Genomic DNA, 142386 nt, shown 5'->3' on the forward strand with positions numbered 1-142386 from the left:
GCTCCTTCTCTATAACATGCTGCCTTCAGATAGAACACTATGTACAATCTGCCCAGCTCCTCCCCCTCTATAGCATGCTGCCTGCAGATAGGACACTATGTACAATCTGCATCAGCTCCTCCTGATCTATAACATGCTGCCTGCAGATTGGACACTATGTACAATTTGATTGGCTACTCCTGATCTAATACATGCTGCTTGCAGATCAACCTGTGTGCTCTACATGATAGGTTCTCTTTTTAAAACGCAAAACTGCTTTGAATAGAACCATATCCAACTTGCTGTAATTCCAGTATCAATTCCTCCAAACTTTCAATAAAATTTTGTCTTTCATTCAATACGGTTCTTTTTATACATACGTAACAATAAATGTGTTTTTATGTTTGCACAATGGTGTGGCGATTCTGTTTGTCAATACATACCATTTTCACAACTGTTTTTGTGCAGTGTCTTTTCATTTGTTGTCTTGCTTTATATGTTACCAACAGCTTTCATTACTGTATCTATAAATATCAACATGGTCTAACTACTGCATTCTATGATTTGGCAATGAGATGATTTATGGTGATAAAATAAGTGATAATTATCAGGAAGTGAACCTTTATACAACTTACATCACTGTTACATTATGGGTAAAGTAGTTAACAGGTTTACAAAGTAAGCTTTTCCCAAAACAACCAGTAAATTAGTTATACCTAGTTTTTAAAAACATTTTAAGAACGTGTCACATCTTCACCTGTTTTTAAACTGATTGTAAACTGTACCTTATGGACAATCCCAAAATTGTGCCAGCCTGATAGATATCGATTAAGCAAAATGTCAGTGTCTAGCCAAAGGGAAATAAATTTTAACTTGTTAACAGTCTGTGTATACAGAGCCAATATTCAGTGACTAAAATGCAAAGCTTTTAATGAGAAATAAAAAACTTTATGCATATATCAATGAACCGCTCTACTTGGCTTTGTATATACAGTATATACAGTATAGACTGTCTATAATAGATATTGGGGCATATTTATCAAGCTGTCTGAAAGTCAGAATATTTCTAGTTGCCCATGGCAACCAATGACAGCATCCCTTTAAAATATTCATGAGCACTAATGAAATGAAAGCTGAGCTGTGATTGGTTGCCATGGGCAACTAGAAAATTCTGACTTTCAGACAGCTTGATAAATCTGCCCCATTATGTTATATAAAGCAGTCAATCTTCAGGGTGAGTCAAAAGTCCCAGAAATGAACAGAGTCAGGGAGTAAGAGTTCTCCTTACGTAGACTTTGCCAATTACGGCCGCCTTGCAGGCGTGTGGAGACTTATAGCCATTGATGCTCAACTAGGTGTTTCTGGTAAATATGCTAATACGTTTTCTTAGATGGGCCAATAAAAACCTCGCTTCCTTTTGCTACATTGTAAGGCAGCCCCCTTACCATCAAGCATGACTTTCAGGAAGTCTAATAACATCATGTGGGATTAACTGGTTTGGCTTTAATCCCACATCATGTCATTAGGCTTTCTGAAAGTCATGCTTGATGGTAAGGGAGCTGTCTCACGTGGTAGCAAAAGAGGCGTGGTTGTTCTTTTCCCATCTAGGAAAACGTATTTGAAAATTTAGCAGAAACGAATGGGTACATTTTATATCTGAATACTCAATCAAGTAATAGGTGAGGGGGCAATCTTGGCTACCATCTTGACTACTGCCATATTGTGGCAAGTTTTGCAATGGGAAGGCAGTCATGTAGCATATCAAAGAAGAACAGATTTGTCTCCCGAAATTGGTTGCCACAATCAGATTTGCAATAACTCTTATAGTACAACAGATGTCCAAACAGAACATTCCCTGTGATGTAAAGCTATTTGATGAGTTGTCCGTGGTGCTGAAAACTGAACATTATGAATTTGCATGAAGAAGCTCTGGGTTGGTATCTTTTGATCCATAAGGGATAAGGCAAATCTGATTGCAGCAATCGATTTCTGGTCTTCTTCGATATGGTACATGGCAGCGCTGGCTGAAAAGATCTCTCACCCATAGCTTCCGGGGGTATTCTTATATGTCATTTCCCCCTTTGTGTCTGAAATAAAACTGTGCCTTGAGACTTCTGAATCACCCTGTACATCTATCTAGCCATTATTCTTCATTTTTAGGTTACCAAATCAGCCACTAATATATGTCAGCCATGTAGTATATACATTATGACTACATACAGCTCACAAGAAAAGTGAGTTGATACATAAGTGTATGACAAAAGCACTTTTTGGTACAGGCTGCATGCATAGTAACATAAATGGATATATCAGATTTATACCCTGCATTTGTTCACAAAACACAGTTATACCTGTCTTAGAATAAGTGCGGTAATAATTTTTGTATTGTTTATTTTGCAAAATCGATTGATTCATTTTCACAGCAGATCTGTTCCACTCAAGCAGATATTCTGATTTCCAATGTACCCATATGAAGATGGTCGGATCGAGGTTGAGTGTCCCTTTAAACAGCAGAGGCAGAAGAATGTCCTTGCAGCAGCTTACTGGAATACATTGTAGCACTTGAAATGTAATTTGCACATTGAAATTAAAAGTGGTTCATTGTCTTGATGGGTAAACTTTTTACAAAGCACTCATTACAACAGCAATAGCTTCCGACAATAAAGTGTGACATTTCATGTAGTCATTAGAGTAGTATTATAGAGAGAGAACAAGGACAATTGTCCCTGGAGCTACACACCTACTGAAACACTACCAGCAGCAAGACATAGGAGATTGAACATATTTAAAGTGTATCTCCAACAATATAAAAACTGCCATATGTGACTTAAGAACCTATAATCTAATTTATAGTTTGCTATTTGACTAATTAGCTTGGGAACTACAATGTCTTATCTTAAATAAAAAAAATCCAGAAGTGAAGCCTTAAAGTGGAACAAAAATTTTGAGGGAATTGTTTTTTTTATAAATCTACAATAGTAAACGTTGTATTATATTTCATTAAGTAAATCAGCTTCTCTGTGCCTGCTTCTCTGTGCAGTGGATCTAAAAGCTTTCTGAAGTCCTTCCTCTTCAGACAGATAAGGAGGCTAATGATGAACTATTTCCATATCAGGAGCCTATTCCCATTGATCATTCATCCCCCTGAGGAGATTAGATTAGCCAGGGACTGTCTGTAAAGAGTAAAGTCATTAGACACTAATGTGTCAGGTAATGTGAAATAAAGTTTTATAAAGTAATGGCAGCAGCATAAGCTATTGGGACCTGTCACCAGCTAAAAATGACATTCCTAGGGACAGGTTTGCTTTAACCCCTACTGATTACTTCAAGAAAATACAGATCTACATCAGAAAGCAAGAGACAGAGTTACTTGCCTGGACTTCTCCAACCCATGAGCCCAATAGCTGCAGCTTGCTCTAACCCAGTGATGGTGAAGCCGAGTGCCCAAACTGCAACCCAAAACCCCCCTTATTTATCGCGAGGTGCAAGCGAAATATTAAAGCAGTAACTTATTGCTCCATGTTCTTTGACAACTTTCGATCATATTGGCCTCCTGAGGATAAGGTGGAAAATTTGCATCACGTTAGGTTCTTTCCAGTGTCCCTCTGTACACAGAGAATCGTGGGGCCAGCAGAAGGTCCTTCAGAGATAATTCAGCCCTGTCTACTCCTTCTCTCTCTTCCTACAGTCCCAAGCAGTAAAGTAATAACTTTAATATATGACCGAAAGCAGTATCTTTGAAGTTGCTTCGAACTGCAGAAAGATTCTTTGAATCCTTTCTGGTGCGCTGGGCCGATGGCCCGGGTGCCCACAGAAAGGGCTCTGAGCGCCACCTCTGGCACTTGTGCCATAGGTTCGCCACCACTGCTCTAACCTCTTAGTAAGTCAGAGAGGACCTCCTCTAACTGATTCCTCTAGGGCAGTGGTGGCGAACCTATGGCACAGGTGCCAGAGGTGGCACTCAGAGCCCTCTCTATGGGCACCTACGCCATCACCCCAGCGCAGAGTTCGCCAGACGGGACTCAAGGCCTCCTGCAGTCCAAAGCATCCCAGAACCCTAGAAGGAAGCTACCATGATAATCCAAACTTCTCCTTATTTCTACTTTATTGGTGTCCTCAGGTGCCTATGCAATTTAAACACGTAACAGGGTAGGAAGTAATCGGTTACTGCTTAAATTGTCGAATCGGCACTTTTCGAAAAATATGCGAGGTTTGGTTGTAGTTTGGGTACTCAGCGTCTAAAAGGTTTTCCATCACTGCTCTAGGGGCACTAGCAGACTTTGACCTATGTCCAAGTATTATGGGTTTCCTATAATCAAACGATAATCCCAACTGTAGCCTGACTTAAAGTATGTACTTCTCTCAAAGCAAGACATAATTTATACATATTCCCCATGTATAAATTGTATTATTTGAAAAATCTTAAAACATTTCAAGTCAAATTACCTTTTAATATTTAAATTGCTCTCTTACTTTTATGCTATCCTCCTCTGGGTTCTCCGAAGTCTCCTGCTGCAACTTTATATAATTGTTACGCTCCACGATTCAGACAGACAATCTTATGCAGCAAGGAGAAGCATTAACATCATTTCAAAATAATAAGTTAGAAGAAGAACATCATCAAAATGATGAGTGGCCTAGGGAAATGGACAAACTATATCAGAGGTAAGTGGGAATCTTGACTTACTGTTAAAAGAGATTTCAATCTTAACAAAGTTGCATGGCTGGGTTGAAAAAGGTTAAAAAATTACACATCTATTAGTTAATATAGAGAATCAGATAAATTTAAATTTAAAAGTAATTTTTTATGGGAGAAAATTCTTAGCACACTTCAATTCTTGTCACACTTCAATTATGGCAATCAAAATGAATCTTTACAGAGGTTTCCCATGAAAATGGAAAAAAGCCCCCAGGTGGTTCCCCACAGGAAGTGATGTCCCCTGGAAAATGGAAGTAACATCCCATCGTCTGAGGAGACTGTTCATTAGATAAAGTTTTTTTGGATATATTAGGACATTTCTAAAAATTTAAGGGTACCCTGTCACCACCTTTTTCAGAAAAACAGGTATTGACAGGTTCCCATAGACCCTAATAGCACAAGGGCATCCTTCTTCTGATCTCCCTGATCCACGTCATCTGGCCAAATTGATATATCTGCCCACTCCTCTTCTCAGGCTTGTCATGCTCAGTGAGTGTCCGAAATGGGTTTGAAACCTCTGCCCGCTTATGTAAACTTTAATTAACCCCTTCACACTCCGCACCGTATGTGTACGGCGCAGATGTTTGAGGGTGTATGAAGAGGGCTCACGGGCTGAGCCTTCTTCATACACAGGTGGGGTTTGTTGCATATTGCAGCAAACCCCCACCGCTAATAACCGCGGTCCGTCATCGGGGGGCGGCGATCAGTTGCCATGACATGGTATTTATCGGACCCGAGGCTGAATGGCTTCTGCATATTCATTATAATGAGCCAGTGGAACGCAAGGCATCATGGGAAGTAGGAGCAGCGTGCACTGGGTAAAGTTTTGGGGCAGACATAAAAAAGTAAGGGCTCAGTCCCTATTGTACTGCTGACAAGTAGCTCTACTGGAAAATATATAATTATGAGTATCACAATATAGGCATTGTTCTGTTTGTTTTGAAAGGGGATTATTACAGATATTACAGATACAGATATTATTGCAGCAAATAACTGCAGGATAATTACAGTATCATACATGGTTTGCACTAAGTGTACCATGTAGGGACCTGACCCTTAGGCTGTTTTCACAAGACCGTATGTTCGGAGGCAAGGTTGCGGGCGTACAGACGCCCCCCCCCATAGAAGGCAATGGGCGCACAGAGCGATACCGTTCTGGGGAAAAGATAGGACATGTCCTAACTTTCCTCATGTTATGGGCTGTGCGCAATGGGTCGCTATGGAGAGGGGACGGGTCACCCCTCCTCCCCATGGCGCCGGATGTATGCCATGCGGGCATACGTCAGTGTGAATCCAGCCTTACTACGGGAAACTACAGACAGCGTAGACATTAGGTAACTATAAATAAATCTAATAAACCAAGCAAATATTCCGATATGTTAATAAGGTATTGATATTTTTTATTATTAATTAATTTACTGGTAAACGGGGTTTGAAGTAATCCATGTGCTTTCCCATGTGTATAGATACCCAAAATGTAAAATCTCACCATAGAAAAAAATTTACCAATGGAAAGACATTTGTAACATTGAATTCTATAAAGAACAAGGAACGTTATGATGTATGGATTATAGTTCTGATGGATGGAGCAGTTTGTACTGCAGTTGTAATGGGCTTCTATAACCTGCCTTTATATGTGAAAATGTGGTCCCTGGTGGAGACACGTTCCCTATTGCATTTAGTGCAGGTGAGCGCTTCATGTGCATGAGCCCCTAAATTGGCTGTGAAATATGGATGTTAAAGGGGGTTTTCCCACAAAACAAGTTAGGCCCTTTCCCATAGATAGGGTCTAACTTGCTGATTGGTGGGGGTCTCAGTGATCACGAGAACGGGGGGATCCAATGTAACCCTGTCGGACCCCTTGTCGCCCCCCCGAGATGAGAACAGCGCTTGGCAATCTTCGTCAGCTCCATAGCTCAGCTCATTTAGGGGAACAACGAGGTGTCTGACCCCATCAGATCTCCCGTTCTCATGATCTGTGGGGATCTCATCACTGAGACCCCCACCAATCAGCAAGTTGGACCCTTCATGTGGTTTCCTTTTTTAACAGATCCTCTATGAGTGATCTGATTAGGACATGCACTACTTTTTATGACTTTATTTTTATAGATAAGCACAGCTTTCAAATGAATCATTGGTTGTCCATTAAAATAACCCCCATGGGCACTGATGCATTAAAAAATATTGCATTCATTGCATTCAGTTGTGTGCTTCTGTCCTAAATCTTTTGTATCACTGCTATGTCCTGAAACCACCACTTTGTCCACTAGGTGGTGCTAACAAACTGACTTGACTCTAATAGGCTTGCATTATATAAGTGAATTGATTTAAATAACTATAAATATTCATTTTTTGGGAGCAAATGCCACCTGTAACTTACAATGCGTGGAACGGGCCTTAGACATTGTCCCCTACATGATCTATATTTAATTAGGGTTGGCTGATTATGGCAGGCTGTAGTGCCATGGTAGTATTATTATGTAGGAACATTAAAAATACAGATACCACACATGTGTCTTCCGTGTGCCATCTGTATTAGCAGATTATTTAATTGCTAACACAATCATGTGATCATTCAAGAGCTTGGGACAGGTTAGTGATATTATTTGTGGATCCACAAAAACAGAATTCATACGGATGACACAAGGAACATTTTTTTTTTGTGGGAATTATGGTCTCTGTCCGGGGCAATGGATATTCTTGAACCCTTGTAAACGGACACATTCTGGGATACCAATGGTTGGGTTGGAAAGTTTGCAGACAGTCTGAGCCCGCTGCAGGGAGAATTTCTGGTGGGCTGGATATATAACGGGAAAGTGTGTATATATACAGGTACACCTGTCCAACTGCTCGTTAACACTTAATTTCTAATCAGCCAATCACATGGCGGCAACTCAGTGCATTTAGGAATGTAGACATGGTCAAAACAATCTCCTGCAGTTCAAACCGAGCATCAGTATGGGGAAGAAAGGTGATTTGAGTGCCTTTGAACGTGGCATGGTTGTTGGTGCCAGAAGGGCTGGTCTGAGTATTTCAGAAACTGCTGATCTACTGGGATTTTCACGCACAACCATCTCTAGGGTTTACAGAGAATGGTCCGAAAAAGAAAAGACATCCAGTGAGCGGCAGTTCTGTGGGCGGAAATGCCTTGTTGATGCCAGAGGTCAGAGGAGAATGGGCAGACTGGTTCGAGCTGATAGAAAGGCAACAGTGACTCAAATCGCCACCCGTTATAATAATAATAATAATAATAATTCTTTATTTATATAGCGCACACAGATTACGCAGCGCTGCACAAGCATGTCAAATTGGTCCCTGTCCCCATAGGGCTCACAATCTAAACAACCTAACAGTATGTTTTTGAAGTGTGGGAGGAAACCGGAGTACCCGGAGGAAACCCACGCAAACACGGAGAGAACATACAAACTCTTTGCAGATGTTGACCTGGGTGGGATTCGAACCCAGGACCCCAGTGCTGCAAGGCAGATGTGCTACTCACTCAGCCACCGTGCCGCCCTATACAACCAAGGTAGGCAGAAGAGCATCTCTGAATGCACAGTACGTCGAACTTTGAGGCAGATGGGCTACAGCAGCAGAAGACCACACCGGGTGCCACTCCTTTCAGCTGAGAACAGGAAACTGAGGCTACAATTTGCACAAGCTCATCGAAATTGGACAGTAGAAGATTGGAAAAATGTTGCCTGGTCTGATGAGTCTCGATTTCTGCTGCGACATTCGGATGGTAGGGTCAGAATTTGGCGTCAACAACATGAAAGCATGGATCCATCCTGCCTTGTATCAACGGTTCAGGCTGGTGGTGTCATGGTGTGGGGAATATATTCTTGGCACTCTTTGGGCCCCTTGGTACCAATTGAGCATCGTTGCAACGCCACAGCCTACCTGAGTATTGTTGCTGACCATGTCCATCCCTTTATGACCACAATGTACCCTGTAACATCTGATGGCTACTTTCAGCAGGATAATGCGCCATGTCATAAAGCTGGAATCATCTCAGACTGGTTTCTTGAACATGACAATGAGGTCACTGTACTCAAATGGCCTCCACAGTCACCAGATCTCAATCCAATAGAGCATCTTTGGGATGTGGTGGAACGGGAGATTCGCATCATGGATGTGCAGCCGACAAATCTGCGGCAACTGTGTGATGCCATCATGTCAATATGGACCAAAATCTCTGAGGAATGCTTCCAGCACATTGTTGAATCTATGCCACGAAGAATTGAGGCAGTTCTGAAGGCAAAAGGGGGTCCAACCCGTTACTAGCATGGTGTACCTAATAAAGTGGCCGGTGAGTGTATATTTGCAATCAAAAGGAAAGGAACTTGGCAGGTAAGAATGGGGTCCTGCACACAACTCAAAGAACAACAGGATCTGTGAACTCTTAGCTGAAAACATAGGCCACATAGACCACCTGCTCCCGCCTATGACGGCAGCCCTGTACCCTCCGCACATGTTGCATATATCTAGAGGCTATGGTTTCCTAATATATCCATTGGGCAACTGTGTTGATGGGCAAAAGATCCTGCCTGGCATAGCATTGTGCTATAACCTGCTCCAATTCCAGAAGCAGTGAGAGGAGGCACAGGGCAGGAGCGCCACACATTGGCCCGAACCACCGCTGGACATGCCCCCTTCATGCACATCCACATACACTTGACGTGCGCCAGGAATTGGTACTATTTCTTGGCTTGTACACCAGAAAAAACTTCCTGTGCTGTCCAGTCTATTACCAGCTTACGGCAGATGGAGGGGGCTGTGCAGTCATACATCCGCACACCCCTCCAATCATTGATTATAACGGAGGTGGCACATAGACAATAATGACTTCACTAGATGGCCCCCTACACCTGCCCGGAAGCCAGCAGGACAAAGAACATCAGAGGAAGTCCTGAGTCCTGCTGACAGCTAGTCACATGATCAGTGCCTCCTGGCAGAGAATGGGAAACGTTAGTAGGATAAGAATAATATGGGTGAGCCTATTAGCGTCTGATACCTGTTAAAGTAAGTGGCCAGCCCCTTTAACCAATAGTAATTTGCTGAAAATATCCAGGTCTATATTACATTTCCAATCCACCCCTTCCAACAATTAAGAAGGACAGGGAAGACAAATCATTCAACTGAAGTTTATTGCAACATACAGCAGACAGAGCATGGGACAACTATTCAATGTGCATATTACAATGAATGTAACCAAAGACAGTCAGGTTTATATAAATTAATAAGATAAACTATTTCTATCAATAATAGAAAAGACCTTTCCTTTACACGCATGCACTAAAAGATCAGTGTCATCATTGTCCGGATACATCCTGATACTTCATGCTCTTTCTCGGAGTGAATCACAGTGCTGATGAGCATTAGACAGTATGCAGGCACTACTACCCCCATGCTGTGTCACCTAATCTTTAGACACAGAAATTGATCAATGATCGATTGTGCCCGCACTGTTATGTTGCTTTTTATACAAAAATAAAAACCAGGAATTACAAAAGATTCTCAGCTCAACCTGTTTGTAAAAACGGACCAGCTTGGACTTTATACAGCAAGACGTCTACAATAGAAGGGTCTCATCACACTTTGTTACTATTGCTGGTGCAGAACACATGACCATAGATAAAACACATAACAAGTAAGAGCACTAAGGCATCAGCTTCAAAACTGTCCTTATCCTGCCTTAAAAGGACCTTAAAAATTGGAAAAGTTTTTCTTCTTTTTTACATTTTTTATCAAATAGAGGAAGTCCTTATATATAGACTAAAATCTCATTTATAAAGAGCAACCTTGGTGTCCATGGTTAAAGCACCACAAATGCACCAAAAAGGTAACAAAAAACTAAATATGGAACTGAATGGGGCTTTTTTTCACCAAAGTGTAACCAATTTTTTGTTTTGAGTTACCAGTAGTTTTTTTCTGATATGTTTCTATTTCCTGATTCTACAATTTTTGTTCTAATTTATTTCCATGTTTATGGGAGCCACCATCTTGCCTGAACTCTACTCTCACAGCATTTAGTAATATGCTTAACAGCAGCTTTGTGGAGGGCACTAGATTCATGAAGATCGTGCGCCACAAATCCTGAATCTGGCGCCCTCTGCACAATGCACAGCCAAACTGCACATAGTACACACTGCACTGCTCTTAGTAAATGTGCCCCATTGAGGTTTTAGTTGGATATGCTCTGTGCAGAGAGAAGGTATGAAGGAGCTGTACTGTACATAACCCGGGCACTGCTTGTGCTTTTCATATGTGAAAAGTCGCAGGCTGCGGTTTTTTCTACGCCAGGCAGAAGCCTCTTGATGTATCGGGCTGCGAATATACAGCGGCTGGGCTATCATAGGCTGGCGCACGAGCGTCAGCGTATGATAAATATGCCCCAATCCCTTTAAATAAATGAGAACTAGAGATGACAGTGACCCCTGTACGCTTATCTCATGGACCACTGCTGGGGTAGGGGAACAGTGTTAGCTTACATTTACTTATACAAACCCATACCCAGATACTACATATAACAGTATTATGGTATGAGAGCATGGCTAGTGCACAGTTGTAAAAACTATAATTTTACAAAGTTTTACATTATATTTAATGCCTGCAAGAGTTAAAAGCTGCCTGAAGATGAGGAAATTTACCAATGCAAACAATTACATTGATAATGACAGGGTAAGGCGAGCATATCCGTTATCCAAAGGCAAATTAATCTTTAAAGGGGCAGTGATGCCGTTGCTCACACATTGGGGCAAATTTACTTACCTGGTCCTGTCGCGATCCCCAATTCGGACGGTCCGCCGAGGATGAAGTCCGGTGCCATTCATGAAGATTGTGTGCCCAAATTCCTGCATCCGTCTCTTCCACGCCGAGGTCCGCGTTGTTCACCTTCTTCTTCCTGGTGCCTGGAAGTGCGTGTCTTACGACAAAATTCTAGATGTTGAATCTTGCGTGTTGTCCGAATCTGTCGTGTTTCCGACGGCCACGACCCCCGATTTCTGTTGCATGCAAGCCGGCGCCAATGCGGCAAAATCCTGGGGCAATTCAGTGCAAAACGGAAATTGTCGGGAAACCTGACGAAAATGCGCTCCGGGACCCTTAGTAAATGAGCCCTATTATGTGACCTCTGAGGTCAGTGATTGCCCCTAGCCCTCACTACCAGGACCAAAAACAGAGTAAACAGGGGCTATACCACAGAAGCAAGATGTCAGGGTAGGGTGAATATATTGGGGCTCATTTACTAAGGGTCCGAATGCCGCACTTTTTTCCCAAATATTTCCATTTTGCTGCGAATTGGCCTGGCATTTTGGCGCACGCGATTGGATTGTGGTGCATCGGCGCTGGTTTGCACGCAACAGAAATTGTGGGGTGTGGCCATCGGACAACCCGACAGATTCAGACAAACCGCAGAATTTAAAAAAGGAATTGTGTCGCAAGAACAAGCACTCACATGCACCAGGAAGAAGCAGGTGAACTCCGGCGGACCTCGGTGCAGCAGCAACACATACAGGAACTCGGGCGCACATCTTAGTGAATTGCGCCGGACCCAAATCCTCGTTGGATCGCGGGATCACGACGGGACCGGGCAAGTAAATTTGCCCCATTGTATTCTACTTAGCTTGAAAATTTTGGAATTTACTTAAACGAGTTTTCCACTTTCTGAAAATTATTGATATGGTTAAGATGGTGTAAGAAAAAGTTATATGATTTTCCAATTCTTGCTGTATCAATTACTCACAGTTTTCTAGATATTTCTGTCCTTCTATAGGAAGGTCCTATTCTTACTTCCAGGGGATAGAAATCTGTCCATGGTGATGTGATGGACAGACAGGTGCATGAGCCGCTAGTATAATGTGGCTCTGATTACTCTCTGTGATATTAAAGGATCGCGCGCCTGCATGTCCATCACAAGACCATGGACAGATTTCTATCCACTGCAACTAAACATAGACATGTCTATAGCAGGACAGCAAGCAAAGATCTAGAAAACCATGAGGAATTGATACAGAAAGTATATTGGAAAATTGTATAACTGTCAGTCTCCATGGGTAGTGGACCCACTGTACCACAGTGGACAATGACGTAGGCCGACAACTAGGAGCGTAGTCTATGTGGCACTCGGTTTTCACCAGAGCCCGCCGCAAAGAGGGTTGGACTAGCTGCGGCGGGATACCATTCAGATCGCTCCACAGGCATGACTTTGTCAGCGGTGGCAGCTAAGGCGAGGTACAGGCAGAAGGTCAGGACAAAGCAGCACAGGATCAGAGTCGGGGATGTAGCAATAGGTCAGGGCAGGCAGCAAAGGAACATAGTCAGCGACAAAACCGGGTCACAATGGGAATTCACCAAACAATCACAGAACATATGGAGAAGCTTTTCACTAAGGCAAGAGGCATGAAGATCCGGCGGGGTGTGCAGGGAGAGGCTCATTTATGAAGGATTCTGGGATCGGCCAGCACCAATCAATGGTGCGCTGGCCCTTTAAATTTTTTGAAGCACGCCCTAAGAAATGGCGTGCCCGTAACGGAACAGGAACGGAGACAGTTAAGTGATGCGGGCACAGCGCTGGAGCATGGAGAGGGGCACAGGTGAGCCCGTGACCTGAGACATGGGTCAGTAGAGCACCCGTGACAATAACCTTTCATTACACAAACAATCCTAATTATTTGCTGAAAGTGGACAACCCCTTCTGTAAAAGTAAGTTTAGGTCCCTAGATAATTCCTGCATGGCATTTTAATCATCAACTTAGTGGTTCCCGCTCTGCCACAGCTTTCAATTGTATTGGCATCTTGAGGACACTAATATCATTGAAAGAAGGAGGGGAAATTTGGATTATTATTGTTACTTCCTTCCAGGTTCCCCATGAGCAGGAAGAATGAAGGGCAGTATCTCCAATGATTTTCCAGCCCTGTCCACACCTCCTTGATCCGTCTGCTGTGCCAGGAAGCCTGGGAAGTGTGGCAGAAAAATAACGCTGAACGCAGCACATCCTGGGCAACCCAGGACTGCAGGAGGAGGCGCAGAGTCACTCAACCTGTCTGGAAAACTATGTGATGGGGTGACGGCCTGGGTGCCCACAGAGATGGCTGAGTGCTACCCATACCATAGGTGCGCCCCACTGGTCTAATTGTTATGGATAGATACTGAGTTTGTCATGTAGTGCCCCCTTATTGTAGGTCTTCCGATGAGAAACAGCGCTGAGCTTAAACTATAGAAGGAATATGACTGTAACAGTATGAAATATTTTCACAAGATACACAGATGGAACCAAGCTGAGGTTCTCCTTTCATCTGAGAGCTAATGGTGACTTTTTAATAAGTTTAGGGAAAACTTACTGCTTTCCATGAATTTCACAACTGCCATAATTGATAATCCCACACAAAAATGAAGGGACTGTTTAAGTAAATAGTTACACATTGATGGCTTATACCAATTAGAATTTGTGGTACACCACTTATACATTTCATATCAGGAATTCGGTGGAGAAGTTGTTGTGAGCTCTCTGGTCCTGAGAGCGTCTATGTTCTTGCCATGTTTCAGTGCGTTTCTTCTCACTACTCTAGATCCAACCCACGCTCCATAAACATACAGATAGATGAAATAATATACTATAAGTTTATACAATTGTGAGATTTTCCATGGTCAGTAACTGATGCAAAAATACTTAGTTCAACCCCATAAGGGAGAAGAATAACTTAAATTGTATTCATTTATCACATCTCATCTAGTTTACCCATATAGTGTTCTCTAAGGAAGAGGGAAGAGCCCCAAAATATCTGTCTAAAATAAATGGTGCACAGCCGGCCACCCGAAACATCAGGACCATGTTCATGCGTCGGCGTATGTTAAGTAACCCTATATAACTTTATCCTTTCAGTTACTACTATAGCAATGCCAAATGGATACAGTTTTGGTATACTACATTAAAAAATATATATTTCTTTTAATTTAACTCTAACAATTTTTTTTAAACATTTCTGTGTGAGGGCTTGTTTTTTGCCGGAATAGCTGTCGATTTTATTTAGAAATTTTGTAGTATCTGTAATTTTTTAGCAAATTTTTTTGTTCCTTTATTTCATGGAGTTAGGTGAGTGAGTCATTTTCTGGTGTTGTGATTACTTATTTTCATATTTTATAGGATAAATATGAAAAAGAGAATTTTCTATTTTTTTATATTTAAAAGACATCTACCACAAGGATGAAAGATTGTAAACCAAGCACACTGACATACTGGTGTGTGCCTCCTCTGGCAGGATATGCTCTTCTTTTAGCTTCTTATGCCCTGTTAGTGTTAATGAAGCCAGGAGCTCCTCAGGTACATTTGTATAATTTTTAAAGCCTTTTATTCTTTAAAAAAGTGGTGGCGAACCTATGGCATGGCTGCCAGAGGCGGCACTCAGAGCTCTTTCTGTGGGCACCCGGGACATTGCCCCAGCACACCAGACAAGACTCAAAGAATCTTCCTGAAGTTCCAAGCAAGTTAAAAGATGCTGCTTCCAGTCATATTTTTATACTTACTTGGCTACTTGGGACTGTAGGAAGAGGGAGAATGAATAGAAAGGGCCGAATTATCTTTGGAGGACCTCCTGCTGGCCCCACGATTCTCTGTGAACAGGGGGACACTGGAAAGAAGCTCAAATTATGCACATTTTCCATCTTTCTACTGTGTTGGTGTCATCAGGAGGCAAATATGATTGAAAGTTGTTGAAGAACACAGAGCAATAAGTTACTGCTTTAATTCTTGGTTGGCACCTCGCGATAAATAAGGGGGGTTTTGGGCACTCGACTGCTAAAAGGTTCGTCATCACTGCTTTAAAACATCAACATAGGAAGCTTAAAAAAGAGCGAATCCTGCCAGAGGGGGCAGACACCAATATGTCAGTGTGCTTGGTTTACAATCCTTCATCCTGGTGGTAGATGTCCTTTATTTTGTCCATTTATTAAAAAAAACGACACTGTATTAGATTCCCCCTTCTGCACACGCATCATACATGGGTCCAAGTATTGACCTACAGGGTTGCTACTTATAAGTGGCATTAGTTTTCTTCCTTCTGAAGTAGAATTAATTTGCTCACCTTTTCACATGGAGCATCGACTATAAGACAGTGTACGCCATCTGACATTTCCGCGAAGTAAACAGTACCCCCTGAGGATACCGATCTATATACTTATCTGCAGAATGTGTTGATGTATGTGTAACAGCAAAACTGAAATGGCCCTATTCCTGCGGATGTACTGAGAACTGATGGAGCTCAGCAGAGTGAAAACAATTAGAAATACTCATATGTTACTGCAAGCTACAGTCATAAGTCATAGATTCTTGTATCACATGGAAGTAACCTGAGGCTCTACTTGCGGAATAACAATTTACACATAGGGCATGTACCACTCAAGTTCTTATGTCAAGTTTTGATAAAAAGAGAGCATGAAGGATCAGTATATCTGAGACTGAGAAACCAGCACTCTCTTCCAGCACCATAGGAGTCTGAAGCAATCTTTTGTCACAGAATGTCAAAGTTGCACAGAGAGCGCACAAGAGGAAATCCACCCGTCCATCGTAATAAGGAACACTTTGATTGTGCATCTCCTTCCTGTCATGTACACTATTTGGCATATGTAACAAGACTGGAGCTCAGATCCATAGGATCTTTTTTTTGGGATTATGTAACTAGGCTGCGCTAGGAGTCCACTTTCGGAAAAATACAAACTTTATTGTTCCGGCTTATTTTGCGTTCAGCCTTACATTTAGGCTGTTTGGTCTGAATAAGCTCCTCGGGGGTATTTCCGAGAGGAGGTAAAAGACGTTTCTTGCTATTTCTTTTATCAGACAACCATTGAGGGGGCAACTCAAAGGGCCCGTATCCAAACTGCATGGAGTACTTATCATTAAGTATTTCGGCTTCACTACTCATCACGGGAGCCACTTGTGAAGATGATTCTGTGCTCTGAGGGATTAACTTTTGAACCAAAGTTTGTTCTACCTCTTGGCTGGTACTGGCCATCGTTTCCTTCAGTTTGTAGCTTCTGGAAGCCTCTGACTTCACCTCATTGTCCTCCTCATCATCAACAGATTTGAATATTTGTTGCTGTCCAATATGAAACATCTCCAGAAGTTGGCTTCCTGAGCGAACGCTTGGCTCCAAATTCACCTCTGCCACCGATCCTAGGTTGACCACATTCCTACGGCTGTACCGACGATGAAGTTGCACAACGGTACCCAACACACACTTGCGCACAGACTTGTTGACTGTCAGGAACAAGAGAGGATTGGTGACGAGTGAAACTTTAGGCAACCAAATTGCAGTAAGCATTAAAAAGTCTGAGATATGAGAAACATTGAGCACAGTGCGATAAACAACCATTGTCAAATAGGGAACACTGCAGAGGATAAATATGAGGACCATGGACAGCAGCATGGCATGCAATTCCGCCTCCTTTTGGGAAACATATGGAATAGATATGGAGTTCTGTGGGGTCCTCAAAGCTGCAATGATCACTTTCTTTTTCTGGCTTGCGCTAAGTGCTCTGCGTATGAGAAGCATAAATAGGAAAACCACAGCAACGGGTATTAAAACGGTGGTGACATTGTACACCAGTACATACACCAAGTGGCCCAGAGAGTAGCCCCAAGACTGGGAGCAGGTTGACATGGCATAGATGTCAGTCACATTAGTCACAGCAAAAACGGGGATACTGGCAACAACGGCATGAGCCCAAATATAGATTAGCAGGTCTCTAGCCTTGGAATCGGATATCTTCCTCTCAAGAGGATACAGCACGGAGTAATACCTGCAATGAGAGCAAAAGACAGGCTTTATTTAAAGTGACAGATGGTTTTGCTAAATAACTGAATAATATTGTAAAATATAGACAATTTCCTTGCGTTCCAGCAATATCTCTGTAGCATATACCTGACTTCAGAGTCCATGGAAGATATATTAGGTCCAGTTTAAAGGAAATCTTACCATCTCCTCTAGGATATATAAACGAAAAAATTGGTTTTTAGGGCTACAGAGTTTTCCAAACATATCCTTTTACTGCAACTGAATCTTCCATAGTTTTTTCTTACATATTTGCAAATTAAGGCTACATTCACACACATGTATGGGGGACGTATATACGGACGATATATGTCCCCCATACACTTCTATATGCTCACGGCCCTGTACGGGAGCGGTACGGTGCAGTACGGTGTCCTATCTTTTCCCTTGATACGGTGCCGTTCGCTGTATCTTCCTATGGAGAGGGGCGGGGGTGAGCAGCGCTCATCCCCTGCTCCTCTCCGCAGCGCCAATGTATGCCCACCGTGCTACGGTACGGCGGGCATACATCGTGTGAATGTAGCCTAAGTGTTGTGGCACCAAGTTCTGAAACTCTTTACCAATTAACGAAACTCTTTATTCCTCCTGAAGCTGACATCATCTCAGCCTCTGAAGTCTCTTTCATACACAATGCAAGGCACATGCACAGTATAGTAACTCTATTGTAACCTGCAGCAGAAGGAAAAATCAGAACCAGGCAAGAAACCTGCACTCCTTATTAGGCTCATGAAGCTCTCAGAGTGCTATACAAGCCTCTACATTCAGGAACCGAGACAATGGTATTTTTCTTATCTTTGGCCTACATGGCCCCTTTCCTTCTAAAATCTACTTTTAAAATTATGCTAATGAGTCAGATGGGCTCTGGGTGGCTTTACCATAGCCCCACCATGCTTCAGCTTCAGAGGCTGTCTCATTAGCATAATCTTAAAAGTTGATTTTAGAAAGAAGGAGGCCATGAGTAAGTGTCCCTGGTTTATTGTGAAGGATTTTTATTTCCTTTTAAAGGAAACCTACCATGAGGAATATACCATCAGTAGTACATCTGATGGTAGATTCCTCCTGCCTCTACCCTAATCTGTAATTTAATAATCCTGGAACCTAACTTGTTAAAAACTTTATTTTAGTAACATGTAAATGAATAGCAGAGGCTAATGGGGCGTGGAGTAGCCTTAGCAACCAGTGCTTGGGCAGGCTAGTACACGCCCCAGTAGCCTCTGCAGATAATTTACCATATATACTCGAGTATAAGCAGACCCGAGTATAAGCCGAGGCCCCTAATTTTACCACAAAAAACTGTGAAAACCTATTGACTTGAGTATAAGCCGAGGGTGGGAAATGCATTGGTCACAGCCTCTCCAGTATGTAGCCAGCCAGCCCCTGCCCCAGTGTATATAGCCTGCCAGCCCCTGCCCCAGTGTATATAGCCTGCCAGCCCCTGCCCCAGTGTATATAGCCTGCCAGCCCCTGCCCCAGTGTATATAGCCCCCCCTTCCCCGTTGTGCAGCACAACAATACCGGATGGATCGCACAGAAGATCTACGGGTGCCGCCAGAAAGGCGAGTTTTGATTTATTTTTATTTTTTTTACTCGAGTATAAGCCGAGTTTGGGTTTTTTCAGCACATTTTTTGAGCTGAAAAACTAGGCTTATACTCGAGTATATAATATACGAAAATAATGTTTTTAACAAGTTAGGTTCCAGGATTATTACATTACAGATTAGGAGAAGAATATACCATCACATCTACTTCTGATAATAGATTCCACACGGTAGGTTTCCTTTAGGTCTATTTTCGGTCCTTGCTTCTTTGCTTAACTAAGTTGTGAACACTGAAAAACTTTTATCAAAATACCGAAATATTCTTGAAGTTCCATGCTGTTCAGGCAGAAATATAGTTAATCAATCAATCATAAAATTTTGGCAATCGTGATTTTTCAAATAAAAACTAGAAAATATTTGGACAGCAACGTTAGAATTAGACTAGACAGTTATAGGCTGCCCCAGATTTATCAACGTGTTTGATGCTTTATAATAATTCTGGCATAGTTACAGAATGTGGAGTCATGTGCAATCTATTAGTCGGTCTACTTTATGACTGAAAACTGGAATAAAATTTTGGATGTTGAAATCCAACTTCTTAAAGGAAACCTACCACTTCTGATGGTAGGTATTAGATGTAAACACCGGGCACTAGCTCAGGGTGAGCTGGTGCCGGAGCTTACCTTAGCTAGTGTTTTAAACTGCTATATCGCGGTTTAAACACATTTTGATTTACAGCCCCGAGGTAGCTTCGGCGCTGCCGTGCGCGCGTGACGCCTCCGGCACTTCCTATCGAGGCGCGCTCGCGGACGGCCACGCTCAGCTCACCCTGAGCTGGTGCCCAGTGTTTACATCTAATACCTACCATCAGAAGTGGTAGGTTTCCTTTAATTATCTAACACCCTCATACACATGAGACAAGTCCTCCAATCAGCAGGCTTGAATGACAATTATATAATGTTTATGTCCAGCTTAAGGGGATATAGCTACTGAGAGTCTCCCGTAGTGGTATGAGCATCTCCTTTTCATATTATAATTATCCTTTTTTATTGGCTTTTCTTCCAAATGCTAAAAAAAAAGTGTATCTTTAAAAAAAATACACCAGATGGCAGTACTGAGAGTTTTCCATTGCATCTTGCTGCTATGTTTCTGCTCTATATTTACATATCTGTATATAATACGCATGAATGTATATTCACATAAATATATATGTGTGTTTATGTATGATTGTATATATGTGTGTATGTATGACTGTGTATGTAATATATATATATATATATATATATATATATATATATATATAAATATATATATATATATATATATATATATATATATATGCAACATCCCCCACCGGGGCCTAGCCTTTTCTCGGGGCCTGGAGCCAGCCGGGGCCCGCAGTACCTGAGTGGCTGGCGGTTGCGGCCTAGGCACGCTAGTGTCACGGTGCTTGGTATGGGGAACCGGAGGGCTGTCCTACAGCCTGGCAGGTCTCCAGCAGGGTGGTGTTGACAAGAAATGATGAGGGAGAGGCTGCTATAGCGGTTCTCCCTGGGGCAACCCTTTGGTGCCTAGAGTATGGGTCTCTGTGTGGTGGACAGGGTGCCCGTAATGGTGACAGCCGTAGTAGCAGGGACCAGACGGAGGCAGACGTTGAACAAAAACAACTTACAGCAACCGCAGCAACGTGCCTTAACAGGTAAATGGTAGATTGCTGAGATGTAGTTGGAAGGAGCAACAGGATGTAGAGGGCAGGCTGGGAGATAGCTGTGTCCTAGAAGGATGCTTCAGCTTGTCCTGGAGTGCTTCAGGTATCACCCTTAAAGGTAGGATGATACCCCTTTCCTCACTACTAGCTATTAGCTCCACTCTTCAGGCAGGGGCTTGGCTCTTCCTGCTCTGGTCTGGTGTGCTAGCTGCACAGACTCCTCTGAGTCTCTACTGGATTAACTCCAGTCTGCTTCTGAGCTACTGCTCAGCTAACTGCTCTCTGCCCTCTAGAACTTTCCTGTCCAGGGGTTTTTGTTACTCCCACTGGTCAGGTGGTGGCTACTCCTCCAATTACCTCTCAGCTCACAGACATTAGGATAACACATGTTATTGGATGACACATCTTACATCACATCAAAGAATTAACTCCTGCCTTACCAGGCAGGATCTACCACTGCAATACTCATCTGTGTTATCTAGTGTTATGTAGTGACATGCTGTGGGGCTGATCAGACCCTACACAGGCTGCAAGCTACATGGTGGGACGTATTCGCAAACACAGCTCTGCCTTGCATCGGCGAGGGTGTTGCATATATATATATATATATATATATATATATATATATATATATACATATATATATGTATGTATGATTGTGTATATATATATATATATATATATATATATATATATATGTGTGTGTGTGTGAATGTATGATTGTAAGCATGTATATTGTATATTATATACTGTATATGTGTGTGTATGCATTTCCAACGGCTCTGTCTTAATAGAATTCTCCTGTTAACATATCTGTTTGATCAGATTGATCTTCCTCACTATATTTGACTTTGTAGAATAATATGTTTTATTTTATTTTACTAAAGTAAAGTTCAGGTTTGAAGCCACTTGAAAAACAAACCAGAACAGAATGATGAGCAATTCCTTCTTCTAAATGTTATTATTGGTATCATGATCACATGATAAAGTGCAATTACTTTTTTTAGCACTACAAAACCAATTACAAAACCAATTAGCAGGACCTTTCAACCATCCTCTCTATACCAGCAGAGAACTCCAGAACCTCCTACAACAGGAGAAGTAATAACTTGGACATAATGAACTTCATCAACCTTGGCGCTTGTCCAATTCATACACAAAGGTCAACCATTAATATTAAGTTAAACCTAAGTTTAACCTAAACATTGTTACCTATAGTCCTCTTCACAGTGATCCTGGCTCTGGTTTTCTTTAATGTTGAAACACCAGGATCACCAGGAAAAAAAAGTCATAAAAAGCAGGCCGGAGTGCGAGTAATGCGATGTCCCCTGTTTCGGGCTGTTTATTATTCACGTCTCCTGCGTGACATCACCTTCCTCTCCAGCGTGGGAGAGGGGGGGGATTTTATTCTTTATTGCCGTATTTTCCGGACTATAAGGCGCACTTAAAAGCCTTGGATTTCCTTGGAAATCCAAAGTGCGCCTTATAGTCCGGTGCGCCCTATATGAGGGCAGCGGACCCTACTTACATAGGTCCCCGCTACCGGAGACAGCAGATCTCCAGCGGGAACTGCAGACCACGCGGCACGAACAACTTCTGCCGCGTGGTCTGCAGTTCCCGCTGGAGATCTGCTGTCTCCGGTAGCGGGGATCTATGTAAGTATTCTATTCTTCACCTCCCCCTCACCTTCCCCGCTCACCTTCCCCGCGTTCTGCGTGTCTTCTTGGCGTCGCATCCCGTCGCGTCCCGTCGGGTCTCCGCTCCGCCCCCGGAGCTCCGCCACGCCCCCGACCCTGCGCCTTATAGTCCGATGCGCCTTATATATGGAATTATTACATATATAAGGTGCATCGGACTGTTGCGCCTTATATTCCGGTGCGCCTAATGGCCCGGAAAACACAGTAAGTCTCAAATTTAAAAAAAAATCATAAAAGTCCCCTAAAAGCCACAAATATTATAATACTCCCACATATAATAAAAAAAGTAAAAATCACCACACAATCCGCACATTTCACCGCGTCTGTAACCACCCATGCAATAACATAAAATCATTACTGAACCCATATGGTGAATACCATTTAAAAAAAAAAAAATTGGCAAAAAAAAAATAGGATTTTTACCCGAAAAAGTGAGCAAAATGTTTTGCAACACAATAATTCCAATAAAATGTACAACTCATTTCATAAAAATAAGCCCTAATACAGTGTAAACAACAAAAAATCTAAATGTTACGCCACTTAGAAGATGGTGATGCAAATGCAAGTGATTTTTCTCTCCAAATCTCTAAATTATTCAAACATGAAAAAGCTATTGATATCGCTGTAATGGTACTGACCCATAGAACATACCGTATATACTCGAGTATAAGCCGACCCGAGTATAAGCCGAAACCCCTAATTTCAACACAAAAAACTGGGAAAACCTATTGACTCGAGTATAAGCCGAGGGTGGGAAATGCATTGGTTACAGCCTCCCAGTATATAGTCTGCCAGCCCCTGTAGCATACAGCCTGCCCAACCCCTATAGCAGTGATGGCGAACCTTTTAGAGACCGAGTGCCCAAACTCCAAACCAAAGTCCATGTAATCATCGCAAAGTGCCAACACGTCTATTTGGCCTAAAATCACACCATACCACTCTATAAGGGACATATAATACTGCTACATGATGACCATTACAGTACAACAAGATAAATACCACCATACTGATAATAAACAGACCACAGAAAGTCCAACATCACCAATTATATCACAAAGCAGGAGCAAATACAGCAGGGAATATTACCCCCATCCAGTGAGGAACACTACCCCCATCCAGTGAGGAACACTACCCCCATCCAGTGAGGAACACTACCCCCATCCAGTGAGAAACACTACCCACATCCACTGAGGATCACTACCCCCATCCAGTGAGGGACACTACCCCCATCCAGTGAGGATCACTACCCCCATCCACTGAGGATCACTACCCCCATCCAGTGAGGAACACTACCCCCATCCAGTGAGGAACACTACCCCCATCCAGTGAGGATCACTACCCCCATCCAGTGAGGAACACTACCCCCATCCAGTGAGGAACACTACCCCCATCCACTGAGGATCACTATCCCCATCCACTGAGGATCACTATCCCCATCCAGTGAGGATCACTACCCCCATCCAGTGAGGATCACTATCCCCATCCAGTGAGGATCACTATCCCCATCCAGTGAGGATCACTACCCCCATCCAGTGAGGAACACTACCCCCATCCAGTGAGGATCACTACCCCCATCCAGTGAGGAACACTACCCCCATCCAGTGAGGAACACTACCCCCATCCAGTGAGGAACACTACCCCCATCCAGTGAGGAACACTACCCCCATCCAGGGGCAATATGAAGGATTGTTGAATTTGGCAGGGGGTGTGTAGGGTAATGTGTATGTTGTGTGGTGGAGGGTGGGTGCACTGAACAGCAAATCTACATGGAACCAGGCAGGTGAATTTACCATCAAATCACCACATGACACATGTCTGTGGCCACACACACACACACACATATATATACTGCCCTTGGTCCTGAGCTCTGGGCACCTGTGCCATGCTGTCAGTGAGGGCAGTGTAGTGCACCCCAGGGTCACTGGCAGCATGGCACAGTGACAGGAGCACTGGACCAGGGGCAGTATACATGTGGCCACAGACATGTGTCATACAGGGCAGTTTGGGACACTAAACAATAAGCACCTACAGTTGTTCAGTGTCCCAAAGCTGCCTGCCTGCTGCCTGTGCCATATACACACAGAGCAGCTCCTGCCCTCCTGCTGTACTTCTGTACTCACTGTGCACAGGCTGCTGCGTGCTCCCGCTGTTCTCTCTCTCTCTTCATGTTCCCGGGCTGAAGGGGGAGGGGGAAGGGGTGGAGGGGCGGGCACAGACCTGCTGCTGTGTCTCTAGGCAGCATTAATGAGCACAGAGCAGGTCAGGCGCAGCCGTCAGTGAAAGAGATCAATTGGAGCTCTCGGCGATCAGCAGCTTTTCCTGCCTGCCGGGAGTCCTAATGATTAATATATAGACAGCAGGGGAGATGGCCTGCGTGCCCACAGAGAGGGCTCGGCGTGCCCTCTCTGGCACGCGTGCCATAGGTTCGCCACCCCTGCCCTATAGCATACAGCCTGCCCAGCCCCTGTAGCATACAGCCTGCCCAGCCCCTGTAGTAGGAAAAAAAATAACACTGTACTCATCTTTCTGACGTCCCCCATAGGTCCTTTTCTGTCTCAGACAGAAGAGGACCTATGATGTCAGATGTTGTAAGAAAGGTGAGTTTTGACTTTATTTTTTCAGTTGACTCAAGTATAAGCCGAGTTAGGGTTTTTGAGCACAAATTTTGTGTTGAAAAACTAGGCTTATACTTGAGTACGTTAAAGTGTTCTAAAGTTATAATCGCATATACTGACACATGGCAGATTTGGAAAATCAGGCTTGGTCCTTAAAATACATCTATAGCCAGATAACTGGTGATAGAGTGTCCTAATTAGACAGTTTAGGAGTTGGAGGGGGGACTGTTTTTAAGACGCCTTCTTGCCTCCTTATTAACAAAATATGAACTTTGTAAAAGTGCCCGGACTTTAATTTGTGCACGAACCCCCCCCTGCTGCAAGCCTTCTTCTGCTCCCGGCCAGGGAACTAGGAGAGAGCACAGCCCCGCTCTCTCCATGCCCCAGCTCTGCCGTCACCAGCCAGATCGTAATTCCCCAGCCGGGAGTGGAAGGAGGCTTGTAGCAGGGGGGGGGTCGGCTTATACTAAAGTCCGGCGAAGCTGAGAGGCACTTTTACAAAGTTCATATTTCGTTAATAAAGATGCAAGAAAAGTCTTAAAAATGTTCCCCCCATCCCCTTTACTCAACGTCAGTCTAATTAGGACACGCCGCTTCCAGTAATCTGGTGGTAGATGCCCTTTAAGGTGAAAACGAGCTGGGTCCTTAAGCGGTTAATATTAATGGTTGATTTCCTTTAAATGCCCTCTCTATTTGTGGCATCCTGGTGCCGGCTGCTGCAGCTACTATTTGGCTACTGACAGAGGACATGCCGTTTCGAGCAGGTCATTACTTCAGCCAATGTGTGGCCTCTCCACAAGCGGCAAAGATTAGGTAAATTTGTGACTTGCTGAAATACAACATGAGCGTTTTTTTTTCACATTTGGTCAACAGCAAAAGGGGTCCTGGCACCTCAACACAATGCTACATATTATTATAAGCCTATCTGCATAATTCAGGTTACTGGGCTATTGTTGCATAATTAAGAGTCATTGTCAAGTTCAATCGCTCTACTTGCTATGGGTAAAATTATGAAATCAGAAATTACCTAACATAATGCTTATTGGGAATTCTACCTAAATGTATCCAAAAGACAACTACCCCTGCATTTACAAGAAGATAACATTGTTTCAAGAACCAAAATATGTTAAAAAACCCTCAACTTTATGGGTTTAAAAATAGTTTTTAAAAACAGGGAATTAGGAGGGGAGTGTCACGACGGCTGACGCTTTTCATACAGTTCACTTTTTCTTTCTTTCCAGTGTTTTTTCTCTTTTATTATTTTATTATATACTAATCGAGCATTGTCCTTGCATTTAGACTTCTGTTCCAAGTGTAATAGGTGGGATAACCACAAATATAGCGGGTCAACCTGAGGAACCAATGATAGTGAATGCACAAGACCCATCACAATTTACTATATGAGTTTCTACAATTATTTTCTACAGTATTTTTCGGACTATGAAGCGCACCGGATTATAAGGCGCACCATCAATAAATGCCTGTTATGACGTCTAGGTTCATATATAAGGCGCACCTGATTATAAGGATGAATGACCACCAGGTGGCAGACCTGTGCACAGTTCAAGGCAACTGTTGTCTGTAAGAACAGTTCATATATAAGGCGCACTGGACGATTAGGCGCACCTTTGATTTCTGAGAAAATCTAAGGATTTTTTGTGCACCTTATAGTCCTAAAAATACGATATAAAGTCAGAAATTAGCATCATAACATTTATAATTAAAATATCAAAAAACATATTTTTGCATATTTTTTTAGATATTTAAAAAAACTGGCTTTACCTATCCAAAGCGATGGCAGCAAAGCTAAGGATGGTCACAGAGCAGAAGACTTTGTGCAAGAATTTGATGGTCTTACAGAAGAGAAGGGTATAAATCCACCAGCAACACTGTGGGCTGGCACTGAGCACAATGTCAAAAGGCACACACACCAGACTGGCACAGATACCGGAGCAAGCCAGGTTCTTCATGAAGCGATTGGTCACAGATTTCAAGACGGTTGTCCTGCAGGTTGACCAAAGAACAATGATGTTCCCTTAAAGACAAAAATAAAATGTATACCATGATTATTTTACAAAAAAAGCGTATTAACTTATTCTTTTCCTAAAAAAAAAGTTATTTAACATTTCAAGACCATGGAAAACTGTCAGCTATGACCCCATGAAATTCTTACATAGTGTATGTCTGTTTTCAGTGGAAAGTTGCTCCTATTCATAGTTTTCTGTAAAACTTATTTTATTGAACTATTCAAGCCATGCTTTCAAAATAACATTATAATGGATGTTTGCCCGGGTTCTGAGCCAAAAGGGATGTCCACATGCCCAAGGAGGCAAAAAAATGTCTCTCCATATAATGGGGCACATTTACTTACCCGGTCCATTCGCGATCCAGCGGCGGGTTCTCCGACGCAGATCCGGGTCTTCCGGGGATTCACTAAGGTAGTGCGCCCGATGTTCACCAGGTGTCGCTGCTGCACTGAAGTCCGTTGGAGTTCACTGGAGTTCACCAAGCTATCCTGGGTGCAGGTAAGTGCGTGTCAAGTGACACATTTTTTAATTAAATTCTGCTTTTTTTCCGAATCCTTAGGGTTCGGCCACGCCCCCCGATTTCCGTCGCGTGCATGCCGGCAGCGATGCGCCACAATCCGATCACGTGCGGCAAAAACCAATTCAGCACAAATCGGTTATTTTCGGGAAACCTGACGAAGAAAAGCATTTCGGGCCCTTAGTAAATGGCCCCCAATGTGTTTCACTGAAAATAAGACAGGGTCTATATTATTTTTTTCTCCAAAAAATGAGGTTAGGGATTATTTTCAGGGGTTGTTTTATGAAGAAAAGGAAACTAATTTCCAAACCATTTGAAACCCTTTTTTCTACATTTTTGCACCTGTTCTTTTAATGACCTAACTTTTTCCTTTTCCACTGCCTGGTGAGCATACTTTAAGTGTTAAAGTAACCTAAGTATGAGGGTGCCCTAACAGCTACAGACTGCAATAACTTTGAAATTTCTTTTTTGTCAATGAGAGAAGAGAAAACGATGAAATCTGTGTTGAAACTTCAAGTTTTACATCGAATTACACTTAACCTGGTATAAAAATTATTGGACTGGAATGGTGTGTGTATGGGGGCGTCTTTCCATAGTTTGCCTCAGGCAGCAGGGAGGCTTTGTTCACTCCTGCATTGAGCAAGTTCACTTTGGGTCCTTGTTGTTTTTTTAAAGGAAATCTACCATCAGAATCCATCATGATAAACAAGAGACACTTACACATAGATCCAAGCACCGTGACTGTGGTAATCTTCTTCTATTTGTTATTCATGGCCTCCATTTTTCTAAAATCAACTCTTAAAAATTATGCCAATGAGCCAGAAGGGCTCTGGGCATGTTATCGGAGCACCTCAGTGCTGCAAATTCACAAGCTGTTATACTGTCTCATCCTCCTCCGTGCTCCCTCAGCACTTTCTCTCTCCCTCTGCCTCCTGCAATCCCACCCAGTAGGAAGTGCTCCTACACAGTGTAACAGCCTGTGAAGCTACAACACAGATAGGATCTGGTAATGCTCCACCCAGGAAGGAGACCATGGATAAAAAATATAAGAAGATTACCAAAGCCACGGTGCCTGGATGTATGTGTAAGTGTCCCTGGTTTATCATCTTTGATGTTCACTGTAATTATACAAGATCCATGTTCAGCAAACTCTTAAAAAGTAAGAGCCCTTATGTAATGCAGATGAATACATTAACATCTTTGCTACATGCCATTTGTCAAAAGAGAATCTGTATTTGCTGCAAGTAAATGGAAAGGAGAAAGTACTGGAAAATAGCAGTGTGCTACAATCTAACTGTATCATGGTTGTATTATAGCCCTGTCAATGCATGGGTGTTATCATTTACCATTCACAAGTTGCATTGGTTTGAGGTGAAGGAAACATTTTTTGTACAGCAGGGCAATAATCCAACCAAAATAATCATAATTACTGGCAAATCACCAATAATTGTGATTATTTCTCCCTTTATCCCACCTTCATGCCAAGCGGTCGTGAAGGGTTGTGGCCATCACCGGAGTTGGCGCTATTACCCTAAGCCCTGGCTACAGCCTACAAACTTTTATGATTAACACCAGCAAATGATAAATGTCCCCCAATGTTTATGAAAGCTATCTTCTGCATAAGGAAGGAGCCCTAAAGTGATTGCATAGCTGTCATATGAACAGCATCTAGTCTGGGTTTATGTCAGGACCATGGACTTAGGTTCAGGAAGGGTGACTACCGGGTCACATTGGACCGTCTTCTGAGAGCTCTCCACCCTCCAAACATAGGCTATTTTAGCTGTCAACAATCGTCATACGCCCAAATACAATAACAACATCAAACAAACAGACATATACATACTATGCAAAAATAAACAGTTTGATAAAATAAAAGGGATAAAACAAGAATGTAATACATTATATGATGTTATAAGTCTTGTGCCGGGAAAGAAGAAATATGTGATCGATCTATCCACCAGGGATGCCCAAAGAATGACAACTTGCTATGGTGACACTTTCACCTAAATAAGATTCCAACATCTCCCCATAGCCCCCCTGTCTGTGATGATATGAGGAAGGCTGGGTGTATGGTAATGTACTTTTACAACCAATGTTAGGACACGTTAGTATGTTATGACACATCTTTTAATATAACATCTTTATATGATGATATCTTTTCGCGCCGGCATCCTGCAAAATTACATCTATTTTTTCCCTCATAATGTCCTGCAAACACACTTACTAAATATGATGAGAACAGTAGCAATAATTTGGGAATTACTTAATTGCTCCCTGGTGCTGGGGTGCCATTCAGTGGCCAGTGCTACTGTAACACCAGAGACCTGGATGGATTTATAAGGGAGAAACGTGTGGCTGACATACTTTATACTTTGATATGTATAGAAGGGGGTTTCAAGATCTCTTCTATACAGGACATCATCTTTGATGACCTCTGTAATGGGTGTTGAAAGAATCCCCCCACTGGATCATTAGGTTTTATAAAAGTGTCTGGTTCCATTTGATTTATTATTCTGGCGTTGTTTTTGGGAAAAGTACAGGCGGCACCCTATTTAAGAACACTCGACTTACATACGACCCCTAGTTACAAACGGACCTCTGGATGTTGGTAATTTACTGAACTTTAGCCATAGGCTACAATGATCAGCTATAACAGTTACCTAAAGTGTCTGTAATGAAGCTTTATTGTTAATCCTGGTTCTTATGACAACCCAACATTTTTAAAATCCAATTGACCAAAAAAAATTTGACTGAGGTTACAATAATAAAGTATACAATTCAACTTAGGAACAAACATACAGAACCTATCCTGTACTTAACCCGGGGACCACCAGTAATGTAATTTAATTTAATTTTGATATTTCCCAATCTTCAGAACCACAGATTACATGAAGAATGGTAGGATACTTAAATAGTAGGATTTAAGAAAGCCTTCAGCTGCTGAAGATCTGAGGTTAGTCCTTAAAGATATTTGGAACAATCTTCCAGCAAAGGATTTGCCGACATCTGCAGAAGATCTGTGGTTAGTCCTTCAAGATGTTTGGAACAAGAATCCATGCTGTTTTGAACGCAAAGGGTGGTTACACCAAATTTGGATGCGATATAGATTTATTTTTGTACATACATTTTGTTTATTGATAAAAAAAACCATTCTCTTATGGCATTTAATCAGGGGATAATTTTCTATAGCTTTTGCACAATGCTGTACCTCTTTACATTTATATCAGTGTTTTACATCCTTCTCATTCCCTTACTCCTGCACGGTCTATAAATTCTTCATGGTACGCTCTTTAAAGATGAGTCAACAGACATCTCTTCATGGTCTTAGCAAAACCTATAACTACTCCTCCTATGTGTGCCCTTTTTGTACCCTTGATTAGAAACAGCTCTTAGAGACCCCTGATTGGCAGTCTGAAGTGGTCCTTACAGAGGAAGGAAAATCACATCATTGTAACTCCCAGCCTGTACCTGAGCTTATGACTTCATTACATGATGTTCTGTTTCTGATCACAGCTGTTACTTCAATGATACTTTAACCATCAATTGCAGGAATAAATGCAGACACACAGCTGAGCTCCGGACATGTGGCATCATTCTGCCGAGTCTATTTCTCTATGTATAACCTGGATTATTTCTTTGCCTTGTCTTATACTCAAAGGCAAGGCTATTTGTATTATTAAAGGGAACCTGTCATCAGAAATTGCCTAATAAACCACTACTAGTATGTTGTCAAGCAGCTGAGCAGCTTCTAGACGATGTTTCTTTCATGGCCTTGTGTGGTGGCAGCATCCAGAAAATCTACTTTGAAGTGAGATGGGGCATCATGGAGGCTGAGTGAGTAGCACTTCTGCCTTGCAGCGCTGGGGTCCTGGGTTCGAATACCACCCAGGTCAACATCTGTAAAGAGTTTGTATGTTCTCTCTGTGTTTGTGTGGGTTTCCTCTGGGTCCCCTGTTTTCCTCCCACACTCCAAAACATACTGGTAGGTTGTTTAGCTTGTGAGCCCCACTGGGGACAGGGACAGATGGGACAAGCTTTGTGCAGTGCTGCGTAATCTGTGTTTGCTATATAAATAAAGAATTATTATTAGATGTAAATTGGTTTTTTGAAGTCTAGGAGGCGAAGTTTAACACTGAAGTCAGGCTATCCTTGCCTTAAAATGCTCTGTTAACTGTAGGTGATGGTCCTGAGCCCCAGGGACATCATTGATCAGAATTCCTGAAGCCCAGCACATGATGTTAATCACATGTAAGGATGTGTTTAGAGGAATGGAGAGTTAAACCTCAGTGATAAACTCTCCACCTCCCTCACTGTATACATCTTACTTCAAATTTGATTTTCGGGATGATGCTACCAAGGTGGGCCATGAAAAAAACATGATATAGAACCTGCTTAGCTGCTTGACAGCAAACTGGCTGTGGTTTATTTGGCTAATTTCTGATGACAGGTTCCCTTTAAGTACACATTGGGGCATATTTACTTACCCGGTCCAGTCGTGATCCAACGGCGTGTTCTCCAACGCTGATTTGGGTTCTGCCGGGATTCACTACGGTAGTGAGCCCGATGTCCACTAGGTGTTCCTGCTGCGCTGAAGTCCGCTGGAGTTCACCTGCTTTGTTCCGGTGTATGTGAGTGATATTCTTGCGACACAATTTTTTTCTAAATGCTGCGTTTTTTTCGAATCCGTCCTGTTTTTCTGACGGTCACGCCTCCCGATTTCTGTCCCGTGAAAGCCTGGCGCCGATGCGCCACAATCCGGTCGCGTGCGACAAAATCCCGGGGCAATTCAGCGCAAATCGGAAAAATTCTGGAAACCCGGCAGAGAAACCCTTAGTAAATGTGCCCCATTATATTCTATAGATCTGAAGGATTGTCTTTTAGATCTTATGTATAACCTTGAATTTGCTAACCCATAACTTAAGGGAGGCATTGTATTAGTATCCAATGATCATGATGTGAGATACTCAATATCATGGTGATTATTAACCCCTTGTGACATGCAGGATCTCAGCGTTTTGATCAAGATACCTATCAAGGTATGCTGCAAGTAATAGGAGCCATCGGACAATCCTTGGCAATGTTATTTTGATGCAAATGAACTGGCCCTGGTGCAGGAGTGTAACACATGCCATGATTCTGCTGCACGGAAACATTTATTTTTTGGTCATGTTATTTTTTTTGCTTGCAATCTTCTCATCAGCCTAAATCTCACTAACTTGTAGATGTACAGCATAGATATACCCTCATGTGGTCCTTTGGACTGGCCCACCGGAGAACCAGAGGATTCTCTGGTGGGCACCAACATTTTGCAAGACATGTGATTGCCGGGTCACTTCACTCAGAGCGCAGGCCTTAGGTCCAGTGTTAGCCTTTTCCCCTGAACAGAGATCACTTCAATGACACTAAAATGCTCTCATCATAGTACTCACATTGGGGCAAATTTACTTGCGCGATCCCCGAGGTGCGTTCCCCAGCTCCAATGCACAGCTGCGCAATTCACTATGAGCGTGTGCCCGATATCCTGCATCTGTTGCTTCCCGGATCAGGTCCGGCAGAGTTCACCTTCTTCTTCCTGGTGCATGTAAGTGCTTGATCTTGCGACACAAATTCAAAGTTAAATCCTGCAGTTTGTACGAATCAGTCGGATTGTCCGACGGCCCGCCCCCGATTTCTGTGGCATGAAAGACGGTGCCGATGCGCCAAAATCCGTTCGCGTGTGACACAATCCCGCCGCAATCCCCGAAAAGCTGGAAAACCCATCGAGAATACGGCTGTGGGACCCTTAGTAAATAAGCCCCATTGTGTACTGTCTTATATATAGACCAGTACCAAATGCAAGAAGCTTCCTTCTTGCATTCAGGTTGAACTGGTGAGGCAGCCTGGTAGGACATTACTGCTAATAGTGATCTAATGCAACTGTTTTATCACTATTAAATGTGATCTCTATACTGCTAGGAGGACACAGATCGTAAGTTGTCAGCCATAGCACAAGAAATCTGAACATACATTAATAAAACAGTAAATATAAATAGATAAAAGTCTAAAATAAATAATAAATGAAAAATGTAAATAAAGTAAACTAAATAAAAATGTATGTAAAAAAAAAATTTTTCCTTCAATCAATATCCTGGATTTACAGTATGCACTGCTAAGAGAAGATAAGGCAGTGATGGTGAACCTTTTCCTAGACCTAGTTCCCAAACAACAACCAGAACCTACTTATTTATCGCAAAGTACCAGCAGGGCAATTTGTGCTGTATAGAAATTCTCCCTCCTCTGTCAAAGCTTTCAATAGTCCTCAGTACAAAGAAGGAGAAAATTAAAGGGAACCCGTCACCACTATTTTCACAAATAGAGGTAGTGGCAGGTTCCTATAGAGCTCTAGTAACTATCTGACCCCCTGCTTTTAGCTAAAAATTGTTCCCCTCAGATCCCCATAAAATCAGAGTTATAATCTTGCCTGGTATCTATGACATATTCATGATTTCATGACATATATGCTTAGTGTACAAATCCTAATGCTACAAAAGCTATAGGACCTGCGATGATGTCACCCTGGTCACATGACATTATAGCAGCATACAGAGATAGGGATGGGGAGGAGCTGCTGTATTCAGCCTGAAAAGGCCACGCCCACCTGGACTCCATGTAGCCATGCTTAGTTACCAGATAAAACTATAAAGTTGAATATATGGGAATCTCAGGGGCATAATTTTTAGCTACAAGCAGGGTGTCAAATAGTTATTAGAGCTCTATAGGAACCTGTCACTACCTGTATTTGTGAAAATAGTGGTGACGGGTTCCCTTTAAGGTCATCATTGCAGCTTCTCTCCAGTGCTCCCTGGACATGGAGAATTTCTGGGCCTGTAGAACGAGCGCCAATGATAACCCTGCCCAGCCTGCATCTCCTCACCCCTGCTGTAGTCCCAGGTAGCCCAGGATGTATCACTTTAAAATTGCACTTGCGACACGTCCTGGGCTGCCTCGGACTGCAGGACGGGGCTTTGCGTCCTGTCTGCCAAAGTTTGTGCTAGAGTGACAGCCTAGGTGCCCCCAGAGACAGCTCTCAGAGCCACCACCGGGATTAGGCCATGGAGGATGCTGTGCCTCCACCACCTTATCTACTCAAATAGGAACGGGTTTCAAATCCTTAGTGGAATGGACAACAAACCTCACTGGGACCCATGAGTCCTGAATTTCTGTCTCAGGAACTAAACTATAAGATCCTAATTTATCGTTGTCCCCCGGGTCTACCTGGCAGTGGTTTATTCTTATTGGATATATCTTTATGATAGGGGAACTTAGCTTTATATTTGGTGGCAATTTCCCCTTAAACCCTTTTGGCAGGTGGGGGTGCAGTAACATCATCTGAAATGGCATTGCTGTCATTGTTACAGGGCCCGGCTGTGAGAACATAAAAGGGACCCCTTAGAGAAATGTAATCAAACATCACCGGAGCTCTCAGATGCCTCCATCTCCAATTACATTTGGTCAGTAAGGGTTTATATCATTAATATAGTCATATGGATTTCCGCCATTATTGTCTCCTCAATGTTGGACATCTTTGTATGTAGTAATAAGGACTAGAATAGTCCACTTAACAGCATCTAAGGAAAAAAGTCGAAAAGCGTGCCATGCAGTATTACAGCAAGGCAAAAGAGACATGGCTCAATTCACATTGTCAATCAATGGGATGTCTATGTACTACAAAGACGTGCTGTGTCCTCCAGAGAGAGAGATGCTCTTTGTAGCTGTTGACGCTCTTGCTTGATGAATAAGGATCCAGTCACCAGGAACTCGGGAATTCTTAGAATTCTGTAATAAGTCATTTGAAAGTTAAGTTTTTACACTAGACAGCCCCTTTGAGAATACAGTGGATACTACGGAAAATAATTGGATCCCTATCCGTATGAAGTCTAACCCTGCACATGTGTGCATAGCAGCCTGGATTCCCTACTATCTGGGTCCTATACATAGTAAGTGTTTTATGGGCTGTAGATCACAGGTGTAGTGAGATAAGAAAACATCAATGATGATTAATGTATTATTCTTTTTTATATATATCATGTGATACCTGATTAAATATACATCTAGGATCAGTGGCATAACAAGACTGCAGTGGGACCCATTGCAAACTTGGGATCAGGGCCCCATATACCTAAATCTTCACTGCTGTCCCCATTCCGCATATTATACTTCAGAATACACATATATGCTACACAGACATACCGTATACATTCATACACTATATTATACTCAAATATACACACATACTATATATACTCTGCACACAATTACACACACATACCATATACGTTCTACACACACACTTACACATGTATATGTATATGCTACTCAAACACACATCCAGAAGAACAGGATTCAGCAGATCTTGCCCCCCCTAATAATTAATGAAGAGTTCAATAGTCATCGGTTTCCCCTTTTTTTTGTATAATGCAGATTTCAGGAGGACACATTGTGAAACACAATAAACACTTTACTTACCTCCTACTGCTACTTCTACCTGAGCATCTTCATGCTATAAAGGACACAGGTGCCATTATAGGAGCCACCGGCATCATAGAGAGAGTGCAGGCAGAGCAGACAGATGTGTCTCTGCCTGCGCCACTCTTGTAATAAATTGTATGTCTGTCTTAAGGACACACATACAATTCATTGGGGGAAGGGCACATTGATTAAAATTTTAGCGTGCGTTTTTTGTCTGATTTTACACTGAAAAGAATCTGCAAACTGCTTGTACATGTATTTATAAAGTGTCTGCATCTGTAATGTGTTGCGGCTGTACAGTGACCGACGTGCCACAAAACTCTGCACCGAAAGGGGTGTTCCGGAGGGGAGTAGGACCATGCAACACATTCATTACTTCAACTTGACAGAATTGTGTTGCACACTCTTTTTTAACCCCTACACGCACCAGGACATACTATTATGGCACCAATCTCGGCTGTTAAAGGAAACCTACCACTTGAAGTGGCAGGTATAAGAGGGAACTACCGAGCACCAGCTCAGGGTGAGCTGGTGCCAGAGCTTATTTTTGTTAGCGTTTTAAACCGCAGTATCGCGGTTTAAAACACTTTTTAAACTTTATGGGCGAAGCTGCTTCAGCGCAGGGAGGTACGCGCTCTGCGCACCATGCGCGCGACCGTGCACGCGTCTCTCATTCACTTCCTATGTAGCCGCGTGCACGGTCGCGTGCATGGTGCGCCGAGCGCGTACCTCCCTGCGCCGAAGCAGCTTTGGCCATACAGTTTAAAAAGTGTTTTAAACCGCGATACTGCGGTTTAAAACGCTAACAAAAATAAGCTCCGGCACCAGCTCACCCTGCGCTGGTGCTTGGTAGTTCCCTCTTATACCTGCCACTTCAAGTGGTAGGTTTCCTTTAAGTGCGGCAGTTGAACCAAACCCATCATCATCAAACTGCAATACAGTACAGACCCTGTACAATCAGACCCTGTAGGGTTAATGTACCCTAGAGGGTCTGAAATAATAGTAAAAAAAAAAATATATAAAAAAAAATGTTAAAGTTTAAATAACCCCCCCCCTTTCCCTAGATCACATATAAAAATAAATAAACAGTAAAAATCATACACATGTTAGGTATCGTCACATCCCAAAGTGCCCATTCAAAATATAATAAAGACTATTCCCAGCCATGAACACCATAACGGAAAATATTGCCCGAATCAGCACTTTTTCCATACATGGATATTTGAATAAAAAAATTATCAAACAGTCATATAGGGCCAAAATTTATGTAAGTTAATGCGCCAGTTCGTACCACAAAAAAATTACAGTTTACATAGGTCGTTACACCAAAGTGTGAAAAAGTTATTGGCCTGAGAATTTGGCAAAAAGGCAAATATATTTTTTGTACAAAAGATTTTACATTTTTAAAATCTACTAAACCATATTAAAACCTATATAAATTTGGTATCCCTGTGATCGTACCGACCCAAAGAATAAATTGGAGTTGTCATTTGGAGCACAGAATGAAAGCCGTAAAAACAGAGCCCGCAAGAAAACACTGCATATGTGTTTTTATGTCAAATTTCACCACACTTGGAATTTTTCTCCAGCTTTCCAGTACATTGCATGGAATATTAAATGGGGCCACTAAAAAGTACAATTTGTCACGCAGATAAAAAGCCCTCATACATCTCTGTAAAGATAAAAATAAAAAACATATGACTTCTGGAATGAAGGGAGTAAAAACAGGTGCACACTTCCTGAGCAGCGCAGGGTGCGCCATATTAACGAAGACGCCACTTTGAATGAATCTGGTGCACTCTGCACACGGCGCAAGCAAACTAAATAAATGTGACCCCTTATCTTTCACAACCACAATCGTTACGCCCCTATCTCGTATGAAGTAAAGAGCCCTTGACAATAAAACATAGAAAATTCCTCCAAAGTCCACATTTTTGACCAGCACCAGCACCTTATCCAAACCACATTTTCCGTGACGGCTTTTTAGTTTAACATTGTATAAGGTAAACCAGCCATATTCATTGAGAAAAAGACACTTATCAATCCCAATGTTGGTGATTTGGAGCAAAAAATCTGCGACTGCAAAGTACCGTATTTTTCGGACTATAAGGAGCACTGGATGATAAGGCGCACCATCAATAAATGCCTGCTAAAATATCTAGGTTCATATATAAGGCGCACTGGATTATAAGGCGCACCTGATTATAAGGATGAATGACCAGCAGGTGGCAGACCTGTGCACAGTTCAAGACAGCTGTTGTCTGTAAGTACAGTTCATATATAAGGCGCACTGGACTATAAGGTGCACCTTTGATTTCTGAGAGGATCAAAGGATTTTTTGTAGTCCGAAAAATATGGTATATATAAAATCTGTAGCCACCGGATGAGGAGATGTGGATATAAGAAAGAAATATTATAGGGATGTGGATCAATATGGTAAATCATGATTCCACTTCCTTCCGTTGTGTGTTTCCGATAACGATGTATTAATACGGCTCTTTCTAAATATAACCTTCTGCTTTGTCTAATTACCGCGTATTCCAGCAGCTAAATATAAATCCTGTCTTGCTCGCCTTGCACTCTTCTCCCCTGAGTCTGTCGCTATCCCTGCCCCAGTTGCCATGGTAACCATGTCTTTTCACACATCCCCCCTGCTGTCGCGTATAATTTGGAAGTGTTTTTTCCTTTCGTCTATCTTGTTTACATTTACTCTACTAAACTCCCATTCAATAGCACACTCAGGCCCAAAGCTTTCACTGCTTGCACTCAGCTTCAGTGTCCTGCTGGTAGCTCCATATGAGACATGGCCTCCTATACAATGCGGCCTATACACAACGCACTGACCCTCTAGGTTTTTATACAGGAAGGGGAACTCTCATCTGTTCATAACAAAAATGGAGACACCAGGAAATTACCGATTTATTTTCACCTGTTGCATATCAGTATTTATTTTTACCGTAATTAAATGTACAATATCCTTTAATTTTCTAGCCAATGACTTCTGTAGATAACATCATTACATCACTACTGACAATAGATGATGTCACAGCTTATCTCCTCCCCATCCCTGTACAATGACCTCTATATAGATAACACTGACCCATCTTACATCACTACTGACAATAGATGATGTCACAGCTTATCTCCTCCCCTCCCTGTACAATGACCTCTATATAGATAACACTGACCCATCATTACATCACTAATGACAATAGATGATGTCACAGCTTATCTCCTCCTTCTCCCTGTACAATGACCTCTATATAGATAACACTGACCCATCATTACATCACTACTGACAATAGATGATGTCACAGCTTATCTCCTCCTCCTCCCTGTACAATGACCTCTATATAGATAACACTGACCCATCATTACATCACTACTGACAATAGACGATGTCACAGCTTATCCCCTCCCCCTCCCTGTACAATGACCTCTATATAGATAACACTGACCCATCATTACATCACTACTGACAATAGATGATGTCACAGCTTATCTCCTCCCCCTCCCTGTACAATGACCTCTATATAGATAACACTGACCCATCATTACAGCACTACTGACAATAGATGATGTCACAGCTTATCTCCTCCCCTCCCTGTACAATGACCTCTATATAGATAACATTCGCCCATCATTACATCACTACTGACAATAGATGATGTCACAGCTTATCCCTCCCCCTCCCTGTACAGTGACCTCTATATTGATAACACTGACCCATCATTACACCACTACTGACAATAGATGATGTCACAGCTTATCTCCTCCCCCTCCCTGTACAATGACCTCTATATAGATAACACTGACCCATCATTACATCACTACTGACAATAGATGATGTCACAGCTTATCTCCTCCCCCTCCCTGTACAATGACCTCTATATAGATAACACTGACCCATCATTACATCACTACTGACAATAGATGATGTCACAGCTTATCTCCTCCCCCTCCTGTTCAATGACCTCTATATAGATAACACTGACCCATCATTACATCACTACTGACAATAGACAATGCCACAGCTTATCTCCTCCCCCTCCCTGTACAATGAACTCTATATAGATAGCACTGACCCATCATTACATCACTACTGACAATAGATGATGTCACAGCTTATCTCATCCTCCTCCCTGTACAATGACCTCGATATAGATAACACTGACCCATCATTCTATCACTACTGAGAATAGATGATGTCACAGCTTATCTCCTCCCCCTCCCTGTACAATGACCTCTATATAGATAACACTGACCCATCTTACATCACTACTGACAATAGATGATGTCACAGCTTATCTCCTCCCCCTCCCTGTACAATGACATCTATTTAGATAACACTGACCCATCACTACATCACTACTGACAATAGATGATGTCACAGCTTATCTCCTCCCCCTCCCTGTATAATGACCTCTATATAGATAACACTGACCTGTCATTACATCACTACTGACAATAGATGATGTCATCTCCTCCTCTCTGCACAATGACCTCTAAATAGATAACACTAACCCATCATTACTTCACTACTGACCATAGATGATGTCACAGCTTATATCCTCCTCCCTGCACAATGACCTCTATATAGATAACACTGACCCATCATTACATCACTACTGACCATAGATGATGTCACAGCTTATATCCTCCTCCCTGCACAATGACCACCTATCATTACTACTGGCATTAGATGATGTCACAACTCCCTCTTCCTACAGAAAATTCTGCCCTTGACCTCTGTGACTCAGCTCTAGTCTATTGTCAGCCTGCTGTAAAATTATCACTAAGTGCTGTTGTTTAATCTGATGAGAAACTTGGCTGGATGGCACTTTCCCAAAACCCAAAATTTTGAAACTAAAAATAGACGTTATCTGATGCTATTAAGTGTCAATTTGCAATTTCAGTAATGCAAACTTAGACTAGAAAGTCTTAAAATAAGCCAGTGGCCTTAGACATGAAACACTAACGGACACTATGGGGCAGATTAATCAGGGCTATTATACCTGAAATCTGGAGTACAAGCCCTGAGATGGGATGGCATGGGGCAATCCTGCTCTGTTCCTGGGCAAAAGCTATAGCCTGCAACCATTCAGGCCGGACTGGACCTGGCATAGAACTGCTCACCCAACACAGAGCTCCGCCTGCCAGGATTTATAAGGAAAACCGAGCCTCCCGATAAATCCAGCAGAGCAACATCATACACTAGCACACTTAGCGCCAGCCCCTAGTGTATAGCCTACCAGCCCCCTGGAGTAAATTTTCAATAGGTATTGGTGCACATCAGGTGTATAGGGGGGTGCTTCAGGATTAGGGATCCAACTCCAAACTATGTATATACAATGTAATCCAAGCACTCCAATATGCAGAAATCGGTTTTATTAGAAATATGGCCAAAATGTTTTCATGCGTAAACGTTTTTGGCTGATACAACAGCTATATCAAACACATAGGCCAATTAAGTACAGAAGAATTGCAGAGTGGCGCCTGGGAATAGTACAACAGTACTCCTAGAGGTCTGGAGTGCTTGGATTACATTATAGCCCCCTGTAGAATATAGCCTACCAGCCCCCTGTAGAATATAGCCTACCAGCCCCCTGTAGTATATAGCCTGCCAGTCCCCTGTAGTATACAGCCTGCCAGCCCCTGTAGTATATAGTCAGTCAGCCCATGTACTATATAGCCTTCTTCCCCCTTTGTTATATAGCCTGACAGACCCTTTTAGTATATAGCAAGCCCCCTTTAGTATATAGCTTGCCAGCTCCCTGTAGTATATAGCCTGCCAGCCCCTATAGTATATAGCCAGCCCCCCTGTAGTATATAGCCTGCCAGTTCCCTTTAGTATATAGCCTGCCAGCCTCTTGAATATATAGCCAGCCCACCCTTTAGTATATATCGCCTGCCAGCCCCCTGTAGTGTAAAGCCTGTCCATAAAAAATGAACTGAGTACTCACCATTCCGACGCCCCGGGTAGCTCTTCTTCTTTCTTCTAGAGGAGGAGCTGTCCTGGGAGTTGGAACGGTGAGTACTCAGTTTATTTTTTTTATGTTCCAGAGTATAAGACGAGTGGGGAATTTTCAGCACAACTCGGCATATACTTGAGTCTATACGGTAAATGCCTCTGGCAACTTTGTCAGCATCGTTTAAAGGCAATTGTAAGCATAAATGGTGGGGATGTTAAGCCAAACTCAGACCTGCGCTTCTAAGGAAATTTGTAGTTTGGGTCCGCTTAACACTACTTCTGTTTATTTGTCATCCATTATTTTTCTTTCTTTTTCTTAACGGAGGTAAATGGATATCCTGATGCTAGTGTGCATTTAGTCTGGATTATTTTACAAAAAAATATATCTTTTATATGGTACTTATTGTATATATATTTTTATAGTTTATTTTTATTATAATAATATGGTTTTCCAGCTTCTTGTCCTGCGGCACTGCCTCTTGCCGTACTTAAGCAACTGCCAGCTATGCTAGACATGTGGACCAATGTCAGTCAGTAAATCTGCAGCAAGTTAATACAAAAATTTCATAATTGCTGATTATGTGTCTCATTCCTTCCAGAAAAATCCAATAAAAAGTCATAAAAAATTCAGATGTCACCCAATATGGTGCCAATTTAATAATAAAGCAGATAATTAAATAATGATAAACCCTCACCTCTATGGACAAAAAAAAAAGAAAAATATTGCAAAAAATATTACAAAATATTGCCTAGACTAAAAGGCTTTTATGTTATTTAATTTGCATGATAAAGGGCAGGCCAATATTGTTTATATGCTTCCAAAAAAAAAAAATGACCATAATGGAAAAAAAATCCAATGACATTTACCCCAATATGATACCACTTAAAATTTCATCCCACAAAAAACATGCCCTAATAAACCAATAGTTTTTCTCAAAAGACAAGTTATGTTGTGCTTAAGTAGTGAAACATAAGAAAAAATGTAGTTGGTGTATCTTTAATCACACTTTCCTATGTACGGCAATCATATTTTTTATACTGTACAGCAGCACAAATATGTTGTTAAAAAAGCCAATGACACGGTTAATACAGTTTGATAATCTTTAGCTATTTGGGATGTCCCCAGTAAAGTACAGTGATATCACCCAGGAGATACCCTGAACATTGGCTGTAGTCAACCACTGGACGACATATCCTTACAGTTTTTGAAGTGTATGTCTCAGACACAATGCGGCATGACAAGTTTTTGTGAATAAATACATTTGGCCTTATTTGTGCATGATGCTCTGTTAGACAAAAGATAAAGGTCACGTTTTTTGTTTTTTTTTAAATCTGGTGCATACAATTTTAAAAAGCACCTGTGAGGTCAAAATTCTTATCAATTGGTATGCCCATTGAGGGTCTCCACTGTTCTAGTCAGCCTAATGTTAATTAAATGGAACCAGTCAGTTAAACTAATCCACAATAATAAGCATATCTAAGCATCTATTAAACAACAGTACAACTACCCCTATATTGGTTCTCCCCATGCCTGTAAAGTTCTGCAGTCCGTTTGTAAAGTTGACTCTCCATGTGAACCCATATGAGTCTGATCCTCATCTTTCTGTTGAGCTGATTCTGACATTCATGTTCTGACAGCTCAGCCATGTCTCCAGCATTCTGATTCATAAGGGGCATGCTTTCTCTTTAGCCATGTCAAATCAGCTGTTACCTCATTACTCCCTCCCACATGAGAGAGATAAATGAGGGAGATGCTGGCTGTGTGTGAGTAGGTGAAGAGAACTCCTGGAGGGGTGGCGGGGAAGTTGAGAGAGAAGCTTGCTTTGTGTTACTCACTGAAGAGAATTCCTGAGGGTGGGGGGATTAAGGGAGCTGATTTCTCTTCACCATGTCACACTCAGCAAATGTCTCTCTCATTCTTGAAGAAGGGGAGGGGAGAGGTAGCCGAGTTGAGACGCCTGAAGCGAAAGCATGCCCCATGCAACATGAATATGCATATATGGGGAGTCTGCTATACAGATAGAATGTGAAACTTTACAGGCATTGGAAGGAACAATATAGGGATAGTTGTACTGCTGTATAATAGAAGTTTTCAAACATATTTCTAGTCAGTGTGGGCTAGGTAAAATGAAATGTTCTCTTTAAGTCTAAAAAAAACCTTGTTGGCCAGGATGGTAAATATGCCTGCTATACCTTTTTTCTTGAGGGACTTCTAGCATTTTAAAACCCTTAGGGACCAAGAAATCCAAAAAAATCTTCTCTTCAAAAAAACAAAATAACTCTTTTGATTCCAAGCCTCATTTACCCCTTTTGCAGTTTCTACCATGTATTTAAAAAAAAATCTAATTAGGAGAATTAGGATAAATTGCACAACAAATTGAAAAAAATTATAATTTAAGGACTTACGGTAATAAATTGAAGAAATTACATAAAAGTAATGATTATATCAGACTATAACGACCTAATAGAAAAAAAAAGTCCTGGTAAGTATAGATGAGCCGAATTACTGAAAATCAGAATTATTTGGATTTTTTTTTTTTTGCATCTTTGCATCTTTAACCCTGGGGATACTAATCCATAGTTGTAAGAAGGCCACTATCTTCTTAATTTGATAACGATGCCTTGATCTTCACAGCTTTTGCTGCTGGTTGTTGCTGTTGAAGTTTTCTTCTCATCAAACGTTTACCAGCGGTTAGTGCCAAACATATAAAAGACTCAGATGAACAAAGTTTACAGGAATCGCTGAAGTTACATGTGGAGCTGCTGATTCATCTTTGATCGAAAGTACCATGAAAGTGATAAGTGCAAATACATTACATAAGTTTTCAGAATGCTAAAGCTCAAAAATAAACCACAAGCTCCACATGGGGCTTCAATGCGCTTGTTAACATGGCGCTGAGTCATCAGTTCTTCAAGGCATATGTTCTGCCTTATATTACTTCCAAATATTTAAGTCTTAGAAACCCTCCTCTTTCATCTCAGATGCCTAGTTTTGGAGTTGTAGTGTATACATTCTTCTTTTATGTAGCCAAAACCCACACTCAACCCACACAATTTTTGTATTTCCATCTTATGTCATACAGCCACATCTAACCTTTACTGCTACAGTCAGTGGCTTGGACACAGACAAGCCTGATGTTGTAATGTCATCATATCTACCTTTCCGAGGTCCAGATAGAGGGAACTTCTGCATGGGAACGGGGCATGATGAGTTTCAGGTTTTCTCTATTTATGCGTTTAGAGGGGTGTTAGGAGGCCAAGATAATGGCATCATACTATGTGGGACCAGTAGGGGGTATTATGCCAGGGAGTCACTAAATGTAACATTATATTCTGTGGAGGAGGGTATTATTCACTGTGGAGGGCTAATTCAAGATGGTACTGATCCAAGATGGCATCAAGAAAGGCGGCTGCCTGTGTGTCCTACTCTGGCACATTCCCCCTTTTTCCCCCTTTTGAAAGCATTTTCAAGTTTCGCCTCAGGCAGCAAAAGGCTAGAATTGGCTCTGCACAGAGCCTGCACCACCAGTTTTAGAAAAGCCATAGGGAAACTACAGGCCGTGCTGAAACTCATCTGTCAGGGCGAGAGACCACACACTGCCCGGAATCTGTGGACTGGGATCCAGGGGAAGATAAATGAGTGGTTGCTGCCCAATAAGGTTGTGTGCAACAATTTCCAAAACCTTGTAGCAGTCTTGGGACTAGCCAGGTTGACCCACATGCCTTGTCTTGCGTCTGTGCTCAACTTGGTGGTGCAAAGTTTTCTGATCAATTGCACAGACATGCCCAGCTACTGCATTAAAGAGAACCTGTCACCCAAAATTTCGGCACTAGGAGCTGCTTACTAAAGGCTTACAAAACCGGCGGGGTACAGTGTAATCATCGGACCGCTCGCGAAGCTGTCGGGACGTATTCATGAGGGGGCGGGGTTGGGGCGTGGTTAGGGGTGGTCACCGCCACCCTATGGAGGGAGCGAGGCGGTCCGGGGAAGAGGCAGCGCCGATTACATCGTACCCCGTTGCAGTGTTTGATAGCGTTACCGGAGATTTCTCTAACACCGCGGCGTTTGTTCAAGCACTAGGAGCTTTAGTAAGCAGCTCCTAGTGCCGAAATTTTGGGTGACAGGTCCTCTTTAAGTGTGTGTTATGTGTGCACATTTTTGGCATTCACGCCCTGTTGCTGCTGGCCTATCTGCACTGCAGCGGGCCTTTCTATCCCCCAACTTATATATGTACCAACTCGGTGGAATCCAACTTTGCATATGTTGGAAAGGTGCGTGAGCAGCTAAGTAGTGACCAAAGTAGTGACCATCAACCATTGGACCTCCATGAGGGACTTTTGTGATATACAGCACTGATTCTAATATGTCACCAATATGGTCAATGTTGGTCAGCACTACCATCCCTATCTTGTACCTGTTTAGGCCATGACGGAGGATTTAATGGTGGCACAGGAGAAAGAATAAGGAGGAACATCTGTCGGGCCGGTCCACACACAATGGCTCACAGGGTGGGTTGCTGGACCAGTTGTCAGGTTCCAAAACCCTATGCTATACTGATTTAAAAATGTCATCATTCTGAATCATTTCAGTACTTTATAATAGTTTATTTTGCATTACCTGGTTCCCTGCCAGCAGCGTGTGGTGAGTTCCTGGGGAAGGGGCAGCTGCAGCCTTTGTCTCCTCATGCAGTCCTTCTCTTCTCAACACCTTGGGAGGGGGAAGGGAGCTGTATGATTGTGAAAAAGAGGAGACTGACACACGCACTAACATGCTGCTTGCAGGGAGCCAGGTAATGTGAACTAAACTTATATAAAACAACGTGGTTATCCCAAAAAAATCATCGACATGAATCTAGCAAAAACAGAAAGAAGGAATAGATCAGATCTCTTGTCTCCACACAGGATCTCAAAAAGGAACGATAGAATACCTTTCATTACAACTTTTAATTCCCAAAGCCAAAATATTGCTAAAATAGTACGAAAACATTGGCCCAAATTAACGGGTACCAAAGCAGAGGTCCCAGAATTTAAGAATCCACCCCTAATGTCTTATAGGAATGCTCAAAATATCAGAAATCGACTAGTAAGAGCTGACGTTGGACCATTCAGAGTCACTAGACAGACAGGAATCTTGGGGCAATTAAGGAAGGGCTGCTTTCCATGCTGTAAATGCATAAACTGTAAATATATGATCAAATGTTCCAATTTTGTGCATAATGGGAATGAATATAAAATTACGCATTACCTGACGTGTGACAGCTCATTTGTCATCTATGTTTTGAATTGTCCATGTGGTCTATTATATGTTGGTGAGACTACATTGGAGTTTAAGACTCGCTTCAACCAACATAGGTACACCATACGGAGTAATCGAAAAGACCTACCGGTTTCTAAACATTTTACAGAAGCCGGACACTTAGAAAAAGATCTTAAATTCCGGATTATAGACCATATACCTCCTTTACGCCGAGGGGGCGACAGAGAAAAAATTCTTAAAAAACGGGAACTCCAATGGATTTATACTTTGAATACCTTGAGACCGAACGGTCTAAATGTAGATTTTAAACTATGGACTTTGTAATTACATACAGCATATCCATATAGATATTGTCTTTCTTCATACCCTTACTGGTTAAGCTATGAGTAACTTCTTGTGATAATATACAAAAAAGAAAACATATCTGATTTCTTTATTATTATTTTACAGAAAGCACAAGCTTACCTCAGATGTCTCCCCGATGAAGCTCCCGATCCTTTTACGTATACATCTAATCACTTCATGGCTTTGGTCGCAGTTTACTTCCTTCAAGCATATAACTACATGTGGCAATTTACATTAGGTGGGTGTTATGTTGGGCACTCTAGCCTGAGGTTTTTTCATTTTTATGATTATATGTGGCCTTTTAGGGTGGACTCCATTGGAAAGGGTTTCCCCGTTTATTCTTAGGGGTATATCCCTTACCGATGTTGTCTCAGAGGAATGGTTTCCCTGGCAGGGGTTAACCACTCCTCATCTATCCCTGGCCACTTCACGCTGTTATTTCAGCATCTATACCTCGATTCTGGCTGAGTACCCGTGGATCCATCACATCCATCTCCCACCCCGTTGGGTGTTATATTCTGCTAAGCATCCGCGAGTGATGCGTCCTGAGAACGAGACCTGTATACAGGTTTCTATGGTTACGAAACCCGGAAGCCACAGCGCATGCGCACGAATCCGGAAGGAGCGTGCGTTCCATCTATGCGGTCCACTGAGACCGCGGCACATATGTTTATGATGCATGTTCCTGCGATTTTACACCGATCGGAAACCATGGCGGAGACGGAGAGGCATCTGAGGATCCCACATAGAGGTTGGGTTTCTGCACAAAAGCACAACAGCACTTTTTACACTGTTTATGTCCCGGAACGGAAGTGTTCCTCTATAAATACGACACTAAATGCACAAAATGTTGTTGTTATGTTTATATGTTAATATCGAGTATTGCTACACATTGTATATTTTATGAAATTGTAATTTTTATGTATTTTTATACAATTGTTATCACGAGTATGCTAATATGGTGGGCGGTTCACTATGGGTCATGTGACCGGGTCTTTATGTATATATATCCACCATTTGCACTGTTTAGGCAGCTTGAGGAAGGCTCGTTTGGGCCGAAACGTCGCTGTATGTTACTCACTATGGAATAAAAGTTTTTTCAACGTTTCACGAAATTGGAGTGCTGCACCTTTTCTTCGAAATAAACTTATATAAACTAATTAAATGATTCAGAATGCTGGCAAGAGCCTTTTTAAAATCTGCATATCACTTTTTTTTTAAAGAAAAAAGGACTGAAAAAAACCTTTGAATCCACCATTATTTTAAGAAATTCACTGTGTGGGTTAAATAACGTGATAAATGTATTCTCTTGGTCATGACGTGTGGATATGGGATGGACCCCCACTTTATTTTAAAACAGTGTATGGAACACGGTGTATGGAAAAAATACACAACACATAACGTAATGGGTGAAATGGCCACAGCTTTATTTGAATCACAGGAATAAAACAATCAGAGGAGGAGTCAGGTGACATGCTAGGGGTGGGATTCCCCAATCTAAAGTTGCCTGACATACAGCCCCCGGCCAGACATCAACAAAGGGTGGCGGCACGCTCTGGCTTGCCATTCTAGCAGAGCCAGTACACTTTAAGGGCACCAATGACCCTGGTGAAGATTATCCATTGTGTGCTTCAACACCGTGCCCGCCCCTGGCTGCTTTTACCATTACCAGAGCATTGAGGCTGGCCACTTCCAAAGCTCAGGCTGTTGACCACCATGAGCTTTTACATCCTCTATAAGTTAAATTAGTCCACCAATAACTTGCCTGCACCTTCCACCTGACTCCTCCACCGCCACAAAGAGGCCATTTGACACCTTAAATGGACTCGACCGCCACCAAACAACAAAAATCCCATCAATGGGAATGCAATGGGTTAACGAATAAAGTGTTGAGAAAATTACAAATACAATCCACATGCACAAAGTGGTAAAAACATTGCTAAACTCTAAACTTCTACAGATATACCAAACCGTGTCCAACAATATAGTGAAGCAGGATACCATACAACCATGATGTGGAATAACTGCCCTCGGAACTAAATATATTCTGAAAAGACTAAGTACTAGACACCAAAAGCGTAGATTTATCTCCCCACCGAGTGGGAATATCGCTTACTGTATCTCCAGTATCTAGAGAACCACTAGTCATACTTCAATATATGTATCATGCACCAATACTATTGACAGAACAGACATGAAGAGGATAGGTAAAGAAGAAGAACGTTTACTTCTGTGCTCAGCTAATGCATAGGTAAGGGGGGGGGGGGGGGGGCAACCCCACTATGTGTCATAGCGTATGCACTGCCACGGCATAGCCCCTGACAAAATGTTCAAAATGCTGTGCGATGTCTTCGCTTTTTTTTTTTTTTTTTTTTTTTTTATATATATATATATATATATATATAGTATTAGAATAACATAGTGAGCTGAGCCGAGATATACTCATCTCAAGCCTTATAGCAACCAATGTAAAATTTATTTTGTAGTTGGCCTAGCACCAGCTCCATCTTGCTCCAATACAGAATACAGCGCAATAGCGGGCAAGTACTTGACATCAGAACAGCAAAGGCTTGTCCATTTTGACAACTAACTTCGCCCGGTATAATACTAAATAAATGTAACTTTGCTCAAAAAAACACGCTCAGCGTGCAGAGAAACCACAACTACCATATCCACAAGCCGCAACCTCCTGGCAAGTGGCGAGAGCAGAATGTGGCCATATCAAGCCAAATCCATAAATATAATTTTTTGCTCAAAAACACGCTCAGCGTGTAGAGAAACCATAACTACCATATCCACAAGCCGCAACCTCCTGGCAAGTGGTGATATACAATGCACGCACAGCGTACAAAACCAACACTCTAGTGATCCACCAGCCGCTATCCTCTTAGCTAGTGGCGTAACTAGGTGTGGATAACCGAACCAGAACCATCTTCTCAGGGACCGCCCCTTAGAGAAGTGCATATATGTCTCCACATATAATCCACTAGCCACCAACCTCCAAGCTAGTGGTGTAACCAGGTGTGGAGAACTTGTCTCCCATAAACCATAATTACGCGCACAGCGAGCGAGAGCCACATCCCCAGCTCCACATAGCCGCCAACCTCCTAGCTAAGTGGCGAAAGAAGATGTGGCCCTAGACCAACCATTGGAGACAGTAACATCAACCACACATAAGACATTATATAAATGTACCAAAGGCCTGGATATATAGGATCCATTTATCTTACAGAATTAGGTGCAGCAGTAACACTGACCATGTGTCTGGCTAATTCTCCAGCCATTTCATGGGGCTAAATGTAATGTAACATTACAATGCTAATTCACCATTATAGTCTGAGGTGGCATGTAACCCCCTCAGTATTGTACCATGTACCACTCATGTAATCTAGAGTGTATATATATATATATATATGAGTGCACATAAGGTATACATGGACAGTCCATAATATAGAAGCCACAACTAAAGGCTAGTTATATATATATATATATGTAAGATACAGCCTGGTCCATAACTACAATAAAGCAGTGAGATGGAAGCCATGTACACTGCACCAGGCACATAAGCATCTGAATGCAACATGTGGTGACTATATAGCAATGACCTGGGATGGGCTACTATAGAATCCGTATGTATATCAGTGACATGGAGGTTTTATTCAGATAGCTAAGCTCCCCATATCCAGAAACTACAAATACTCAGGTCAATGCTGGGCCATATATACCAGGAATGTGGGGGACCTGCACCTATCATGGTCAGTAAATCACAGTAAGGTGTAGGCCACCAAGACTATAGAGAACCGAGATTATAAAAGACTAGTAATAGTGCAGCCTCTATCTTTGATCCTGTACCTGTGCTCTCTCTGGGCAGCTCCTCTCTCCCTAGTGTATAATACATGTAACCTCCCCATAACAAGCAGAGTAATGGTGGACATCTGCCCTCAGTCTCTATCCAAAAGGACTGGACTCCTGAAGAAGCTCCAGTATGGAGCTTGTGATTGCTTTGCCATATCTGTGCCACGAGGATTCGTACTAAAATAGCCATGTGTACCTGTGTCATGAAGGTATAAATGTAACCTTAAACCGTATACAAGAGGTCATTACCCTCATGTAAATTAGTGATATATGCAGTGAGTGAGGTAAGTACACACTCATCACTCAACCTCATATAAATCAGTGATATGTACAGTGTGTGAGGTAAGTACACCTTCATATAAATTAGCGATATGTACAGTGTGCGAGGTAAGTACACCCTCATATAAATCAGCGATATGTACAGTATGTGAGGTAAGTACACCCTCATATATATCAGCGATATGTACAGTATGTGAGGTAAGTACACCCTCATATATATCAGCGATATGTACAGTATGTGAGGTAAGTACACCCTCAAGTAATTCAGTGACCTCATATAAATCAGAGATAAGTACTGAGTGTGAGGTAGGTACATTCTCATATAAATCAGTGATATGTACAGTATGTGCGGTAAGTACACCCTCATATAGATCAGTGATATGTACAGTGTATGAGGTAACTACATCCTCATATACACCAGTGATATGTACAGTTTATGAGGTAACTACACCCTCATATATATCAGTGATATGTACAGTTTATGAGGTAACTATATCCTCATATATATCAGTGATATGTACAGTGTATGAGGTAACTACACCCTCATATATATCAGTGATATGTACAGTGTTTGAGGTAAGTACACCCTCATATATATCAGTGATATGTACAGTGTATGAGGTAACTACAACCTCATATATATCAGTGATATGTACAGTGTTTGAGGTAAGTACACCCTCATATATATCAGTGATATGTACAGTGTATGAGGTAAGTACACCCTCATATAAATCAGTGATATGTACAGTGTGTGAGGTACCTACCCCTCATATACATTAGGGCATTAAGCAGTATGTTAAGCAATAAGATGACATATCAGCCATGTATGTAGTATGTGAGGTGACCTGGGGCAGATACATGGTTAGTTATCTCCCCATATACAGCGCTGTATACACTGAGGTCACCTGCTCCCCTATACATAAGTGTCTGTACTCCATCACATGTGAGGAGCAGGACCATGAGGACACATGGACTCCCATTCTGCCACAGCTGCCATGTGTAAGATAGCTGGGAACAGATACATGAGGAGACCTGAACTATCATGTCCACATTACACTAGTAAATAAATAAAGCTCCCATGTAGCATAAAGCAGCCATATCTATAGTGTGAGGTATAATCTGACAGATATCGCCGCCATAGCTGCAGGGTATAAGATGGCAGGGAGCAGACTCCTGAGGAGACATGGCAGCTTCTTACATCCATGTGCACATTACATGAGGTAATGCTGCTCCCCTGTAACATTACCAGTCATATCTACAGTGTGTGAGTATAATCATACACATATCACAGACATCACTGCAGGGTATACTATAGCTAGGAGCAGACTCCAGAGGACACATGGCTGAGGAGACATGGCAGCTTCTTACTTACCTTCAGCCATGTGCACATTACATGAGGTAATGCTGCTCCCCTGTAACATTAACCAGTCATATCCCAGTGTGGGGTTATAAGCTCACATATATATCATAGCCAAAGCTGCCATGCGTGAGATAGCTGGGAGCAGGTACATGAGGAGACATGGAGACATGATCTCCTGTGGTAATGATTAATTCCTGAGGTAAAATCCTCTCATATATGATGTGTAAGCTGAGTCTACCCTGGTACATGATGTGTGAGGTGTATGTGGTGACAGCAGAGTGATATAACAGGGTAACCCCAGTGTTATACCTTCTGAGTCTGTCAGACATGTTTCTTTCTGTGCTTATAGAGAGAGAAAGAGAAAGAGAGATACAGGACAGGGAGTGACATCTCCTCCTGAGCTCCTCCCCTCTTACATCACTACACTATCCCACCCACTCTGTTCTTACATCACTACACTATCCCACCCACTCTGTTCTTACATCACTACACTATCCCACCCACTCTGTTCTTACATCACTACACTATCCCACCCACTCTGTTCTTACATCACTACACTATCCCACCCACTCTGTTCTTACATCACTACACTATCCCACCCACTCTGTTCTTACATCACTACACTATCCCACCCACTCTGTACTTTTAACAAGGACCATCATCTTACATCAATACTATCATCTAAATTCAGTCGTTATAGGTCCCCCCCTTACCACCGTCATGTTCCTGCTTCGCCTATGGCTCCGCTGTTGTCACTACTATCACACTGATATCAAGTTTGTAATTTTATATTTTTCCACAGTAAAGTATGTTTTTATGTTTTTACAGTATTTTTTTTTTACCCCCTTGACCATTCGATCCTCTGATCATTGGTACACTACAATTCTGTAGTACCATGCATTGTGTCTGCCACCAGCTTAGTACAACCTGCCTATGGACTTAATAGACTTAAATACACATCAGGCCTAGAGGTCATTATTAGGCCCGGGCAGGGCCGGTTCTAGACAAAGTGGGGCCCTGGGCAAAACTAAAAGTGGGGCCCCAAAATAAAACTATTTTATGACCAGTCACAGCCAGTAAGAGGCTCCTTTAGTATGGTAAAACAAACTGTAATATGGGAGAATTTTACAGGACATAGATAAATTATAGGGCGATTTATGAGCAGCATGGTGGCTCCGTGATTAGCACTACAGCCTTGCAGCGCTGGTCAACATCTGCAAAGATTTTGTATGTTCTCTCTGTGTCTGCGTGGGTTTCCTCCGGGTCCTCCGGTTTCCTCCCACACTCCAAAAAATTACTGGTAGGTTGATTAGACTGTGAGGCCCATTGGGGAGAGGGACCGATATTTTCTGCAAGCAGACACTTGCCCCATTTTCAAAATTGCATCAAAGATTTTATAGACATAGGCGCCTTCATGCAATTTTGATTCAAATTGAAACATTTTATTAAAAATACTTAAAATTTGACTTTGATGGCAAAAATGTTTACCTTCACAACATTCAAAATTTCCTCTAATATATGTACAAATATTTTCCAGAATACTTATATAAAGAAAATCTACTTTCCTAAAACAGTAAGATGTGAGGAGAGCATACATACCCCACACCAATATATTCACCAAAATATGCAGCAAAGGGAACTGCAGAAAATTCACACAGATGTATCATTGTCTGTTCCTTAGACAATGGTAACCCAAATAAATAACTATATATCCATAAACCTTTCTAATGAGATAATAAAAGTCACTTTTAGATGTCGCCATTGTATTAGCTGCACAATAACAGAACCCTCCGCGCTTCATAAGAATGAGAGTGAGAACGTCATAACATAGGTATAAATAATGGAGGATTGTGGGAAATAAAAACTTTATTCCAGGACATGTGAGTGTTTTTGGTGTTACATATAACTTTATGGACATGTTCTGGTCGCGGTGTAGTCACATTAGGCGAAGAGGATTGAATGTTCATCGTATCAGTCAATTTTCCCAACAAAAAATAACTATCACAAAATAAAAGGGAATAAGAGAGAAAGGGCCACATTTATCACTTTTGTGCGCCTAAGTGTAGTAGTTGCGCCTAAATTCTGGCGCACTGTTTTCCAGAATTATCACAAGCTACAACCATCTGTGATAAGTTAATTTCCTGCCTCTTATTAATCACTTTACTTTAACACAGTTTAGGCACAATTTTGGCGCAGTTTAGGCGCAATGTTAGATTCAGGCACTTACATGTGATCCTGCTACAAGCTCCTCTCTGCTTCTCCCACAGCCCAGAATGAAGATAACACTCACAGCAGCACCCAGGTGTGTGACACCCAGCACCCAGTGACCTCCTCAGCAGGGGCTTCTCCTGGAGGGGATCCCCCAGTGCTAGTCTCCTGCAGCACCCCTGTAATTCTGCACAGTATCCCCCTCAGACACACTGGTGATACTGTGCAGAATTACATGGTGGACACTTGTCAGTACTATGTGCAACATTCTGTAACGTTCTCTTCTCTCTTGCTGTGAGCTCAGGATTCTGCAGAATGTTTTGTAAATAGAAGGTGATGAACTGTAAATAGAGTCTGCAGCTCCTGTCTGCAGAGTATCTCATGTCTGTATTATATGTTCTAGTGCAGTGATGGCGAACCTTTTAGAGACCGGGTGCCCAAACTACAACAAAGACCCGCTTATTTATCGCAAAGTGCCAACACAGAAATTTAATTTGTGATTTATACTCCCTTCTCTGTCACAGTTTTTATTGATACCAGCACCTGAGGACACCAATAAAGCAGAAAATAGTCCCATGTAGAGCTGTCACTTTAAAATAGCTCTGTGCACAGCAAGTCCTGGGCTGTCTGGGACTGCAGGAAGATACCTGGAGTCATCTCTGGTGATGGCCTGGGTGCCCACAGAAAGGGCTCAGAGTGCCACCTCTGGCACCAGTGCCATAGGTTAGCCATCACTGTTCTAGTGTCTGCAGTGTCTGGATGAGCTTTGCAGAACAGCTCATTTCTAGCAGCAAAGGGGCTCAGTGCTTTCTTCTCAGATAACGCCACCTTCGGGCTGGAGTGTTTTTGCGCCCGTTTTTGCGCCTAAATGAAAAGTCGCAAGTGATGAATATCATTAGGCGCAGCAAAACATCTGGATTGCTAGGATAAATGAGGGAAAGCTGGTTATTTTTGCTGCGCAGCTAATTTGGTGTTTAGTCGCAAAAATGGCACAAAAACGGTGCCTGAATGAAAAGGCGCAAAAACAACAGAAAAAAACGATTGATACATGTGACCCAAAGTGTGTTCTTAGATAGTTCTGCATAGAGAAGGGTTAAAAACATGAATATTAGTTGATATTATATCTTCTCAAAATTTAGTAACATATAAAGGGAATATTTCCATTATCTGTGAGGTGCAGCAGCTCCTGTGTGCAGCAAATTCTCCCTGCAGCCTGATGGCTAAGAATCTGGATTGGGGGGGGGGGGGGGGGTAATTTCAGGGGGCTGTATCTCTGTGACACATAGAACCTCACTTCTTTTTTCCTATGAAAGAAGAGAGTCTCCTCTTTTTTATTAATCTAAATGTGTTTCTAAAATGTAGGAAAACGGAAATATTAACTGTTAAACTGCCGTTGGGAGTGGTTTTTAAATATAAAAATGTCACCTGATATTCTCACTTTAAACCTGAATATCTCTGGATCCATAGCACCTAGAAACAAAATTCAAGATTCATTTGAAAGAAGAGATTCTCCCCTTTCTCTCAGGGGCCCTGGGCAATTGCCACCTTTGCCTACCCATAGCGCCGGCCCTGGGCCCGGGGTTGCCATAGACACCATCAACACTGCACAACTGTGCTCCAGAGGAGCTGAGACTGCAGCAGCAATCACTTAGACACCGTAGGTGCCAATAACTGCAGCGAGAACTGCAGAATATGGTGATTCCGACAATGACAGCCTTCAAAAGCAAAATAATTCTATGACAACCAATCAGCAACCTGCCATTTAGCACTGGAGAGGTTATGAGAGTCAAAGGGAGTACCAGAAATCCCTCTAAACCAAAAACGCTATGTAAACAGTAAAATCCAATGTGTATCTGTAGCAATCATGCTCATTGAACAGATTGCACATAGGGGCACATTTACTTACCCGGTCCTGTCGCGATCCCCGATCCGGGTGGTCCGACGAAGATGAAGTCCGGAGCGATTCAACGAGATTGTGAGCCGGATATCCTGCATGTGTCGCTTCCACACTCAGGTTCGCCAGAGTTCACCATCTTCTTCCCGGTCTATGTGAGTGCATGTCTTGCAACACAATTTGAGATGTTAAATCCTGCGCGATGTCCGAATCCGTCACATCGTCTGACAGCCCGCCCCCCGATTTGTGTCGCGTGAAAGCTGGTGCAAAATCCGATCGCATGCAGCAAAAACCCCAGTTAAATGTGGTGCAAAACAGAAAAATTCGGGAAATCCGTTCAGTGGACCCTTAGTAAATGTGCCCCATAGTGTCCTATCTAAAGACAGCATGTTATAGAGCAGGAGGGGCTGAGCAGATAGTACATAGTATCCTATCTACAGGTAGTATGCTTAAGAACAGAAGGAGATGAACATTCTACATAGTGTCCTATCTGCAACCAGCATGTTATAGAGCAGGAGGTTGCTGAGCAGACTGTGCAAATTTTAGATGTTGTTCTAACTCCAGGGAGCTCATTATAGAGAAGGAGCCAATCAGATTGTACACGGTGTCCTATGTGCAGGCAGTATGTTATAGAGCAGGATGAGCTGAGCAGACTGAGCATATTTTACATTTTGCTCTAACTGCAGAGAGCACATTATAGAGCAGGTGGAGCCAAGCAGATTGTACACAGTGTCCTATTTGCAGGCAGCATGTTATAGAGCAGATGGAGCTAAGCAGATTGTACACAGTGTCCTATTTGCAGGCAGCATGTTATAGAGCAGATGGAGCTAAGCAGATTGTACACAGTGTCCTATTTGCAGGCAGCATGTTATAGAGCAGATGGAGCTAAGCAGATTGTACACAGTGTCCTATTTGCAGGCAGCATGTTATAGAGCAAGAGGAGCTAAGCAGATTGTAAAACCTGCAGGCAGCATGTTATAGAGCAGGAGGAGGAGCTTCTGTTTCTATGCCTAAAATTCCAGTGGGTGGTTCTATTTTGTGAATGACACCTATTTCTATATAAACACTCTTACAGGGAAGGCTGAGAACTGGACCCTTAAACCCAGAATATGGAACAGACAAATTCAAATATTACTGTCTAAGTCAATGGGGCCGATTTACTTACCTGGTCCATTCGCGATCCAGCGGCGCGTTCTCTGCCCTGGATTCGGGTCCGGCCGGGATTTATTAAGGCAGTTCCTCCTCCGTCCACCAGGTGGCGCTGCTGCGCTGAAGTTCCCCGGAGCGCACTGGAATACACACCGAGCCAGGATGAGTGAAGGTAAGTGCAAGCTCCGCAACACATTTTTTGTTTTAAATGCGGCGGTTTTTCCGAATCCGTCGGGTTTTCGTTTGGCCACGCCCCCTGATTTCCGTCACGTGCATGCCAGTGCCGATGCGCCACAATCTGATCGCGTGCGCCAAAATCCCGGGGCAATACAGGGAAAATCGGCGCAAATCGGAAATATTCAGGTAACACATCGGGAAAACGCGAATCGGGCCCTTAGTAAATGACCCCCAATGTGTGTGTACAGGCTTTTTATTGGATTTCAGGCCATCAAAAGGAGGAATTGAGTTACAATAAGCACAAATAAACTAATATAGATGATGAAAGTGATTATAAGTAAATAGACTAGAAGATGGGAAACCACTTCCTGTGCAGAAGACACAATCCTCTTTAATATCCTGCAAAGAACTCAGTGTACACCCAAAATAGACAAAGCTAACCCCAGCTGTTGTCTGCATGGGTAATGGTAAGAAGCCATGTGAAGCAGCACCAGTTGGGTACAGTACAGAGCTTTTAGAGCCGGTATGGCGCAGCACGGAGCATAAAATGTAGTAATGTATTGTAGAGAGATGCTGCTGAACAGGCAATTATTATCTCTACTGGTCTAAAGAGAAAGGGAATAAAAAAGTGAAATACATGCAATGACTGACAGTCTTCATGTAGATTGGAGATTACTGCCATCAGTGGCATTGTAAATAGTCTAATTTCTAGTGGATTCACACTTGATGCTCTACTTTATGTTATATCACCTGGCATCAGAGTGGGCATGTCCTGCTCAGCCGACCCCCTCCCATCTATTCCTCCACATGTCCCATGCCTCTTTTCAACATTCCTCTCTTAATGATGCTGGTGATCTCATCCTTTACCCTGTTACATTTGCAACGTCTACCCCATGTATGTATCTGATCACATGAAATCACAGCAGCCTCCATTGACTTATACCTAGGCCTGTGACCAGGACAAAGGGGGCATCCTCTATGCCTAGAGGAGAGGCGATTCTACCATCAACATAGACAAAGGTTATTTACTGTAAGAGCAGTGAGACTATAGAACTCTCTGCCGCAGGAGGTTGTTATGGCGGACTCTATGTACATGTTCAAGAGAGGCCTGGATGCCTTTCTGGAGAGAAAAAATATCACGGGTTATGGGGATAAAACATTTATTTAATTCTTAAAGTTTGGACTTGATGGACTTGCATCTTTTCCGGCCTTATATTCTATGATACTATGACTTCCACTATACTGTGATTTCATGTGATCAGATACATACATGGGGTAGATTTGGCAAATGTTAGGGTGTAAAGGACCTTAGATGACATCATGCTAGATGTTATAACAGAGCTATCTCTCAATGTTCCTGCAAGGCACTGTGTGAAACACTCGACATAGTATTTACTATAGAGCTGTATATGTCTGTAGTTAAATATAGGCAGACGGTCCCTAAATACTGAAGACCTGTCAATCAAGAGTAGGGAGGCAGGGCAGTGCAGTGAACACTGCATATGCAAGACCCCATTAATATCATTGGACTCACATCACATGAGTTACATATAAGTTTACAAACTGACTTTTTCTTTTCATTTCAGCCATGCAGCCATTGCTGCCAGGGAACCACTTGGGGATAAGGGCAATGCTTTTTAATCATGGTATTTTATTAAGTATTTATTTGAATGTTCCCTTCAAGCTATGGATACATTTCAAACGTGGTGGAGGCTCATTTTTCTATTAAGGGAACTGTGTAGGACATATGTTTATTCAGTGTGCATGGCTGGGTCATTCCTTTTACAAGGGGCATTGAACAATTTCTTATTTAAAGGCAAATATATGTGAATATTGTATTGAATTATTACATTAGGAGAAACTGCCAGATTGGGGGGGGGGGGAGGGGGTGTATAAAATATATAAATCACATAATTTTTTTATTTTCTTATAATGAGGATTTTCACTAAAACATAGAACAAAAAGGTGCAGGTAGAACCAAAGAACAATGGGTATTGCCGAAAACAACGAGTACAGAACAAGAAAACAAAGGTAAATGCAGTACAATGAAATGACGGCATATGGAAAGGGTCTTAAAAGCCCTGGTAATGCTTCATTGTACCATCAAATATGAAATAATCCTATGATACATAAAGCGAGTAAGAAAGAAGACTACTGATAGAGGGGGAGAAAAGGAAGAGAAGAGAGAAGGGTGGGAAGAGGAAAATCCTGCATGGGTGGGCCAAACAAGATGGTTGAACTACAGCGAAAGTAAAGAGGCTACACAGTGAGAAGAGTGAGCATAGCCCCACCATGGAGTCCTAGAAATTTCATATGTCATTTAGAATGGAAGTAAGGTTTTCATTAAAGGGGTATTCCCAATTCAGCAAATAAATGTTATGGTTTGTATAATGAAAAGTTATACAATTTTCCAATATATTTTCTGTATCAATTCTTCATGGTTTTCTAGATCTCTGCTTGCTGTCATTCTATAGAAATCTTCTATGCTTGCTTCCAGTGGACTGAAATATGACCATGGTCACACATTTGCACGGCTCGTTAGTATCACACGGCTCTGATTACTCTCTGGAATATAACGAGCCGTGCACCTGTGCGACCATGGTGAGATTTCTATCCACTGGAAGTAACATAGAAGCTTTCTATAGAAGAACAGCAAGCAGAGATCTAGACTGTAAGGAATCAATGCGGAAAATATATTGGAAAATTGTATAACTTTTCATTATACAAACAATAACATTTATTTGCTGAAATTGGAATATCCCCTTAACCATATACCAATTCAACCTCCCCTTGACCTAAAAGAAATCAGGGCCAGGCTTCTTCCAGGGCTTTGCTATAGTTTGCTATATAGAGTGCGAGATACATGTAATATTGTTAATTTACAGAGAAACAGTGCTGCTCAAGGGTATTTATTACAGTTGTATCATGTCACCAAATGAATGAGATTATAGACCCTAATCCATGGCTGTGTAGCCCTGGGCATGACAACCATATGAGTGACATATCACCTGCAACAGCACAGCCCCTAAAGCAGCTGGGAGAGTGCCCTATGTGATCTATCTTTTTGGGGACACAATGCAGTTATAAGTAGCCCAGGCGAGGAGAACAAGACATCTGGATGTCAAAATGTAGATAAGAAGTTGTTATAAAGGTCTGGGCCAAATGGAGAAGAAAGATAACGGAAAAACTTCACTCAGAGGAGATTTCAATGGTCGTATGGCCATTCATATGGCCTACAGTCAGCTGATATGTGGTAGCATTCACAGTTTATTTTTGTTAAAGTAGGTGTACTATATTTAATTACAGGGACTAAACTGCTTTGTCATCGATTTCTGTGCAGGGCTTGGTTCTGGTGTTGCATTTATTTACTCTGCTTAGTTTTGGTTCTGTTTTCCCTGAGATTGGTATTGGTGTGGTATTACCTTACCATATATCTTGTTTTACATTATGACAGGTGCAAAACACCAAAGGAGAATTTAACACAGGACGCTATCCAACATAAGATTGACCCTTAGTATAACGTTGGAGTGGCTCTTTGTGCTCTTGGGAGTTTTGGGCACAAAAGATTCATTTTCAACGTTGTTGTTGCTTCATGTATCTAGTTGTCAACAATTTTTGTCTTTTTGCTAAATTTGTTGTATCAAATTTTTGTGTACAGTACACAGTTCATGTGACCAGTAATGTATTATAATAAAGGAGGTTTTGTTGGTAGCCCAGGGGCAAAGTCTTCTAGGGGACCCATGGCCACCCAAACCACCCGCCAAATTTTATACCGAGAAGGACCTTCACCCATTAAATGTTCATACACCTGTCCATGTTCTCAATATACATGTACACAAGAGCCATTTCAGGACCTTTGAAGGTTCTCTAAAGGTCCTGAAAGTGCAGATTGAAAGCAGACAGAAGGGACACATCTTCCTTTCCCCAAAAAGCTGATTCTAATACCATATGAAGGAAGCAATTCCAGACTCATAGGGGCAATAATATTCACTCAGCCCAGGGCCCGGGGCGGTCTTAATTCCTATCTCAGATTTTATTCTACAAAAAGGCAAGTAATACACATAAGATAGTGGTGAGCGTTATCCTATATTTAATTCAAGAGATCAGATTGGGACCAGAAGAACTTCTACAGGTACAAAATACCTGGCAAATTGAGATCTAACAATCCCAACCATGACATTTGACAGACCCTATGTCTGAATGTTCCACCTGTTTCGGCTTGATTGACCACCAATCTGAATCATGTTGCTGGGGGAATGGAAAAGCTTTGATCACTTCTAACTCCGGGAAGAATTAATTCTGTAAACAGAAAAAGTCTTGATCCGTGTAGTAGAATTTTTCAAGTAGTTGCACAGATGGCAGAAGACAGGATCAGTCTGGGCACAAACTACTGGTGCCACAAATGATATTAGATTTATTCAGTTTGAGTCGTAAAGCATACGGTAACTTAATCCGAACATTAAGACTCTGACTTTACATCTAGTGAAGACTAAATGGAAGGAATAAAATATCCAGGTTCACTTTGTAGGACCCTGAGAAGGTTAGAAACATAAGACTGCGGCAATCCAGTATTGAAATTTTCAGTACATACAGTAAGTATGGTTGTATAATAGTTCATTAATATTTAGTGGGTCGTGTAGGCATGGAGAGTAAAGGTTGACACAGAGGTATAAAATGGAACCCCTCCCCCTTCCATCAGATGAATCATCCTATATTCATACAATATTAAATATTTGTTCGTGAACATCAGAATAAATTCTACAAGGGATTTCTTTTGCTAATTCATATCGGTAACAAGTGACCAAAAACGTAAATATAAAACACAGTTGATTCGGCCAACATGGTTTTCGCAGCCTTAATTACTAGAAATATGAAATTGTGTCAAATAGATGGAATTTATGTATCTCGAAAAAAAAAAAACTTACCCAACAGAGACCCAATGAAAATAATAACTTGGACGCTTGTGGTAAAATGTCTGTAGCTCAGCCCATCACTGTTGCTGCGGTTGCTCCACAGGACTTGTGAATGAGATACATTCCTGATTTCAAAGGCTCCAGCCTGAAAGAAGCCGATATCACTCCTATTTCTGAAGATCAGGCTGCCATTGTAACCCATGGCCATTCTTCTGTCACCTACTGCATCTGCTGCACTGACTCTCCTCTAGCTGATGGTCCAGGATTCAAGGGTCTGAAGCCCACAGCTCTGCACGCTCCCTGGCTCTGTGCGCCCATCTCAGAATAATTACCTGACATGTCCACATAGCATGCATCTTTGCTTTAGCCTGTCTGACTCTTTGCATGGCGGGGAGAACACAAGTCTCTTTCTCTGCTCTTCACCCCCAGCAAACATCTCCAATACAAGATCATGTCAGACGCCTGTGAAAAAGGAGGGAGGGATAAAGAGCTGACCCTGAATCTCATTGCTCCTCTGGTCCCTCTCCGTGAATCTCTGGCTCCGGCTTTCCACCTCTACCTTCCCTGACAGTCTGTGATAGCGATCGGAATGGAGAAGAATCAGTCTCAAAGACGGATCCTGGGAAACAAAGGCAGAGAATGCTTGATGAGATGTCTCTTCCCATCCAGACATTCAAGGCAGTGATCACATGAGCAGGAACAACACAGTATTCCACGGCATAGGGATAGCTGTTTCCATTCCAGAGTTTTGTTTTACCTTTTATGAAAATGAGACTCAATCCCCAAATTCCTTGGGAGTTACGTGAAATCCAATGTGTCCATCAGTTATCAGAAGAAAGCTGAAATCAGATCCTGATCATATATTATATAAACAAGGCTATAGCTACACTGTCACAATGCACATTTTCTGGCACTTCTTTCTTTTTGTGTCACCTACATGTTATTCCAATGGCCGACGTGTTTATGTCTGATATATTATACTGTAATATTTACCTGAATATTTGCAGAAGGTCGTGTAACCATACAGCGAGATATGAAGAGCAAAACCTATGAAAATGATAAAAATTTAAAGTGTGATGGATTTATAGTTTTCTCACTAACTCAATGGTCATTACAGATATGTATATTTAGCAAATCATCCTAATATTTATGACCATTTAATATAAAGGGAATTTATTTTTCCGCAGGATATTAAAATATTAACTACAGTATTTTTCGGACAATAAGGCACACCGGATTATAAGGTGCACCATCAATAAATGCCTGCTAAAACATCTAGGTTCATATATAAGGCGCACTGGATTATAAGGCGCACCTGATTATAAGGATGAATGACCAGCAGGTGGCAGACCTGTGCACAGTTCAAGACAGCTGTTGTCTGTAAGTACGGTTCATATATAAGGCGCACTGGACTATAAGGCGCACCTTGTGATGATGGTTACCTGTGTCATCTTCTATTATGGTCTTACTTATGGTGAGGAGATGTTGTCTGTATGAGCAATATACCACATGTTCCCCTGCAATATTGATAATGCAGTTTCCTGGGATTGTAACTTAAAAGGTGAAGGCTAGCAAATCGGGAATGTGCCACTGTGCCCCCCACAGAGTGTAATGACACATAGGGGCACATTTACTAAGGGTCCGAATCACGTTTTTCCGCGGGGTTTCCTGAATTTTTCCGATTTGCGCCAAATTGCCCCAGGATTTTGGCGCACGCGATCGGATTCAAGCGACAGAAATCAGGGGGGCATGGCCGTGGGAAAACCCGACGGATTCGGAAAAAACGCTGAATTTTTTAAAAAAGTTGTGCCGCAAAAATAGCACTTACATACACCGAGATCGAGGTGAATTCCGGCGGACTTCAGTGCAGCAGTGACACCTAGTGGATATTGGGCGCACGACCCTAGTGAATCCCGGCAGAACCCGAATCAGCTTCAGAGAACGTGTAGCTGGATCGCGACTGGACCGGGTAAGTAAATCTGTCCCATAGTTTCCCCAATATAATATAATACCCCCCTATGACCCCCACACAGTTCAATGCCCATTATGGGCTCCAAACAATAAAATGTCCCCTTTTGGTTCTCTGACAGCATAATTTCTCCACACCATATAATGCTCCTATAAATAATTTAATGGCCCCCAAACTAAAGTTGATAGATAGAATTGCCAGAAAAGTAACATCAACAGAGCCTGGTCACCATAGAGCAATTTGCAGGTCTCCTCCCTCTTACCCAGTCTCAACATTGGCTGAGTATCCCTTAGACTGTCCAACCTTCTCTACAATTGCAATGGTAACTCCCAATTGTCAATATATTCGTAAAATCCTACATGAAACTAATCCAAATGGACTTCCAAAGTGGAAATGAATGTGAATTTATTTTAACATATATAATGGGGCTTATTTACTAAGGGTCGCAGATCGCACTTCAGACGGACTGTTTGCCGTTTTCAGGGATTGCGCGGCTTTGACAGGTATTTAACAGGTGTCTGTGCTGGGATTGTATCGCACGTGATCGGATTGTGCAGCTGCGGTGGCTTCCATGCGACACAAATTGGGAGTGTGAGAGAAGGATGCAAGAGAATTTAATGGGGAATATAAGTATTTATTGTAACAAATACATAAGAACAAGCACAGAGTCCTCTTACAGTGGCCTCATATAATGGTCAATGAGACTGATGTGGTAATTTAATAGATTCTATCAATAATTGGACACATAGTCATAGGTGGTAAGTAGTGGTCTTGAATGTCAAAGAGGAGGTTTGACAGAGGAGTCCTTCTCGCTCATTAGCATAATTTTAGAAATTGATTTTAGAAGGATGGAGGCCATGGATAACACATATAAGAAGATTACCACAGTCACGGTGCCTGGATCTATGGGCAATGCTTTATTTTGATCAGTAAATAAGAATGGTAGAGATTGCTGGATGAAATGTTTGCTTTACTAGTGGCCTAAATACCATAAGTAATGTTAGACACTCCCAATAGATGACACACACATTTCTGCTCTTGTGGAGAACTGAGTCACTCGTGTTTACTGTTTTCTCCATATTGATGGAATTTCTGGGAAGCTTATAATTTATCATACACAATGCTGTTTTAACTTGAAGGCAGATTTGGAAGGCGATAAACTCTCTTTCTAGAGCAGTGTCCTGATTTTGCTAACCCAATTATGAACTTCATACTATGGATACATTTTGTGCTTATGTTACAGCTGTGTATCCCACCCTAATCATAGGTCTAAGAATCCTAGGAAATTAGGAGAAAAGGAAACTATGTAACATATATACTCGAGTATAAGCCTAGTTTTTCAGCACAAAAAATGTGCTGAAACCCCAAACTCGGCTTATACTCGAGTAAAAAAAATATATCAAAACTCACCTTTCCGGCTTCCCCAGCTGCTGGCCAATACTGGGGCAGGGGACAGGCTATATACTGGGGGCAGATGCTGGCTATATACTATGGGGCAGGGACCGGCAGGCTATATAAATGGGGAGGCTGTAACCAATGCATTTCGCACCCTCGGCTTATATTCGAGTCAATAGGTTTTCCTCGGTTTTGTGGTAAAATTAGGGGCCTCGGCTTATACTTGGGTCGGCTTATACTCGAGTATATACGGTAGTTTAACCAATTAAGAGGGAGTTTAGGAAGAGTCACTTAGTAATGTCACTTTGTCATGTTGTGCAGGAATAGTTGGCCATCAATTCTGCAAAACCCTAGCCAGCAGTCTTTTACCTAAGTCATGAGTAGAGATGAACAGACCACATGTTCATGTTCAGGTTTGGGTACAGCAGAGTGACCCGTACATATTGTCAGATCGGCGGCCGAACAGACAAATCGATGCCCCTAGCAACTAGCCATGGCTATGATTGGCCAGAATTTTGTGACAAACTGAAGTTTTTTCTTTTGCTGTATGGAGTAACAAAGTTCAACATATTTTCTGCATTTCAGTTACTGCTTTTCGTACAGTTTGTTTGTTGAATTTGGCATACAGGTGGTCCCCTACTTAAGAACACCCGACTTACGGACAACCCCCAGCTACAAACGGACCTCTGGTAATTGGTAATTTACTGCACTCTAGCCCCAGGCTACAATACTAGCTATAACAGTTATCAAAGGGGTCTGTAATTGAGATTTATTGTTAATCCTGTTTTTTATGAGAATCCAACATTTTTAACATCCAATTGTCACAGAGACCAAAAAAATTTGTCTAGAGATACAATTATAAAATATACAATTCCAATTTACATACAAATGCAACTTAAGAACAAACCTACAGAACCTCTCCTGTACGTAACTGCCTGTCTTTTCTTCATTATTGTTAACTAAAATGATTTCACATAAACAGTAAAACCACATTTATAAATATCTGGTAAAAGTGTTAATGGATTGGATAACTTAGGAATAGAGATGAGCGAGTATACTCATCCGAGCTTGATGCTTGTTCGAGTAATAGCGTACTCGAAATGGCTCGTTGCTCGGATGAGTATTTCGCCCGCTCGAGAACTGCTCGAGTCAATGCAAATTGTCTTCTGATAAGTTAGCAGATGTATGGAAACATCTGCAATGTGTTCTTCAGTGAACACAGGATCATTTAAGTGAAGAACACAGTGAAGAACACATTGCAGATGTTTCCGTACATCTGCTAACTTATCCGAAGCCACGCGTGCCGAACGGTGTTCTTCACAATAGTATGTGAAGAACAATATGTGTGAAGAACACATTGCAGATGTTTCAATACATCTACTAACTTATCAGAAGACATTATTTCTCAATAAAATGACACATTAAAAAATGCTGGAGTCTCCCATTGACTTCAATGGGGCTCATTATTCGAGACGAGCACTCGAGCATCGGCAAAAGTTTGTCTCGAATAACGAGCACTCGAGCATTTTAGTGCTCACTCATCTCTACTTAGGAAGCATCACCCCTTCCATATCTCGTTCTATTAAGAATTTTGGTGAATGTGCAGATTTGATGGGGATTTGCATTATGGACTACAGACAGTCCCGGGTTACGTACAAGATAGGTTCTGTAGATCTGTTCTTAAGTTAAATTTGTATGTAAGTCGGAACTGTATATTTTATAATTGTGACCCCAGCAAAAAAATTGGGATTTTAAAACTTTTTAAGAAGTTTTAAGTTCCAGGATTAACAATTAGCCTTAATTACAGACACCTCTGATAACTGTTACAGCTTATCATTGTAGCCTAGGGCTAAAGTGCAGTAAATTACCAACATCCAGAGGTCCGATTGTAACTAAGGGTCATCTGTAAGTCGGGTGTTCTTAAGTAGGGGACTGCCTGTACTACAGACCCCCATGAGTATTGGCCACACATTGTAGATTGGGGCAATCAGTGCTGAGTATAGTACAGTAGTGTCAATACAATGTCAGCCAGCAAGGAAAATTACTGGTAGTCAATGGAAATGTGAATACTTTTCAGCAAAAATTATGAAAAAAATTATTTTAACAACCCTTATAATAATATAATCTAATAGGTAAACAGCAAAGAGCCTTGAAATCTGTTTTTTTCCAAGGTAATCCTTTTATTTTCCTGTTTTGCTTTATATGTGGTTTTGACTTTACAGCCTTGTGAGGTTTGCTTCCTAGAATACTGAGATTTCTCTATTGTTTGTGAGAGGATTGGCGACCGTGACAGTTGTCATCCATACACGCACATTGAATGTTCTCAATGTAGTTTGTTCCAATAGAAAATATCTGAAACGTGCAATTAAGCGACATTGACATTAAGAAACCTTCCAGTCACCACAGAAAATTCCACTTTATTTGTATGTATTGTATTGTGATGTATGTTTAAAAAGGGGAATTTGTTAAAGATTAATTTGGGGGTAATAGGGTTGTTTTCTTGGTGTGAAAAGTGATTTCTACCCGTGCGGTGGACCTATAAAATTGACTATAGAATATGAAGATAACTGTGTAATGCTTAATTCTTTGTGTTGGTACCGCAAATACCTCATGTTGTTTTAATGTGTGTGTTAGTGTAGTGGGATATTAGGTAATTTAACAATATGCATCAATTAAAACATAGCTCCCAACCTTCCCTAAAAACCGGGACTGCCCCATCATCATGGATAGTTGGGAGAGTGTCCCTGCATGTCCCGTATCCCTCCCTGACACACTAGAGTGCAGAGCCGAGACCAGGAGGCGGGATCAGTGGCTGCTCCCTCCTCAAATCTCTGCTGTGCTCTACAGCAAAGCTGTGTGGAGGTAGCTCAACCCAAGGTGATAAAGTTTTCTTTTTTTGTTTAAGACCCGGGAACAGGAACAGCGGGGGGCTACAATATGAGAGGGATCATGGAGGACAGGAGGCCACAATATGTTTAGGATGGAGTATAAGAGGCCACAATATGAGTGGGATAAGGGACAGGAGGTGACTACAAGAGGGGGATGGAGGACAGGGGGCACAAATATATATTTTAATATTTTTATTAATGACCTTGTAGTGGGTTTACACAGTCAAGTTTCAATATTTGCAGATGATACTAAGCTGTTTAAAGTAATAAATACTAAGGTTGATAGTTTAGCATTACAGAGGGATTTGTGGAAGCTTGAGGAGTGGGCAGAGAAATGGTTGATGAGGTTTAATGTAGATAAATGTAAAGTTATGCACTTGGGCCATGGAAACTAAAAGTATGCTTGAAAAGAAGAAAGAATAATCCAGCGTGCTGCATCCAGGTGGTAAAGAATCTTGATTGCTTTATTATGGACTCGTAGTCCGAATAAAATCTGAGTTATAAAATTGTGACTGCCGCCGTAGTCACAGCACATGACTAAGAGTGTCGGATGACACTGGAAACGAGTTGGCCGGAGTAGGCTAACTTACACCATCTGCGGTTTCGCTGTGCTGTGACTACGGCGGCAGTCACAATTTTATAACTCAGATTTTATTCGGACTACGAGTCCATAATAAAGCAATCAAGATTCTTTACCACCTGGATGCAGCACGCTGGATTATTCTTTCTTCTTTTCAAGCATTCATTTACGCAGAGGTCCGTGCGGAATCCGTGTCGTGCAGTACAGGTTGGAAGCATTGGGTGAGCAACAGTAAAAACGCACTTATATTGTCTCGGAAACTAAAAGTATAATTATGTTCTAAACGGTCAATTACTTAATAAAACTGGAGCTGAAAAGGACTTGGGGGTATTGGTGGATGGTAAACTTAATTTTAGTGACCAGAGCCAGGCGGCTGCTGCTAAAGCAAATAAAATTATGGGATGTATCAAGAGAGGAATAGATTCTCATGATAAAGATGTAGTTTTGCCCTTATACAAATCCCTGGTCAGACCACACATGGAATATTGTGTACAGTTTTGGGCACCAGTGTATAAAAAGGATATAGTAGAGCTGGAACGGGTGCAGAGGAGAGCAACCAGGATTATTAGGGGAATGGAGGGATTAGAATACAATGACAGATTACAAAATTTGGGATTATTCAGTTTAGAAAAAAGACGACTGAGGGGAGACCTCATTACAATGTACAAATACCTGAACGGACAGTACAAGGATCTCTCCAAAGATCTTTTTATACCTAGGCCTGTGACCAGGACAAGGGGGCATCCTCTACGCCTAGAGGAGAGGCGATTCTACCATCACCATAGACAAAGGTTCTTTACTGTAGGAGCAGTGAGACTATGGAACTCTCTGCCGCAGGAGGTTGTTATGGCGGACTCTATGTACATGTTCAAGAGAGGCCTGGATGACTTATTTAATTCTTAAAGGTTGGACTTGATGGACTTGCGTCTTTTTCCAGCCTTATATACTATGATACTATGAAATATGAGGAGTATGGAGGACAGGAGGCCACAACTTGAGGGGGGGTAGGTGCAGGAGGCCACAATATAAGGAGGATGGAGCATAAGAGGCCACAGTGTGAAGAGGATAGAGGACACATGGCCACAACATGTGGAGGGTGGAAGAAAGGAAGCCACAATATGAGGGAGATGGAAGGCAGTGGGCCACAATATGGGAAGGATGGATCACAGGAGGCAACAATATGAGAGGATGGAGGACAGGAGGCCACAGTATGAGGGGATGGAGGACAGGAGGCCACAGTATGAGGGGATGGAGGACAGGAGGCCACAATATGAGGTAGAGAGGGGAGGTGGACAAGAGTGCAGAAAATTAGGGCTTTATAAGTTTGGGGGAATAAATAAAAGTAGGGGAACAAAAGTAAAGGGAGGATACAATTAAGGAGGTGGAATTATATGTTGCTGAGTTGCATTAGGGGCATATGATATAGGTCCATGATAGGGGAGTTGGCACAGGAAGGGGGCATTACACTATGTGGGGGTCATTAAGGTCAACAATTACATTAACTAACTAGGGGTGGATAGGGAATTTAAAGTTTGGCTAGGTATACATTGGTAGTCATGGTTTAACACAAATCTGTCGAAGACATTCAATGTCAGCATAGAGAGCCATCTCCTGTTGACTATGGTTTTAACCATAGAAATCTATGGAAATTGTATACGTTATGGGTTATGTGCAGGGCCTGGGGACTGCTATCTGCCTTGCCTTCTTTCTCCACCGCATTTGCCTGGTAGCCATTGGAGCTGCTAGACAATCTGTATATCAGCTAGCAAGAGAACTAGTGTGTACACGTGTGAAAAAGTGTTTTTCTAAACTGTAGGAGTCCACCCCTGGAGCTGTAGGACTGGTACAGGTGACCAATCTCTGCCCCTTATGATCACCAAAATGTGCGGATGTCGGTGCTGAGACTGGTGGCACCGGTCAGGGAACAGTGCAGATGGGACTCATGCGTCAATGATTTATGTGCTAAGAATGGGGATCGGAAAAAGAAGCAAATCAGCCACAAAACACTTATGCTAATTTAGTGTTGTGGCTTTTGTTCCATCCCTACAAAGGAATCATAGCTCTCTATACATCAATTTTGCTAAAGATCTTGGAGAGGTTACAGCTGCACCTTGGGCCTCCTGTCTGAGGAGATATAATATCTGCCTTATCAGTGTTTCTTACCGCTCTGCTGTGACATCAAATTGTTAAAGGGATAGCTCAGTTTCCGCAAATACATTTAAAAAAAATATTCTACAATTTTCCAATATACTTTTTGTATCAATTCCCCCTTGATTTCCTAGATCTCTGCTTGCTGTCATTCTATAGGAAGCTTCATTTTTTACTTCCTGTAGATAAAACCCTGCCCCTGGTCAGGTGATGTCACATAGGCGCACAGCTCATTATATGCTGTGTGTTATAATGAGCCATGCACCTGTGTGACATCACATGACCAGGGATATAACAGCTGTGCACCTGTGTGACATCACATGAGCAGGGACATAACCAGCCGTGCACCTGTGTGACATCACATGACCAGGGATATAAAGAGCCGTGCACCCGTGTGACATCACATAACCAAGGATATAACGACCAGTTCACCTGTGTGACATCACGTGACCAGGGATATAACGAGCCGCGCACCTGTGTGACATCACATGACCAGGGATATAACGAGCCATGCACCTGTGAGACATCACATGACCAGGGATATAACGAGCAGTTCACCTGTGTGACATCACATAACCAGGGATATATCGAGCCGTGCACCTGTGAAACATCACACGACCAGGGATATAATGAGCCGTGCACCTGTGTGACATCACATAACCAGGGATATAACGAGCCATGCACCTGTGAAACATCACACGACCAGGAATATAACGAGCCGTGCACCTGTGTGACATCACATAACCAGGGATATAACGAGCCATGCACCTGTGAGACATCACATGACCAGGGATATAATGAGCCATGCACCTGTGAGACATGGCCTATAGAATGACAGCAAACAAAAATTTTGAAAACTGTGAAGAATTGATACTGAAAGTGTAATGGAAAATCACTACACAAATAATATCAATTAATTGCGAAAACAGGAAAATCCCTTTAAAGGGATAGGGCCTTACTTGCTGATTGCTGGGTTCTCAGAGATGGGACCCTCATGAATCTCTAGAATGGGGGTCCATTGTACCCTGGTGGCACCTCACCATCACTACGGCCCCTACCAGTCAGCAAGTTAGGCTCTATTCACAGGATAGTACCTATCTTACTATGACTGGAGAAACCCCTTTAATTATCACTCTATTATCACATAACATTGTTAACTATTACTTTACTATGACATCACATACATTAATAGCATTCATTTCTAAATTACATCAGCTGGTGTAATTGGATTTTATCTTCATTAATCCCTGCCATAATATAGGGTTGTGTAGTATGACTGTCACTATGTTTGTTGTGCTTGCCCTTTCATAACAATGCAGGCAATTAACCTTTTTTTTATCAGTATTTACCATCCGTGTGCTGTGACATCACTGTTTGCCATTCCTGTGACATTGATTTGTACTTTATTTGTGTCTAGTGATTCAGAGGAGTCAGTTGAATCTAATAGACCCAACGCAAAATTTGTAAAAGCCCCCGTAACTATAACATATTGTAAAAATTGTATTTCTTGTAAGAGACCCCCCCAAAGCTGCTTGGCTCGTGTGTGACTGGAACCTCTGCACCACCTTATATTACACCCCTCACTATGGCCAAGATTACTGGGAGCATTTTTCCAGAACTGTGACATTAATAACTATTACTCTTATGCTGTTACTTTACTGCATTGTTCATTATATATGACCTGAAACATCATACATACAGGATGTTTTATTGTGATAGGGTTTTCACATTTATTGCTGTGCAGCAAACCAGTTCCTTATCATTAAATTTAGATTTTTCGTTAAAGTGCAAGTGCAATGTTGTGTTTTTTAACCAAATTATTATATGTGATTCCTTCTTTAAAAATAAACAGAACAAGACCTTGTCAAAATTCTTCTTCAGCAGCAGCGAAGTGGAAGCGGAATAACCTCTTCCTGCACCTGGCCTGAAGCGGAGTCAAATTGAGGTTGCCCTCACTTCCCATGATACCTTATGTTCTCTTTTTCAGTAATTTAGCATTAAATGCAATCAGATTCCTACAAGTAAATCAACTGAACGCTGCATAGTGTACATACAGGATCTATATGGTGACTAGTCTGGGCAATTTAATCATCTGGAGGAGAATGGAGCATGTTATAAGTAGTATAAACCAGAAGTGAAGCAATTATATGAGCACTAAGGGTTGCTTTTGTGCATTGTAGTAGAAGGTGGGGAGAGAGTGCAGCATGAGGTGAAGAGAAAGTTTGGTAGCATCACAGACTGGGGTGAAGTGACTTATAGGGAACCCAGGAGCTCTTGTACCTCACTATACTGTGTAGGAGACTTCTGCATCCACAGCACTAAACACAGTCACCTCTGCGACACCTCCCTCTGCTACACACAGGTAGCACTGCCACATGACCTCTGTGAGCAGGAGTGCAGCAGCTCCTCCCTTCTTTCAGTCCGTATCTTGTTTACAACTTTACAGAACATAAGAGAAATCAGCACAGCCAGGAGACATGTTCGTGTAAGAGTAGACTAAACTGAGCAGGATAACAAAGAATCTACTGCACATATAAATCTGGCTGTATGCAACTACAACTAGTCTGGCACATAACTTACAAAAAGAAAGTGATTTCCAGTCATGACATAGGGGATAGGATTCATACAAATATTGTTCACATGCTACAAAAAACCCGCTGCATATAATGATTTCTGCTGCGGGTTAAAAATCTGCAGCAGCTCAATTACTATATACGGAACACAACCTTCGCAATACCGAAAATTTACTCTCCACACGGTCATAAATCTGTATAGTAGTAATGAAGCAGAAAGGAAATAATTGAGGTACGTAAACTATGAATTATATAAACCTTAAAGCCAGCAAAGATTAAACTCCCGGGATCCACTAGGTGGTGATCTCGATCACATTTCTTTTACATGCAACATTTAGTTTGAATTTAATTCGTTATTACTAGAGATGAGCGAGCACTAAAATGCTCGAGTGCTCGTTATTCGAGACGAACTTTTCCAGATGCTCGAGTGCTCGTCTCGAATAACGAGCCCCATTGAAGTCAATGGGAGACTCGAGCATTTTTCAAGGGGACCATGGTTCGGGAATAAAATGTGGTAATTAATTGAAAAAGAATGTCTTCTGATAAGTTAGCAGATGTATGCAAACATATGCAATCTATTCTTCACTATTCCGCGCGTATATTATCTCCCGACAAGTTAACAGATGTGAAGAACAGTGAAGAATAGAATAAAAACAGTGAACACAGTGAACACAGGATCATTTAAGTGAAAAACACAGTGAAGAACACAGTGAAGAATAGATTGCAGATGTTCTGCACATCTGCTTACTTGTCGGGAGATACGCGGTCGGGGATCCGCTCCTCTTCTTCCACTGAAGTCTCCCTGATCTCTCTGTGCTGCCCCATGTCTCCGTGCTGCTGCCCCATGTCTCCATGCTGCCCCATGTCTCCGTGCTGCTGCCGCTGCCCCATGTCTCTGTGCTGCCGCTGCCCCATGTCTCTGTGCTGCCGCTGCCCCACGTCTCCGTGCTGCAGCCGATGCCCCACGTCTCCGTGCTGCAGCCTCTGCCCCACGTCTCCGTGCTGCAGCCTCTGCCCCACGTCTCCGTACTGCTGCCGCTGCCCCACGTCTCCGTACTGCTGCCGCTGCCCCACGTCTCCGTGCTGCTGCCGCTGCCCCATGTCTCCGTGCTGCTGCCGCTGCCCCATGTCTCCGTGCTGCTGCCGCTGCCCCATGTCTCCGTGCTGCTGCCGCTGCCCCATGTCTCCGTGCTGCTGCCGCTGCCCCATGTCTCCGTACTGCTGCCGCTGCCCCATGTCTCCGTGCTGCTGCCCTGCCCCTTTTTTTTTCATGCTGCAGCCGATGCCCCATGTCTCCGTGCTGCAGCCTCTGCCCCATGTCTCCGTACTGCTGCCGCTGCCCCATGTCTCCGTGCTGCTGCCGCTGCCCCATGTCTCCGTGCTGCTGCCGCTGCCCCATGTCTCCGTGCTGCTGCCGCTGCCCCATGTCTCCGTACTGCTGCCGCTGCCCCATGTCTCCGTACTGCTGCCGCTGCCCCATGTCTCCGTGCTGCTGCCGCTGCCCCATGTCTCCGTGCTGCTGCCGCTGCCCCATGTCTCCGTACTGCTGCCGCTGCCCCATGTCTCCGTGCTGCTGCCTCTGCCCCATGTCTCCGTGCTGCTGCCGATGCTCCATGTTCCCGTGCTGCTGCCCCTGCCCCATGTCTCCGTGCTGCTGCCGCTGCCCCATGTCTCCGTGCTGCTGCCGCTGCCCCATGTCTCCATGCTGCCGCTGCCCCATGTCTCCGTGCTGCTGCCGCTGCCCCGGTGTCTGTATGCTGCTCCCCGTTGTCTCTGTCCTGCTCCCCGGTGTCTGTGTGCTGCTCCCCGTTGTCTCTGTCCTGCTCACCGTGTTCTGCAATGTGTTCTTCACACATATATATTGTTCTTCACATAGTATTTTGTTCGCACTGTTCCGCGCGTATCTTCCGACAGGTAAGCAGATGTGCCGAACATCTGTAATCTATTCTTCACTGTGTTTTTCACTGTGTTCTTCTCTTAAATGATCCTGTGTTCACTGTGTTCACTGTTTTTATTCTATTCTTCATTGTTCTTCACTGTGTTTTTTTAATTAAATGCTCGATCTCGAGCAGGGGAAAAGTATACTCGCTCATCTCTAGTTATTACTTTTTGCATTTATACAAAAAATATTTCTATTATCTTTTTTGTATGAAAACAACTTATTCTGTTTATTTCAAAAATCATAATTGCAAATGTGAGCTAAAAGGAATAATAAAAAATATCTATTTTGAGAGGGAGAGATAGATACTTTGAGAAGGATGAGCAGATAGATCAATAGATACCATATGGACACAAATATTGAGTCCCAGTTTTTAATCATAGTATTTAGTGGTTTCTTCCAGTCCCATTGCTGCTGGTATATTAAATACACTGAAGATTAAAATTAGAGAATAATGAATGATCACTTGATTTTTCCAGTGGTTTTTTATTGGGTTTAGAACAGGGCATTGTTTCAATGTTGTCTGTTTCAAGGAACTGCTTTACCCGTTTTGCTGTGTGACAGGGGCATTGTCCTGCATGAAAATTGCTGACTGATTGAGTGAAAAACAAAGAAGAAACCACATATTTTTGAAGAAGGTTCTGATGCACACTTGTATTTACTTTGCCATGTAGTTATATAAAAGGTCCAACCACTGTTGCACAAAACATTCCCTAAATCATGACACTTCCTCCATTACTTTTCACTGACTTCTTTACACACTTAGCATTCAGTTTTTCCCCAGTTTCTCAATAAACATAATGTTTCCCATCAGATCCAAATAGATGGAACTTGCTTTCATCACTGTGGACCACTTCTCCTGAGCAGGGGCAGATGAAGATTGTCATGGGCCCTGGGCTGCATGAATATTATAGCCCCTACAAGTCTGAGATTCACTTCCTACATAGTACTGGAATCAAGATTCTTGTGAAATGGAGGATGTTTCCCTTCTGCCTGCTTTCACTCAGCAGATTCAGGACCTTTGGTGCTCCTTCCAAGGTCCTGAAACGGCTCTTGTTTACATGTGTATTGTGAACAGGAACAAATGTGTTAGAATTTCATGGGTGAAGGTCCTTCTCAGTATAACATTTGGTGGATGGTTTTGTTGTCCATGAGCCCCCTAGAAGGCTTGGGTATGTATATATGGGCCAGTGTTATATTATGATAAAATATAATTAAAGCAAGAGAGCTTTCCCTGCTCCGCCACTCTCCATGTCACAGGCCTCTTCCGCATAAGGTATTTTTTATTTATGTTTAGAGATGAGCGAGTATACTTGTCCGTGCTTGATGCTCGTCGGAGTATTAGAATACTCGAAGCGGCTCGTTGCTCGGACGATTATTTCGCCTGCTCGAGATCGAGCATTTACTTAAGAAAACACAGTGAAGAACAGTGAAGAATACAAAGAAAAGAGTGAACACAGTGAACACAGGATCATTTAAGTGAAGAACACAGTGAAGAACACATTGAAAGAAGGACACTGAAGAACTCTGCAATGTGTTCTTCACACATATTGTTCTTCACATACTATTGTGAAGAACGCCGTTCTGCGCGCATGTCTTCGGATAAGTTAGCAGATGTGCACGAACATCTGCAATGTGTTCTTCAGTGTCCTTCTTTCAGTGAAAAATGCTCGAGTCTCCCATTGACTTCAATGGGGTTCGTTATTCGATACGAGCACTCGAGCATTGGGAAAAGTTCGTTACTATATTGACTACTCTAGGGGCATAATAGTGATCTCTATGGGAGCAGCGGAACAGTATTAATAATAATTCTTTATATAGCGCACACAGAACTGCACAAAGCATGTCAAATTGGTCCCTGTCCCCATGGGGCTCACAATCTAAACAACTTACCAGTATGTTTTGGAGGAAACCCACGCAAACACAGAGAGAACATACAAACTCTTTGCAGATGTTGACCTGGATGGGAATCGAACCCAGGACCCCAGCGCTGCAAGGCAGAAGTGCTACTCACTCAGCCACTGTGCCTCCCTTAAAAAAAGAATTGGTGCATACATTTTTGTGCTGCTAAACCTGCAAAGACTTGGCTGAAGAAGCTGGCATGGAGGCCAGGTTGAAGAAAAAAAATGTAAGAGACTGGTCTAATCAAAGATGTCATCTGTGAGCCACCATAGTTACATGGTGAGAGGAGTTGTCTGGAGAAAGTCTTATACTATGTATTCTTAGTTCCGGTGCTGTATCTATGTAGTAAGATTTGCTTTGGTACTGTCCCCATGTAATACATTTAGTTATGTTTATTTTCTGTGCAACAAGGTTTGTTATGTTACTGCTTTTATGCACTAAACATCTGATCATCTACTCTACTACTACTATACTAGTGCACAAACATAAGATGGGATACTAATGTGCGGAGGAAGGGGCCAACAAAATTTACAAGTTAGAGCCATGAAATTCCTAGTGGTGGCCCTGACTGAAACAAAGTCATTTGTTGTGAGCCAGGGTCTCTTGTCCGATATCAGTGTGAGACCTCACAAGATCCTGGTACGGTAATTGCCCATGTATAGACACTGATCTACAAAACTATTTATTGCTTCAAGAGTTGATTTACATGAACTTAACTCTTCACAAAAGAAGAAGGAAATATGGATCTGAGATATGCCCATATGCACAGGGGATTTCCATAACTGTGGTCAAAAACAGGTTTAGCATATGTCTAGTTCCAAAATACACCTGTTGTATGTGTCTACCTACTTCCACTTTCTTTTTATGTCACTGTGTCACTTTCCCCTCCCCAATAAGTTAAATCCAGCACCTATGACTTACTCTTGTTGGACCTATTAAGGTACACTATGTGTAGGCTCTGTTCACATTTGCATTGTGGTTCCAAATGGAACCTTGATAACAGATCTGGTCAAAAATACCAGACAAAACGGCAAACATTATTCCACTTTTTTATCTAATAAACTGGCTGACTCTCTGGCATTTGACCCAACAACCCTCTTTTGGAGCACAGCGCCTGCCCCAAGAAGCCAGTGGTCACAGGGATGCCCCCAGTAGTACTAGACACAATATATAATCTGACCAGTGTTTTATTTAAAGGGAACCTACCACCACGTATCTACCTATAAAGGTAGAACGGGTGGTAGGTGGATGTAAGGGACGTGAGGATAGCTCTTTTTAGAGCTAATCCTCACGCCCCCGCTAACTTTTGGTAAACTTTATTCCCCTAATATGTAAATTTTGTTATGCGGCTACTGGGGCGTGGAGTAGCCGGGCACGAGGCTACACGGCGCGGCTACTCCGAGCCCCAGTAGCTGAGCAGCCACAGCTCCGAGGCCGGAGCTACTGCGCTACGAGGAGCTGCGCGCCGCACACAACTGGGTAGGAGGAGTAACGTGGCTACTGGGGCGTGGAGTAGTCACGCTGTGTAGCCTCGTGCCCGGCTACTCCACGCCCCAGTAGCCACATAACAAAATTTACATTTTAGGTGAATAAAGTTTACCAAAAGATAGCCGGGACGTGAGGATTAGCTCTAAAAAGAGCTATCCTCACGTCCCTTACATCCACCTACCACCTGTTCTACCTTTATAGGTAGAATCGTGGTGGTAGGTTCCCTTTAAGGGCAAAACTATGTCTTTATCATAAGAATCTATTCCTCAGTTGATACATCCCATAATTTGATTTGCTTTAGCAGCAGCCGCCTGGCTCTGGTCACTAAAATTAAGTTTACCATCCATCAATACCCCACAAATCTTTTTCAGCTGAAGTTCTTCCAAGTAATCAACTGTCTAGAACATAATTATACTTTTTGTTTCCATTGTCCAAGTGCATAACTTTACATTTATCTGCTTTAAACCTCATCAACCATTTCTCCACCCACTCCTCCGCTTCCACAAATCCCTCTGTAATGCTAAACTATCGGCCTCAGTATTACTTTACACAGCTTAGTATTATCTGCAAATGTTGAAACTTGACTGTGTAAACCCGAGGTCATCAATAAAAATATTAAAAAGAAGTGGTCCCGATACTGACCCCTGTAGCACTCCACTGGTAGCGTCAACCCAGTCTGAGAATGCCGTCAGTATCCAGCCGTCACAGTGATTCCCCCAGTAGCCAGCAGTCACAGTGATGCCCCACAGTACCCCGAAGTCACAGTAATGCCCCACAGTAGCCAGTTCTTCAAGTGATGCTCCCAGTAGCCAGCAGCATTCAGTACATGCAGATATTATACATTAGTACAAACTATCTAATACATGCAGTCCCCGGGTTACATACAAGATAGGTTCCATAGGTTTGTACTGAAGTTGAATTTGTGTGTAAGTCGATACTGTATATTTTAGAATTGTAGCTCCAGACAAAATTATTGTTTGCCCCAGTGACAATTGGAGTTTCAAAATTTTTTGCTGTAATGGGACAAGGATTATCAATAAAGCTTCATTACAGACACCTTACAGCTGATCGGTGCAGCCTGGGACTATAGTAACATCCAGAGACTTCACCAGAGGTCACAGGGTGCAGAGGAGTCCGTCTGTAACTAGGGGTCATCTGTAAGTCGGGTGTCCTTAAGTAGGGGACCGCCTGTACAGAATAAAACGCTTACTAGAAGCTGCATAGACAACCCCTTGAACAGGTTAAAGACCATTATTCTGAATCTAGCACAGGATGAAGAGTGGATAATTATTACTACTGTAGGAGATTAGCTCCGGGGATCGTCGTCTCCTAAGCAGACGACCAGCACACACAGGGAATTCACACAATGTGAGTAAGGTTAAGACTGGCCTCAGCCAGCTTTATTTGGCAGTACACAAACTCAAAACATAAAAATAATACCTAAGCCTCTCCGGCACTAACTAAACATCGAGGTTCCCTACCTCACCAGGTGCTGGCCTACTGCCAGCCACCCTAAAAACACAGCAACAGTTCACTGCCACCGCTCCACAGGCCTTTGCCGTAGCCTGTCTCTTCCCCAGGGTGGAGCCCAGTGTGAAGTCTGCCCCATGTATTAGTGCAGCCCCTCCAGCTGAAAACTAATCAACTTAATTAGACAGACCCAACTTTTCCAGGTCTGTCTTCTACTCAGCTTTTCATAAGGCAAAATGCACATTTTATGCCCAAAAGCTTCTCTAGTGGCAGCCACCCTGCCACATATCCTCCCCCTGTGATCAAGGCCGTAGGCCTGATCAATAAGCTTAATTCTCCCTCCGGGGTCAAAGCTCCTATATTGGGGTCTAATCCCTACGGTTCCTAGAAGCACTGTAGAGACCCTACTATCTACTACATCTTCTATACCTGGAAAATGACAGCTTTTTTCCTTAACTGCAGGAGACACAGACAGCTCAAAATTAGTCCCAGCATCTCTTCCTTCACACAACTGATCATCTTCAATCATGTCTCTATTAACAATGATAGATTTTCTTCTCCTCTTTCTCTTGCATTTTACTGGAGACTCCACATACCCCTCAGGGCTTGGCATGGTTAGGCCCCATCTCTTCATCACCTTGTGGATGCCGTCACACTGGTTACCATCCACTGAGCCATATGCACTGTGCTTTTTCCCCTTAGCATTGCACACGACACGCACGGGTTTGCCCGTTTTCCAGTCTTCAGCTTCGGCACCTTCTTTGTCATTGAAGGGGGCATTACCGTTCAGAACCAGGGCACGATTCACATTGGTGAGCTTCTGGTCACATGTCTGCAAAGCTGTGCGCTTGCTACCTCTGAGGTCACAACCTCCGCTCTCGGTGTAGGTGAAACTCATCTCAACATAAGCATCATCCTCATCACCTCCAGCTAACACTTCGGACTTCGGACCCAAGTCCTGGCATGGACTTTCCACAATGGCAGCCTTAAGCTCTTCATGGCTTGCACTAGGTTCCTGGCTGACCTCTTCCTCGGTCAGTCCTTCATACGCCTTGCTGGCCAACACCTCAGTCTTCACCGAGTCTTTCCTGTGTAGGAATTTCGAGGGCTCTGTTGACATTATATCAGACACCGTCTCCTCACATCCACTGCAGTCATCACCCGGTATATCTTCAAGGCACTTCTCACCATCCAGACCATCTTCACTTTCGCTCTTCAGATGATCAGGCAGATCTACCGTTGGGTGCAGCTGTGCTGGAGTCTCTGTAGGGCCCATCTGGGTATTCCTCCACTTGCCCAGAGAATGCTGGCATGCACTATGACAGAGACGAGACGACAGAGCTTCCACACGTACACAGCTGGTCCCTTTGTTGTAGACTTGGCGCCACTTCAACCTTCTCCACAGGTTCAGCAGGCTGAGACAGCTCTTCACCTGTCTTCGGGGGGTAACCATTAACCCATTCTTCGGATTTTCCCAAGACTGTATTCAGACTACTGGTTATAAGCGATCCCACTTGGGTGGCCATCACGGTTGAGACTACAGACTTAGTCACACCCACACCGCCTTGTACTGCACCAGCTTCCCAGCCCAATATATCGGACGTCGCACCTGTAACAGTGTCTCGGGCACCAGTCACTGTATTTGTCTTCAATACGGCTTTTCCAGTTGGCTGCTGAAGAAAAGCCAGGTTGGACTCCTGTTTCCCCAAACCTTTGCAAGCAAAGTCATTACTTGTGGCAACCGGTGGCTCCAGAATGCCTATGAGAGGCCTTGATCCAGTCACTGTAACGTCAGTCAAGGGCTTCTCCTCCTTCTCAGCAACATCACGATCACTGCGGATGCATGGGCGACCTTCCCTCACAGAGTTGTAGACTGCACTCACCACACTGCAGGCAGAACTACCAAAGGGCTGGTGCATCACATGTTCCACCACCTTCTGGGGATCTGGGGTCCCCTCATCCGTAGGTGTATGATTAAGAGTGGCGCTTCCACCCTGTTCACACACAATTTCAGTCAGCACGCCATCATGCGTATTCTGCAGTTCATCAGCAGATGTACAGGGGTCTGGTTTACGCCTGGTCTCCTTCCTAGGACACTTCTGGTGCCACATCACGACAGAACACACCTGGAGGTCGGCATCACCATTTTGGCACTTTCTTTTGTTCCCCGAACACGTACACATGTGAACCTCCCATTCACTTTTCTTTGCAAACACTGTATCACAGAAAGGACAGTACGAGATATCAATCTTCAACTCATGTTTCTGTAATATATGTCTCTTTAGGTCATCTTTTCTTCTATAAGACACGTGACAATTGTAGCATTTATACCAGTTATTCCGCAAACCAGTATTCACATGACGCTTCAGTTTATTGATGCTTCTTCTGGCCTTGTTCACACACGAACTCAGTACATCAATCTCCTCAGAAGCCTCAGGTGTATCAGATGTCTGGTCTCCCCCTGACATTTCCTGAACACTGATGTGAGACTCCTCCACAGGTGACTGACACCGGCTATCCTCACCTCCTGCAGGTTCTGAGCGAGTAGCTGCTTCTCTAGGGCTCTGTTCACACTCACTGTTTGTGTAACTCTGGGCTGAAGGGAAACCACTAACAATCAGGATCTCATTATCTTCATCTGCCCTTGCTATGGCGGTATCCCTATCTGAACTGCCATTAGCTACATTACCACTCACAACCTCTAGGGGCACCTCTGAGCTAACTCTCTCAGTATCTAGGGCTGCACCTAGGTCACACTCTGCATAATTCTGAACAGACATTGTAACGCTATCAGATGTTATCGGCCTTGCAGAATTGTTACACGTTACAGGTAGTGTCATATAATCACAGTTAACACTATAATCACAGGTTAGAGGCAGATTATACACAACATTACACTTTTCTGGTTTAACTTCAGAAATTAAGGCATCACAAATATTATCATCATCACATAGTCCATCAGACTTTATCAGTCTCAGTGGCAGAGTCTCCTTCTGTGGGATCAAGACCCCTTGGTCACAGTTCAGACTGCAACCTGTTGAGACTCCACCCAGTCTTACCCTTCCCTGGCTGGTACTTCAGGAACAATAAGATGTCCGGTTTAACTCTGGAGACATCCTGAGAACAGTCCAGTTCCACCATCAGCGGGATTCCACCCACTATCATCTCACAGGTCTTGACTGGCAACTTCTCTGGTCTCCTGACCAGAGGACAATGAGATGCACTGACCTCACATGGCACAGCCGCATGCTGTCGCCGTTGGTTGCCCCTAGCAACCACATCTTTGCGCTGCTGCATACACGCGGCCACTTGGCCGCAGGACATTCCGCCACACACCGGGTCATCCGTAGACATCTGCAAAGCTGCTCCCGTCGGTTGCCCCTGGCAACGGCACATAGCAACCTCTCCTCAGGAACTGCAGACCGATCACAGACATCTTGAACCATCGGCTGGGATCCGCTCGGCTTGGCATTTGGGGTCTCCATAACCCGAATGGCTTCTGGCATTCCAAGGTCCTCCCACATCATCTGCCGCCAGCGTCTCTGGAACTCATCCATCGGACCCATGGTGATTACTCCCACAGCAAACAAGCAGTCTCTGTATATCTCTCACACCAAGACAAATCTTCCCGTGACCACAGCGTCTCCAGCAGCAGGAACAACAGTCTCTCACATGAGGGTTACTGGCCCTTTAAATCTCGCTGTGTGTGCTGATTTCCATGCCACAGCATACCGCCACCATATGTAAGGGATTAGCTCCGGGGATCGTCGTCTCCTAAGCAGACGACCAGCACACACAGGGAATTCACACAATGTGAGTAAGGTTCAGGCCCCTTCTACACTAGCGAGTGTGATGCGATGAACTCGCATCACACTCGCAACGCAAGCTGCCGGGAACGCACGGCCCGAACCCTGCACCGCGGGAGTGAACTGACATGCTGAGTTCACTCCCGCGGTGCAGCGTTCGGGCCGTGCGTTCCCGGCAGCTTGCGTTGCGAGTGTGATGCGAGTTCATCGCATCACACTCGCTAGTGTAGAAGGGGCCTAAGACTGGCCTCAGCCAGCTTTATTTGGCAGTACACAAACTCAAAACATAAAAATAATACCTAAGCCTCTCCGGCACTTACTATACATCGAGGTTCCCTACCTCACCAGGTGCTGGCCTACTGCCAGCCACCCCAAAAACACAGCAACAGTTCACTGCCACCGCTCCACAGGCCTTTGCCGTAGCCTGTCTCTTCCCCAGGGTGGAGCCCAGTGTGAAGTCTGCCCCATGTATTAGTGCAGCCCCTCCAGCTGAAAACTAATCAACTTAATTAGACAGACCCAACTTTTCCAGGTCTGTCTTCTACTCAGCTTTTCATAAGGCAAAATGCACATTTTATGCCCAAAAGCTTCTCTAGTGGCAGCCACCCTGCCACACTACATATGCTCGTACTAGTTTCCTTATTGTTCTCTCAGCGCCATTGACTTTTCTTGTGAGATACCCCATCCCATCACAGTTCTGCAGTGGAAACAAGTGTTGGATTATTGAGAATAAATGTATTCAATGACAGATTATAGAAATGTCACTGTATACCTCCTTCCATATATAAATGCCTGTATTCTTCTATATTGCTCACCGCTTTCACCATGTACAGATCATTCATGCGTCATTATCAGACTAGCGACAAACGCTCTTTTGTTGTTTCAAAAAAGACTTTTTGTTTTAGACCCTTTTGTTTTAGAGCGAGAAAAATTGTCTCAGTGATCACTACACCCCCGGGTGTAAAAGGCAAACCACAGCTGAATACATGTCTATGAGGTATAAACCCATAGTTCTCACACAATACTACACTGACTTCTTGTAGAGTGATAGCCACAGACTAGGAGAATACATCAGTCATCAGACAAAATGGCAAGATGAAAATATGAAAAATACTGCACGACTGATACTATCATGGCTGTGGGGTAGTTAAGCCAAACCTCCGACTTCCACATAGATGGGGCATTTTTAGGGGCAGCACAGTGGCTTAGTAGTACACCCTTGCAGGACTGGGGACCTGGGTTCATGTCCTAGGGTCAACAACTGCAAAGAGTTTGTATGTTCTCTCCGTGTTTGCATGGGTTTCTTCCGGGTCCTCCGGTTTCCTCCCACACTCCAAAACATACTGGTAGGTGGATTAGATTGTGATCCCCATTGGTAACATGAAGGTACCTATAGTACTTTTTCCATGAGATGTTGAAACAGTGTCCCCTCATATTCTATGTTTAGTGTATACAATCCATCAGAGCAGCTAACCTCTACAAACATGAACACCAGGAAAAGCAAACTAAAACATATAACAGTATAGAGAGAGAACATACACTGGACAATGCTGCTTTACTCCAGTTTTCCTGATCACTCTAGCAGTTCTAAGATAAATACAGACATTCTTTCCCCTCTGACCTTTAGGAGCGGAGTTTAACTACTGAGCATGTGCAAATAGTGATTCCACATTCATCTCAAATAAAAGCCTACATCCTTAGATCAGGAACAGTCATTCTTAGGTCATTCCATCATTTCTCTGAAATCTGATGGAAAAATATATTCAGCACAATTTGATTACAAGCAGTCACCAGGTTACGTAGAGGATAGCTTCTATAGGTTTGTTCTTAAGTTGAATTTGTATGTAAGTCGGAACTGTATACTTTATAATTGTAGCTCCAGACAAAATTTTTTTGGTCTCTGTGACAATTGGATTTTAAAAATGTTGGATTGTCATAAGAACCAAGATTAACAATAAAGTTTAATTGCAGACACCTTTGATAACTGTTACAACTGTTTATTGTAGCCTATGGCTGAAGTACAGTAAATTACCAACATCCAGGGGTCCGTTTGTAACTAGGGGTCGTCTGTAAGTCGGGTGTTCTTAAGTAGGGGACTGTCTGTATATATTTTTGGAGTCAGGACGTTGGTCCATTTTATTCCGACTCCACAGCCCTGGATTATGGATGGCATAAAAATACCTTGAAAATTATTATGGTTTATTAACCAAAAGATTTAATACTAAAGCCGCTCCCCTCTAGATTCCTCTTTACAAGGATCAGTCATACAAAATACCCAATTTTCTTTTGCCCAGGTGGGTTAGTAATGTGTTCTCCATGTACTCAATTCCCTGTGATCCTGTGACTTCTGTTTATACATAGTAGCCAATCAGAGAAGGCAGAACTCAGCAGCAAGCACCAATCATAAGAAAGGAGGCGTGTCTCAGACCACCACAGACTGTGCATCTTATACTATGAGCTCCCGAGGCAACGCAATGATCTGCAACTACAGAGCCGCCAAGTTGAAAGATGACGTAAGAAAGATAAGCAGGTTATGGACCACAGGTAATCATGTAGGTAGAATTTGTGCAGCTCTGTCTGTAAAGGTCTCAAATGTCAGACCAGAAGCAAAAAGGACACAAAATATAACTTATCCTCTGAATAAGTGACTACTTTGAAATATTTAAAAGCACCTTTAATGGAACATCAATCAAGCTCATAACTGCTCATAACAGCTACTTTCTCAATGTGTCCCCTATAATGATATATTCCCCATAATTCTGGAACATTTTTTCACTTTGCATTGTGTTTTTTGCATCAATATGCATTTGTACTGTATTTTGACACATATGCATCTTTTGAGTAGAAGCATGGATTTTGCTTTATGTTAAAAGGGAAAACAGGTTATTGCATATACACAGTAGTTAGCTGATTTGTGCCAAATGATTTTTTTTTTTAATTTTAAAACACAATTTAAATGTATTATGTGAACACAGCATAAGGGGGCGCTATATTAATTGTTCTGTATATGATATATACGTAGAAATTAATCAGTGGGTGCTATATATAATCAGTTTTGGGGAATTCAGCATATATAATACAGGGAGTGCTTTTAGAAGTATTGTTATCCAGGTGACATTGTACTGTGAGTGTGGAACTTTTGGGGCGTAGTGTGGAGTTTTGTCCTCCTGATCATTATAACCTGTACGAAATGCCACTTCTTCCTTTGTCACTGACTAATTGTTATCAATTGTTATTAAAATTGTCAGGGTTTTTGGATCAGGTTGCAGAAGCTTTTTAACCCCTTAACGCTCTGCGCCGTAGCTCTACGGCGCAGAGGTATAAGGAGTGTATGAAGAGGGCTCACGGGCTGAGTCCTCTTCATACAAAGGTGGGGGTTTTTGCATTTTGCAGAAAACCCCCACCGCTAATAACCGCGGTCAGTGCTTGCACCGATCGCGGCTATTAACCATGTCATTGCCGACGGCGTTTAAAAAAAAGGTGGCGCGCGGGGGGCCGCCATCTTTATTGTGATCGCCGCTCCCCCGATCGTCATCGGGGGGCGGGGATCGGTTGCCATGGTAGCCTTGGGTCTTCTTTTGACACGAGGCTACATGGCTTCTGCATATTTGTTACAATGAGCCAGTGGCTCATTGTAATGAATGTGCTGCAAAAATGTCATATATTGAAATACAGAAGTATTGCAGTATATGGTAGGAGCGATCTGACCATCTAGGGTTAATGTACACTAGATGGTCTAAAAAATAGTGAAAAAAAAGAAAGAAAAAAAAAGTTTAAAAAATAAAAAAAGTTAATAAAATATAAAAAATTCAAATCACCCCCCTTTCCCTAGAACGGATATAAAACATAATAAACAGTAAAAATCACAAACATATTAGGTATCGGCGCGTCCCAAAATGCCCGATCTATCAAAATATAAAAACTGTTACGGCCGGTGGTGACCTCCGAGGCGAGAAATGGCGCCCAAATGTCCGAAATGCGACTTTTACACCTTTTTACATCACATAAAAAATGAAATTAAAAATGATCATAATGTCGCACAGTCCTCAAAATGGTAGCAATGAAAACGTCGCCTCATTTCGCAAAAAATGACACCTCACACATCTCCGTGCGCCAAAGTATGAAAAAGTTATTAGCGTCAGAAGATGGCAAAATTTTTTTTTTCTTTTTTGTACACATTCGTTTAATTTTTGAAAATGTATTAAAACACAATAAAACCTATATAAATTTGGTCGAAAAAACTGAGCCCACAAGAACGTGACGCATGTGCGGGTTTTTTTCAGTTTTTCCACATTTGGAATTTTTTTTCAGCTTCGCAGTACACGGCATGTTAAAATAAATAACATCACGGGAAAGTAAAATTTGTTACGCACAAAATAATCCTCACACAGGTCTGTACACGTAAAAATGAAAAAGTTATGGATTTTTGAAGTTGGAGAGCGAGACATGAGCGGAAAAATCCTGCGTCCTTAAGGGGTTAAGGATTTGTCTATATATTCAGTGAGCCACTCATAACCAGAATCAGATATATATCTATATATCAATATTTCTATATATCCATTTGTTTGAAAAGCTTGCACAACAAACAAGTCTTTAAAGTTGAAAAATGGTGGTTTTAATCCCTAGGGAACAACGTTTTGGCTCTTACAAACCCCGAGCCTTTTCAACTTTAAAGAATGGTTTGTTGTGCGGCCTTTTCAAACAAATATTTGGAAGAATCTTCCTTTTTTTTGCCTGGATTCAATTGTGGCTTTGCACATATTAATTGCTTACTGATTTTGCTGCGCCGCTTTAAATTTCTTTGAGACTATCCATCTATACGCACACACACACGTTTATGTTCTCATTATATTGATAAAAACCACACTGCACAAAGTTTTCATTTTAAAAGAAACTTTTTTTTTTTATTATTTAGAAATGCAGTTATATACATAGAACAATTAAAATTAAATTACTTTGTACAAATATTAAAATATTATCTTCAGCCCCACAGCAATGTCCAGGGTGACAGTCAGAGCATAGGGAATAAAGCTGTGATTTATTATGTATCATTCTGGCACCAGAGGGGTTCACACGCCCTGTACACCTGCATGCATGAAGACATATACAGAGAGTAGACTACGCCATCCTTGTGGTCATCTCCCTGCGTCTCTCATGTGATGCCCAGGGCTGTAACCTTATTTCTAAGCTCTCTAGTGGGTAGAAACTCAATCACCTGATATATGAGGGGGAAGTGTTCACCACCCCCAACGTAAGAGAACAAAATGTAGACCCCCACAAATTAAAGCAAAGCCTTGGTTACATCTGCAGAGGAGTCTATGGAAAGTATTTACAAGTTGCTGAATGTCAGTGCAGGTCACAGAGCCCGGCACATGTAATCCTTCCGGATATATTGCACATCAGATTGCGGGAAAGTCACATAAAAAATAGAAAAGTGGATCTGGCACAAGAAGAAGGAACAACCCGTCATCTACATGCAGTACAGAAAGCCAACAGAGACCGGTCATATCATCCAGGAAACGTGGCAACATGAGGCGTCATCGGGGGGTAGTGTAAACAGATTAGGCAGTAGGGTCCATATTTGTCTAAGGAGGAGCTTAATATCTACTGAACACAGAATTTGGTGGACCAAACAACTCAACCCAAAAGGCAGATGTAAAGGATCAGGTTTTTGGATCTCCATTTCCCTTGGTAAGATAAGATAAGTAAGCTGCTGCCATAATAGTCCAGCAGCTAGAAGCACGCAACAACGGTCGGTCTGTGAATCGTGGCTGAAACATGTGGACCGACCACAGTGCAGGTGATAGGTCTCCGTGCATCATAGTGATAAGATATGACTCGAGACCAGCTAAGAAGCCATCTGAGATGTGTGACCAGCTGTAGAGTACTACCGTCATTGCCAAGGGACACCTAATGTTACAATATTGCAGGCGCAGAAGAGCCGAATATTTTTGGGAATCCTTTTCGCTCTTCAATCCACCTACATTTGATCATGGAACCTCCAGACCCTGCAAAATGGACATTATATGTGGCTATATAGATATATTTAGGGTGTTCTTCATGCTTCTGCTTTTATACAGATTTTAGTTTCTGTATGAATTGGACTTCCAAAATATAAAATAGAATATTTCATCAGAGACTAAGCTTCCCCTTACAGCGAGCGATCAGACACTATCCTCGGGATAGGGAATCACTTGTGACTGTGGTCATCCTCTTTAACCTACCCAATGTGCCCTACATGTCTCCAACTTTGTTCCTCTGGAATGATGGGTGTGTATTCAGACGTACTACTGCAGCTCATAAACATGGCTTCCACTGTATAGATTAGAGGTTTCTTTTACAAGTCTAGGACTGGGAAGTGATTCAGTTTTCAACAAAAATTTTAAAGAAATGAGTGGCCCCATGGCCTAAACCTATAAGAATCCCCCACAGTGTGGTCTCCGAACAGTCCATTTTATATGTGTGACCTAAAGGTTTAAAAAAAAAAAGGAGGCCCCAAAAGCATACAAACACACACACGTAAAACAAACACACTAACATATGCACACCCACCTACACAGGCTCGTTGTGTAAGCACATCAGGGACATTAGTCTATGTAGTAAATGATACTCGTGCAAGACTCCCACGTCCTGCTCCTCTCACCAGTTCCTATATCTCGTTCACCTCGATACATATTCTGACTGCCTCCATGAACAGGACAGGGAAATTGTGTACTTAAAGCATAAACCTTCCCACCCACCTCTGTACGGCCCCATTAATGCTCCGTCACGTCCTACCTGACCTCATCCCTTTTCCATATTGGCCGTTCCTTTATAACACATTAGCGCAGGGGCCGCCGTGTTACCGATTTCATGCACCATGGCTACAGCGCTGAGGGCTAAATGTACCCAGTGTGTATCCAAGCCTCAGTCATTGCTCGTTTAAAGGGGAAGTATATGTCAGGCAATAATATACAGGGGGTATCAGGCATGCACCAACATGCTATTAATTATATTATTTAAAATAAACACCCTCTATACCTCCAGCTTTGTGGAGTTTAGACGGAATTTGCCCTACCAGGGCCTAAACATCAGACCCAATTTCCTCTCCAATATAATTGCATTGTTGACTGAATATCTCAATGAAAGGAAGGAGTTGATGCAATCTCTAATATCTAAAAAACTTCTTATAAAATGAGATAGTTTCAGATACTTCCCCTTTAACATCATGGCTGCATGTCAGCTTTGCCCACGCAAAGGCCACATTCTGCCTGTGACTATTGTTGCATTGATGCTGCAGGATTTGTAAGGTGTGAATTGGATGCGAGCTGTGTGTGTGTTCGAGTCAGGATTTGCACATTAGGGAAAAAATAATAATAATTTTTGTTCCGTATCACTTTGAATTTGTTATTTGCAACAAAAAAAAGATATGTATGATTTGAGAGCAAGTTTAAGATTGCACAGCTTTACGGCAGAAAAGGTTGACTCTATAAGATCCCTAGTAGAGATCCATATAAGATCCATTGTATAGATTGTATAAAACTATTAGAATCAAAACACAAACTCACAAGGTGAATGGTAAACTACATGAGCATATAGGGGCCTCTCGGATAGATGAGGAGGGTCCACGTCCTGTGTCGCTATGGACAAGAACATCCATATTGCACAGGACTATCTGCAGGTTCCATTAGTAGCCACAGCCTGAGACAAAGGTCCTTTATAAGGGACCCTATATATACGCTGTAAATAGGAGTATATGCCTTACAAAAGCCGAGTGTACGCGCTGCATGTGCCAAAACCATTGGGAAGGCCTATCATTTGTAGGGATAAGTGCCAGGTAATGCAATAAGATCCAGCCCCCATCCTAGGGCCATTCCTATATTTGTATATAGCCTATAGTATTACACATAAATATGAAATATAATTGTACACCTCTGCAAGCAACACTCAGACCATTTGCTCCCAGTGCTCTGCAGTAAGGGAACAAGATGTCTGCACTCAACAAGATTGGGGGGGAGGAGGGGGGAGGCACAAATTGTCAGCTCCAGAGCTCCTGTCATACAGGAAAGGGAAGAGCAGGAGGACCGTACGGATCCTGCATGGTCCAGTCAGACGTCACAGGTATTCAAGCTTCTTTCAGCAGAGGGATATCTGGAGAGAAAAAAAAAATATGGTCAAAACAACATAAAAAACATGAGTACTAGAAAGTAAGAAAGGATCGTCACTATAGACCACATCTAGAGTCCGATGGGTTTTCCCGGCTCAGTGATTTATGGCAATATACAATATAAAGCTCAATAAACGTGGATACCGATAAACAAGAGCAAATATAAAACTCAAGATCAATTAACAAAGCCCGAAATATAATACAGGCAGTCCCCGGGTTACGCACAAGATAGGGTCCGGAGGTTTGTTCTTAAGTTGATTTTGTATGTAAGTCGAAACTGTATATTTTATAATTGTAAATCCAGACATTTTTTTTGCCCCAGTGACAATTGGGAGTTTCAAAATTTTTTTCTGTAATGGGACCAGAGATTATCAATAAAGCTTCATTACAGACACCTTACAGCTGATCATTGCAGTCTGGGACTATAGGAATAGCATCCAGAGACTTCACCAGAGGTCACAGGGGTCTGTCTGTAACTATGGGTTGTCTGTCCTTAAGTAGGGGACCGCTTGTAATTAAAACTAGGCTCCTTGTAGCGACCAGTAGGGGGAGCTTATTGGATAACATAACACTGCAAACAGAACAAAGGGGGAAATTCATGATACACTGGTGCTCCATGTCTCGCGGTGTAATGAAGACCTCCTCATTTATTCAGTGGGCGGCTTGCACTGGAATTGCGACAAAACATGCAAACGTACAGTTATGAACCTTCACAGGCTACAGCGCAGGAATGCCCCGCGTCAGCACCGCCCCATTCATATCCCTCTACACCCAGTTACTAGTAATTCACTATAATCTGCAATCAATTCAGGGAGTATACACCAATGATGAGTAAAATAACAATATTTTATTGGATATGTATTAAAAGTTATACATAAGTGAGGAGCTCTGAGGGAAGCCTAGAAATAAAGTGCAAGGGCAATAGTATAGGACGTGAACAGATAAGCATAAGGGTGCATTCACACTAAAGTACGCCCGCCCAGCAACACGGCAGGCAAGCTGAAGAGCGCTGCTCACTCCTGCCCTCTCCATAGAAAACAATGCCGCACTTGTGCTCATCGTTCCAAGCTCGGGCACCATAAACGCCTAGGGGGGGGACATATATCCAGCCACAAAATATGTCCCTCATACATTCGTGTGAATACAACCCAAATGTATACCTATAAATGGGGAGCATAGCCCAGCACACTCCCCAAAACCAGTTTCGGTCGCCTGACCTTGGTCAAGGGTGTAAAGGAGGGTGCTGGGCTGTGCTCTTACCGATTTCCTCACTTCTATCTCGGGTATATACCGTATATACTCGAGTATAAGCCGACCCGAGTATAAGCCAAAACCCTTAATTTCAACAGAAAAACTGGGAAAACCTATTGACTCGAGTATAAGCCGAGGGTGGGAAATGCATTGGTTACGGCCTCCCAGTATATAGTCGCCCAGCCCCTGTAGCATACAGCCTGCCCAGCCCCTGTAGCATACAGCCTGCCCAGCCCCTGTAGCATACAGCCTGCCCAGCCCCTGTAGTAGGAAAAAAAATAACACTGTACTCATCTTTCCGACGTCCCCCATAGGTCCTCTTCTGTCTCAGACAGAAGAGGACCTACAGGTGATGTCAGAGAGGTGAGTTTTGACTTTATTTTTTTAGTTGATTCGAGTATAAGCCGAGTTAGGGTTTTTGAGCACAAATTTTGTGTTGAAAAACTAGGCTTATACTCGAGTATATAAGGTACTTATCCTTTTGAGGGAAGTGCAACAGAATATGGTAAGCAGAGTCCCTCACTATATTACTGCATATGTGTTTATGATATATTTGCACACTACCAAGTATCCCAATGTTTCTAGTATTTTTACATTGGAATAACTTATAAAGCATATCCAATAAAGAACGGTGTATTTTTAAAACCATATAATTGGCGTTTAATCTATTTGTTTTGTTTCCAGTATCACGGTATACAATGTGCTCCCCCTACTGGTCACTGCATTCAAATGGATTTCTTCTATCCTTTGTATATGGAAGCAGGCACCGTTATAACGTGGTCATCAGTGATACAGCAGCTCTCACTGAAGTGGTAGCATTACAATAAAAGTTTACTCTTTTGTTCAGATCATTGGAAATCTGGACAATTATTATCACACAATCACAACTATAGAGCTATACAAGTGACCCTCAGCACAGTCCTTCCCCTCTTTATAAGGAGTGCCATGCTATCACTGCAGAGCATGGAGGGCAGATAGCAGACAGCTCTGTTACATCTGAAGCTAGATGTGCTTTCCTCCGTGAAGCATTAACAGGGGAGGAACCATATCTATGTTAAAAGGGGTCTTCCCATTTGAGCAAAAAAAAAAAACAAAAAAACAAAAAAAAAAAACTTATTATTGTTTGTACAATGAAAAGTTTCAGCTATACTTTCTGTATACATTCCTCATAGTTCTCTAGATCTCTGCTTGCTGTCATTCTATAGAAAGCTTCTATGTTTGCTTCCAGTGGACAGAAATCTGACCATGGTCACACAGGTGCATGGCTCGTAGAGAGTAATCAGAGCCGTGTGATATAACGAGCCGTGCACCTGTGTGACCATGGTCAGATTTCTGTCCACTGGAAGCAAACATAGAAGCTTTCTATAGAATGAAAGCAAGCAGAGATCTAGAGAACTGTGAGGAATTGATACATAAAGTATATTGGAAAAAATGTATAATTTTCCATCATACTATAACATGAATTTGATGAAATGAGAATCACCTATAAGCTGCTCTCACTATCATTATATGGTGCCATTATCCGGTCTTTGGACTCTGCCTAAAGATACAGATTTTATTGCAACTCAGTGGCTATTCCTCCGCAAAAACCTATAAAATTGGTAAATCTATTTTGGCATGGGGTTATCACACAGATAATGAAGGTAGATATGGATGACACTTTATTCCTTGGCTCCTTATACTTCATAAGAAGGAACAAAGGAAAGATCGGACATACAAGGAGTATGACAGGTTCTACATGATTTTATTGGTGGCAATGAAAATTATTCTGGTAGTAACGTTATGCTTTAGGATCATCATTTGGGTTGTGAGAAGTTAGGTTTTTTAAAAGTAAAATGGGATGACATAAAATGAGAAAAGTTTAAAGGGAACCTGTCGCCAGGAGACCCATATTTAGCACTCCCCCAGTCCCCACAGAGCATAGTACATACACTGCCAAAGTGTTTTTTGTATTAAAAATTGGTTTTACAGAAAAAAAGCTATGTTATATTGTACCTTTGATTAGCATCTGCTGTGTGACTAGGCAGTTGCCTTTTAGGAGGGGCTGGAAAGGAGAAGTTTCCCCCCCACCCTTGGGGAACAGCTTCTCCATGTGACCTTTTCAAATATATGAAAACACCCACTGGGCTTAGCGACGCCCCCTGCTCCTCTACAGCCAATCCCGTGTGAGGGGAGTTATTCATATATTTGAAAAGGTCACATGTTTCCCAAGGGGGGGCTGCTCCTTTCCAGCCCCTCCCAATTGGCAACTGCCTAGTCACACAGCAGATGCTAATCAAAGGTACAATATAACATATCTTGTAAAACCAATTTTTTTATACAAAAACACTTTGGCAGTGTATGTACTATGCTCTGTGGGGACTGGGGGAGTGCTAAAAATGGGTCTCCTGGTGACAGGTTCCCTTTAAGCAATGGGAAGTCTGGGGCGCTACTATAGCAAACTCCCAGATGTATCAGTAATGTAGAGGCTCTGATGCTTCATACAGACGCAGATCATTGTACAGGTATAAGGGGTACGACTACAGACTAATTGCCCCATGATCTCTCACCACAACTACTCACCATCTGTGTACTCTTCAGAGGAAAGCGACAGGAGACTCTGCACATCGCTGCCTTCTGATCCCGCCGCTTCGCGTCCTAATGTCCTGCTCTCTGCCCCCGAGGCCCACTGTGAGGACGCCTGGTGGACCAGCACAGTCTCTGAGCGCTGGGCGCTGCCTGCTGAGTATTGTGAAGTATTTGCCAAGGATTGGCCTGTGACATGACTAGCACCCATAGACTGTCCCCTGGTGTCAGAGCGAGACACCTCCTGCTGTATATCCTGCTCTTCTCCTGCGCCTTCGGATAACACTATCTGGACACGAGAGCTGGCGGAAGGGATACAGTTTCCAGCACTGCCGTATACTGCTTCTTCATAAGAAGGAAGGGCAACTTGTACACCATCAACCATGATTGATACTTGTTCCCCAGGCACACACGCTTCACGTCTGTAAGACAAGACATTCAGCCATTAATATTTTTCTGTTAAACAAAAAAAAATCAACATGTGTAACCAGAGCCCCTCAGTGCTGCAGACTCATAGGCTGTTACAATGAGTAGAACAGGTCTCCCCTCCTCCCTCTGCCTGTGTAATCTAGCAGCAGCAGGAGGAGGAGGAAATGGAGGGGAGGGGAGACCTACTCCGCCCATTGTAACAGCCTGTGAAGCTACAGGACTGAGGGGCTCTGCAAACAGCCAGGTCCATTAGCATAGTTAATTTTAGAAGGAAGGAGGCCATGAATAACAGATGCAAGAAGGTTACCATAGTCACGGCGCCTGGATCTATGATTAAATGTCTCTGGTTTATCAAGATGGATTTTGAATGTAGATTTCCGTTATAAAAAAAAAAAAAAAAAAAAAGCCTAAAGGGTTTTTATTGTATTTTGCAACCAGTTATGTGCCAATGCACCTACAATAAAATCGGATTTGGTAACATCTCCTATTGTTTAGTTTATAGTTTCTAAGGTGACAGACAACAAACACACCCGGTGTTGTCAGAGGCTGCAGTGAACGTCCCACCGATTCTTGGCGAAGCTTACAGATAAAAATAAGAGTGAAAGTTTACTTTGTGGTCTTATCATGGAGGCAGCACAAGAGCTGAATAAACAAAACTGCAGAAAATGTTTAACAAAAACTGACGGCAGTCATTTTCTCCTACATTTTTTAAGTCAGGGCGGTAAGAAATAAAAAAAAATGTTGTTGTAAAAGCAAAGATAGTCTTAAAAATAAGCCAGACAGATGACTGAATGTAAATTATAAGGTTGTATGAAATCTGAGGCAATAACTATTGCACCATTTTTAGGTTCTGGTAAGTTACTTCAAAAAAAAAAAAAATACACTCAATTACTCATAGACCCAGGCTTTGTGACTGTTGTAATCACCTTATATTTGTTATCCATGGCCTCCTTCTTTCTAAAATCAACTTTTAACATTATGCTAATGAGCCAGAAGGGCTCACAGAAGCATGTGAATGTGCAGCACAGAGGGGCTCTGGTAACACCCTTTAGAGCCCCTCTTGCTCATCAGCATAATTAGAAGGGGAGGCCGTGGATAAAAACTAAAAGATTAACACAAAAAACATTAAAATAAAAGAACTATAGGGTCCTATAGAACCCTATTAACTAAAGGACAGCCCCCCTTTTTTTTTTAGGTAAAAATAGTTTCCCTGACATCTTCCCTGAAATCAACTTTGTTATATTGACTGGTATCAAAGGGGGGGGGTGTCCTACTCTGCTTGCCCCTCCCCATTTGCCATGCCTATTCTTAGCATGTCATGTGACCAGGGTGACATCATCTAAGGTAAAGTTACATTTGCAACATCTACCCAATGTATGAATCTGATCACATGGAATCACAGCAGCCTCCATGAAGTATGTGGAGGAGTAGAAGTCCATGGAGGCTGCTGTGATTCCATGTGATCAGATTCATACATTGGGTAGATGTTGCAAATGTAACTTTACCTTAGATGATGTCACATTGGGAGAGGCTGGCCAAATAGGACACCCCCCACCCCTCTCATACCACTCAAAATAAGATAAAGTTACTTGCAGATACAAACATGGGGTAGATTTTGCAAAAGTAACAGGACTTTAGATGACATCACCCTGATCACATGACATGCAGGACTCTGCGTCACTGGACTCACATCAGGTGAGTTGCATATAAGTAATGCAACTAAGTAATTATTTTTTTTTAACATAGCAGCCATGGAAAGGAGCCATTTAGGGATAAGGGCAATGCTTCTTTTATGAATGATTTATTTTGGGTGGATTCATTTAAATGTCAGGTTTTCTTTAAATTCCTTTTCAGCCTATACGCTTTTCGCCAGGTCTGTAAAACAAGTGAAACTTACAAAGAAAATAGACTTTATATTGAAAGTAGTTTTCCTCCAAATTACAGCAATTAATAAAATTGGTTTTTCTGGTTTTACAGAAACCATTAGTCATCCAGGCGAAGAGTTACAAGCTTTTACTATTCTTTGGCAGCAGATTAGTTTCCGGAGAAATCGCACTACACGCGCACACGGGGCGACATTCACCTACCTGCTGTGGTGAAAGGACTTGATTTTGGGCTGTAGTAGAACAAATAAGACAATAAGGAGCAATATCAAGGCCACTGAGCTAGCAGTAGAGGCAACGATTGAAAGCGTGGGGACCCCCAGGCTGGTATTTCTGTTGGTTTCTAAAATATAAATTGAGAAAAATTAGAAAAATACAGCGTAAAACATCAAACAATCCATAAGCATTGGCCCAGCAGAGGGCTCACCTTGGCTAAGTCTGCAGCTTACTCCCATAGGTGGGCTCCATTCACCATTTTTGCATGTTAGAAACTTATAGTCTCCTTTCAACATATATCCCTCTGCACAGAAGTACTCGATCACACTACCGGAGGTGAAGGGCTTCTCACAGTGCGGGGGGTGACATATAAATCCACCATCTTGTGGTTCTGGAGGAGGAGGGCATACTATAGATAAAAATAGAAAATAACACATAAGAGTCGGCACGATACATAGGTAAGCATAACATTTTCCTATATACATTGTAAAATAAATGTATGGCTGGTTCCAAGCTTCACCACGAGCAACTTACATTACATTTGGACCACGTTCACACATCAAGTTATGGAATTGAAAAGCAGTAGGGAGGAGATTGGCCCGATAAGGTATGTGTTTACACCTACACTCTCGTGATCGGGAATGAGCACCACGTTACTTCAAGTAAACAATTCAAAACACATGGTGGTCCTCCCCCATCACAACAATTTAGGTGTTAACACAAATCCCCATTGTGTTTTAACACACCTTTCAACCACCAGATACGCCTCATGCAGATGAATGTCTGTATTTGTTGACATGTCTGACATCGGTGGGCGATTGCCATTGCCAATGTCCATAGGAAGTGACTTCACTTGCAAATACTGGACCTGCCCCATCTTTTGTGGTGCCCGATGCGTTTTTACGACCACAAAAACAGGAGCCCAAAATGCATGAGTACAAGTGGTCCCCGACTTAAAGGGGTTTTCACCACAAAACACAGGATAGGACCTTACTTGCTGATCGGTGGGGGTCTCTGATGATCAGATTCCAACAAACTCCCTCAGCTCCAAAGAGATGAATGGGGCATCGTGGTCATGCAGAGCCGGCTGCTCTGCTCATCTCAACGAAGGCTACAACGGGGATACAACGGACCCCCTGTTCTCGTAATCTGTGAGGGTCTCATCACTGAACCACGCCAATAAGCAAGTTAAGCCGTATCCTGTGGAAAGGGCCTAACTTGTTTTGTGGGGAAACCGTTTTAAAAGGACACCCGACTTACAGACGGACCTCTCTGCCCTCTGGTGAAGCTCTCTGGATGCTTTACTTTAATACAGAGATCAGCTGTAACGTGTAATAAAACTTTATTGATATTCCTTGTTCCCATGACAGTACAAAATTGTCACAGACATTTTTTTTTTCTGGATTTAGAATTATAAAATATATAGTTCCTACAGAAGTTCAACTTAAGAACAAACCTAAAGAACCCATCATGTACATAACCCAGGGACTGCTGGTACTTAGGCTATATTCACACTGCCGTTGCCCGCCCGTACCGTACCGTACCTCTCCATAGGAATTAATGGCGGCGTATTACGGGAAAAGATAGGACAGGTCCTATCTTTTTCCCGGGTATGGAGCGGTACGGTGCCGCCCGTAGGGTGCTGTGCGCCCATTGCTGCCTATGGGGGACGTATATCGGCCGTATATACGTCGGCCGTATATACGTCCTCCATACGTTAGTGTGAATGTAGCCTTAGGCGGCACCGTACCCGGGAAAAAGATAGGACCTGTCCTATCTTTTCCCGTAATACGGCGCCGTGCGCCATTAATTCCTATGGAGAGGGGCGGGGTGAGCTGCGCTCACCTCCTCCTCCTCCTCCTCCTCCTCTCCCCGTACACTGCCGTTGCCCGCTACGGTACGGTACAGGTGGGCAACGGCAGTGTGAATATAGCCTAAGAGCTTTTTTTGGGCAGCGTTGATCTGTATTTATTATAAGTGTCTTGGTAATATAACTATTTTATAATGGACATATGGCAAACATTGCCAAGCAGCAGCCTCCCCAAGATGGGCCAAGGGTTCCCAGTTGTGAAGAAGGAAGCTGTATATTTTATATACCAGTGCTAGACATAAATGACAGCCAACAAATGCTCCTAGTACAAACAATATTCTATAAATCTATGTAACATAAAGTAAACCAAGGCACGGAGCTTTTGCAGAAAGACCTATGGAGGACTGCAATGAAAAACCAAGCCATGAACAAGTCAAGACAGGATGACTGCAGATCTGTCATGTGTCATAGAGCAGATGGTCTGTTCCCTGAGGACTCCATATTTAGTGTGAGCTCTCCGCGTGGCTGGAACAGCTGAGAACACTTGGTGAGGTCTACTAGAGGCTGCACAGACTGTGGCCTTCTGAGGAGGACATTTATGTGGTCCCGGCAGCTGAGGCAGAACATCAATAACAGCAGGAAAGCGTCTGAGGGAGGGAGAGGAGAGCTAACCACAGGCGGCACAAGAGAAAAGAGACAGCATGTGCTGCCACCAAGAACCATAGACGTCTCTACAAAGTGATTTCTGAAGGACCCCACGGAATCCTGGTGGGAAGGGAGCGCAGCAGGTTCTTCAACATTGGACGAATATCGATTTACAGCCTCAAAAAAATAGAAGACAGATAAACACTCCACATTTTCTACAACTATACAACAAACAAAACAAAAAAAGACACAAGTTACGAGTAATTGTCCAACACAGAAGTTCAGCAATGTAACATATGTAGTGTATGCGGAACTTCATGTGTTCTACATTTCTTCAGAAATTCTTCTCTTAACTTCTCTTTTTTTACAGGAAATTATTATTGTAGTGGCTTCTATAGTTGTAGAAAATATTAAATGTATATCTGTCACCTATTTTTGGGAGTTGTAAACATTCCCGTCTCTATAACAACATGTAATTCCAGGATCACAAACTTGGATTGAGAAATATTACACCTAAAGAATAATACGGTAATAATACGGATAAACTTTTATATGCTACATAATGGGACACATTATCTAATGAGGTCTAATCCCCCCAGTGATTGACAGCTATCATAATGATAAAGGGAAGGCCATCAGTCACAGATTAGGACCGCCCACTGGACTCCCAGTTGCAAAATAATGTAAAGGAATAAGTAGGCCATGTTTACATCAGCGTTAATAACTCATCTACAATGAGAAATACATAAGACAGGTGGATCCCGTTATAGTTTTTTGGGTCTCAGTACACAAAGATCAGATTTGTTAGCATTTGCAAAGTGTCTGATTAGCTATAAAATGCAGGTCACAGTTCTGCAGCATGTGGATAAGATTTGTACCAAAACAAAAGATTTGGTGAGCTCCAAAATCCATCTATATGTAAATTTCAAACCCTATAACTATAAATTTATTTCCTGGAAAAGTGACCAAAATAACGTGTGAACAGACCTTAAAGGAGTTGTCCACTTATTTTTGTACCAAAAAGTGTTCTAAAAAGTGTAGTTTTTGTATCACATCCTCAATGTTTTCTAGATCTCTGCTTGTGGCCATTCTGTAGGAAGCTTCATTGTTTACTTCCTGTGGATAAACACCGGACCCTTGTCATGTGATGTCACACAGGTGCACGGCTCTTTATAACAGAGGTGCACAGTACGTTATATATTAATTGGAGCTGTGTGACATCACATGACCAGGGATATAACGAGCCATGCACCTGTGCGACATCACATGACCAGGGATATAACGAGCCGCGCACCTGTGTGACATCACATGACCAGGGATATAAGGAGCCGTGCACCTGTGCGACATCACATGACCAGGGATATAACGAGCCGCGCACCTGTGTGACATCACATGACCAGGGATCTATAACCAGCCGCGCACCTGTGTGTCATCACATGACCGTGGATATAACCAGCCGCGTACCTGTGTCACATCACATGACCATGGATATAACCAGCCGTGCACCTGTGTGACATCACGTGACCAGGAATTTAACCAGCTGTACAGCTCTGTGACATCACATGACCAGGGATATAACCAGCTGTGTGACATCTACACAACGTAAACAATGAAGCTTCCTATAGAAGAACAGAAAGCCGAGATCTAGAAAACCAGAAGGAAGCGATACAGAAAGTAAATTAGAAAATTTTATACCTTCTCATTGCACAAACAATATCAATTATTTGCCGACAGTGGAAAACCCCTTTAAGTGATTCTCACCTATCTGAGGTCCATAAAAACTATTCTCCATCTGTCACCATCTCCAATGTGCAAGTAACATCAGTAAATTTAGGGAGAGACAACCTATTCTGACCTGCACACACACAATGCCTCATCTGCGCTCAACAGAAGGGCCATTCTCCATCATTAGCTAATGGATACACGTCTGCGTCACACTACGACACATGGAGCTTCACAAGGAATATGCAGTTATGTCACCCATTGGATAGCTACCAGGGCTTTGTATTTTACATAACAGCAGATTTCTGTGTGTGTGGGCGAGAAACTTTCACAACTGCAATTGTAAAGGCCGTGAGGTTTTCTGTACATCTGGGAGATCAGGTCTGTAAGATACAATGGAGGAGATCTCATCTGATGCTACACACAGAACATTATGTCTCCATCACATGGCAGGACGTGTACTTCGCTCTTCTATGCTGTATTGTCATTGCTTTGTGTCTTTTCCATCTTTAGGCTGTATTTAGAGTTCTTCTTATTGTTCCTAATTTCGTTATAGGAAAATGAAATTAACATCAAAAATGATAAACATCGATGAAGCCTTATGGACCGAACCGACCTCTTTCTGTACAGATGTCAGGTAATATATCAGATATTCAAGCCATAGACTGGAAACCCCCTTTAACTTCAGTGGAAAGAGGTCAACCAATACACCCCCACCAACACCCTCTGTACTTGGCACCTATATGGAGAAGTGGGCTGACAGGACGAGAAGTTTTTACAACTCTCATGTATACAACGATTTTCTGATAACTAGAATTAGGTCATATAGGAAACAGGTTTACTTCTGTTCTACATGCTAGATCAGATTGGTAGATGTTGTCAGCCCACGGAAACAGTCATTCTGTATCTGCAGATGGAGAACTGAGGTTAGGTCATAAGACACAAACCACATAAGAAGGGGGTGACAGATCTGAGATGATATATTGCACAAAACACAGGGGGGGGGGGGGGGGCAGGACTTCCCAGCTTCTTAATATAACAGATGGTCTCTAAAGTATGAAACACACATATATATATATATATATATATATATATATATAATTATACACATATATACATATATGTATTCTATAGAATGCATTCATTTTATACAACATAATCTATAATACCTAAACCCGACCAAAGATGTGTCGGCCAACCATGGTATGGGGCTTCCATCTCATCTCTAAATGCAGAGGTCCCAGGGAGATAAGATGGGAGAGGTACCATACAGCACTTTTCGCCCCTCTTACATTCACTATAATAATTCTTTATTTATATAGAGCACACAGATTACACAGCGCTGCACAAAGCATGTCAAATCAGTCCCTGTCCCCATGGGGCTCACAATCTAAACAACCTAACAGTATGTTTTTAGAATGTGGGAGCAAACCGTAGGACCCGGAGGAAACCCACGCAAACACGGAGAGAACATACAAACTCCTTGCAGATGTTGACCTGGGTGGGATTTGAACCGAGGACCCCAGCGCTGCAAGGCAGAAGTGCTACCCACTCAGCCACCGTTCCATGTAGGGAGAAAGAGGATAGTTACTATGGTGTTTATTATAAATAGGGATAGCAGGTAATCCGGTTTCCTTAAATCTGAAGCAACATGGAGAACATAATACAGCAGTACTGAGCAGCCCGGCTGTGACTGCTGCAATTGTGGATATAATTTTATCAGGGTCTCCATATGTATCTGAATCACAGTTCTCCCATACGCATCTATGAAGAGCATGTAATCTGATCCTTCAGTAACCTGAAGTACCATCTCCTTTTACATGATGGATTGACTAGAGTTTATCGTCACTTAATAGTGAGAAGTCAAACACCCTGATATGTAGAAAAATGAACATTTTTCTGTTATAAAATATAAATCTGCTCCATCTTATAAGTTTATGCCCACAACCTTTTGTCCCCGATTCAGATTTTCTCTTATGTGATATAGTAAAAGAAAGGCATATCGGTCAGCCCCATAAATGGCATATACCCAACTCTAACAACCTCCAGCAAAGCCCAAATACAATTTATTTTTTTCATCGTATTACAGGTTCAGTCTCAGCTTCTATGTTAGAGTTGCACAATAAAAGACCTCTGAGTAATGAAGGATGATGAAGGATTAGACGGGACTTTCCTAGAGAGGAAAGAACTGCATATTTCTAAAAGAAAGTCCAAGTTGTGTACTTATTCAGTGCGCCCATGGGGGCATGTAACTGGTTACACAGGGAACAAGCTACATACAGCACCAGACATAGATGCAATGTTAAAGAAAACAAATACACCCAGAAATAGGCAATAGACTGGGTCAAAACTTTCCCTTATACTCATATACAGGCGGTCCCCTACTTAAGAACACCCAACTCACAGACGAACCCTAGTTACAAACGGACCTCTGGATGTCGGTAATTTACTGTACTTTAGCCCAAGGCTACAATGATCAGCTTTAACAGTTATCACAGGTGTCTGTAATTAGTTTTATTGGTAATCCTGATTCTTATGACAATCCAACATTTTTAAAATCCAATTGTCACAGAGACCAAAAAAATTCTGGCTGTTCTTACAATTATAAAATATACAGTTCCGACTTACATACAAATTCAACAAACCTACAGAACCTATCATGTATGTAACCCAGGGACTGCCTGTATTGTACCTCTTGTCTACATTTGCAAGGCAGATAACTTCAAGCTATTGCTCAAATGTAATCATCCAGTTTAGGCAGCTCAAAACGTTCTTCCAACGGGAGGACCGAACGCTCCAAAAAAGGTGTGCACCAATAAGAGACTTTTTATAGGCATATTAAAAGGAAATGTCAAACTAATAAAAGTAGGGTCTCAAAGATCGCCTTAAGAGGGGTTTGCCCATGAAATAAAATTTCTCTAATTGTATTCCCTAGTGATGTTTACACACAAAAAAAAATCATTTGAACCCCCTTATTTTACTCCGTTTTATTACAATTTTAGCTCCTATCACTCATTGATGGCTAGTGTAAGATTCCAGAGTGTGAGCGGGGACTCTCTAATAGACCCTTCATGATTCATCTGTGCTATGGGATGCTGTGTTCTGACAATGTGCTTAGATTAACAGGGTACAGGGTTTATCTACACTGTCATTTAGCTTCTGAATACTCTACTAGTATCCGAAACACAGAAAAAGATAGATGAGAGGTGATGAGATCCATAAGATGGATATAACACACAATGACACACTCAGCTCTGCTAACTCACCTACAACACGGAGTCAGCTCTGCTATATGCCTCCCCTTGCCATTGATAAAGGCCTTATCTTGAGTAAGTCTCTGCACACGGGTGCTTGCTGGCAGGAAGTGCCTGTGTCTGAGCTGGCCTTGTAATGCAGGGGGGGGGAGGAGGCAGAGAGCACAGCAGTGTACAGACATGAGAAGCTATTCATGAGAAGAATCCCACCATAGTCAGAAGATTTACAATCCTAATTCCAACCTGTCTCTATCAGTCCCGGTGTATACAATTTTGATTGTTGTCCCTGGTTCTATCCGTAAAATGTTGTATTTTTGTTAAACCTTTGGTAAAGTGCTATGGAATTTGATGGCGCTATATAAAGATTATTATTATTTTTAGAAATAATTGCTATTAAATTAGAAAATGTGTTATTTTGTTAGCCTAAATGTATTTAAGAATCTCGTCTTCATGGGTATAACCCTTTTAAGAGGGGTTTTGAAGTTAAATAGAAGTACAACATGTAAGGGGGAAAAAAAATAAATAAAAAAAATTCACCCAAAAATATAAAGATTGCCTTTGTACAAGTTGCAGCGCCCCCTGGTTTTAAAATTGATTTCTTCTCCAAACATTCACCTAATGTGTCCAGCGCTGGTCACAGATGATGCCTCTAGCCCCATAATAGCGCCATATATTAGAGTCTTTAGTTCACATGTTTATCTATGTATCAGGAAGTTTCCTGTTAGGGTGTACACAGACTGATAACAATAAAACAAGACTGACATCTTAGCAGCACTATTTCACTATCTGCTCTGGTTGTGCTTTATCTCAATGAACATCTGCTCTGGAGGCCCCTCCGTACTGAGTGGGATCCTTAGTGAAGGGGGTGACACCCACCTCCCACATCCTCCATATTTGAGGTTAGGTCTTACATAGTTTCGGCTTATGCCTTAACTTACTGGAAACTCTAATTACTGCTCCTCATATACGGATCCATTTTTTAATCACTGGCCACATGTTTGACTGAACATACAGATGATAAATCTCCCCCCCCCCCCCCCCCACGTTATACCGAGACAGACCGGAACTATTGGAACTTCCCACTGAAGTTACATTACAGTATCGGTCACACTGGAAACCTTGGGTTAAAGAAAGCCGCAGCCTCTCTATACTATAGTATATGGAGAAGTGGAATACTTGAAACTAGCACTGACTTCTGTTTCCCACCTCTCAAGGACCCTGTGAACGCAGACAATGGTCATCAGGACCTGCTTTTGTACATTTATTATATTCTACTATAATATAGCAATCATTCACAAGTGGTGAGCTAGGATTCATACTGGCCATATATAGCGATCGTATACTGTATAGGCACATATTCAGACACATAGGCAGAGCAATCATATATAGTTGGGAGTGGGATATAAAGCCAATACAAGTGCTTTTACTCCATTTTACTCCAGTCCAGAAGTGAGCACCCGATAACGCCCCCCCCCCCCCAATGAATGGAGCAGCAAGTCGCCAATGTATGACAAGAGAAGATAAAGGGAACCAGTCATGGGGATTTGAGGCACTAAACCACCAACAGGTCCTTACAGACCAGTGGTTTAGTGTCCCAAATCACCAAAAACCACCACAACAACATATTTAAACTCACCTCGTCCCTCAATCCCTTTGGCGGATGCGGGATGGAACAAGTGAAGCTGGCGTAGTACACCCCTGCTGCACTGAGCAAGCACTGTAGGTATAGCGCATGTGCGGTGAAGCCGGGGTGTTATTGTGGCTTCACTTACCGCATCGCGAGAGGAGGCATCGGATCTTCTAAAGAGAGTCCGATGTGCCTCATCGGACTCACATCAGGGAGAGTATAAAAGCTAAATTGTTTGGCACGTAAAGACTTAAAGGGCATCTAATACCAGGATGAAAAAGATTGTATGCAAATGAGCCTAAGGGGCTCCAGGCTACATTAACACCTTTGCATACAGTCCTTCATCCCTTTAAGAAAGGTTGACTTGAGACGCTAAACCACATGTCTATAAGAACTTCTTTAACGGGGTTGAAAAACATGTCTGCTCTCTCCCAAACACAGCACCAGCCCTGACCATGGTTTGTGCTGGTATTGCATCTCAGCCATATAAAAATAAATGGAGCTTAGCTGCAATACACACACTACCCATGGTCAGGAGAGGTGCTGTTTTTTTTGGAAGGAAGCAACCCTGTTGTTTTTGCGATTCCAGTACTGAGTGGAGGGAACATCATTATCCAGAGCTTGTAGGACTCCTTCCTATTGGTGGGAGTCCCAGTATTTGGACCTCCACATACCTAGTGCAATAAATTCCTCCCGGATCAACAATTTGTATTTATTGCAGTTAATAGATAACATCAGCTGCTTCTTGTATTGTTAGGCACAAAGACTACAGAGGGCACGACCTGGTCAATAAACATCTGTTGTAAAGCCCTTCAATTTTCAGGGTAAAAAAGATAAAGTGTCCAGATGAGCTGCAAAGGCGTGTGGCAGGGTCCTGATAATTGAGAATGAAAGCCTTGGCCCGGTTTACAACCCCTCACCCTGGCCCACTCCCATTGAAATGCTAATTGAACAGAATGGCAGACTGATCCCCAAATACAGAAGACGCTTGTGTTCTCTGCAGACAGATGGTCGGGTCACTGCATCGCCTCGGGGTCACCATAAGGATCAGTCACATTCTCTAATACAGTTTTGTAGACTGTGCCTCATGTGTACTGTCCATCAGGAGGAAACTCTAGTAGCCTGCGGGTCAGGAGTATGGACATCCTATAGGACAGGCAGAAGCTAGAGAGGCGAGGTCTACAGGTCTATTCTCATCTATAAGTAGTAGATATATAACCTACTTCATTATGAATCGCTCGTCTATTATGGAAAAAAAAAAGGAGCGGAAAGTGTTAAAATACACAAAAAAAAGTTATGACTATAATAAAGGGAGTAACATTGAAGGTTACTTCTCAAGGACAACACAATGAAAATATAGCACCTGATGCTACGTAAATAAGGGACAACAGGTTTTACCAGCCGCGTGCTTATCCCCGACACTCCTTACAAGAGTGTGTACCTAGTATGAGTAGTCAGCTCCTCAGCCTGGTGTCTAATAGTCTCTAATTATAACCAAACCTTCCCCAAATGTAGCTAACATTTGTTGTTGGACCACCTACACAGGATATATAGGAGAATACATGGGGAAAGGGTTTTATTAGGACAGACTGACAGCAGTATGGAGACTGGGTGGGGGTAACATGTAACAGGTCCAAATTGATTCCAACCAAAGCAGAAACCAGCACCAAAGAGGTTTAGGGGTGTACTTGGACTTAAAGGAAATGCATCATTAAAAATGACAAACATATAAGGTTAAGAAATACTATGTAATTTTTAGAATTTTCCGTGTTCTCCACAATATATCTTATATATAGAACATAACATCCCAATCACTTGGCAGCCCCATTATCCCAATACCAAGGCCAGGCCCATTCCAGGTTTGTTCTGACACAGCAACCAAATTTTTCAACGCCTCTAAAAAGGGGTGTACTCAGGGGGTCCCCCCTTTAGTGTGTGAATAAGTTCAAAACCCTCTACACGAAATTAAGGAAGCCTTTGGTGCGGATATACTGTACAGCAGGGTAACTCCAGGTTTCAGTAGGCCCCTGGGCAGCAGAGCCTCAGTGGGCCCCTTTGCAGTGAACCTACGTGGCGGCATTAAAAATTCAGAAACTAAAACAGTCTCCTGTTTCCTAAAATGTTCCCTAGTTTATCAGCCCAAACAGCCCCCCATGGTTATTTGATATAAAGCCCCATCACCTCCATGGATTCCTTATGTACAGCCTTATGTAGGCCCCCACAGCAGCTCTGGGCCCAGGAGCTTGCCCAGCATGCCCTGTGCTGGCGCCGGCCCTGCTGTACAGCACACTGATTTGGGTTAAGACTATAATATAGAGATAATATATAACTTACAATCAATTTTAAGGATGGATTAGACAAGCTGCTTGGTTAACCAGGGCCTGTATACGTCACTTATGGCCCTTGCATTCCCATATACACACACACTTTATGCGTTATAGTAACATATACTGAACTGAAAAAGGACACTTTTGGCCTTACTCAGCCCTTTCTATATATATGCCAAGACTGTTTCCCAGAATCCATTACTAAAGTGATGGGAATACGCTGCCGCTTGTAAACAGGATACAAGTCGGGTGACATCCTCACCGTCCCCCAGACACTAAACTTATTGTCAATTACAGCTCATCTAATAGGGTCAACCCTGCCAAAAGGTTAGAGTTGGCAGTCAGATTAAAGCCGACAATGACGTTATCTATTGTATGAGGTTTACAACTTCCTCATAGCGTAGGTAGCAGAAGACATATTTGATAAGTTAGTAATCCTGGTTAAAAAAAAAACTTTTTCACTCCAAGATACACATAAACAGCAGCACAAGTATCCAGCAGCAGCTGTGTCAGACAGACAAGCTGTGGGATAGTATCCTATACCCGTCTGCATTTTACAAGGTATCTAATTCAGACTCTTTAGCATAATTTTGAAAGTTGATGTTAGAAGAACTGAAGCCACAGATAACAAACATAAGAAGATGACCACAGTCACAGTGCTTGGCTCTATGAGAAAGTGTCCCTGGTATATCATGAAGGATTTTGAGGGTAGATTTCCTTTAAAGGGAACCCGTCAGCAATTTTGATCATACAAATCTACAGACAATGTTTGGTAAAGGTATTAGAGATCTGCGTCATCATCCCTTTGTGTATGTTGTTAGACATATGAAAAAATGCAGTTGTATTCCAGTACTGTAGCTGGACTTGGGGCATTGCGCTATGCTGTGAGTTCTCTGTACTGAAACTGCTTCCCAGATCCTTCTGCTGTGAGCTGCAGCTTATGATTGATAAGTAGAGACATCACTCACAGCAGAGGAAACAGGCTGCCGGTGTACAAAATCCAGCTACTTTCCTGGAACATAAATGCATTTTTCGCACTTCAACAAAACTAACAACAAACATGGTATGGTTACACAGATCTCCCCTGCTCTGGGTGCTGTTCTACTCAAACAAGAGCAAGGGTCTGTGGAGAGGTTTAAGTGCAATTCTCCAAGTCCAGGTACAATCCTGGAATAAAAATACAATTTTTACAGTCCTGCTGCAAAAAAAAAAAAAAAAAAAAAAAAGGCACAATGATAAAAACCTATTTTTACAATGCCTAACACTACGTGCATGATCATAACAACTGCTTGACTCCCTTTCAATGAATACTTAAGTAAAGCTAATGCGATAACGTAGATAAAAATGCATTAGTGAAACACCTGAAGGGGTGGTTAATGACATAAGCATGACAGGAATTATCATGTACATGGTCATAAAATAGTAATCTTTGCCATAAAGGACAAAGTTCTGCCATCAATCCTGTCAATGATCTGAGGATGTTCTTACCTGAACTGAAGCTATATGGCAGGCAGGAGAGCAGCAGTACCAGTAATCCACTTCTTCTAGAGGACCACACTTCACACCACTGGTAACTCCCAGGGATTTTGGACCACATTTTACAGCCTCAGGATAGTTATAAGCCAGGGGAGAGGTGAGACAACCAGCGACTGGTCTGAAGAAAGACAAAAAGGAGAAAAAAAAAATTCTCAATGCACGTTGGAAAAAAAAAAAAACATAAAAGCAGAAGTCCAGCGTTGCTTCATTTGCATTGTGTGTAAAAGCCAGTGTCACCGAGACATTACTGTGTGCAATGACCCTTAGCTATGCAGCAGCAGCGTCTTCCAGACGTCCTCTCATCGCTGTGCTGTAAGTCAGGCTGCCTGCACAGGATGGCAACGTGGGCGCATTGTATCATCTCTATAGCACGAGCCGCTGCACATCCACAGAGCTAGACTATAGTAACGTATATAGTCAGACACAAGCGCTCCCTGGGGTCAGGGAATCCAAAATGCTGCTTTTAAAAAGGGAAGTCTTTGTGAATAACCTCATTAAAAGCAGGGAAGACAAGTCACTTAGCGCCCAGCGGAGATGATCTCATGCACCTTAGTTGGAGAGGAGGATACGCATGTTACTCATCCATACGGATTGTCGTTATTAACAGGGCATGTCCTCTGCACACAGTTTATATATATAGATACAATTATTTATAGATACATTTCATCACTGATCTTGAACAATGGATACGTTATAGGCCGTATTTTAGTCCACAGTTGCACATACAGATCAATTATTTGATCATTTTTTTGTACATGCTCAGCGTATACATTTAGACCGACATATACTGCCAGACGGAAGCACTGTTTTTGCCTTCGCCTGGACACACAATGGAAAAACGCAGCTCGATCCTTTCTGAGTACACTCGGGCTATCAAAGTCTATGGGGAGGTGGATACAGCAGTGCTACATCCCCCACTCAGGGAGGTTCCCCAGTGATGCTACGGACCATATAAGGATCTGGAGACACCCTAAACATTGGCAGCGAATCACGGGCTGCTGCCGATGTTCACTATCCCCCCGAATCCAGTTGGAAGGAGGAGCCACCAAGGCGACATATCCCAGTGTAAAAGCACACAGAGATAAATCTGTTGTTTGGACACGACCAGAATCATCCCGACGTGTCCTTACAATGCATCGCAAAAAACATGATGTGAATAAAGCCCAACAGGATATCAAGCTCCCGAAACTTTTCCACTCAGCAGCAACCTGGTGGACATTATACAGCAGTGGATTAAACACTGAAGTCAGACTATGTCTAGGTTTCTCATCTCAGTAGAGCCATTGATTTTCGATGACTAAAAGACTAGCACGCGGTTGCTAATTGTTTGGTCTGTCTTCTATTAATTATTGTTGAACTAAGATGTGGGCAAAGTCCATTTTACTACATTTACCAACCAGATATTATGTGTACAGTATTTCCCACACAGTAGTTCGCATTGATGTGCGGCTTGTGCTGAGGCCAGCGATTGACCTGCCCACAAATAGCGCCAAATAGACTTAAGCAGGGGCAGCAGAGATAACCGGATACCTATAGTCAAAGTAGATTGGCAAGTCCAGCTGCATTCAAGCTGGGTGTCTCCTTTTGGTACAGTATCCACCAACATCACAATACCAACACAAAAACAAAAAAATAAAAAAAATCTATAAAATGCAAACCTAACGTGCATGTCACAGTATCACATTTTCGCTCCCCTTTATAACTACGGTACTTTCTGGAGTGGTCCAACCGGCTTCTTGTGTCTTCTGGGATATTCTCTAAACCTGCCGGACAAGCTGTATGCATGAAGCAGCCCCCCCCCCCCCCCTCCTCAAGGTAGAGATCCTGGAAATCAGCTTCCAGACCAAGTTTTAACATGCGATTCATTATAAATATGAGAACTACCTGTTCTATGCGATACAAGCGCCTTAAGCTAAGAGCCAAGTAATACGAGGCAGCAATGAATGTCACTGGAGGTCTCTGACATATCAGAGTACAAGCCGGGGGCAGAGGCAGAGACATAGAAGTGAAGGGTGGATTTTTTCGTTCTCCATTGTTCTCTAGTAACCACTGTGGTCATATTTGCTCTGTGAGATGTGGTCATGTTTTCGTGACACATGGAGCACGGCGATATTATTTGCTACCTGGTATATGCACATGTTCACATGCAGGTAGGGTAAATGTGATCAATATGATCTCCACCCATTAAACAGGTTTTTTAAGGGTTTCTATCAACTACTCTGTGCAGGAAATGGAATGAAATTCAATCATCCCCACTCCAAATCCATCATTCATTTACTTCCTGCAGATTACTTGTATTTGCAACGTGACAACGACACTTATTCACTGGCCTCAGCAGTAATTCTGGCACATAACCACTGAGACCAGTGACTCCCATACAGGGAGACCACTAGATGGAAGGGGGGGGGGGTATAATTTTTGTTTACATCCAATTTCCTGTTCATGCCGAGCGTTTGTAAACACAAGAAAACCCCTTTAAATCTTTTGATCCAACAATTTCAGAGCCGTCTCCTACCGTGAGTAACAAATAATGACCAATGACTACTAATCCTGCTTATCCTCTAATGTCCCATAAATCCTTATTATACTGCAGACTTTCTTCATCAGCAAGATCACTTACCTGCAGGATGAGCTAGATATAAATTATCTCCAAAAATAGGCCCTAGCATTTTTCAGCGTAGAGCAGAAATACACGTGGTTACAAAGGGCTATAGTGTCTAAACTGTGGCACCTAGAAAACAGAAGTGGTTTCATTTTAAAGATGAGAATCCCTCCTTCAATATCACACAAGAAGAGTGTTTTGGCATAAAGCTCCTAGAAACACAAACCTTATGCAATACTAAAGGGGAGATTTTACTCTTCAAAATGACACCAGAACCTATGCTACAGAAGTAATAGCCATTTAAGATTTACAGAAATTCACAAAGGTATTCAGTGTTGGGTCGCTGGGATGATGTTTCTGGTGACACGATTATATTTGAATAAATGTTGATATTTTTTTTCCCCCCAAGGATCCCACTAGTATAAGTGTCTTATTTTCAGAGACACAGGAGTAGCATACATTTTGAGTTTGTTGCTATCAGAGACTAGATAAATAATGGCATTCTGAGGGAAATGTGAACCATTGTCTCCATATGCAATGAATTATTATTGGAAACAGCTGCATCTATGGTAGTTATCTGTAAGGGTTAATGGAACTACCAGCTGATCCTTCATCCAAGGCATTCCATAGGATATAATATATATACACACAAACAGGAGCTTCCGAGAGCGCAGACACTTCCCACAGAAGCCATGTCTTCATCCCTCTCCAATAACTAGCTGGAGGTCTGCCTTACAGAAACGCTTCTTCCTTTTAGGGAGTTTGCTTCTATGTAAAAATAGGACAGGAAAGCAGAAAGTAAATACAAAGCTCGAAATATCTGGGAACCAAATTCAGACAGAACTCAAGATCCAGGAGGAATGAGTCACTGTAACGCAGCGTTTATCCCATCAATGCGTCCCATCAAATGCCAAGTATTATGACGAATGGCAACGAATGCTGTGAAGCGACAAAGAATATTCACATAAAGGTTTCTCCTTGCTGTAAAGATGTTGCGTTTTCGAGATTCTCATTTGCACGACACCCGCTGGAGTACTAACAGTCTCAGCATTGTCAAATGTTACCCAACGTAACCCCACAGCTGCACTCTAATACCTTCAGGACGATGTGACGTCATTGTACTCATGGATGGCTGACGTGGTGCTGCCCGATACATTGTATAGCAAGTTATACATTTAATAACAATTGCATTCTGATGGGCCGAGAAACAAGCAGCAATTATAATAAAAGTGTGACTAGAGTACGGCAACGAGATTGGGGATAGGGGACGATATGAATCATGATCATCTATATAGGGCTGCAGAATGAGTTGGAAGTAATGGGAAATACATAGATCAGTGAGCGCTGATATACAAGTTAATGAACAGGTCACTCGTGGACTGTACACCTTCAAGAGTGGTCAGCTAGAAGCCTGGTCTACAGGTCAGCTCTTCCTACACCTTGGTATGTAAGGAGAACTCTTTATTTCCTGACCCTTGTCAAAAGCCTCTCACTCAAACAAACCAGTTCCCTACACTGTACTGATGAGATGCAAACACATCCAAACAGCGCTGTCTACATTTGGGAATCTGTTCATTCTGAAATAGATATACTGGTTTGGTTTTAAGCCTGCATCATGTCTTTAGGCTTCCTGAAAGTCATGCTTGATGGGAACTGTCTCACAAAGTACATAAATAAAACTTTTTTGCATATTTTCCCAGAATCCCTGGTGGAGCATCAATGGCCATCAGTCTCTACACGCCTACAAGGAGGCTATAATGGTCAAAGTCTCCTTAAGGAGAACTCTTACTTCCAAAACCCTCTTCCTCTTTGTTACAGCAGAGACTCTTGGTATACGATCAAGTGGTGGGCGTCATCCTCCAGCTGCCGAATGCAGACAGCAACGAGACACTGCCGACATCACATGGTGTCAACTATAGCCAAGGATTTTATGACCAACCAACATTTCTTCATAGAGGTGGAGGGTATATGTGGATGAGATAAATTCAATTCAACAGAAGAGACACTGGTGTATGGAGACTTATTGCTCATGCAATGCTTCATGGGAAGAAAAGTATACATACATCTCCAACTAGTGACCAGCCAAATTAAAGACACCCGTCTGTGTTTTGGCTATTATATGCCTAATAATGTTCTCTATATAATTCTGTGTCACTTCTAAGTTGTGCCTAGTACTGTCCATACAGCCATCTATTAACTGATGAGGGTCAAGAACAGTCCTGACTACGACTACAGTATAACATTTCATATGCGTCAAGTGTCTGTAAACAAAACACATTTTTATAGGTCTATAGGAATCCATATGTGGATGGATTTAATTGATTTGCCAAGGATAAGTTCACACAACATTGAGTCAACTACTCAGAGAGGACTATCCTATACCTGAAAGCGTCCGTCCCTAATGCTCTTTAATAAGGTTGACTGACAGATAAAAAAAATCACTTTCTGTCTCTGTAACATCCTCCTCTTCAAGTTGCCCATTGTTGCCTCCACTAATTCAAGTTTTCACCCCATCCTGCTTCCTGCATTATGTTTACAAGCGCCCCCTTATCTCACACAAAAACTCCCTTATCCTATATAAAGTCACTTTTTCCCCCAGAGCTTCCTGCCCTCCGAAGTGAAACAAGGAAGTCAAGTCTTGTGTTTGGTTACAAAAGTATTGAGAAGTTGTTTTACGAGATTCTATTTTGAGGATGTTCTCACGGTTAAAAGGGACGGCTGCTAAAATGACATTAAGGAATCTCTACTTGCACGGTTCCCTTTAAACGCTGAGCTTTATTGTAAGCCTGCCATTAGCGACCTCCTAGAAAAGCCAGGCAGATAATGTTATCCTTGTTCTTCAAGGTGGAAGCAGTTTCGTTTTTTGCAGTTACCACCTTGATCCCGGCACATAACATACAACATGGCGGGAGCAGATTACCTGTTAACACAGGAGATCAATGCAGAGATATGACAAGGGCTTCAATACCAGAGGGCAGCGCAAGGAGAACCATAAACCGCTGCCTTCTAGTCGCTTTATTGCCCCTGATTATTTTACTACTGCCAAAAGGTGAGAGTCAATAAAAAAAAGGAGGCTTTGTAGCCCACCCATACAGAGGGAGAGTCTCTTAATCAGGATACTCACTGATAACCCCAGGACATGTAGCTTTCATCTCTGGAGGTGCTTTACAACACTTAGTTTTGGCAACAAGATAATCCCCTTTAAATTTGTCATTTTGTTTCTATAAAAATATATTTAAAAAAATTGGAAAAAGACTGGAACTTTGGGCAAATTTTTAAATATCTTGTATACATGCGACTGCTCTGGTTATTGCAACCATAAGACCACAAGGTCCAGTGCTACACGTGGCTCGAGCTCCACTCACCAGTCAATCTCCATGCGGAAACCTAAAAAAGTTAATATTTTATGTATTTGAAAGTTACTTTAATTGACACTAAATTCTGATAAAACTTGCTGCATTACTGCCACTTGTGTAGGATCTACTGTCTCTGCATTCACAGTGGATTTCCTTCTAGATTTCAGTATAGACTTAATCCACGTCCCATAAGTAGTTATCACAACCACCCCTTTATAGGACAAACATGGCTCCAGGGGAACTTGCAATATTTTATAATCTCCACCGTGATGTAGATGGCAGGGACATCCAAGCAGAAGTCTCTGCCATAGAAAGGTCTTCCCCTCTAATACAACCAGGAACCTATAAATACAGCAGGGGTTTGCCATCAATGCAGTTTTAGTTGATGAATACACACGTAATTTTTTTTACCATAAGATAACAGATGGATCAGTCGCTCACTGAACATAAATGCGTAATGTAGTTGATGTCAACGGAGGAAATAAAGCGCGCTCTGCTTCAGTAAGTGACATACCCATCACCGTACATGCCAGAGAGTACAAGTCACACAGTGGAAAGAATACAGCACCGACGCAGACTGCCAAGCACCGGCATTACACTGTGCCCCATGGGCAGAGCATGGCCCGCTGCCATGGGAGAGGGTATAGCAGGGTATACAAAAAAAAAAAAAAACAGGATGGCAAACCGGCTACAGTACAGGAGGCTCCAGTAACATAAAATACAGACAGATGCAGACAGTGGGACAATATAGTTAGGAAGTCCTATTTGTTGAACACAATAGGACTCATTCACTAAGGGTCGCGGATCGTGCTTTTGTCAGACTGTTCGTCTTTTTCGTGTTTGCGCAGCTTTGACAGGTATTTAACAAGTGTCTGCACTTGGATTGTGTCTCACATGATCGGTTTTTGGCGCAGCTGCGCTGACTTCCATGCCACACAAATCGGGCGGCGTGCTGTCAGACGATCCGACTGAGTGCGAAGGGTTAACTTTCAAATTGTGTAGCAAGACAATGCACTTACATGCACCAGGAAGAAGAAGGGGAACTCTGTCGGACCTGAGCGGGGAAGCCACACATGCAGGATATCGTAGTGAATCGCAGCACAGTGCATTATCATTTGACAATGGACTTTCGATGAGCTCCATCGGACGGGTGAGTAAATGTGCCCCAATGTGCCATCCCCTGATGAGTTGTGCGGAACTACTGGCCGATTCAGCACTCAGTGACTGAAGTCCAGCACAGACGACATGAAGAAGGGACTTCATAAGAAGTGCTGGGAAACTGTCCTGTCTGCAAGAACTGCACAACCCGATGCAGATGATGACCTAGCCCACTTTGCACCCCCATTTTTCTCCTGCTCAGGGACTCTGGAGGCCTTACGTCTGTGTTGGAACGACGCTGCACATGTCCACAGAAAAGGCTCCGAGTGCCCCTACTGACCCACGTGCCACAGGTTCACCAAAACTGGTGTAGAGAATAAAAGTATGAACTTCATCTTGTATGTCACTATTGCATTATAGGCTCTTATGGATACGCAGCACTACAGGTTCTCATTACTTCTGTATACTATACCAATGTAGTCAGTACAGGTCTCATTACTCTCCCCTATAGGTACTCATGTAAAGCTCCTTGTTCCCTTATAGGACAGTGGACTCCTCACATGACAGATAACGTCAGGGCCTAACTGGCTCCACTGTCTGTAATGTGCTGTGCCTGTTTTCCTTTATTTTCCTAAAAAATGTGCCATGTTGTCCACAATTTCTAAAAGTATCAGCAGCAAAATGTAGACCACAACCCACTATATAACCGGTGTGTAAATTATTTAAGCAGTTATGACCATTGCTGTCTGTATGACTGGCAGTGTAGCCTCTTACTGTAAATATAGACACAACATATAGATAAGGACAGGATCACATTTTGTATATAGATCGTACAGACAAAAAGTGCCTTACAGGACCAAGTCAATGGACACGTATGTAACACGAGCCTACAGCAAACGGTATACTGATACCATCTGTAATAAGAGCCTACAGAGGAACGTATACAGACACCACAGTAAATAAGACCCGACAGCAGAGATAATACAAGAATACTAAGAGCCTATAGGTATGGTATACAGGGCATAAGGGGGACAAGAGACATCTGTAGTCCAGGTATACTACACATAGCCTAAAGAGAAATACTACATACAGAGGCGGCCCCCTGCGCCCGCACCGTACATACAGAGGGGGCCCCCTGCGCCCGCACCGTACATACAGAGGCGGCCCCCTGCGCCCGCACCGTACATACAGAGGCGGCCCCCTGCGCCCGCACCGTACATACAGAGGCGGCCCCCTGCGCCCGCACCGTACATACAGAGGCGGCCCCCTGCGCCCGCACCGTACATACAGAGGCGGCCCCCTGCGCCCGCACCGTACATACAGAGGCGCCCCCCTGCGCCCGCACCGTACATACAGAGGCGCCCCCCTGCGCCCGCACCGTACATACAGAGGCGCCCCCCTGCGCCCGCACCGTACATACAGAGGCGCCCCCCTGCGCCCGCACCGTACATACAGAGGCGCCCCCCTGCGCCCGCACCGTACATACAGAGGCGGCCCCCTGTATACGCACAATATATATAGGAGGCAGCTCCCTGTATACGCACAATATATATAGGAGGCAGCTCCCTGTATACGCACAATATATATAGGAGGCAGCTCCCTGTATACGCACAATATATATAGGAGGCAGCTCCCTGTATACGCACAATATATATAGGAGGCAGCTCCCTGTATACGCACAATATATATAGGAGGCAGCTCCCTGTATACACACTATATATAGGAGGCAGCTCCCTGTATACACACTATATATAGGAGGCAGCTCCCTGTATACACACTATATATAGGAGGCAGCTCCCTGTATACGCACAATATATATAGGAGGCAGCTCCCTGTATACGCACAATATATATAGGAGGCAGCTCCCTGTATACGCACAATATATATAGGAGGCAGCTCCCTGTATACACACTATATATAGGAGGCAGCTCCCTGTATACACACTATATATAGGAGGCAGCTCCCTGTATACACACTATATATAGGAGGCAGCTCCCTGTATACACACTATATATAGGAGGCAGCTCTCTGTATACACACTATATATAGGAGGCAGCTCTCTGTATACACACTATATATAGGAGGCAGCTCCCTGTATACACACTATATATAGGAGGCAGTCCCCTGTATACACATTATATATAGAGGCAGCTCCCTGTATACACACTATATATAGAGGCAGCTCCCTGTATACACACTATATATAGAGGCAGCCCCCTGTATAGACATTATATATAGAGGCAGCTCCCTGTATAGACATTATATATAGAGGCAGCTCCCTGTATACACACTATATATAGAGGCAGCTCCCTGTATACACACTATATATAGAGGCAGCCCCCTGTATAGACATTATATATAGAGGCAGCCCCCTGTATAGACATTATATATAGAGGCAGCTCCCTGTATAGACATTATATATAGAGGCAGCTCCCTGTATACACACTATATATAGAGGCAGCTCCCTGTATACACATTATATATACAGGCAGCTCCCTGTATAGACATTATATATAGAGGCAGCTCCCTGTATAGACACTGTTGCACAGTCCTTGCAGTGCTGCAGTAGACACTACATCTGGATACAATGTCCGGCACTCACCGGCTGCTCCCGGCCCCTGCGCCTCGGTGTCACAGTGCTGGCCCCAGTCACAGTGTCGCCAGTCTCCGGTCTGTGCCGCGGTTGTTCCGTCTTGTTCTCCTCCCGGAAATGACGGCCGCAGCGGTGGAGGAGGAGGAGGAGGAGGAGGCGGGGCTCTAGTGCGCGCTCCTCCTCCTGACGTCCATGGCTGGGAGCAGCAGAGAGGACTATTGTGTCACCACAGCATGGCGGCCATGTTCTCTTTTGTGTATACTCCGTCACTGGGCTGCCGGAGCAGGGGAGGGGCGGGGCTACAAAGGGAGGTGTGGTGTCGTAGTCGGCACGTGATCCAGAGCGGTCACGTGATCCTACAGAACAGCTGTGCACAACTGCAGACATTTGTGGTTGCTCGTGTTAAGCTCTCTCCATCTCCCACAATAAATAGTGATCCATGGTACACTAGAAAGAGGTGGCGCTCTATACAGAGGTGGTGTACTATACAGAGGTGGTGTACTATACAGAGGTGGTGTACTATACAGAGGTGGTGCTCTATACAGAGGTGGTGTACTATACAGAGGAGGTGTACTATACAGAGGTGGTGCTCTATACAGAGGTGGTGTACTATACAGAGGTGGTGCTCTATACAGAGGTGGTGCTCTATACAGAGGTGGTGTACTATACAGAGGAGGTGTACTATACAGAGGTGGTGTACTATACAGAGGTGGTGCTCTATACAGAGGTGGTGCTCTATACAGAGGTGGTGTACTATACAGAGGAGGTGTACTATACAGAGGTGGTGCTCTATACAGAGGTGGTGTACTATACAGAGGAGGTGTACTATACAGAGGTGGTGCTCTATACAGAGGTGGTGTACTATACAGAGGTGGTGCTCTATACAGAGGTGGTGCTCTATACAGAGGTGGTGTACTATACAGAGGTGGTGCTCTATACAGAGGTGGTGTACTATACAGAGGAGGTGTACTCAGGGCCGGTTCTAGACAAAGTGGGGCCCTGGGCAAAACTAAAAGTGGGGCCCCAAAATAAAACTATTTTATGACCAGTCACAGTCAGTAAGAGGCTCCCTTTAGTTTGGTAAAACAAACTGTAATATGGGAGAATTTTATAGGAGATAGATGATAGGGAGATTGATGGGCAGCACGGTGGCTCAGTGGTTAGCACTACAGCCTTGCAGCGCTGGTCAACATCTGCAAAGAGTTTGTATGTTCTCTCTGTGTTAGCGTGGGTTTCCTCCAAGTTCTCTGGTTTCCTCCTACACTCCAAAACATACTGGTAGATTGATTAGATTGTGAGCCCCATTGGGGACAGGGACTGATTTGGCAAGCTCTGTGCAGCGCTGCGTAATCGGTGTGCGCTATATAAAGAATTATTAAACATAATTATTATGATAGAAGATGAATATGAAAGATGAAGAGAAATAGAAGATTGATTAATAAATAGAGAAAAAGTGAGATATATAAATGGTCAGATTATAGGAGATGATAACTAGACAGATAGATGACATATGGACAGGAGATAGATGATAAGCATCTTCACTCGGGAATTCAACCAAGGGGTACTAACCCCTTTCACCACCTGGCAATTCTGGATATTTTGTTGCATTATTGACCAGAGCAATTTTTACAATTTTGACATTTAAAAATAAAATTGAAATTACAGCAAAAAGAATTAAAAGAAAAACCCAAAAAACCACATAATTTCTGAAAGCAGAAACTTGCCCCATTTTCAAAATTGCATTAAAGAGTTTATAGACATAGGCGCCTTCATGCAATTTTGATTCAAACTGAAACATTTTATAAAAATACCTAAAATTTGGCTTTGATGGCAAAAAATGTGCTCCAAACAGAAAATATTTACCTTCACATCTCCTAAATGTAATAGATTGACATTTGTTGAATTCACAAATCTCCCATATTGATATGTTCACATAAATAAATCCACATAATATCACTAAAACTGTAATAACTAGATATCAGCTTTTCAGCTAGAAATTTTAAGACAGTCACAACCTGCAAAATATAGCAAAAAAACAGAATAAAAAGTAAAGGCGCCATAAAACCTATAGAATTTTGAAAGCAGACAACCAGGCGATGCATTTGGCAATTAACATTCAAAATTTCCTCTAAAATATGTACAAATCCAGATACTTATATAAAGAAATTATACTTTCCTAAAACAGTAAGATGTGAGGAGAGCATACATACCCCACACCAATATATTCACCAAAATATGCAGCAAAGGGAACATTAAATCCACAGGTGACACCAAATAATTTTTGCTGAAAATTGCACTGAGCGTCACACAGATCTATCATTGCTCCTTACACAATGGTAACCCAAATAAATAACCCATAACCCAAGCTAATGAGATAATAAAAGTCACGTTTAGATGTGCACCAATGTATTATCCGCACAATAACAGAACCCCCCTAGCTTTATGGACATGTTCTGAGTTGCGGTGTTAATATATAATAGCGACATTAGGCGAAGAGGATCGAAAGTGTGTTCTTAGATAGTTCTGCATAGAGATGGGTTAAAAACATGAATTTTAGTTGATATTATCCCTTCTCAAAATGTAGTAACATATAAAGTGAATATTTCCATTATCTGTGAGGTGCAGCAGCTCCTGTGTGCAGCAAATTCTCCCTCTAGCTGCCGGCTAAGAATCTGGAGGGGGGACAATTCAGGGGGCTGTATCTCTGGCTCTGTGAAACATAGAACCTCACATTTTGTTTCCTATGAAAGAAGCGAGTCTCCTCTTTTATATTAATCTAAATTTGTTTTTCTATGTGTCAAGAAAACGGAGAAATTAACTGTTAAACTGCCGTCGGGAGTGATTTTTATATATAAAAATGCCACCTGATATTCTCACTTTAAACCTGAATATCTCTGGATCCCTAGCACCTAGAAACAAAATTCAAGAGTTATTTGAAATAAAAGATTCTCCCCTTTCAGGGGGCCCTGGGCAATTGCCCACTTTGCCTACCCATAGCGCCGGCCCTGGGTGTACTATACAGAAGTGGTGTACTATACAGAGGAGGTTTACTATACAGAGGTGGTGTACTATACAGAGGTGGTGTACTATACAGAGGAGGTGTTCTATACAGAGGTGGTGTACTATACAGAGGAGGTGTTCTATACAGAGGTGGTGTACTATACAGAGGTGGTGCTCTATACAGAGGAGGTGTACTATACAGAGGTGGTGTACTATACAGAGGAGGTGTTCTATACAGAAGTGGTGTACTATACAGAGGTGGTGCTCTATACAGAGGTGGTGTACTATACAGATGTGGTGTTCTATACAGAGGAGGTGTTCTATACAGAGGTGGTATTCTATACAGAGTAACCACAGGAATATGTACTATACAGAGGTGGTGCTCTATACAGAGGAGGTGTTCTATACAGAGGAGGTGTTCTATACAGAGGTGGTGTACTATACAGAGGTGGTGTTTAGAGATGAGCGAGCACTAAAATGCTCGGGTACTCGTTATTCGAGACGAACTTTTCCCGATGCTCGAGTGCTGGTCTCGAATAACGAGCCCCAGTGAAGTCAATGGGAGACTCGAGCATTTTTCAAGAAGACCAAGGCTCTGCACAGGGAAGCTTGGCCAAACACCTGGGAACCTCAGAAAAGGATGGAAACACCACGGAAATGGACAGGAAACAGCAGGGGCAGCATGCATGGATGCCTCTGAGGCTGCTTAATCGCACCATTATGCCAAAATTATGGGCAACAGCATGGCCATGACAGAGTGACAGAATGAAGCTCGATAGCATCTAAAACATGCAATAATTGACCCTGACACTATAGGGGACGGCATGCAGAGGCAGCGGCAGCAGGCTAGAGAGTGTCATGGCGACATACCCTAAATGGACTCAGGCTTCAAACCAATGGGTGGCAGAGAGGAACCAAAGGAGGTGAGCAAGAAGCGCTCAAATAATATCGGTACATGATAAAAGTTTGCCAGTATATTTTGTGGATTACACAGCAGGGTGGCGACAAAGTTAACATGGAAGCCATGAAAACAACCCAAAATTCTGCCTGACACAGCTCGTTTGATAAGGGGACCATGTATGGAGGCAGTGAACTAGTAGTAGATTAAAGGTGCTGCAGTTAAAACTATGTTAGTTGGATCTTGGCATGGAGCTGGCGCTCCGATGCCAGGCGAGCTTTCGCCAATCCAAGCCCCTGTCTCTAGGCTACTCCCCAAACAGCACTTCTAAGAACCTTTTGTATAAGATCAAGTGTAGTAGCGTTCTTATAAGTTTGGGATATGGCGGGTGAGGGGAATGTAAACAGATGCGCAAGAAGCGCTGAAATAATATCGGTAAATGATAAAAGTTTGCTAGTATATTTTGGCGATTACACAGCAGGGTGGCGACAAAGTTAACAAGTTTGATGTGGAATGCCCTGTAATAGCTCTTGGGCGGTGTGCCTTTTATCGCCTAGGCTCAGCAGTTTGAGCACCGCCTGCTGTCGCTTAGCGACGGCACTGCTGCTGTGCCTAGAGCTACCGACTGATGGCGCCATGGCCACGGATGGTAATTCGGAGGAGGAGGAGGTGGAGGAGGGGTGGGAGGAGGAGGAGGTATAGTAGGCCTTTGAGACCTGGACAGAGGTAGGCCCTGCAATCCTCGGCGTCGGCAGTATATGACCAGCCCCAGGGTCAGACTCGGTCCCAGCCTGCACCAAGTTAAGTGTAGTAGCGTTCTTATAAGTTTGGGATATGGCGGATGAGGGGAATTTAAACAGATGCGCAAGAAGCGCTGAAATAATATCCCTAAATGGTAAAAGTTTGCCAGTATATTTTGTGGATAACACAGCAGGGTGGCGACAAAGTTAACAACTTTGATGTGGAATCCATGAAAACAACCCAAATTTGTGCCTGACACACCTCGTTTGATAAGGGGACGATGTATGGAGGCAGCTATATGGACGACTTTTGGAGGTAGCAATGGAGACAACGTGTGGAGGCTGCTATGGAGACAATTTAATTTGGATAGTGCCTGTATGTGGCAGTCCAAAAAAGTTTTCAAACCAGAGGAGCAGGTAGGTGGCCCTCCAGAAAAATGGAATAGATTGAGTGCCTGTATGTGGCAGTCCAAAAAAGTTTTCAAACCAGAGGAGCGGGTAGGTGGCCCTCCAGAAAAATGAAATAGATTGAGTGCCTGTATGTGGCAGTCCAAAAAAGTTTTCAAACCAGAGGAGCAGGTAGGTGGCCCTCCAGAAAAATTGAATAGATTGAGTGCCTGTATGTGGCACTCCCAAAAATTGTTTAAAACAGAGGACCGGGTAGGTGGCCCTCCAGAAAAATTAAATGCATAAAGTACTATAGCTAGAGCCAGTGGGCCCTGTCAAAAAATAGCCAGTTTCCTCTGCTTTAGTGTACAAAGAGGAGGAGAAGGAGGAAAATGAGGAGGAGGAGGAGTGCATAAATTATTCAGGTTGAGCTTCCTTCACCTGGTGGAGATTGGAAATTATGAGAAATCCAGGCTTTATTCATCTTAATAAGCGTCAGGCTGTCAGGCGTGTACGCTTATCGGTGATGATGCCACCAGCTGCACTGAAAACCCGCTCGGACAAGACGCTAGCGGCAGGGCAGGCAAGAACCTCCAAGGCGTACAGCGCCAGTTCGTGCCACATGTCCAGCTTTGAAACCCAGTAGTTGTAGGGAGCTGTGTGATCATTTAGGACGATGGTATGGTCAGCTACGTACTCCCTCACCATCTTTCTGTAAAGATCAGCCCTACTCTGCCGAGACTGGGGACAGGTGACAGTGTCTTGCTGGGGTGACATAAAGCTGGCAAAAGCCTTGTAAAGCGTACCCTTGCCAGTGCTGGACAAGCTGCCTGCTCGCCTACTCTCCCTCGCTACTTGTCCCGCTGAACTACGCACTCTGCCGCTAGCGCTGTCAGAAGGGAAATACTGTTTCAGCTTGTGCACCAGGGCCTGCTGGTATTCATGCATTCTCACACTCCTTTCCTCTGCAGGGATGAGAGTGGAAAGATTTTGCTTGTACCGTGGGTCCAGGAGAGTGAACACCCAGTAATCGGTGCTGGAATAAATTCTTTGAACGCGAGGGTCACGGGATAGGCAGCCTAGCATGAAATCTGCCATATGCGCCAGAGTACCAACGCGTAAGAATTCACTCCCCTCACTGGCCTGACTGTCCATTTCCTCCTCCTCCAACTCCTCCAACTCCTCTTCTTCTGCCCATACACGCTGAACAGTGAAGGTCTGAGCAATGCTCCCCTCTTGTGTCTCGCCAACATTCTCCTCCTCTTCCTCCTCATCCTCCTCCACCTCCTCCGATATGCGCTGAGAAACAGACCTGAGGGTGCTTTGGCTATCAACAAGGGAATCTTCTTCCCCCGTCTCTTGTGATGAGCGCAAAGCTTCCGACTTCATGCTGATCAGAGAGTTTTTCAACAGGCCAAGCAGCGGGATGGTGAGGCTGATGATGGCGGCATCGCCACTGACCATCTGTGTTGACTCCTCAAAGTTACTCAGCACCTGACAGATATCAGACATCCACGTCCACTCCTCATTGTAGACTTGAGGAAGCTGACTGACCTGACTACCAGTTTTGGTGGAAGTTGACATCTGGCAGTCTACAATCGCTCTGCGCTGCTGGTAAACTCTGGATAACATGGTTAATGTTGAATTACACCTCGTGGGCACGTCGCACAACAGTCGGTGAGGCGGCAGTTGGAGGCGGCGCTGCGCTGCCCTGAGAGTGGCAGCATCTGTGCTGGACTTCCTGAAATGCGCACAGATGCGGCGCACCTTCGTGAGCAAATCTGACAGATTGGGGTATGTCTTGAGGAAACGCTGAACTATCAGATTTAACACATGGGCCAGGCATGGCACATGTGTCAGTCTGCCGAGTTGCAGAGCCGCCACCAGGTTACGGCCGTTGTCACACACAACCATGCCTGGCTTCAGGTTCAGCGGTGCCAGCCACAGATCAGTCTGCGCCGTGATGCCCTGTAATAGTTCTTGGGCGGTGTGCCTTTTATCGCCTAGGCTCAGCAGTTTGAGCACCGCCTGCTGTCGCTTAGCGACGGCACTGCTGCTGTGCCTAGAGCTAGCGACTGATGGCGCCATGCCCACGGATGGTAGTTCGGAGGAGGAGGTGGAGGAGGGGTGGGAGGAGGAGGAGGCATAGTAGGCCTTTGAGACCTGGACCGAGGTAGGCCCCGCAATCCTCGGCGTCGGCAGTATATGACCAGCCCCAGGGTCAGACTCGGTCCCAGCCTCCACCAAGTTAACCCAATGTGCCGTCAGCGATATATAGTGGCCCTGCCCGGCAGCACTCGTCCATGTGTCCGTGGTCAGGTGGACCTTGTCAGAAACGGCGTTGGTCAGGGCACGGATGATGTTGTCTGACACGTGCTGGTGCAGGGCTGGGACGGCACATCGGGAAAAGTAGTGGCGGCTGGGGACCGAATACCGAGGGGCGGCCGCCGCCATGAGGTTGCGAAAGGCCTCGGTCTCTACTAGCCTATAGGGCAGCATCTCCAGGCTAAGCAATCTGGAGATGTGGACATTAAGGGCTTGGGCGTGCGGGTGGGTTGCACTATATTTTCTTTTCCGCTCCAGCGTCTGGGGTATGGAGAGCTGAACGCTGGTGGATGCTGTGGAGGATCGTGGAGGCGACGATGGGGTTTTTGTGCCAGGGTCCTGGGCAGGGGGCTGACTATCAGCTGAGGAAGGAGCAGTGGTGTGCACGGCCGGAGGTGAACGGGCTTGGTGCCACTGATTCGGGTGTTTAGCATTCATATGCCTGCGCATACTGGTGGTAGTTAAGCTAGTAGTGGTGGAACCCCTGCTGATCTTGGTTTGGCAAAGGTTGCACACCACAGTCCGTCGGTCATCCGGTGTTTCCTTAAAGAACCTCCAGACTTCTGAAAATCTAGCCCTCGCCGCGGGAGCCCTCGCCACGGGAGCTTCACTACGTGACACATTTGGCGCTGATGCACCTGCTCTGGCCCTGCCTCTCCGTCTGGCCCCACCACTGCCTCTTCCAACCTGTTCTGCTATAGGACTCTCCTCCGTCTCAGAAGCACTGTGTTCACCCGGCCTCTCAACCCAGCTTGGGTCTGTCACCTCATCATCCTCCGATCCCTCAGTCTGCTCCCCCCTCGGACTTCCTGCCCTGACAACAACTTCACCACTGTCTGACAACCATGTCTCCTCATCGTCGGACACCTCTTTACACACTTCTTCCACTACGTCAAGAAGGTCATCATCACCCACAGACTGCGACTGGTGGAAAACCTGGGCATCGGAAAATTGCTCAGCAGCAACCGGACAAGTGGTTTGTGACTGTGGGAAGGGTCCAGAAAACAGTTCCTCAGAGTATGCCGGTTCAAATGCCAAATTTTCCTGGGAGGGGGCAGACTGGGGGGGAGGAGGCTGAGGTGCAGGAGCTGGAGGAGTGCCGATTTCGGTGACATGGGTGGACTGCGTGGAAGACTGACTGGTGGACAAATTGCTCGAAGCATTGTCAGCAATCCACGACATCACCTGTTCGCACTGTTCTGGCCTCAACAGTGCTCTACCACGAGTCCCAGTAACTTGAGACATGATGAACCTAGGGAGTGTAGCTCTGCGGCGTTCCCCTGCTCCCTCATCAGCAGGTGGTGTCTCACCCCACCCAGGACCACGGCCTCTGACCCCTGCAGTAGATGGACGCCCACGTCCCCGCCCTCGTCCTCGTCCTCTACCCCTAGCCCTCGGGTTAAACATTTTGAAAATGAAAGTTATATAACTTTAATTTTTTTTTTAACTTTTGTTTTGTGTTTTTTTGTGTTTTTTAGGTTTTTTTTGTGTTTTTTAGTTTTTAAAACCAAACAATGCTATCCTATTGCTATGGCTATTTTCTAGCCAAGTATGAAAGCACACTGCTATGCCAGATGAGATGACGCTGAGTTATGAAAAAATAAACGTAAAATAAAAAGGAAATGGCAGACTGTGCCTAATTGAAATCCAACCCCTAATAAATTATCCCACTTCGGTCTTTGCGATGGATATGTGCGTCACTAAGTGCTAAACACAGCGGTCGCAAGTCTCACTCCAAATTCTTCACAATTGGCTAGTATATGCACTGCAGCAAGGACAGCCACCAGCAGATCAACCAGAAATAAAATATATCTAACGCTATTGTAGGCGTAAGTAAGCCGTTTGGATTCTCCTTTGGCTATTTTCTAACCAAGTATGAAAGCACACTGATGAGATGACGCTGAGTTATGAAAAAATAAACGTAAAATAAAAAGGAAATGGCAGACTGTGCCTAATTGAAATCCAACCCCTAATAAATTATCCCACTTCGGTCTTTGCGATGGATATGTGCGTCACTAAGCGCTAAACACAGCGGTCGCAAGTCTCACTCCAAATTCCTCACAATTGGCTAGTATATGCACTGCAGCAAGGACAGCCACCAGCAGATCAACCAGAAATAAAATATATATAACGCTATTGTAGGCGTAAGTAAGCCGTTTGGATTCTCCTTTGGCTATTTTCTAACCAAGTATGAAAGCACACTGATGAGATGACGCTGAGTTATGAAAAAATAAACGTAAAATAAAAAGAAACTGCCAGACTGTGCCTAATTGAAATCCAACCCCTAATAAATTATCCCACTTCGGTCTTTGCGATGGATATGTGCGTCACTAAGCGCTAAACACAGCGGTCGCAAGTCTCACTCCAAATTCCTCACAATTGGCTAGTATATGCACTGCAGCAAGGACAGCCACCAGCAGATCAACCAGAAATAAAATATATATAACGCTATTGTAGGCGTAAGAAAGCCGTTTGGATTCTCCTTTGGCTATTTTCTAGCCAAGTATGAAAGCACACTGATGAGATGACGCTGAGTTATGAAAAAATAAACGTAAAATAAAAAGAAACTGCCAGACTGTGCCTAATTGAAATCCAACCCTTAATAAATTTTCCCACTTCGGTCTTTGCGATGGATATGTGCGTCACTAAGCGCTAAACACAGCGGTCGCAAGTCTCACTCCAAATTCCTCACAATTGGCTAGTATATGCACTGCAGCAAGGACAGCCACCAGCAGATCAACCAGAAATAAAATATATATAACGCTATTGTAGGCGTAAGTAAGCCGTTTGGATTCTCCTTTGGCTATTTTCTAACCAAGTATGAAAGCACACTGATGAGATGACGCTGAGTTATGAAAAAATAAACGTAAAATAAAAAGAAACTGCCAGACTGTGCCTAATTGAAATCCAACCCCTAATAAATTTTCCCACTTTGGTGTTTGAGGTGGATATGTGTGTCACTAAGAGCTAAACACAACGGTAGCAAGTCCCCCTGCAAATTCCTCACAATATGGTACTAGCTGCACTACTAGTGCCAGCAAGCCCAGCCACAAGCAAACAAAAAAAAAAAAAGTATAACGTTATTGTAGCCCTAAGAAGGGCTGTTGGGTTCTTGTTGAATCACTCCTGCCTAACACTATTCTAATAGAACACCCTAACGCTTTCCCTGACCAGCAGCAGCTCTCTCCCTAGCGGCATCCAGACACAGAATGATCCGAGCAGCGCGGGCAGCGGCTAGTCTATCCCAGGGTCACCTGATCTGGCCAGCCAACCACTGCTATCGACGTGTAAGGGTACCACGTCATGCTGGGTGGAGTGCAGAGTCTCCTGGCTTGTGATTGGCTCTGTTTCTGGCCGCCAAAAAGCAAAACGGCGGGAGCTGCCATTTTCTCGAGCGGGCGAAGTATTCATCTGAGCATCGAGTACGCTAATGCTCGAACGAGCATCAAGCTCGGACGAGTATGTTCGCTCATCTCTAGTGGTGTTCTATACAGAGGTGGTGTTCTATAAAGAGGTGGTGTTGTATACAGAAGTGGTGTTCTATAAGGTGGTGTACTATACAGAGGTGGTGTTCCATACAGAGGAGGTGCTCTATACAGAGGAGGTGTTCTATACGGAGGAGGTTTTCTATACGGAGGAGGTTTTTTATACGGAGGCCTTTATTTTCCATTTTTTATTTTCTAACGTCTGATTACCCAGGTACACCTACATCACATGCCAGGGGAAAACATGGCACCAGGAAGCGTCATAGGATGCAGGAGGTGATGCTCTGGGAAAAGTGAAAGAGACCCTGTCAGGACAATAATACCCTCTAGTAGCACTTACTAAAGGAAGCAGCTCCCTAGACCTCCCCCAGTATTGTTACATTTCTAGCTTTATCGGAACATACAGGAAAGCTAATGTAGCATAAGTATAACTAATGTCATATCATCGAGGACTGAAAACGATATATATATAAGCTATTGTAATATGGCCATGTTACCATGGACTAGCTCTAACAGATTAATATTGGTACATTAAATCCTGTTTATAGTTCAGACCAACAGGTTGGCATGTATTCAACATAAATAGCCAATAGTTTTCTTCTATGGTTACCACCCCTAACAGGTTTAATGCAAATCTGTCAGGTGACAGGTTCCAATTACCTATGCTATGCTGATTCTAAAAATGCCTTTGTCAGCATTCTGAACCATTTCTGTTTCAATAATTTTTATTGATTTTAACAAATTATAGCATGATATCCAGTACACTTAGTAAGTACAGATTCTGAACCATTTCAGTACTTTATATAAGTTTATTTCACATTGCCAGGCTCCATCACAGCAGCATATAAACTGCTGAAATGGTTCAGAATGCTGACAAAGGCATTTGTACAATCAGCATAGTATAAGCTATTGGTACCTGTCACCAGCTAAACATCACAATTCTGGTGACAGAATTACTCCAAATTACAAACAAATTACAAACAAATTACAAACAAATTACTCCAAGAATTCAGATATGGTTTAAGGGATGATACCGCTTTAAATATCCTTTCAAATTAAATTCAGTGATGTTTTCACTATGTACTAAAGAAAACTGTTAAGAAACATTTGTTACAGAGGAAAACCATCAAAATAATGGGGCAGATTTACTTACCCGGTCCTGTCGCGATCCAGCAGCGAGTTCTCTGCGGAGGATTCGGGTCCGGCCGGGATTCACTAAGGTAGTTCCTCCGACGTCCACCGGGTGTCGCTGCTGCGCTGAAGTTCGTCGGAATGCACTGAACTTCACCAAGCCAGGCCGGGTGAAGGTAAGCGCGTGTCAAGCGACACTTTATTTTTTTAAATGCGACGATTTTTCCGAATCCGTACGGCCACGCCCCCTGATTTCCGTCACGTGCATGCTGGCGCCGATGCGCCACAATCCGATCGCATGCGCCAAAATCCCGGGGTAATTCAGGGAAAATCGGCGCAAATCAGAAATTTTCGGATAACGTGATTCGGGCCCTTAGTAAATGACCCCCAATGTATCAGACAGATGTCTTCTTAGCCTAAACTTCAAAATACAAGTAGTGCATCCCTAATATTCCACATAAGAAGAGTGTCAGGACTGGGAGTCTGTGGACCCTCTGGACCACCACGGGAGGTGGTACTAGCTGACCTGGGACCGGAGTCTAAGTGGAACCCGGTGTTCACCAGAGCCCGCCGCAAAGCGGGATGGACTTGCTGCGGCGGGTAACCACCAGGTCGTTCCACAGGTGTGACTAGCCCGCGGTTGCTGCCAAGGTAGTAATACAGGAGACAGTCTGTACATGGAGTGACGGGAGGAGAATAGCACTGAAAGGCACACCAGGACTCACGTCAGGAATCGCAGGAGCTGGCACACAGGAACGCAGGACCACTGGGACGGACTGGCACATAGGAACACAGGACCACAGGAACGGACTGGCACACAGGAACACAGGACCACAGGAACGGAGTGGCACACAGGAACACAGGACCACAGGAATGGACTGGCACACAGGAACGCAGGAATCACAGGAACGCAGAAATCACAGGAAAGCAGAAATCACAGGAGCTTTCTCTTCAGGGAAGTATGAAGATCCGGCAAGAGCAATAGGAAGAGGCTGGAATTTAAATCAGGCCAACGACAATTATTGGCGCGCTGGCCCTTTAAATCTTAGCGAGCCGGAGCGCGCGCCCTAGGAGACGGGGACGCGCGCCGAGCCGCGGGGGCTGCGGACGCCGCTGGAGCCGGGGTAGGTGAGTGCAGCCGGCCACCGGAACATTGAGAGGCACGGGTGCACCCGCGATCCGAGACAGGGATCGTGGGAGCACCCGTGATAAAGAGTTGCAATTAATATACGATCAAATCCTATATGAGATACCTCATTTTACCTTGTAGTAAAACTCGTAGGTATTACCTCGTAGTAAAAATAAAAGGAATATTAGTGACGTCTGCATAATAACAGGTAGTACATTTTATAAGTTAACCATGTAGGTACCTTATTTTCTCTACAAATCATCTTGTCACACTCTCATTTTGCCACACACCTCAGATATTCAGAAATAACACCATTGAGTGTCTCATAATTTGGTATTTAAAAGAAACCTACCATGAGGATTCTACTTTCAGAAGTAGTTCTGATGGTAGATTCCTACTGCCTCTGCCCTAATCTGGAATTTAATAATCCTGGAACGTAACCTAACTTGTTAAGAACTTTATTTGAGTCATATGTAAATTTTCTGAAGAGGCTCTGCAGTTAATTTATATATTACTAAAATAACTTTTTTTAACAAGTTAGGTTAGGTTCCAGGATTATTAAATTACAGAATAGGGAAGAGGAAGGCAGGAGGAATCTACCATCAGATCTACTACTGATAGAAGATTCCTTATGGTAGGTTTCCTTTAACTGTTTTGAAACCATTTTGTACATCAATAAAGATTCCCTAAGTTTCTGCCCAATAGAAATTCCATATTTGTCACCTTAATTAGTTCACTATTAGTTATATTATTAAAGGGATTGTCTGACATTAATAAAAACTTTATGGGGGGTGGGGGTTGTTGGAACTCTGTAAAAAGAGGCACGGTAACGACGAGGGACATCAAGAACGCAGAGGGAGGTAAGTATAGGTTTCTTTTTTTCACATCCCCCCCTTTCCCTACCAGTAAAGTTTTTAATAATGTCGAACAAACCCTTTAACAAAGTGACATGATTGGGCATAAAGTATACCAGAAGTAGGTTTAGGATCTACAGCCCTTCTATAAATTATGCAATAGCAGGCTTCTTACGTTAGGTTCAGAAACACGATATGCTCTGAACTATCACTAGATGTGAACTTCAGATTAAAAATATTATTTAAATATAAAAGTTTCACCTCATCAATAACAATATCCATTAGTCTCCCCTCATCAATAAAATGTTCACAGCAGAGTCCCCCCCTTAGTGTAATATCCACAGAAGAGTCCCCCCCCCCTTAGTGTAATGTCCACGGTAGAGTGCCCCATAAAAATGTAAAGTTAGTACTGACCCTCTGGTGCTGTCCCCTGGCTGTCCTCTTCTCCCCACAGCACCTCTAAGGGTTCCCGGCCGGGCCGGCAGATGCACGTCTATGCGATCTCCTGGCAGAGAAACTATGACGTCAGCAGGCGGCGACACTGACGCTTCTTATTTACTTAGTTGCCGGTAGATCACATAGACGTGCATCTGCCGGTAGATCACAAAGACGTGCATCTGCTGACCCGGCTAGGAACCGGAGGAGGTGGTGCAGGGACAAGAGGGCGCCGAGGGACAGCGCCAGAGGGTGAGTACTGACTTTATGTTTTTTATATACACAATTATAAGCCGATTGGGGCTTTTTTGGCAAAAAATTGTGCTGAAAAACTCAGCTTATACTCAAGTATATATGGTATCTGCTATAAAAGTTCAGGAATAGAGTAAATACTATTCGTGGCAATTTCTGTGGAATTGAAGAATAAAGTAAGTGCAGTAACGTCTTCTGTGATCCACATAAAATCAGCTTCCCAAATAAAATTACTTAAACACTGAAGTACATGATTATATTTATAACACCTTCACGACTAAGTCATTTTAGTGATTCAGGACCAAGCCCAGTTTTAAAGGAAATCTACCACATGGGTAGACAAGATGTAAACTTTATATGCTAACTTATGCTGCTAGTGTCCTAAAAAAACATAGAATGCATCTGGAGAACCTGAACTGGTATCAAATGAATTTGCAATCCAAGTTGTTTTTTTTTTGCACATTGGTGAATGTCTTAAGAATAAATAAACTTTCAAAGATTAGCTGAGTTTAGGTAACATATTTTGTTACATGTGGTAAATACGAACGTGTTTCTTTTTTTTTTTTATTTTACATTTACATTTTTTGTTAAAAACATTAATTTTTTTTCTATTTTCATTTACATGCATTTTCTGGTTTTCAGGAAGACTGCATCACTCTTCAAAATTAGTTGTTCTTCCCTGTTTTCTTAACTTGTGGAGAAAAGAAACCATTGAGCAAAACAGAAGGGGCGTGAATAAATTTGAATCCGACGGAGTCAGGAGGTGCTCGGCTAGCTGAGGGGTGAGCTCCTCTAGCTCATTTGCATAAAGTTAAAAAGTTAATGTGGCACATTTACTTACCCGTCCTGTTGATGCTGCCGGTCCGGAATGTCTGACGAGGACATTCGCACTAAGATCGTGTGTCCAATTTCCTGCATGTGTCGCTTCCCCCGCTGAGGTCCGCTGGAGTTCACCTTCTTCTTCCCTTTTTATTCGCTTTTTAAATTACGGAGTTTGTCCGATTCAGTCTGGTTGTCCAACGTCCACGCCCCCCGATTTGTGTCGCATGCAAGCCGGCGCCGATGTACCACAATCCGATCCCGTGCGCCAAAAACCCGGGACAATTTAGGGCAAATCGGAAAAAATCGCCAAACCCAAAGGAAATGCGTCCGACGGACCCTTAGTAAATGTGCCCCAATATTTTGTTATAGATGGCCCGGAGCATGCCAGAAGGAGTTCCCCATCACCCCTAAGGTAACAAGCATATTTTTGGGGACATTCTTCCACCTCTAAACGTGGTGGTAGATGTCCTGTAAGGGGATGTCTACCTCAAACACAAAGCTGCTTTAACCCCTTCCCCACCTTCAAAAATCTATAACTTTTTTATTTTTCCATTTACAGAGCTGTGTTATGGCTTATTTTCTGCGTAACAAATACCACACTATGGTGGTATTTAATATTCCATGCCGTGTACTGGGGAGCGTGAAAAAAATTCCAAATGCAGTGAAATTGGTGAAAAAACACATTCGCGCCGTATTCTTTTGGGTTTAGATTTTACTGTACGCCCCAAATGACATGTCTACTTTATTCTTTGGGTCGGTACGATTACAGGGAAACCAAATTTGTATAGGTTTTATAATGTTTTCATACATTTACAAAAATTAAAAACTCCTGTACAAAAAAACCTTTTGGATTTTGCCATCTTCTGGCGCTAATAACTTTTTTATACTTTGGTGTACAGAGAAAAACCAATATTATATCAGGCATTTTCGGACACGGCGATACCTAATGTGTTTATGATTTTTCTGTTTATTTATATTTATTTCAGTTCTAGGGAAAGGGGGGTGATTTGACTTTTTATGTTTTTTTTATTATAATTTTTTTAAAACTTTTTTTCATTTTTATTTTTACTATTTTTTTTAAACTTTTTTTTTATTTTTACTATTTTTGCTATTTTCTCCTCATTCATTACAATGTGCTGATAGCACTTCGTAATGACAGGGTTAAAACGAGACAGCCTTGGGTCTTTGGCAGACCCGAGGCTGTCATGGCAACGGATCGCCGCTCCCCTATGACGTCACAGGGAGCGACGATCCTTGGCAAGATGGCGGCACCCATGCGCCGGCGGTGATATGCTGGGAAAACACCCGAGTGTTACCGGTAAGTCTTTGCATCAATATGGATCAAAGACTTACCGGCTATGGAGAGGGCTCAGCCTGTGAGCCCTCTCCATGCACCCGCACCTGGCATGTGACGTAATACTATGTCACTTGTGGGTAAGGGGTTAAAGCAAACCTGTCACTATCAGCACAGCATAGGCCAGTGTTCCCCAACCTTTTTGTATCCAGAGACCAGCTGTTTATAACATTTTTTTTCCAGGGACCGGGCCAGGTAACTCCCTTATCATGGTCCTTGGCAAAAAAAATAGTGCGCCCCGAAAATACTTCTTATTTAGCCACAACCCGTATAATGTCCCAATTCCCACAGCCCACAATCTAAAATACCCCCTTCCTGCAGCTAACCCCTTCTGACTGTATAGTGCCCCTTTTTCTGTACCCCACTCCCTTTACTGTAGCCTCCCTTTATAGTCCTCCTTTTTCTGTAGACCTCCTTTTCTGTTTTCTGTCTGAATGAATGCTGCCTTTAATGAAATCAGATTTTCTTGATACTTTTCTTTGATATACCATTACTTATATGAATTACCAGAGAAGACAAGAAGCATAATGGGACAAAACAACGTATTATAGGGGATAAGTCCCCGACATGATGCATAAACATTTGTTTTAAGTGGAAAAGTTTATTTTTAGTGTATCAGATGTACTTTTGCATAGCTTGTGTAGCGCCACCTGCTGGATATTAACAGGTCATTGCTATGCCTTAAAATATATATATTTGTGTTAAAGGACATTTAGCATCAGTTTTACTGATGGTAGACGTGTCCTGATAAGCAGTTCCTCAGGACTTCTTTGATTATAACTCTATACGCTGCAATGGTGGCAATATAGAATCATAAATATTATGCTAATTAGTCTGGGGTGCTCCGGCTACATCACCCGAATGCCTCAGAGCGCCTCGTTGTTTAATTTATTCACTCCCCTGTCCCACTCCCCTCCCCCTCCACTGTCCATAGAGCAGGTGATGGGACTGCTAGCAGGGGGGGGGGGGGGGGGATGAATTAATTAAAATATGAGGCGCTCTGAGGTGCTCCGGAGACATAGCCAGAGGAATAACTCTATATTGCCGCAACATTGTTCCTCAGGAACTTCTTAGTCTACTATCAGTAAAAAATGTTACTTTATTGCTGACTTTATTTTAAGACATTTTTAATAGGGTTGAATTGCATAGCCATATACAAAAATATGGAAAGTATTTACTGATAAAAATGAAGAAAACTCTGTTTACCTCTCTTATTTATGACTCATGTCATAGAGAAACTCTTTGTAAGTGTTTCTTGTCCTGCAAGACTTGAACTCATGCAATGGCTTACTTTATGCCAGAAAGTTAGGACACAATTCTGTCAGGTTAGCAGTATTTCAGGGGCACGGAACTTTTTGGTGCAAGGTCACGTCCCTTTTGTCGAGCTTGCCGTAGGAGAACCAGAAAAGTGTCTAAAATCCTTTATAAATGTGGTGTAGACACTTTTTTAGTGAAAACTATGACAGAATTCTGTTGTAGACAGATTAACCTGTTAACGCTCAGCGTCCGATATATCGGACGCTGAGCTCAGTGACTTAGCGCTCAGCGTCCGATATATCGGACGCTGAGCCGATCCCGGTTCAGCTCAAGATTTGAGCCGAACCGGCATCGGGAAACACGGGGTGCCGGCTGTGACTGATAGCCGGCACCCCAGTGTAACACCCGCGATCGGAGACGCGTCAGCGCGACCGCGGCATCTAACATGCATCTGGGGGGTCTTTCCCCCACGATCGCCCCCCCCCCCCCGAATCGTTTTCGGGGGGTACCGATCATTGCTATGGCATCACTGGGGTCCGATCTGGACCCCAGTGTTACCTTCAGGAACTGCCGGTAAGATGGCGTTTGTGACGTCATCTTACTGGCACAGTGCCAGCCTATGCAAGTGCATAGACTGACACTGCTAATACCCTGCAATACATCAGTATTGCAGAATATTATCATGAACAAGCAATCAGACGATTGCTTATTCATGTACCATGGGAAAAAAGTGAAAAAGTAAAAAAAAAAAAAAAATTCCATGAAAAAATAAAGTAATATATGACTAAAAATGCCCAAAAGCCCCAAAACATATAAAGAGACATATAACTAAAAAAAAGTCTAAATCATAACACAAACCCCACATATATAGTATCACCGTGTCCGTAACAACCCGTAGAATAAAAGTAAAAAATGATTGAACCCATATGATGAACGCTGTAAAAGAAAACTGTTATAAACCCTCCAAAAATTATGATTTTTACCTATTCAATCCCACAAAAAATGCTATAAAAAGTGATTAAAAAAAACATATGTACTCTAGAATGATACTGGTGCAAAGTACAACATGTCCCGCAAAAAACAAGCCATCAACCAGCTCCATAGCCAAAAACGTAACAATGTTATGCCACTTGGAAGACGGCAATAGAAAAATGATAGATTTTTCCCCACATTAGGGTTTTATTTGACAAATTTAGTAAAACGTAAGAAAATATATTCATGTCTGGTGTCCTCGTAATCGTATCGACCCATAGAATAAAGATAACAGGATTATTAGGATATACGGTGAACACGAAAAAAAAAAAAGTAAAAAATCCAGTACAGAATTGATGCTTTTCTACTCCTGCTCTCAAAAAGAAGTTCCTAAATTTTCAACAATAGGCGATACCAACCCCAAAATGGTAACATTGGAAAAAGCATCTCGTCCCGCAAAAAAAATGCCGTCACATTGCCCCAATAACGAAAAAGCGAAAATTTTATAGCCTACAAAAGGGGCCAATGAGGAAAGTAAAATCCTGGCAGCTGCAGGGCGCTCCTTCCCTTCTGCGCCTCGCCGTGCGCCCATAAAACAAGTCA

The 142386-nt window shown here is 42.9% G+C and overlaps 2 protein-coding genes across 3 annotated transcripts; both read right to left on the reverse strand.

Moving 5' to 3' along the window:
- Nucleotides 1–9822: 9822 nt before the first annotated feature.
- GPR176 (G protein-coupled receptor 176) lies at nucleotides 9823–64358 on the reverse strand. 2 transcript variants are annotated; one of them, XM_072115477.1, is made up of 3 exons: nucleotides 63537–64358; nucleotides 26847–27099; nucleotides 9823–17474 (listed from the first exon to the last, which is right to left on the reverse strand). In XM_072115477.1, exons 1-3 carry the CDS (start codon nucleotides 63730–63732, stop codon nucleotides 16364–16366), a joined length of 1560 nt encoding a protein of 519 aa, XP_071971578.1. In that variant the 5' UTR covers nucleotides 63733–64358; the 3' UTR covers nucleotides 9823–16363. The 2 variants fall into 2 exon arrangements, with proteins under 2 accessions (XP_071971578.1, XP_071971579.1); XM_072115478.1 differs by lacking the exon at nucleotides 63537–64358 and adding an exon at nucleotides 38649–38815.
- A 26200-nt stretch (nucleotides 64359–90558) lies between these two features.
- On the reverse strand, nucleotides 90559–122952 carry SUSD6 (sushi domain containing 6). Its single transcript, XM_072115479.1, has 6 exons — nucleotides 122752–122952; nucleotides 113046–113211; nucleotides 100384–100581; nucleotides 100161–100299; nucleotides 97642–98066; nucleotides 90559–93812 (listed from the first exon to the last, which is right to left on the reverse strand). Exons 2-6 carry the CDS (start codon nucleotides 113152–113154, stop codon nucleotides 93787–93789), a joined length of 897 nt encoding a protein of 298 aa, XP_071971580.1. The 5' UTR covers nucleotides 113155–113211; nucleotides 122752–122952; the 3' UTR covers nucleotides 90559–93786.
- Nucleotides 122953–142386: the final 19434 nt, after the last annotated feature.

The sequence above is a fragment of the Engystomops pustulosus genome, chromosome 7 (genome assembly GCF_040894005.1).
Source record: "Engystomops pustulosus chromosome 7, aEngPut4.maternal, whole genome shotgun sequence".
NCBI lineage: Eukaryota > Metazoa > Chordata > Amphibia > Anura > Leptodactylidae > Engystomops > Engystomops pustulosus.

Excerpts from the sequence above, each read along its gene's own strand:
- GPR176 (XM_072115477.1), bottom strand. The coding sequence starts at position 63,732 with ATGGCCATGGGTTACAATGGCAGCCTGATCTTCAGAAATAGGAGTGAT. Across the intron at positions 27,100-63,536 it reads TTTCATTGGGTCTCTGTTGG|GGAACATCATTGTTCTTTGG; the intron begins GTAAGTTTTTTT and ends TTTGTCTTTAAG. Across the intron at positions 17,475-26,846 it reads GCTGCCATCGCTTTGGATAG|GTATTACTCCGTGCTGTATC; the intron begins GTAAAGCCAGTT and ends CTCTCATTGCAG.
- SUSD6 (XM_072115479.1), bottom strand. The coding sequence starts at position 113,154 with ATGTGGTCCAAAATCCCTGGGAGTTACCAGTGGTGTGAAGTGTGGTCC. Across the intron at positions 100,582-113,045 it reads GCCATATAGCTTCAGTTCAG|TATGCCCTCCTCCTCCAGAA; the intron begins GTAAGAACATCC and ends TTTTATCTATAG. Across the intron at positions 100,300-100,383 it reads AAGCTGCAGACTTAGCCAAG|AAACCAACAGAAATACCAGC; the intron begins GTGAGCCCTCTG and ends TTTATATTTTAG.